The sequence below is a fragment of the Salmo salar genome, chromosome ssa02 (genome assembly GCF_905237065.1).
Source record: "Salmo salar chromosome ssa02, Ssal_v3.1, whole genome shotgun sequence".
Taxonomy (NCBI): Eukaryota; Metazoa; Chordata; class Actinopteri; order Salmoniformes; family Salmonidae; genus Salmo; species Salmo salar.
In genome coordinates, this window is record NC_059443.1 from 13,936,475 (window position 1) to 14,050,090 (window position 113,616).

Genomic DNA, 113,616 nt, shown 5'->3' on the forward strand with positions numbered 1-113,616 from the left:
TGGAGCCCAATTCAAAATGCAAGAAGCACTTCAAGGACATATGTGTGTAAGAAGCTTAATCATATGCACCATAGAACATTCCAGATATTAAACCATGAACATTCACCACTAGTAATGATGAGCATGATGGCAATTTAAACCTCATTGAATTCCCCCCTCACAGTTCTGCTGTCCAGACCTGGTCAATACTGCTGGGCCTTCCAGCAGCAGTGGCACTCAGAACCCCCTGCCAGAACGGGCTCCCAGCTCCAACCCAGACCCTCCGCCTAAGGTGGTTATGCTAGTGGATGATTTCTACTATGGCCACTTCGCGGGCCAACAGTCCCTGGTCGACAGCCAGCCCACCAAGCCGAACTACTCCTTCAAATGCTTCATCTGTCCCAAGTGGTCCAATAGCAACATTGAGTGAGGATGGGGTCACCTGCTCCACACACACACACACACAGTATGTACACATACAGGCTGACCATAAATTGATTTGAAATGACAACATTTAGGTGCAGAAGTGTCAATCAAATGTTTGCATGTGATATATTGCCACAAAAGTATCTGGACAACTTATTCAAATGTTAGAACTATGCGAATGCAAATCTAAATTGATGGAAGGATGTAACTGTGTGTGTGCGTGTGTGCTCGGCAGGCTGATGGACCACATGAAGCAGCGCCCAGAGATGACTAAATGGGTGGACCAGCTGACCTCCTGCCAGCACTGCTTCCGCCAGTTCTCTACCAGCGCCCAGCTCCAGTACCATGTGGAGAATGCCCACGGGCCCACTCAGTCTTCCAGTACGCCCTCACATATTACCAGACTTACATATTCACCTGTTGTTAATATGCATCCTGTGAGATATATATATTTTTTATGGTAAAACTAAGTTGCATTTGATGGACGATTTCTGATTGTTTTCTCTATTGACCGTGCAGCCTGTTGTAAGATCTGTGAGTGGGCGTTTGAGAGTGAGCCTGTGTTCCTGCATCACATGAAGAACACCCACAAACCAGGAGAGATGCCCTATATTTGCCAGGTTGGTAACCTTTCACCTCCAGTTAAACAGGATAGAATAAATGCTGGCCTCTCCATTTACTCTCAGAACCACACCTTCCTGAAATCCCATCCCTTCTTCTTTTCAAGGTGTGTCGGTACCGGTCTTCTTTCTTTTCTGATGTGTACAATCACTTCTGTACCAATCATGCAAAGACATGCAACCACCTGTGTGTCTACTGTCTGAAGGTCTTCAAGAGCCCCAACTCCTACCAGAAGCACTACATACGACACCAGGTAGAGGAACAACCCAGGCCAATTACATTTTACGTCATTTAGCAGACGCTCTTATCCAGAGCAATTTACATATATTTTCTCGTACTGGTCCCCCGTGGGAATCAAACCCACAACCCTGGTCTTGCAAGTGCCATGCTCTACCAACTGAGAGACACAGGACCATAAAAAAGTAAGGATCGTTCCCAAACTTAAATCAGTTCTACCAAATCTCTATCAACATGTTAAATGTGCAACCAGAGGGAAAAAAATTCTAGATCACCTGTACTCCACACACAGAGACGCGTACAAAGCTCTCCCTCGCCCTCCATTTGGTAAATCCGACCAGAACTCTATCCTCCTGTTTCCCGCTTACAAGCAAAAATGAAAGCAGGAAGCACCAGTGACTCGGTCTATAAAAAAAAATTGTCAGATGAAGCAGATGCTAAACTACAGGACTGTTTTGCTATCACAGACTGGAACATGTTCCGGGATTCTTCCGATGACATTGAGGAATACACCACATCCGCCACTGGCTTTATCAATAAGTGCATTGAGGACGTCGTCCCCACAGTGACTGTACGTACATACCCCAACCAGAAGCCATGGATTACAGGCAACATTCGCGCTAAAGGGTGGAGCTGCCGCATTCAAGGTGCGGGACTCTAATCCGGAAGCTTACAAGAAATCCCGCTATGCCCTGCGACGAACCATCAAACAGGCAAAGCGTCAATACAGGGCTAAGATTGAATCATACTACACCGGCTTCGATGCTCGTCGGATGTGGCAGGGCCTGCAAACTATTACAGACTACAAAGGGAAGCACAGCCGCGAGCTGCCCAGTTTCACGAGCCTACCAGACGAGCTAAATCACTTCTATGCTCGCTTTGAGGCGAGCAACACTGAGGCATGCATGAGAGCATCAGCTGTTCCGGACAACTGTGTGATCACGCTCTCCGTAGCCGACGTGAGTAAGACCTTGAAACAGGTCAACATTTTCAAGGCTGCGGGGCCAGATGGATTACCAGGACGTGTGCTCCGGGCATGTGCTGACCAACTGGCAGGTGTCTTCACTGACATTTTCAACATGTCCCTGATTGAGTCTGTATTACCAACATGCTTCAAGCAGACCACCATAGTCCCTGTGCCCAAGAACACAAAGGCAACCTGCCTAAATGCTTACAGACCCATAGCACTCACGTCCGTAGCCATGAAGTGCTTTGAAAGGCTGGTAATGGCTCACATCAACACCATTATCCCAGAAACCCTAGACCCACTCCAATTTGCATACCGCCCAAACAGATCCACAGATGATGCGATCTCTATTGCACTCCACACTGCCCTTTCCCACCTGGACAAAAGGAACACCTATGTGAGAATGCTATTCATTGACTACAGCTCAGCATTCAACACCATAGTACCCTCAAAGCTCATCACTAAGCTAAGGAACCTGGGACTAAATAACTCCCTCTGCAACTGGATCCTGGACTTTCCTGACGGGTCGCCTCCAGGTGGTAAGAGTAGGTAGCAACACATCTGCCATGCTGATCCTCAACACTGGAGCTCCCCAGGGGTGCGTGCTCAGTCCCCTCCTGTACTCCCTGTTCACCCACGACTGCATGGCCAGGCACGACTCCAACATCATCATTAAGTTTGCTGACGACACAACAGTGGTAGGCCTGATCACCGACAATGACGAGACAGCCTATATGGAGGAGGTCAGAGACATGGCCGGGTGGTGCCAGAATAACGACCTATCCCTCAACGTAACCAAGACTAAGGAGATGATTGTGGACTACAGGAAAAGGAGCACCGAGCACGTCCCCATTCTCATCGACGGGGCTGTAGTGGAGCAGGTTGAGAGCTTGAAATTCCTTGGTGTCCACATCAACAACAAATTAGAATGGTCCAAACACACCAAGACAGTCGTGAAGAGGGCACGACAAAGCCTATTCCTCCTCAGGAAACTAAAAAGATTTGGCATGGGTCCTGAGATCCTCAAAAGGTTCTACAGCTGCAACATCGAGAGCATCCTGACCGGTTGCATCACTGCCAGGTACGACAATTGCTCGGCCTCCGATCGCAAGGCACTTCAGAGGGTAGTGAGTACGGCCCAGTACATCACTGAGGCAAAGCTGCCTGCCATCCAGGACCTCTACACCAGGCGGTGTCAGAGGAAGGCCCTGAAAAATGTCAAGACCCCAGTCACCCCAGTCATAGACTGTTCTCTCTACTACCGCATGGCAAGCGGTACCGGAGTGCCAAGTCTAGGACAAAAAGGCTTCTCAACAGTTTTTACCCCCAAGCCATAAGACTCCTGAACATGTAACCAAATGGCTACCCGGACTATTTGCATTGTGCCCCCCCCGCTACTCTCTGTTTATCTTATATGCATAGTCACTTTAACTATACATTCATGTACATACTACCTCAATTGTCCCGACCAACCAGTGCTTCCGAACATTGGCTAACCGGGCTATCTGCATTGTGTCCCACCACCCGCCAACCCCTCTTTTACGCTACTGCTACTCTCTGTTCATCATATATGCATAGTCACTTTAACCATACCTACATGTACCTCAATAAGCCTGACTAACCGGTGTCTGTATATAGTCTTGCCACTGTTATTTTCAAATGTCTTTTTACTGTTGTTTTATTTCTTTACTTACCTACACACGCACACACACACATACCTTTTTTTTTGCACTATTGGTTAAAGCCTGTAAGTAAGCATTTCACTGTAAGGTCTACACCTGTTGTATTTGGCGCACATGACAAATAAACTTTGATTTGATTTAGAACTGTTGTAAAGAATTGACTTAAAGGAAGGTATTTTTTTTAAAGTGCAAAAAAGTATTTTTGGCCTGGTTTCCCACACTCATATTATACCTAGTCTTAGATTAAACACCAATCTCAACAGAGAATCTTCATTGTAAGTGTGTATTTAGTCCAGGACTAGGATTAATCTGGGTCTGGGAAACCGGTCCCATATGTTTTATAAAGGCAGTGATACTGCAAAGTAGGCGTTGCAAGAAAAAGTGTTTTGTAAACTCTTGTACAAAGACAAAAAGAGATCACAGTTTCTTCTGCAGTTTATGTATAGCCCTGAAACACTGAAACCAACTCTTGATTTTTCAGTCCAGTAGAGCGAGTCACTGCAACAAGTGCCGTTTGCAGTTCCTCTCTGCCACGGACAGAATGGAGCACAAAACCCACAGCCACAGGACCTTCCGCAAACCCAAGCAGCTGGAGGGGCTCCAACCTGGGACTAAAGTGAGTTGATGAACAGCTTAATTTCACTGATTAGACCTTCTCTTAATTGTGCCACAAAGTGGCGTCATCCACAGAGAAATGTCTTGCCACTTTATCTACACTCTTAGTAGAAAAGGTGCTTTCAAGAACCGAAAAGGATTCTTCTGCTGTTCCCATAGGAGAACCTTTGAAGAACCTTTTTTGGTTCCAGGTAGAACCCTTTTTGGTTCCATGTAGAATCCTTAGGGTTCAACATGGAAGCCAAAATAAGGGTTCTACATGGAACCCAAAAGGATTCTCCTAGTCGAAAAACCCTTTTGGAACCCTTTTGTGTGTAGAGATTCAGGCAATTGACTTGTTGGACAGAACAACGGTTAACCAAAAAGAAATGCATGTCCTAGATCAAGAAGGAGTTATATTAGTATAGGTATAGTATTCATTAGTAAAATGGGGTTAAACACTGTGTTGTATTCTTGTCTGTGTACTTAGGTGACCATCAGGGCATATTCCCACCACAAGGGACAGTTGCCCAAGAATGTACCGATGGACTATAAGACAACAGGCCCCACTCCTCAGGCAGGCCAGACCTACACCAACATACAACATCATCTACAACATCATACCAAACCACCTCCACAAACAACCAAAACCACCATGAGGAAATCCATCAAGCAGTTGGACCTGCTCACCAAGTTTCAGAAACGGAGGTGAATAATAGTCATATTGTTGTGCATGGAGTCTTCTATCATTCATCTCAGACTTAGTTTTTGATTGAGAAGTGTGACAGTAGCGCCAGCGCTGAGAGCAGGTATAAATATAATCATCATTTGGTGGGTGTTTGTATTTGTTATATTTCACACATGTACAAGTGTGTATTAATACGTGCGTGTGTGTGTGTGTGTGTGTGTGTGTGTGTGTGTGAGAATTGGAAATACGTTGTTTTTTTTGCATATCCCAACTCTCCCTGAGACACCCTTGGAGGGTTGGCTTATGGCCAGGGTGATGTATAAACGCATATATTGTGTCTGACCTCTGTGTGACCTCTACAGTGTGTCTCTAGTCAAGCAGCGGTGCATGGAGTGCAGCTCAGACGTACCCAGCTTCCCCGACCACTACCCCACCTTCGTCCACTGTGCCGTGTGCCCCTACAGCACCTGCTGCTCGCGCTCCTACGCAGACCACATGATTACGTGAGTCAAGCTTCAATATAGATCATGTTTTATTAGTTAAAGAAACAATAGTTCATTCATTGATCATAGATGACTTGGACAGTTTGATAGCGTTCATTTCTCTTGTTGCAGAAATCATGCACCACGTATGAAAACCAACCGGGTCCCCCTGCACAAGCGGCCACCCCCTTGGTAATGGACACTTTTTCCGCTGTGTTGTTTTTTATATTTTTTGCCTTGCCAGTTTCTAGGGATACTTGCCAACCTTCTCTCCCTCTGTTCCACACAGCTATTTGAAGCTGTGGTGTGAGGTCTGTGACTTCAGCTCTCAGACAGGTGACCTTATGGCCAAGCACCTGGCCCAGGACCCAAGTCACGGCTCCAGCACCTGCACACCAAACGGTAGGTGTCTTCAAGCTCCTCACACAACTCCAAACAGATAGCATTTGCATGTCAGTTTTTCCATGGAAGGAGAGATGCTTTATATTTGCAGTTTAGAAAATGTTTTGAAATTGCTAGCACAATTTAAAGTGTATACTACTAAGTACAATGCATAAGCATTTAGATATTAACATTTATACACCATTAATCTTATTCATTAAACGTACTATAACATATAACCAGGATGGCAACACCCTAACAAAATGTATTTATTCATGGTGACATTTTGTGCAAAATGTGCCAGCAAAAGAGCCCCATGATTTGACAAAGATATCTAGTTGTGGTAGATTGCTGTCTTTATATTTTTCCATTTGCTTCGTTGTTTAACTTGGCCTGATGCCAAGTGTTTTGTTGCACAAGGTGTTGAGCTTATCTCCCCTTGTGAACACTGGAAGACATGGTAGGATTCACACCAGATATTGTACAGTGAGAGACATGGTTGACACCAGATATTGTACAGTAGGAGACATGGTAGGATTCACACCAGATATTGTACAGTGAGAGACATGGTTGACACCAGATATTGTACAGTAGGAGACATGGTAGGATTCACACCAGATATTGTACAGTGAGAGACATGGTTGACACCAGATATTGTACAGTGAGAGACATGGTTGACACCAGATATTGTACAGTGAGAGACATGGTTGACACCAGATATTGTACAGTGAGAGACATGGTTGACACCAGATATTGTACAGTAGGAGACATGGTAGGATTCACACCAGATATTGTACAGTGAGAGACATGGTTGACACCAGATATTGTACAGTGAGAGACATGGTTGACACCAGATATTGTACAGTGAGAGACATGGTTGACACCAGATATTGTACAGTGAGAGACATGGTTGACACCAGATATTGTACAGTAGGAGACATGGTTGACACCAGTTATTGTACAGTGAGAGACATGGTTGACACCAGATATTGTACAGTAGGAGACATGGTAGTATTCACACCAGATATTGTACAGTGAGAGACATGGTTCACACCAGATATTGTACAGTGAGAGACATGGTTGACACCAGATATTGTACAGTAGGAGACATGGTAGGATTCACACCAGATATTGTACAGTGAGAGACATGGTTGACACCAGATATTGTACAGTGAGAGACATGGTTGACACCAGATATTGTACAGTGAGAGACATGGTTGACACCAGATATTGTACAGTAGGAGACATGGTAGGATTCACACCAGATATTGTACAGTGAGAGACATGGTTGACACCAGATATTGTACAGTGAGAGACATGGTTGACACCAGATATTGTACAGTGAGAGACATGGTTGACACCAGATATTGTACAGTGAGAGACATGGTTGACACCAGATATTGTACAGTAGGAGACATGGTTGACACCAGATATTGTACAGTGAGAGACATGGTTGACACCAGTTATTGTACAGTGAGAGACATGGTTGACACCAGATATTGTACAGTAGGAGACATGGTAGTATTCACACCAGATATTGTACAGTGAGAGACATGGTTCACACCAGATATTGTACAGTGAGAGACATGGTTGACACCAGATATTGTACAGTAGGAGACATGGTAGGATTCACACCAGATATTGTACAGTGAGAGACATGGTTGACACCAGATATTGTACAGTGAGAGACATGGTTGACACCAGATATTGTACAGTGAGAGACATGGTTGACACCAGATATTGTACAGTAGGAGACATGGTAGGATTCACACCAGATATTGTACAGTGAGAGACATGGTTGACACCAGATATTGTACAGTGAGAGACATGGTTGACACCAGATATTGTACAGTGAGAGACATGGTTGACACCAGATATTGTACAGTGAGAGACATGGTACACACCAGATATTGTACAGTGAGAGACATGGTTCACACCAGATATTGTACAGTGAGAGACATGGTTCACACCAGATATTGTACAGTGAGAGACATGGTTCACACCAGATATTGTACAGTAGGAGACATGGTTCACACCAGATATTGTACAGTAGGAGACATGGTTCACACCAGATATTGTACAGTGAGAGACATGGTAGGATTCACACCAGATATTGTACAGTGAGAGACATGGTAGGATTCACACCTGATATTGTACAGTGAGAGACATGGTTCACACCAGATATTGTACAGTGAGAGACATGGTTGACACCAGATATTGTACAGTGAGAGACATGGTTCACACCAGATATTGTACAGTAGGAGACATGGTTCACACCAGATATTGTACAGTGAGAGACATGGTACACACCAGATATTGTACAGTGAGAGACATGGTACACACCAGATATTGTACAGTGAGAGACATGGTAGGATTCACACCAGATATTGTACAGTGAGAGACATGGTTGACACCAGATATTGTACAGTGAGAGACATGGTACACACCTGATATTGTACAGTGAGAGACATGGTTCACACCAGATATTGTACAGTAGGAGACATGGTTCACACCAGATATTGTACAGTAGGAGACATGGTTCACACCAGATATTGTACAGTGAGAGACATGGTTCACACCAGATATTGTACAGTAGGAGACATGGTTCACACCAGATATTGTACAGTAGGAGACCTGGTTCACACCAGATATTGTACAGTGAGAGACATGTTACACACCAGATATTGTACAGTAGGAGACATGGTTCACACCAGATATTGTACAGTGAGAGACATGGTACACACCAGATATTGTACAGTGAGAGACATGGTACACACCAGATATTGTACAGTAGGAGACATGGTTCACACCAGATATTGTACAGTGAGAGACATGGTACACACCAGATATTGTACAGTAGGAGACATGGTAGGATTCACACCAGATATTGTACAGTGAGAGACATGGTACACACCAGATATTGTACAGTAGGAGACATGGTTCACACCAGATATTGTACAGTAGGAGACATGGTACACACCAGATATTGTACAGTAGGAGACATGGTACACACCAGATATTGTACAGTAGGAGACATGGTACACACCAGATATTGTACAGTGCCCGTAAAATCCCCTCATATAGGACACCAGAGGGGGTCTTCAAACATAAATATTTGTACTCTATATTGGTTAGAACAAGGCCTTATGTTCTGGTCATGTGGTTGCACTAAAGCTATTGGCCCTACCTAATGTAAAACTATTTTTACAAACTTGTAAACACAAAAAAAAATTAAATGGTGAGCGAGTATAGGCCGTGTGTGTGTGTGTGTGTGTCTACAGAAAGTAATGTGGCAGAAGATGAACCACACACTATTATTCACAACCACACACAACAGGTGTTTGTTACCACACATTCCCCTTCTCTTCATTAAGGAGGTAGAATAACTCTACATGGCTGCATCCCATGTTGCTAGATCATCAACTGGATTCAGCCACGTGACGATTAGATTTTTTCTTGAGGGGATGGTCAGGGGGCCAAAACATCATTACAAATTGACCTCAAAGCCCAAACGGATATAATATTTGACTAAAACATCATTTCAATCCTTGCTTCCATTTGTATACGATCACATATCTCTCTATTATGCGTGGGAATACGTTGGAACAGAAAATGTAAATCACTTGGCGCTGATTTGCTGGTGTTTTATACAGTCTCATGTCCAACAAAGAGGCCTGCGGGCTGCCACTTGTGGAACCCTGCATTACAGGAACTGACAGATGTTGTACGTCAAGACACACTCCAAAGCATGTTTTGTGCCAAAGTGAATAGGAAAATGTGTGGAGTCTAAAAATGACCCAAGTGCAGAGGAGGAATGTCTTACCAAGGAGACAGTCTGCATACCAATCTGTTTTCCTCTGCCGTTTATGTTGTCTTCAGACTACTGGTCAGTTGAGAAGGTGTTATATTTTTCCCTGTTCTCTTTCTATCCACATGGTGTTGTAAAAGTGGACTTTCGCTGACATAAGAAATGGCCCAGTGTGTTTATAAAAGAAAAGTTGTCAACTTGGCTCTGTGGAGCGGAAGACTAACTGTTGTTCCTGTGATCCCCTTCCCTCCCCCACAGAGTCTCTGGAGTCTGACATTGAGTTCTGCCAAGAGGAGGAGGAGGACAAATCCGGGGGGGATGTGGAAGTGGGGAGGTCTGAATGGGTGTTAATGGAGAACTGGAGAGAACCTCTGCTGAGAGGCACCGACTCCATAACCATCCTCGACTTCACAGAGAGCTGCGGTCCTCGCCAGTTCTTAAACAAAAACAGTGACGCTGTCGACTACTTCAACCTGCTCTTTCCGTACTCACTCATGGAGCTCATCGCCAACGAGACCAACGCCAAGGCCAAGACCTGCCAGTTTCTTGGGCAGCGTGACCCGGACTGGGTCCCTGTCGCCGCTCATGAGATCAAGGGCTTCATAGGTCTCAGTATCCTCATGGGCCTTCAGAGCCTCCCAGAGCCTGCCAACTACTGGTCCTGGCAGCACTACGACAACTGCCACACCTTCTTCAGGGCCATGTCCATCAAGCGCTTCCAGCAGATCTCGAACAACATCTGGATGGGTAGTCTGCTCACCTCCATGGAGGAGGAGGAGGGGGAGGGCAGTGGCAGTGACAGGCTGCGTCTCTTCAGACCTATGCTGAGCATCCTTGGCGACTCCATGTGGGAAGCCTACCAACCCAACCGGTGCCTGGCCATCGACCGGGCCCTGCTGCCCAGCCTGGAGACGGAGGCTGGCCAAGCCAAAGGGAACCCTAAGGCCCAACCAGGGGTTTGGCTGCTGTGTGACTCCAAGTCGGGCTACTGCCACCGACTGCTCATCCACATGGGGAGGGAGAAGGAGAATGAGCTGGGGTTCAGTGTAGTTCCCCCCTTAGTGGAGGGACTCCAGCAGAAACACCACCAGCTCTTCCTGGGTAGCTCACTGGCCTCTGCCCCTCTCATGCAGATGCTCTTGGACAAGGGCATTTACGCCTCCAGCTCCTTTCCTCCACCAAGCCCCATCCTCCCCAGGGAGCTGTGGGAGCAGGGTCAGCTGGAGAAGCCTGGCGACTTCCTGCAGAGGCAGTTGGGTCCCCTGCTGGCCACCCGCTGGAAAGACACCAAGGAGATGGGCTGCCTGTCCACCAACGCCGAGCCGGGGCAGCCAGACACAGTGTGGAGGAAGTCTCAAACCAAAGTGGGCGAACTCAGCCCCATCGAGCGGCCCTTAGCCTTCCGACTTCTGCAGGAGAATATGCGAGGAGTGGACATCTGCAAACAGCTGCTTGCCTGCAACCCTCTAGGAGGGCTGCCACTAGACAAGCACTGGCGCAGTCTCTTCTGGTTCCTGGTCAACCTGAGCATTGTCAATGCCTTCATAGTGCTGCGGGAGAGCCGCAAAGATAACCCACCGTCATGGGTGCAGGGCGGACTCTTTACCCAGGCAAACTTTCGCAAGCGCTTAGGGCACCAGCTAGCCAAGTGTGCAGAGAGACAAGCACGCATCCACTCTGAGAATAAGGAGGGACTAGCGAGTGTGCGAGAGGTTGCCCTGCAAGGCAATCCAAATAAACTAAGGCACAGATTGGTTAAACTCACCGCCAAGACCAAGAGATGCAAGAACTGCAATCTGAAGAACCTGCGCCATGAGAGCGTGTTTGGATGCATCGTTTGCAAAGCCAACCTGTGCAAGCAGCCCAGCTGCTTCTGGGAGTATCATGGCTTCTCACCCCACCACTCAGGTCAATCATTTATTTGATGCTTTGTAGATGCACACACAATATCATCTCGTGATACCAAAACACATACAGTATATAATCAATGCCAAGACTAGCTTCATCTCCATGAGTATACAAGCGTCTAAACATAGTCTGTGACTGCTTGACAGGCGAACTGTGAAGGTGAAGGATGATATTAATAATACATTATGATAGGGAAAACAAAGTCTACATAGTTCAACCTGAAACAGAAATGTTTGTTGTAACACTTACATTTAGCTGCGTGCTCTTTCTCTTCAAATCTAAATCTCTTATCCTCTCTTTTTGTTGTTGTACAGGCTCCCCTAATGTTGGATTCATCATGGAGGACATGAGGTACTTTACGAGACACACTCCAGCCGTTTCACCCTGGTTTCACACGATTTACTCCCCCCAAAATATTGTGATTAATTGAGATGTTTTATCAGTCATGCCTCAAATACCACTCATCTTTCTTTCCTGCTTTGTCTTTCTGCAGAAACACCACGGGAGCAGACCGCTTTGACGACAGCAGCGAGTGGGGTCCCTTAGGGCCAGAGAGTGACCTGGACGAGGCAATGGCCCCAGTGGAGGACATGGGCTCAGACACAGACAATGAAGAAATGGAGGTTGAAGGTCTTGGCAAGGACGTTGATGAAATTGTTCATGAAGGGGAGTCTAAACAGCAGCCTGCTGCATCTGATCCTCCCGTCACCCCTCCGACAGCACGCCCGGTGGTAAAAGAACGAGAGGACACCCTCTCTGTGCGTCTGCTGAGGATAGTGCTGTTCGCTCTGTGCTGCGGGGAACGTCAAGCCGCCAAGCAGCTATCCACCCAGTCCAATCTCATCCGGGCCTGGCTGAAGGATAAGGAGAAGCAGCTGGAGCGTGATGGCCGGGGACCCGGCAAGGGAGAGGCGGTGGAGCGCATGGTGGAGTGGGTCATGGCCCAGCGAGAGCAGCAGCTGCCGCTCAACGAGAAGAACCTTTTTCAGAGGGCTTCTGAGATCCACAGCCAGGACGGTCACAGCAGCGCCTTCCGTATCTCTTACGACTGGGCTGTGAGCTTCATGCTGCAGCATCGCCTTGGCTGGCAGGCTGTTGGGCGGACCGCCACGGTCAGCTGCCGCTTGCCACGCTCCATGGAGGACAACGCTAACTCCTTCACCAAGTTCACCCGCAAGCACATCCAGGCCCACGATCTGCCCCACACAGGCATAGCTGCCATGGACGAGCTGTCTATCTTTGTAGACATTGAGGTGCTTGCAGATCCAGCCAAAGTGGACAAAGAAGAGGCTCTCCAGCTGGTGGGAACCAGGGAACCTCTGGTCACCATCTATCTGTCAGCGCTGGCTGATGGCACCATGCTACGCACCCTGGTCCTAATCAAGGGGCAGCTCCCCAAGATGCAGGGCACAGGCCTCCCCAACTCTGTCCTGCTGGAGGCCAAGGTGGAGGGATTCACCAGGGACGAGGAGTTGGCACTGTGGGAGTCTCTGGTGTGGCGCCAACACATGCTGGACCAGAACAGGAGTACCAAAGGTATGCTGATCCTGGACGGCCACCGTGGACACGTGTCTAAGGACTTCCTGACCACCCTTGGTGCCACTGGCACCCTGCCGGCCGTGGTCCCCGCTGGCTGCACCTGCCGCCTCCAGCCCCTGGAGATGTGCCTGAGGCCCGTGCTGCAGAGTTTCTTGCTGGCCCGCTGGGCCCGGCTGGCTGCCGAGGGTGGGGCAGCAGGGGTCACACACAAAGACCTAGTGCAGCTGCTAGTGGCCTGGCTAGTGGAGGCCTTGTCCTACCTAGAGGAACAGCCTGATCTGCTGCGACAGTCCTTCCACCTTACTGACTTGGTCCCTGGGCAGCGGGACCAGGAAATGACCAAGACTCTGGCAGAGACCCAGTCAGAGCTGATGAGTACTCTCAGAGAGGCCCTGCTAGGTCCTGAGGTTCTGGAGCCAGAGTCACCAGCAGAGCTCAAGCAGGAAGACAGCAGGGGTAAAGAGGACATGGAGGCTGGAGAAGAGAGGGTAGATGAGGAGCAGGAGGCTGGAGAAGAGAGGGTAGATGAGGAGCAGGAGGCTGGAGAAGAGAGTGTAGATGAGGAGCAAGAGGCTGGAGAAGTGAGGGTAGATGAGGAGCAGGAGGCTGGAGAAGAGAGGGTAGATGAGGAGCAAGAGGTTAAGGAAGGGAAGGTAGATGAAGAGCAGGAAAGTGGAGAAGGAACGTTAGATGAGAATTACAAGGCAGCTATAGAAATGGACACAACAAAGGATAACATCTTGGAAAAGGTAGAAGAAGAGATGGAGCCGCTGCCAGAGAGCCAGGAGACTGGAGGGTCCCATGAGGAGGTCTCCCCATCTTAGTCCTTCCCTTTCACAAACTCTGAGTTGAATACTGCTCTTCGGTCCTACTCAAGAACATCTGCCGTGTTGCCTTAGGCCACACAGCCTGTGGGTCTTCCCTGCAAATGGCCACAGAAGATTACAGTGCATACTGTTAAAGTACAATTGGTCAACCTTGTAACTTTTTTTTATGTCATCAGTGTGGGGAAACTGAGTGGGGATCCCTTGTTGGACTTGACTGGTTCTACGTTTTGCTTTAATGAACACTGATGCACAACAGACTGGATCCAAACTCCATCAACTGTAAGGCATGTTCTTGTGGTGGAAGTTGTTTTAGTGGTAGAAATCAATTCTAAACAGATCATCAACTGAACACAAAATAATTTTAAGGTGCTATACTGTACATTAATGCATTTTTAATTCAGTTTGAGAATATTTACTATGCCATGTTTAGTATTTTCTAAAAGTTCAATGCCTTTTTGACAGATTGGTGTTGGTTTACAAATTTGCCACCAACTTTTGCTTCCTTGTCCCTTATTGCACTCAAATGACTTTACATACATTCTTTCCTTACCTTGAAAGTAGCCTAATCTATGGGCTAGAGAGACTCAGCCATATTGCTAGAAGGCTAGTGATGACTAGGCCTACAGCTATATAGAGTATTGACTTATAAACAAATGTGATTTGGGTGAACTACCATGTTCTCCTGCCTGTGTCTGTCAATAGATTGTAGTACTGAGGAAGGCTTGACAAGCTTGAGAAATGGTGGGAATGTTGAATTCCTTATGGAGTTACATAATATCTAATGCATTTTGCAGATGTCCAATATGTTCTTTAACAATTATCTGAACTGTACCTCATTTGTCACAGTCATGGACACAGAGATTAAATTAAATTAATCCTTTCTTTTCTGATTTGTCTTTGGTCTGCTCAACACTTCCAAAGAGACATGGGGGATATTGAAATCGTGACAAAGTCAGTCCTGAAGATTCTGAAAGGCACAATCTGGGATACTTCCTGCAGCTCAATGGTCATTTTCATTAATGAAATAGCCTAGGCTTACAATTCTTGATAAAATAATACTTAAATGTTTTATGGGTTTGTAGAATTATCTACTATCATATCATACGGCCTAATTCAAAATATACGTTTGTAATACTCTACTGTTTATGTTTTTGATGTCATTTGAGTCTGTAATGTATATCTTCAAAATATGATTAAAAAAGCAAAGTCAATCTTATGGATTAAGTCCTTACATTCATAGTTGCGTCTAATTTGAAATAGGTTGTTTTTGACTACGGACTGAAACACAACATTGTTAAACCTCCAGACTGTGGCTTTAACCTCACATTCCCCCATATCGAGTTACGCAAGAGATGACCCCTTGACACAGTGTAAGTAGGAAGGTAGCACGAGTTTAATAGACCGTATATCTAATCAGTATGAAACATAGGAAATAAACTGTAAAACAACACTTTAAACGGCATATGTATTTTATAGTGCACTGAATGCAGAACATGTTACCTTGCTTTGCGCCAGAAACGTGTCAGATAAATGTTATGTTGCCGTCAAAGCACTTGACGAAACCGGTTGTAGAAAGTTATGTCAAACTAGAACAGAGGACAGGACCATCGCGCTGGGGTATCTCTTCGTTCATATATTAATGGATAGTTCGTTTGGCATCGCCCTGTGCCCCGGTTGGGCTGGGTTTATGTCATTTTGATCAATCCATTGTCTATTGGTCTCAAAACGAAATAACCACCACCGGGCCATGCAAAACGAAATGCACTCAATACTTATTTCTACGTGCAACGTTATGTTGCCAAAAACACTCCCCTTTCCTCCCTCAATCCATTTACCCTATAAAACCCGCACCAAGCATTGCTCCACTCTCATACCAGCTGAAAGAACCCATAGAAAGCCCGGATTCCTGTGGATACCTCGGACGAAGAAAGTCTGCAAGATGGGTTTGTCCAATCTTCTTGCTTTTTCACTCATTTTCGTAACTTTTAGGAAATCTGTCAAAAAACATAGAAATGGGGAGTGACAAAGTTAATGATTGAATAGCAAAGTCAATCTACTAGAACATAATGCTAACTACTCCCATAGCGTCAACTTTTCATTAACGTAATTTAACCTAGAGCTGAATGTATTGCATTATGTATGTGTGTGTGTGTGTGTGTGTGTGTGTGTATATTTGAGTAAGACAACCAATGAAATATGTCCAGGACCGCTACCTCCGCCTTTGTGCAAGGAGGAGCAGGAGGAGCACTGCCAGAGCCCTGCAAAATGACCTCCAGCAGGCCACAAATGTGCATGTGTCTGCTCAAACGGTCAGAAACAGACTCCATGAGGGTGGTATGAGGGCCCGACGTCCACAGGTGGGGGTTGTGCTTACAGCCCAACACCGTGCAGGACGTTTGCCATTTGCCAGAGAACACCAAGATTGGCAAATTCTCCACTGGCGCCCTGTGCTCTTCACAGATGAAAGCAGGTTCACACTGAGCACATGTGACAGAGTCTGGAGATGCCGTGGAGAACGTTCTGCTGCCTGCAACATCCTCCAGCATGACCGGTTTGGCGGTGGGTCAGTCATGGTGTGGGGTGGCATTTCTTTGGGGGGGCCGCACAGCCCTCCATGTGCTCGCCTGAGGTAGCCTGACTGCCATTAGGTACCGAGATGAGATCATCAGACCCCTTGTGAGACCATATGCTGGTGCGGTTGGCCCTGGGTTCCTCCTAATGCAAGACAATGCTAGACCTCATGTGGCTGCAGTGTCAGCAGTTCCTGCAAGAGGAAGGCATTGATGCTATGGACTGGCCCGCCTGTTCCCCAGACCTGAATCCAATTGAGCACATCTGGGACATCATGTCTCGCTCCATCCACCAACGCCACCTTGCACCACAGACTGTCCAGGAGTTGGCGGATGCTTTAGTCCAGGTCTGGGAGGAGATCCCTCAGGAGACCATCCGCCACCTCATCAGGAGCATGCCCAGGCATTGTAGGGAGGTCATACAGGCACGTGGAGGCCACACACACTACTGAGCCTCATTTTGACTTGTTTTAAGGACATTACATCAAAGTTGGATCAGCCTGTAGTGTGGTTTTCCACTTTAATTTTGAGTGTGACTCCAAATCCAGACCTCCATGGGTTGATAAATTGGATTTCCATTGATTCATTTTTGTGTGATTTTGTTGTCAGCACATTCAACTATGTAAAGAAAAAAGTATTTAATAAGATTATTTCATTCATTCAGATCTAGGATGTGTTATTTTAGTGTTCCCTTTATTTTTTTGAGCAGTGTATATATTGGCACTCGTGCATTGCCTTACAAATGCAAAAGGACTGGATGAAATGGAAGTTACAGCGATATTTCAATTAGATTTAATCATGTAATGTTTCCCTAAATAAGCTGCTTGCTATGTTTTTACTATAGGATACTTTGTCTTTCACACACCATTTTGAATTAAAGTAAAAACTGTTTTCAGCATGGACCTTCACACCTGGTCACACAATTGCATAGGTTTGGTGGTTTAAATCAGTGGTTTGCAACCTTTTTAGGTTATTGTACCACCAAGTACATTTTGCTCTCCCAGAGTGCCCTTGAAGTACCCCCACATTTGCATTTTACCAGTAAGCCTATGTTCTCATGAGTCTTCAAGTACCCCCTGTGGATAGGCCAAGTACCCCCAGGTCCTAACCAGGGGTCCTAGTACCCCCTGTGGATAGGCCAAGTATCCCCCAGGTCCTAGTACCCCTGGCTGGGAAACACTGGTCTAAATGATGCAACCACCAGATTGCCTGCTTCACATTGTGTAAGTAGCCTATGCGTTTGAATGGGGTCCTGTTTATTCTCGTGTGCAGTGACACTAAACTGGGGGGTTGGGGTTCAGTGTAAAAGGTATCTTGCTCTAGTGCTTGTTGCCTTGTTCATCTTAAAGTATCCACTTTATCGTGATGATTCAGCAGAACCACTGAAAAATAACTTTCTATGCATTATTCCATTTTAAATGGAAATGTCCTTTTGACAGTTAGACTGTAGCCTATTTTCATAACAGAGAATTTGGTAGATCCAACAATGATGCAAGATACTCATCCACATTTCTTTGGACCTGCAACAGTCAAACCCATTAAATGAACGCAAGCTGAACTTGTGGGCTTGTATATCTTAGAAGGAATTGTGTTGTGAAATGTTGGACTGGAGACTAGTTTCCTGGAAGATTGCTTGATATCTGTTGTGGTTTCCACATGTTTTTTTCTCACTATTGTTTCTTAGCTGCAACAATGGTTTAGGCCGAAACCATTGTTTGCCATGTGGAAGGAAAATGGCACAGCTTCGATCCTGACTAAAGCAATCGTTTATTCCAAATAAAGGTAGCACTAAATTATGGCAGGATTTGGTACAATAATAAAAAATAAATAAAAACATGAGCTGGCGCACACCCAGAAAATAGTTAGTGTGGAGGTGCTGACTAACGGCGAATAAACTATCAAAATAAAGTCGCACACTCCAAGTATAATCTCCCAGCAATTTAATGGTTATTTACCAACGTTTCGGCATCACTGTGCCTTCCTCATCTTTATTTTGATAGTTTATAGGATTTGGTACAATGCCAAAGACAACCAGCACTCTGGATCAGCAGAGTCCTTCTAAGTTCCACAGATATACATAGACATGTCATTATCTCACTTCGCTCTATCAACAGTAGCCTTACCATTCATGCTAATGAAGCTTATCTGAAATCTATACAGTCTCTGAACGATTGTTGTCTAGACCCAGTCACCATAGGAGTTTAGGACCCTGAGATGGGCTTTAACCATTGTTGTTCTGTAAATCAAGGTTACTGACCCAACCCTGTCAGTCTCTTGTGAATCGATGTCTGCACTGTTGAATTGCTATTATTCTGTAACTCAAGACATGCGTCCAAGTTGGCATAGCCTAAACCACTTTTGATTACCATTAATGTAGTGGCTGTGATTAGGGAGCAGGAACTCTCAGTGGGGTGTTGGCGCTAGAGGTCGACCACTAATCGGAATGGCCGATTTAATTAGGGCCGATTTCATGTTTTCTTAACAATCAGTATTTTTGGCCACCGATTTGCCGACTTATTTATATATATATTTTTAAACCTTTATTTAACTAGGCAAGTCAGTTAAGAACACATTCTTATTTTCAATGACGGCCTAGGAACAGTGGGTTAACTGCCTTGTTCAGGGGCAGAACAACAGATTTTTACCTTGTCAGCTTGGGGACTCAACCTAACGTTAACTAGCCCAACGTTCTAACCACCTGCTTTACGTTGCCAAGGTAAGTTGCTAGCTAGCATTAAACTTATCTTATAAAAAAAACAATCAATCATAAACACTAGTTAACTACACATGGTTGATATTACTAGTTTATCTAGCGTGTCCTGCGTTGCATATAATCGATGTGGTGCGCATTCGCGAAAAAGGACTGTCTTTGCTCCGACGTGTACCTAACCATAAACATCAATGTCTTTCTTAAAATCAATACACAAGTATATATTTTTAAACCTGCATATTTAGTTAATATTGCCTGCTAACATGAATTTCTTTTAACTAGGGAAAATGTGTCACTTCTCTTGCAAACAGAGTCAGGGTATATGCAGCAGTTTGGGCCGCCTGGCTTGTTGCGAACTGTGAAGACTATTTCTTCCTAACAAAGACAGCAGACTTCGCCAAACAGGGATTATTTAACAAAAGCGCATTTGCGAAAAAAGCACAATCGTTGCACGACTGTACCTAACCATAAACATCAATGCCTTTCTTAAAATCAACACACAGAAGTATATATTTTTAAACCTGCATATTTAGCTAAAAGAAATGCAGGTTAGCAGGCAATATTAACCAGGTGAAATTGTGTCAGTTCTCTTGCGTTCGTTGCACGCAGAATCAGGGTATATGCAACAGTTTGGGCCGCCTGGCTCGTTGCGAACTAATTTTCCAGAATTTTATGGAACTATGAAATAACATTGTAGGTTGTGCGACATAACAGGAATATTTAGATTTATAGATGCCACCCGTTAGATAAAATACGGAACTGTTCCGTATGTCACTGAAAGAATGTTTTCGAGATGATAGTTTCCGGATTTGACCATATTAATGACCTAAGGTTTATTAGATTATAGTTAGGTCTAGGATTTGATATTTGATGGAGCAGTCTGACTGAGCGGTGGTAGGCAGCAGCAGGCTCGTAATAGTCAGAGGTATATGGTTTAGAGAGTTAGTCGACGCGTCATAATTCCTGTAATAACTTGCGGCTGAACTTGAAAGGGGTTCCTTCGTTATTTTACCGTTCATGTCTTCCATAGAGAATGTCTTGATCTACTTCAAATAAGGTCTGTGTTTTGTGCTTAAACCTCCTCGGCGTTTTGATACCCGTGTAAATCTCACTAGGTAACGTTTGTCAACCTATTTTAATAAATCCACTCTACAAAAAAAATTATTTGCTTATATTGATCAGAGTTATATCCTATCTACACAGTTATAAAATTGGCAAGGTGGTGTAACCCTAAACCAAACACAGACCTTATTTTAAGTTAATCTAAAAATATCCTATGGAATAAATGAAGGAAACGCTTTTCAGATTTTGCTAGAAGGTGTCAAGGGAATTGTGACTCGCACTTTGGTAGTCAATTCTTACCATGCCCATTATTAAAATAGGATTTCCTGCATATAGAAATTACAGTTTTTGTTTTCAGCATTCATCACAGGTAACTTAAACTCTATTTTTATTATTCAAACAGTTGAGAGTATTTGTCTCCTAAGCAGACTCTTCAGTATTGTTGTCACTTCAGAGGTGTGTGTGTGCATATAAAAAAAAATCATCATCATCATCAATAATAATAATAATCAGCCGATTAATCGGTATCGGCGTTGAAAAATCATTATCGGTCGACCTCTAGTTGGCACCATAGTGGGGAATGACAATTTGTCTTTTCTTTTTTTTTGTTGTCAAATCTTACACACATAATTGGCCTAAAAATAGTTAATATGTAAATATCTGTATGACCTTGATATAGAAAGTTCTGATGTATTAATGAACAGAATCTGCACACTGGTATATTCTCAACAGTGCTCCGTTTATTTATTTGGACCCTAGAGCAAACATTGGCTGGGTAAATAATCGTTGCATTTTTGGGACCATGTTGTGCTGATTTGATTTGTTCTCTGACATTCACAATCATAACATTAGAGATATAACATTGCATTACAGATTTGTACAGTAAAAGTGCATTTACCTACTATTCTGATTGCTGCCAGTAACAGCAACCTTGGGAAAGGAAGACAAAGTGGACAAGTGAATGTCTCCTTTCACACACTCATTCTGCAACAGTTTTACAACAAAAATGTCTCTCTACATGACTTACCTGTGATGAAACTACTAGGTCATTTTAAACATATGCCTAACAACTGTATGACGAATGCATATATGACTTGTAGGTGTGACAGTTTCTGTGGTTGTTACCTGCCATAGATGTCCAGCAGTAATAGTAAACACAGAGATTGCTGTGTGTGGCAGTGAAGTTATTTGGAGAACTCTATGAAAAGGACACTTGCTGTTTGCTTGTGTTTTTCCAGCAACTAAATGCACAGGCTGTGGACCTGGCTACAAAAGCCCACTGGATGCCATGAAGGGTGAGTTGTTTTCTGGGAAACACAAGCTTAGCTCACCCCATGTGTTTTAGGAAGGATTGACATTAAGGTCTAAAGGGCACTTGCCCATCAGACAAGTCAGGACTATTTATTTATTTTTTGGGTTGCCTGAGTTTGTCAGTTGCATGAAAATGTTGTTTACACACACAAATGCCATAAATTGTCTATATTTTACTGGAACTTTGAGGAACCAGACATATCAGTTTTAGGCTACTGGAATTGTTTGCGGTTTGATTCTTTGCGCTTTGTGTTTGGTTATATTCAGTAACCACCTCCCCAGATGGGAAAACCACAGCAGGCTCAACTTACCCCACTGGTCAGTTGACTAGGAAATAGTGCAACCCTTAATATCCATCCCTCTTTGGGATTTGCGGTTGTCATGGTCCTTGTTCTTGTGGTCAGGGAGGAGTGAATGACGGTAGTGCCTCCTGAAACGGGGATCTTGTTTTTGAAGGTCCACGTGAGGAGATTGTGTACCTGCCCTGCATTTATCGCAACACTGGCATCCAGAAACCAGACTACCTTGCCACTGTCGACGTGGACCCCAAGTCTCCTACTTATTGTCAGGTACTGCTGATCTATATCAAACAACCACTGCCTTGCTTTTGATTTTCACACCTGTCGTCAGTGGTCGGTAGTTTAAATACTGAAGAGATGACAGTATTATACATGACCTTTGACCTTGTGGATTAAAGAGTGACCTGGTAATGTCTGCGCGTACAGGTCATCCACAGACTGCCCATGCCCAACCTGAATGACGAGCTACACCACTCTGGTTGGAACGCCTGCAGCAGCTGTTTTGGCGACTCATCCAAGAAGCGCAACCGACTTATCCTGCCCTCGCTCATCTCCTCCCGGGTCTACATAGTGGACACTGGGACAGACCCCCGCGCTCCACAGATGCACAAGGTAAAGGGTCACCCTTCTACAGCAGGTGATGGGTTATAGTGATACTACAGAACTCGGTGACCATGTTGCACAGCTAAGGTTTTTTTTTTCTTCTTCAGAACATCAACAAATGAAACGCATCAAATCCAGTCAACGCCACACAATGTCATACAGACACATCAAATCCAGTCAACGCCACACAATGTCATACAGACACATCAAATCCAGTCAACGCCACACAATGTCATACAGACACATCAAATCCAGTCAACGCCACACAATGTCATACAGACACATCAAATCCAGTCAACGCCACACAATGTCATACAAGGAGCTCCAGCACACGACGAATCAAAAACAGACAATTGAATGTACAGATTTGGTCAAGCCTCGTACCCATCTCTCACCAACAGCCTGTAGCCATCTTCTCAAATATGCATCATTTGTTTTTTAAAGGAAAGTGTCCAAACCCATGCAGGTTGTAATCTGATCTAAACCAAAGGATTGCTTCCTCACAGATTGTGGAGCCCACAGATATCTTCTGGAAGACGGGCCTGGCCAACCCCCACACCACACACTGCCTGGGCAGTGGCCAGATTATGATCAGCAGCTTGGGAGATCCATCTGGCAATGGCAAAGGTAGGAGGAGACAACACGCTGCAGTAGGGGGACAGACTGTGTGTTCTGGGCAAAAGAAAGCAGACAACACCTGATGCTTCTCTCCTTGTCCTCAGCCTCATACAATGTATGTGACCTAGAAACACTTTACTCTGTATCATACAGATAAGAATAGGGATTAATAAAAAACATGCCTATATTTAAGCAATAAGGCCCGGGGGGTGTGGTATATGGCCAATATAATACGGCTAAGGGCTATTCGTAGTCATGACACAACGCAGAGTGCCTGGATACAGCCCATAGCTGTATATTGGCCATATACCACAAACACCTGAGGTGCCAAATTGCTGTTATAAACAGGTTACATACATAATTAGAACAATACAAATGTTTTGTCATACCTGTGGTATATGGTCTGATACCACAGCTTTCAGCCAGTCAACATTTAGGGATGGAACCACCCAGTTTATAATAAGGGACTAAAGGCTCTACAATCTACAATGATAAAGAATACTGGGTGGGGCAAGGGAGTGTCATTTAGACAAGTTAATATTCATTTGGATTAGATGACTGATGCAGGATGTGTTTCTCTCAGGTGGCTTTATCTTGCTGGATGGTAAAACGTTTGAGGTGGTTGGTAACTGGGAGCTTCCTGGTGAGGCGGCACCTTTTGGTTATGACTTCTGGTACCAGCCCCGACACAACGTCATGATGAGCACCGAATGGGGAGCGCCCAAAGCCCTCGCCTACGGTTTCAACCTGGAACATGTCAAAGAAGGTGTGTAAATAGAGGTGATACGTGTGTTTGTATTACACTTGTTGAGAACAATGTTTCAATGCTGCTGTTCTGTCTGCAGGTCTCTATGGATCGAAGATCCACGTGTGGGACTGGACCACTCACAAGCGGCTACAGTCCCTGGACCTGGGGGAGGAGGGCGCCATTCCTCTGGAGATCCGCTTCCTCCATGATCCCGCCGCCACGGAGGGCTACGTCGGTTGTGCACTCCAAGGAACCGTCTTCCGTTTCTACAGGACCCCAGTGAGCAACACATTCATACATAGGAAAAAGTAGAATAACATGTATGATCTCTCTTGCTTTTGTTTTTGGCTGAGTGTCTTCTAAAATGGTACTGTCTCAACAGAAAGGAGACTGGGCTGCTGAGAAGGTTATCCACGTCCCCAGTAAGAAAGTGGAGGGATGGGCTTTGCCAGTGATGCCAAGTGAGTGTGTGTGTGTGGGGGGGAAAATGTTGATGGGAAAGTACTGCAGATTAGGGATACATTTAACACTTCCAGTACATATTGAACATTTGGAATTGGGTGTAGCTACCCGTTCCATAATCAAATGGAAATACCAAATTAAATGGGTTTTCCTGAATTTGATGGATGCTGTGTGATCTGTTCATCTCAGGTCTGATCACAGATATTCTGATCTCCCTGGACGACCGCTTCCTATACTTCAGTAACTGGCTGCACGGAGACATACGACAGTATGACATCACAAACAGGAGGAACCCACGTCTGGCTGGCCAGGTGAGATCACAAGTTTACAAAATGGCGGATTTTTATTATTTTACACCCACCAAAAATGTTTCATCTTACAGGCAATGGTCTTGGACAGAGGTATTAAACATGACAAGTCCATATTTTTTATGTGGATACTTAAATTAATCATCTTCATCAGTCTGCCTATGTGATGTGTACCTGTGTTTGGGTCAAGCAAGTGGCCTCCTACATTTACATGTTGGTCATCTAGCAGACGCTCTTATCCAGAGCGACTTATTCAGTTCATTCAACTTAAGGTAGCTAGTTAGGACAGTCTCCTGAAATGGTTAGTTGTCCACTGACTGTGTTCACATCTCCCTGTGTATTCAGCTCTTCTTGGGAGGGAGCATCCTAAACGATGGCCCTGTCAAAGTACTGGAGGACCCAGAGAATCAGAGCCAACCACCCCCACGCACAATCAAGGTGTGTAAGAATAACAATCTATGCCCAAACTCACGCTTCACATACACTGGCAGAATGTTTGCAGTAGGTCAAAAGTAGGTGTTTAGGTTGCGTTTGTAAGGTGCAGACAACGACTTGTGTGTACATGTGCTCCACACCAGGGGAAGAGGATCCCAGGGAGCCCCCAGATGTTGCAGCTCAGTCTGGATGGGAAGAGACTGTACGTCACCACCTCTCTCTACAGCGGCTGGGACAAGCAGTTCTACCCGGAAATGATCAAGTGAGGACCTGTTCATCTGTCTTAGATTTTTCTATTACTCAGTGGTGTAAAGTACTTAAGTAAAAATACTTTAAAGTACTACTTAAGTAGATAAGTCTTTTGATACTTAAGTATATTTAAAACCAAATACTTTTAGACTTACTCAAGTAGTATTTTTCTGGGTGACTTTTACTATGAAGGCATCTTTACTTTTACTCAAGAATTACAATTTCCCACCACTTTACATGTGGTCAATGCACACAAAATGTCAGTAACAGGTTTCAGTTGTAAGCTACTGCTCTTATAAGTGTTTTCAATATCATGGGCTGCTTCAATAAGATCTTTAACACCAATAGTTAAACACTATCAAATGGAATACTTGACTCTATTTCTTATTTTCCCTTGTCTGTTTCTATCTTTGTTCAGGGAGGGTTCTGTTATGATGCAGATTGACGTGAACACAGCCAATGGTGGCCTCAAGGTGAACGAGAACTTCCTGGTCGACTTTGGGAAAGAGCCCAATGGCCCGGCCTTGGCCCACGAGCTACGATACCCTGGGGGAGACTGCACCTCTGACATCTGGCTGTAAAGTTACGCAGGAGGCCCCAGTTTTCCCCCTCTCATTCCCACCATACTTTACATAGACTTCATGTAACTTATATTAGTTGGAAACGGGTGGGGAAGGAGGCTTACTCTCGAGCCTCATGCCCTATAATGCTGCCTAATCATTGTATGCTGCTTTGCTTTAAATGCGTAATTGTGCCTTAAATCATTATCTCATCTATGGACCAAATGTTATCTGTTCTTTGTTACTTCTAATGCCAGTGGTGAAACTCAGGTTTTAAAAAATTCGAACATATGGAATTCATAGACTAACATCTGATGGCGATGTATAACCTACTGTTTTAAGAATATGAAGATGTTCTAATTTTCATAATTCCTTAATGGCCCGAGTGTGTGTGTGTGTGTTCAGCAGGGTTGAATGAATCTGTATGTCTGGACTATTGATTACTCTTAATTTAATAGTAAAATGGGTGTAGTGAAACATGTTGTTTTACAGGGTTATCCATAGTAGTACAGTGCCCCTGTAGTAAATTAGGGTTCAGTGACTTGCTCAAATGCACATCAACAGATTTTTCACCTTGTTGGTGCAGGTATTCAAACCAGCAACCTTTCAGTTACTGGCCCAACGCTCTAACTACTAGGCTAACTACCTCTAACCACCAGGCTACCAATTCTGCTACATTAATAATGGTTTGCATAATTATTATACAGTTTATTTGATTTAAATACTCATTGCACTACATTGACTACATGTTCATTTGCAAGATATCAATGGTTTTAAATAATACATTGAATAAATATACTGCATATTCATACTGGTTTAGTCATTGAATGATAATAATAATTGATCACTGAGTCTCATAGCTATGGTTCATTATACTACACGTCTGGAATGACCTTGAAGCATGACCCTTAAGCAAATCTATCAAGTGATATCAAAAGCTTTCTCAAGCTTGGGTGAGTCATTTACACTTTAGACAATATTTGGGCCAGTGGGTATCACTGCAATGATTTATTTTAAAGGACTTAACATTTTGGCATTACTGGTTTGTATTGGAAAATGGCTCCAATTAACTTTTGATGGTGGCCAAGTTGTGTGAACTGGAGCAAAGATCCTTTGGCTGGCTGGATTTAGTAGCTAATGAGCCTTATAATTTATAATTGCTCAACAGCGCCTGCTACTGCCCACATCAAGTGCAGGTGACCTATAAACTTTCTCAATTTTACTCCAGGCATGATTTGGCCAGCTACTTTCCTACATCCCTAAACTGAATCAATCCATACTACTTTCAGATCCAATGATGTGGTTAATTAACATCAGAAGTGAGAAAATTAATATTGTCAGATAATGCAAATAGATCATTGCTATCAGCACAGCAATCCCATTTTCATGCCAGGCTTGGCCATACGCGTGTGACAGAGTGGAAATTCCAGAGGGGGGCAAACACTCCACTCTGCACAAACACACCCAAGAAGCACCATGGTCTGGGGCAACAGTACTTCTAGGTCTCAGGAGAGCAGTAGTGATGCATCGCTACTACATCCTCCTGCATCCCCAGTAGCCAGGCAGAGCACAACTGTGTGATCCAAGTCCAAGCACTGTGACAAAGTGGGGAAACCCCTCATACAACATACTGAACAAGCATACTATTGACCCATAAAAGGCATTTTTGTATCTGTGGCAACAGTACTTCTATATCTCTGGAAGCTTCAAGCGAGGCACTTAGCCATCCGCTATGACACAAACAAGTTTATAGTAATGAAAGGTATATTATCAATACATTGGTAAAGGATAGGCCTATGTCAGTGGAGGCTGCTGAGGGGAGGACTGGTCATAATAATGCCTGGAATGGAGCGAATGGAAACCATGTGTTTGATGTTGTTGATACCTTTCCACACATTATTTCCCACTCATTACCATATGCCTGTCCTCCCCAATGAAGGTGCCACCAACCTTCTGTGGCCTATGTCTAATACACTGGTAGCATAGTGTACCCTACTCTACCCTATTACGCACTTTTGGATTTAGCTAAGATTTTACACGTTCTTCATTCAGCAATTGTCCATGTTTTACAACAATATTAATAACACTCATTGTGGAGTAGTTTGTCATAATGCACAAATATATTTTACACAGGCACTGAGCAGACAGCCCTAGTCTGTCACCTCTCCAATAAGTAGTTCAGAGAACTCGGCACTGAACGCATTCTAAATGGAGCAGAGAAATTGGAGCTCAAATAAACTTAAATAGCTAACCAGCCAATACAATCTTAAGGTAGGAGTTATGTTTCTACTTGTTTATATAACTCAAAGAGTGGCGTGGCCTTCAAGACAACGAGGAGTTTGGTACGCAAGTTAGCTGGTGTAGCTACTTATGTGCTAGCAATCAAACTTGCTAACGTTAATCCCTCAGGTTTAGGTTAGCAGCTAGTCGGCTATTAACTTGGTATCTAGCTATTAGATACAAAAACACCCGAGTAAAGAATGGCATACTGGTTAATTTAGCTACTATGATAAGACCGGTATTTCTTATCATCGTTTAAGGAAGATATGTAGCTAAATCTGACCAGGGATGAGGAGGCGGCTATAGCTACTAAGTTATAGCTAACTAAAATAAAACGTTTACTAATGTTAGCTACCTAGCAAATAACGTTACGCTCTGAGCTAGTCAGCAAGCTCGACAACTAGCTGGCTAGTGAACGGTTAACTACTATCAGTTAACTAGCTAGTGTTTGTCTACCTAACGTTACTCAGCTGAAGCGAGTTAGCCATCTCTATCTAACGTTAGCGTTCTAGTAAATGTTAGTATGCCAACGTTAGTTGCTAGCAAAGTTAATTGCAACTGCAGAATATTTATAACGTTAACCACACGTGTCAAATGTTTGTATACCTATCTCCATGACACACCCCCACCACTTGCCTAGACGGTGTTGGTTGGCTAGACACTTGTATGATTCTGTTTGGACGATTAGGATAACTATGCTAGCTATGCGTATTTCCCTGCCTTGTCCCTGCTTATTGAAACGGCTAATTCAACAACAACTTGCTGTAGCCAGCTAGCGAAGGGTTAATTCATATTCCATCTGCTGAACACTGTATACAAACCTGACACTTCTGTTCTACACCCACCAGCCCTTTCTGAGTTTACATTTTTCAGCATATTGGACAAAGAAAAAGACTGATGGATACTAGCCCAATGAGGAAGTACTTTGCTCCACCACCCGCACAAGTATTATACAGCAGGACCAGTGTTATACTGCACCCATTCTTCTCAATGATTGAGGCCCTTAGCGACATTGTTGATTCAACAATGTGAAAAATCTATTGGTTTAATCTTAGTAGTTCTGAAGTTTCTGGTAGATCCATGTTAACTGTGTTCCATGATGGATGGCTTGTGATGGGGTGCTATTAACCATGTTGAAGATTGTTATCCATCAGGTGTCAGAGGTTTCAGAGAGACAACCCTCCCTCTCCCTGCTTTGGGCCTGTAGTGCATGGCACTAGGTAGTGCTGCTGTGGTGCTAATCTGCTCAGTAGAATTAGCAGGTGTGTATGGCCATGTGCGTTACATGGCAGGGCCTGCCGGAACACAGTGACCGCAGTCAGACGAACACGTTCATAGACGGACAGACAGATGGACAGCGACTCATAGAAAAGGTCATTGGCCTACATTCACAGACAGTATGTTAGTTGACTGATGGGAAGACGGACACAGGTTGTCAGATCCATTTTACACACTGAGCACCTTGTTCCACTTAGTCCAAACCTGATTCCTGTTAGATGTAAATGCTATATGAAGAATCAAAGGAGCTATGCGCTGTGTTTTGCAGACTTGCGGCCTGTCTAGGGCTGTTGAGGTGACCATATTACCGCCACTCCGGCAGTCATGATTCATGACCGCAGTAGAATTCCATGTGACCGCTTAGTCGACTTTCTCAAATCATCCATAGCCTATAGTCTCATCTTGCAGCCCATATATGTTATGATTTCTAAGACATTCTAAGGTTTGTATCATTCACAGCTAAAGTTGCTAAATAACTCTAAATCTAGTGTATAGGACCTGTTTGAAATGTTCACTTTTATGCTCAACACAGCCACTTCATATGCACACTCGCTCCAGAATGGGAAAAATATAATTTATATTTTATTCAGCTAAGTTCAATTATATTCTTCATACTATAAAATCATATCAAATAATGTCACGGGACATATAAGAATATATTTTCTGCTAAATTAACAAGCCTACAGCCTATGGCACGGCGCATTGCCAGATAACATGTTCTTCTGAAATACATTTTCTTCATGTCATGTTTCTTAAGACCTGCCTAAAATACATAATGGATTCATTGTGATTGTGTATATTAAATAGATTTATTCAACTTTATTTATTTTTTATTGTAGATGTTCCAAAGGCTTTTATGCGGCTTGTATGCGTGGAGGCCTGGATATGCTAAACGTGTTTGTTAATTAACAGTCAATTACCGTGAGACCAGCAGTCTTTTGCATGACAATAACCTGCTGACAAAATGTCATGACCGCCACAAACATAGGCCTGTCACACGTTGACTGCCCCAAAAATGATGATGAAACCTCTTTCTGTTTCCTATTCTCTCTCACACTACCACCCCCACCCTTTCTCCCCCTCGTCATCATCCTCTCCTCCCCACTTCTCTCTCTCTGTGGCCCCAGTGGGAGTGCGGTGAGCGGCCGTGATGGGTGACACGGAGCTGGGTCTGTCTGCTGTACAGCCAGAGGAACTAGAACCGCAGAGCCCCTCCACAGCCTCCTCCTCTCTGTCCATCTCCTCCTCTCCCTCCCTCTCTCTGCCCTCCTCCCCTTCCTCTGGATCCTACCACCACCAGCAGACCACCAGTCCCAGCCCCAGTCACAGCGATGGTCCAGTCGCCTCCAGCCCACCCCTGGATGTCATCTCAGAGGGCGTGGGCGAGCTGACCCTGGTCATCGACCCCGAGGTGGCCAAGATGGCCTGCCAGGAGGTGCTGCAGAAGGTGAAGTTCCTCAAAGGTGAAAGTGAGGGGTCAGGTTCTGGGTCTGATGGTGGCAATAGCACAGACCAAACACTGGTCAACGGGACTGTACATACAGAGCCTATCAAGCCCCCAAAAATCCCCGGGGAGGAGGACTCTGAGGCACTGCCTCCAGGCTCGGTGAAAGCGCGCGGCGGCGCCAGCGCCATAACCCCTCCAAGCAGTCGTGGCTGCTGCGGCTGTTTGAGTCCAAACTCTTCGACGTGTCAATGGCCATCTCCTATCTACACAACTCCAAGGAGCCGGGTGTGCAGGCCTACATCGGCAACCGTCTGTTCAGCTTCCGCCACGAGGAGGTGGACTTCTACCTGCCGCAGCTGCTGAACATGTACATCCACATGGACGAGGACGTGGGAGACGCCATCAAGCCCTACGTGGTGAGTATGTTACCTCCCTGAACTGCCTCCGTGGCTAGCTACTCATCAGAATTACAAATGTATCCTCTCTAAAGCTCCTTTCACATCAAATCATTTTTTCCCACCACAGGTACACCGCTGCCGTCAGAGTATCTCCTTCTCGCTGCAGTGCGCCTGGCTGCTGGGTGCCTACTCCTCCGACATGCACATCTCCACACAGCGACACTCGCGCGGCACCAAGCTACGCAAACTCATCTTCTCCGATGAACTCAAACCAGCCGCGGTCCGTGCCCGCCAGCCACTGATGTTGGCCCCCTTCTGCCCACTTCCGACCACTGCGCCATCCCTGCACGGGCACGGCTTGGGCGGAGAGCACGGTCTGTCGCCGACTAAGCGCACGCATCAGCGCTCCAAGTCAGACGCCACGGTCAGTATCAGCCTGAGCAGCAACCTGAAGAGGACAGCGAGCAATCCCAAGGTGGAGAGCAACCAGGACGAGGTGTGTACTGGGAGTATATACACGTTTTTGTTTTCCACTAAGTCAGTTTGTTTCTCTGTATCTTGGCAGGTATCTCACAAAGTGGGATAGCTAACTTTGGAAGCAACTGCTTGGGGTCCAACGGGGGGGCATTATACAAGAACAGAAAGAGGTTCACAGTCCAGCACTCTTCATCTGTAGCTGTTATCACCAGTTGTCTGAAAAATAGGCCCGAAGATGACATGCTATTGGGGTGAGGGGTCAATGGAATGCACATATTCCAGACAGAGCAGGGAATAATACTTCCTCTTCTGTCTCTGTATAGAAAGTGTCATGGTTACATATCCACAGAGACTCACACGTGGTCCCATGTAGCTCAGTTGGTGGAGCATGTCCAGGGTTATGGGTTCTGTTCCCACGTGGGACCATGTAGCTCAGTTGGTGGAGCATGTCCAGGGTTATGGGTTCTGTTCCCACGTGGTCCCATGTAGCTCAGTTGGTGGAGCAAGGCCAGGGTTATGGGTTCTGTTCCCACGTGGCACCATGTAGCTCAGTTGGTAGAGCATGGCCAGGGTTATGGGTTCTGTTCCCACGTGGCACCATGTAGCTCAGTTGGTAGAGCATGGCCAGGGTTATGGGTTCTGTTCCCACGTGGGACCATGTAGCTCAGTTGGTAGAGCATGGCCAAGGTTATGGGTTCTGTTCCCACGTGGGACCATGTAGCTCAGTTGGTAGAGCATGGCCAGGGTTATGGGTTCTGTTCCCACGTGGGACCATGTAGCTCAGTTGGTAGAGCATGGCCAGGGTTATGGGTTCTGTTCCCACGTGGGACCAATACGAAAAAAGTATAAAAATGTATGCACTCACTACTGTAAGTTGCTCTGGATAAGAGCGTCTGCTCAATGACTCAAATGTAAAAATGTTGAAGAGAGGACCTTTGACCAATTAAGCTCTGTATGTGTGTGTCCGTGCGTGCATGCATGTGTATACGTGACTACCACACCAAACTTAATCAGCAGTTCAGTTTCAAGCTCAGTGATTTCACTCTGGTCACTTCCTCCTTTCTCTCTTAGCTCCCTCTTCGGTTTACAGTGGCATCATGACACCCTGACAATGTTATACAAACATGGAGACAGTGTTACTGTAGGGTCACAGTGCTTCTATAAACACCATGCCCAGAGGTCTCTATTGAGGTTTGGTGATATCTTGGAGAAACTAGTTCGCTATGGCGACTGACCATGTGGCGACATCATCAGTACTCGGTTATTAACCTGGTTGCTATTGGATACTAAAACACCAGAGTAAAGAATTTGTCATAATGGTTCATTTAGTTACGCTGACAAGACCGGTAGTTCTTGTCATCATCGTTGAAGGAAGATGGGTAGCTAATGTTTACATCACACAATAGTACCATTATTGTAAATAATCAGATTAATATAGTAGTTCGATTTAAACATTTACATGCTTTGCAAGAAGAACGATTCCCCTAATAATCCAGTTTACATGGACACATCTGAAATCAGGCTACCTGACGGGACTGGTGCAGAAAATTACCAGTCAAAATAAATGTTTGTGAACCATATTTGAGTCTGAGTTTGGACATATAAAGTTTGAATGTGAAAACTATTTTTAAGATGCATACTTTCAGTTTTTCTGAACTCACTTCGCTGGTGCTAAAGGAGGAAGCTTGCGCTGTTCGTGTTAGCACATGTGCAGATCAGTAACACTGCTACAACTCTAAGGCCTTTACATGTCCTAGTCATTTGAAAGATTGCTCAGAAAACCAGCTATTTTAATTGGTGTATGCTTACTTTGATTATGACTGTACGCCGATTTGAGATAAGCAGAGTAATGTGTTTACATGACTGCTGCCGTGCTTGGCCTACTGCCATAATCAGTTTACTATCTAATTATTAGTGTGCATGTAAAGGTACTCAGTGATTCAGTCATCACCACTACAGGGTGCTCAGGGACTGTCCCTGAAACGGCAGAGCTGTCATTATGTAAAAGGAAGTGCCCTCTCCTGATATGGGCTATAATCTAGGATTAGGCAGTCTTCTCATGCATGAAAGGGTCTGTTATCAAACATTTGAACACTTTTTAGTTGCTTAGTTAGTTGTTGGATACACAATTGAACATTGGGGTGCAAATCTCTTCATGAGTCACTGATACACCAGTTCAGTTCCTTTAGTCATCAATGAGTCATTGACACAACTTCCTTATCACTGTTCTTCTAGAGGTACCCAAAACACAACCTCCCCACTCTTATTGAGACTCCACTATAGAGACATACTGCCCCATTATGGCGTGGATAATACAATGGTGCCAGGTCAGAATCAATTCCAGGCCAATTCAGGAAGGGAATTTAAATATACTGTTATGTGATGGGCCAACTTCATGTCATCATGCAGCAGAAAATGCTGTCTCAGTCTCACGTGATCTTCTGCAATGGCTGGTGAACACAAATGGTTTGAACGAAAACTGCTATTGTGCCATCAGTTGTTAAGCTGGGTGGAAAGTTCAAGGTGTCTAGTGATTGTGTGGAACCTTCAGAAAATATTCACACCCTTTGACTTTTTCCACATTTTGTTGTTACAAGAATTTACCCCAAACCTAATGCTTTGTATTCAGGACATGAAGTTAATTTCTTTGCAACATTTTCTTGTAGTTTTACTTTAGTGCCTTATTGCAAACAGGTTGCATGTTTTGGAATATATTTTTTTATTCTGTACAGGCTTCTTTTCACTCTGTTATTTAGGTTAGTATTGTGGAGTAACTATGTTTTTGATCCATCCTCAGTTCTCTTCTATGACAGCCATTAAACTCTCTAACTGTTTTAAAGTCACCATTGGCCTCATGGGGGAATCCCTGAGCGGTTTCCTTCCTTTCCGGCAACTGAGTTAGGAAGGACGCCTGTATCTTTGTAGTGACTGGGTGTATTGATACACCATCCAAATTGTAATTAATAACTTCACTCGGCTCAAAGGAATATTCAATGTCTGCTTTTCAAAAAAAAATTGTACCCATCTACCAATGGGTGCCTTTGTGAGGCATTGGAAAACCTCCCTGGTCTTTGTGGTTGAATCTGTGTTTGAAATGCACTGCTCGACTGAGTGACCTTACAGATAATTGTATGTGTGGGGTACAGAGATGAGGTAGTCATTCAAAAATCATGTTAAACACTATTATTGCACACAGAGCAATGTATTGTGTGACTTGTTCAACACATTTTTACTCCTGAATTGATTTAGGCTTGCCATAACAAAGGGATTGAATATTTGACCTATTGACTCAAGTAATTTCAGCTCTTAATTTTTCATTAATTTGTACACATTTCTAAAAACATAATTCCACTTTGACATTATGAGCTATTGTGTGTAGGGTAGTGACCCCAAATAATTTAAAATTCAGGCTGTAATACGACAAAATGTGGAAAAAGTCAAGGGGTGTGAATACTTTCTGAAGGCACTGTATTTAGTTTGGACTATTCCCACCATCATTCCTCCTCCCCCTGATGAATGTGTAGTGAGACACTGTCTGTTGGGAGTAACCATTCATAAACACTGGATGTCACTAGACTTTCATAAAGGAAGCTTTTCTCTGCTCATCTCTCTTAATGTTTTCCTTGTCCTTGCTTCCCCATGCTCTATAGACATAGCTCTCATGTCTCTATTTCCTCTATTCTATTCCCCATGCTCTGTGACCTTTAGTATCATGTGAGGGTGTTAGTAGTAGTTCACCCAGATAACTGGGATCATTGTAGAGCTGCAGATATGTTGTCACTCCTCATGACAAGACCCTGGAATACACAGGCACACAATGCAGCCTCTTCCCATTCACTGGGGGCATACAGTCTGATACTACCTAATTATGATTCTCGTTGCTGGTAAACAAAAATAATAATAAAGTAAATATTCTTATCTTTCCCTCCACCCCCCTTTCCTTTCCTTACTTTGTACTTTAACCTCTCACATTTCCCAGGATCTGAGCTCCAGCTCTGAAAGTCTTGATTGTTAGACTAAGACTGGTACAGTAAGTTAACGGCCTCCATCACCACAGACTTCTGTGGTGCATTCTGGGATGATGGCTGCCTGTCTCCATTGGCAGCCGGGTTGTAGACTACTCTCTGTATGTGAAGTGAGGAGTCGTAAGCATGTATCTCAATATGTAACTTTGGGCTCCAGAGCTAAATAGTCCTCAGGGTTCAGGTCAGGGGTCAGGTCAGGTCATTGGTGGCAGTAGTGGGATCCGTTTGTCATTGTTTTTTGGGGTCATATTTCAGTTGTGCATCTATGGTTGTTACGGGTGCAGATTGTGATACATGCTTATAAACCTCCACTCTATTGGTTTAATTATCTATTTTTCATGTTTTAGAATAAAATGTGTGTATGTGGTGTTTTGGGGCTTGTGTAAACTTGGACTTCTTTAAACCACTGCTGCAATAATTTAGCCTCAAATGAATGATTTGCTAATGGTTTCAAGTTGTGGTCTTTCTTGTTTCAACTAGTCTTCTGACATTTGTGTCAAGTTGGCTGCTGAAGTGTTTCGGCTTTTTAAAAGGCTATTTTGAGATTACAGGCGATTATACACATTTGCTCACTTGAATCAGCTGCAATAATGGGCCTTGACTTCTGAATCATTTCAAACGAACTTGACACAAATGGACCAGCGGCTCATGGCTGTACATCTAAGTTGCTGTTGTAATTTGACAAGGGAGTGGTGCTCTGATTTCCCTACTCTCTGGAGGTCAACACGAGAAGGTGTGTTGTTGTAGAGAGTATTTGGTGCCAACACAACACTGAACTATTCTAACAAAACACTATTCCTCCTAAGGTCATTATGTTCATACATCTTATTTACTCTTGCCATGTTTCCTCCTCCTCCTCTGTAGCCTGCGCGTCTGGCACCCCAGAGAGAGTTCATCAAGTCCCTGATGGGCATTGGGAAGCGGCTGGCCACGCTGCCCACTAAGGAGCAGAAGACGTCCCGGCTCATCTCGGAGCTGTCGCTGCTCAACCACAAGCTGCCCGCCCGCGTCTGGCTGCCCACCGCCGCCTTCGACCACCACGTGGTGCGCGTCCCTCACACACAGGCTGTGGTGCTCAACTCCAAAGACAAGGTGGGGGGGAGAGACACACACACACACACACACACACACACACACACAGTGTAGAATGGATGACGCACCAACACAAACATGTAAACAATCACCTCTACCTCGTCAGGCGCCGTACCTCATCTATGTGGAGGTTCTGGAGTGTGAGGACTTTGAGACGTCCAACGTTCCGGTACGGATCTCCGAGACGAGGATCCGCAGCACGCGCTCAGTGGAGAACCTTCCGGACTGTGGCATCATGGTGGATCAGCGAGCCGGGGGCTTCTCAACGGTTCACAACTACGATGAGGATAACGAAGCCTGGTCTGTGGACGACATCGGGGATCTGCAGGTGGAGGTAGGGGTCAGGAGCCCACCTACCCTTATCAGGTAGTGAAGGAGTATGGGCTGTGGACTCACCCTCTCCCCTGTTCTTTCCCTCTCCTCTGTTATCCCAGCTCCCAGAGTTCCACACCAACAGCTGTGACAACATCTCCCAGTTCTCAGTGGACAGCATCACCAGCCTGGACAGCAAGGAACCCATCTTCATCGCTGCTGGAGACATCAGGTACAGAGGAATAGCTGGGAGAGAGCTAGCTTTGGGTGGTATAATGTAGTCTTTCAAACTGCGATGTATATGATGCTTCTTAAGTAGTGATAGTGAATGTGTGCGTTTCCCCCACTACACAGGCGGCGTCTCTCAGAGCAGCTAGCTCACACACCAACCACATTCAAGCGGGACCCAGAGGACCCTTCAGCAGTGGCCCTCAAGGAGCCGTGGCAGGAGAAGGTTCAGTGCGTACTCAATCCCCACAGTGGACCGTGGAGGTGTTGCATGCCTTGATGGTAATCTCAAGGCTAGAGGAAAGGTTTTAGCTTTGCTAATTGTATGTGCCTGTACTTGTTGTGTTGTTCTGAACAGGCGGATAAGGGAGGGCTCCCCATATGGACACATCCCTACCTGGAGGTTGTTGTCAGTCATCGTCAAGTGTGGCGACGACCTTCGGCAAGAGCTCCTGGCCTCTCAAGTGCTGCAGCAGCTCCAGGTCATTCTGAATGGACTCTCTCTAGCTCCACATACACAGCAAAGATGAACCTCTACTTTCTACATATCCACACCCAGCATTTACACTACAGTATAATCTCCTGTATATACTTTATCTGGACTAATTATGTACTGCTCTCTTCCCTCTCCCAGATCATCTGGGAACAGGAGCGCGTGCCTATCTGGATCAAACCCTACAAGATCCTGGTGATCTCCTCTGACAGCGGCATGATTGAACCCATCGTCAACGCTGTGTCCATCCACCAGGTGAGTGGGCTCAGAAAGGCTCCAACAGAATCACACGCAAAAACAAACATTACTATTAGTAGTATTTAACATTAGTACCTTTCCCCCTCAGCCAGCTAGATCAGTACCTTTTCTCCCAGGGGCACACGGCAGGTAGCCTAGTGGCTAGGACCTTAGAGCGTTGGGCCAGTAACCGAAGGGTCACTAGTTCGAATCCCCAAGCCGAAAAATCTTTTGATGTGCCCTTAAGCAAGGCACTTAACCCTAATTGCTCCTGGGTCACCGTTGATAATGCCCTGACCGTGACCCCACTATCCGAGAGTGTCTAGCTTCCCTGTAGCTCAGTTGGTAGAGCATGGTGTTTGCAACGCCAGGGTTGTGGGTTCGATTCCCACGGGGGGCCAAGTACGAAGAAAAAAAAAAAAATGTATGAAATAAAAAAAATGAAATGTATGCATTCACTACTGTAAGTCGCTCTGGATAAGAGCGTCTGCTAAATGACTAAAATGTCTCAGGGGGAGTTGGGATATGTAAAAAAATAATCAATTTCACAGGTAAATAATACACACTTGTACATGTGTGAAATAGGGCAAATATAAGCACCCACCAAATGATTATTATTAAATACGTCCTGCAGACTTCAATGAGTTGGTCTGATGGGATCCGCCCCGTCATGACTGGACCACCTATTAAGATGTGCCTTTTTCTAGTAAAAAATATGAGACTGGAGTGGGACTTTAAATGTTAAAGTTCTCTGATATCCCTCCGCCAGGTGAAGAAACAGAGCCAGATGCCTCTGCTGGACTACTTCCTGCAGGAACACGGTACCCACACCACCGAGGCCTTCCTCACGGCCCAGCGCAACTTTGTCCAGAGCTGTGCAGGCTACTGTCTCATCTGCTACCTGCTGCAGGTCAAAGACAGGTCAGACACACCTACTACTTCCTCTCATTCACTCCTCTATCCTCTCTCTCATCACTTACATTTTGTTCTCATCTCTCCTCCCTGTCATCTCTCTCTCTCATCACTTACATTCTGTTCACTCTGTCATCTCTCTCCAGACACAATGGCAACATCCTGTTGGACGCTGAGGGCCACATCATCCACATAGACTTTGGCTTCATTCTGTCCAGCTCGCCCCGCAACCTTGGCTTCGAGACCTCTGCTTTCAAGCTCACCAACGAGTTTGTAGACGTGAGTTAATTGACAGGAACGCTAATGCGACGTTCTTATTCAGATTTGCACTCTGTTGAACCAGGAGTAAAGCACAGGTTTGAAACACTTTGCCATCTTCAACAAAGCTAATTGACTAAAACAGTGTTTCTTGTGACTGTCTCTCTCTAGGTGATGGGAGGTCTGGATGGAGACATGTTTAATGACTAGAAGATACTGTCTCTCTCTCTAGGTGATGGGAGGTCTGGATGGAGACATGTTTAATGACTAGAAGATACTGTCTCTCTCTCTAGGTGATGGGAGGTCTGGATGGAGACATGTTTAATGACTAGAAGATACTGTCTCTCTCTCTAGGTGATGGGAGGTCTGGATGGAGACATGTTTAATGACTAGAAGATACTGTCTCTCTCTCTAGGTGATGGGAGGTCTGGATGGAGACATGTTTAATGACTAGAAGATACTGTCTCTCTCTCTCTAGGTGATGGGAGGTCTGGATGGAGACATGTTTAATGACTAGAAGATACTGTCTCTCTCTCTCTAGGTGATGGGAGGTCTGGATGGAGACATGTTTAATGACTAGAAGATACTGTCTCTCTCTCTCTAGGTGATGGGAGGTCTGGATGGAGACATGTTTAATGACTAGAAGATACTGTCTCTCTCTCTCTAGGTGATGGGAGGTCTGGATGGAGACATGTTTAATGACTAGAAGATACTGTCTCTCTCTCTAGGTGATGGGAGGTCTGGATGGAGACATGTTTAATGACTAGAAGATACTGTCTCTCTCTCTCTAGGTGATGGGAGGTCTGGATGGAGACATGTTTAATGACTAGAAGATACTCTGTCTCTCTCTCTAGGTGATGGAGACATGTTTAATGACTAGAAGATACTCTGTCTCTCTCTCTAGGTGATGGGAGGTCTGGATGGAGACATGTTTAATTACTATAAGATGCTCATGCTGCAGGGCCTGATAGCAGCACGTAAACACATGGACAAAGTCATCCAGATAGTGGAGATCATGCAGCAAGGTAATTACTCTTCATTCTTACATTGTCCTGACCCACAACTGTGTATCAGTCATGACATGTCTCTCTTGTCCTAGTCTGTATGGTAGTCATGTTAGCTTTAGTTAGTCCTGTAAAGTAGCTTTAACTTTAAGGAAAATGCTTTATCGATAAGTACACTTGGTCATTATAAGTACCAAACTGTACTTCATCTGTGTCCCTCTCTTCTCCCTACCAGGCTCCCAGCTGCCCTGCTTCCACGGCTCCAGCACCATCCGGACCCTGAAGGAGCGTTTCCACATGAGCCTGACGGAGGAACAGCTGCAGGTCCTGGTGGAGCAGATGGTGGACGGATCCATGCGCTCCATCACCACCAAGCTCTATGACGGCTTCCAGTACCTCACCAACGGCATCATGTGAACGTGTGTGTGTGTGTGTGTGTGTGTGCGCGCATGTGTACAGGACGTGTGTATGGAAAGGATACATGAGTGTGTGTGTTTCTAAATGTGCAGTGGACATACATGGACTGGACTGGAGAGGCCGCACCACGGGCAGAGACCACTCCCCCTACTAGTCCCCATACCTCTACAGACAGAATACATTCATAGTTTATAGTTGTTTCTAACACCACCTCAACCTTGGACTGATGTCCTTCCTCACAGGATTTAGACAGGAGATTGGAGAGGTTTCAGCTGTGGTTTTCCTCTTTTCCTGCATCTTTATTCACGTCTCTCTGTTTCTCTATCTGTTTTACCCCCATATCTTTCAATGTGCTTTGTTTTCTCCAAGAGGAATGTGTTCTGTTTCTCCCCCTCTCTGCAGTATGTAATGGTACAGTTTCCCTGTGCCTCAGATATACATAACACTCACCAGCCCTTTAAATCAATCTGTCACCCCAGTGTGATGGTGTTCAGTCTCCATAATTACCATCTCATTCCAAACTCTATTATAGTGGCTTTCTCTACACTTTCTCAGTCATGGAATGAACACTTAGTGAAATGCTTAGGAGCCAGCTCTGTTTCCATTGTCTTTGGACTGCCATACTCATGACTGTTCTTGGTTGTTGAGGAGTGACATTGTTTGCTAGATTCACATAGTTCCCTCAAAATATGATCCGACAATAGTGGGTTGGAATGAGGTAGCTCCACGCTACCGATGTATCTTCTATCAACCTCATTTCTTCTGTAAGCTTTTGTGCATCACTTTGTATGAAGGGACATGAGTCAACTGTGAAGACTTGTATTTTTGCCTGGTATCATTTTGGAGGAAGAAGAGCCTACTGCTGTCTGTATTGAGCCACAAGAAACGGGTACTTGTGGGAATGGTCTGAATAGACAAAAGGAGAGCAAAGCAGTTTTACAAGAACACCAGTGTGACTGAAGTACCTCAGAAGAACCAAGTATTTCACAAAAGCAGCAAAGGCTTTGAACATTGAGGAAAATAGTCAATTCACGAATGGTTGGCTTAAAGTGTTACTTAAATATTTCTAATTCAGAATACTTTTGGATCGAGGTTGATAAAGATTGGGTCTATGAACTGTATGGCTGATTTCCTGTGTTTTAGGGCAGGATAGAGATACAAAACCTGTTCTCTGTTTCATCATGACTGTTTTATGTCCATCCACCACTCTACATTCATCTCAATAGAAGCAGGATTTTCACCCCTGTTCCAGATGTCTGAATGTGTAAGGGCAAACCAATTACAAGCTAGAATCCTAATTAACTTTATTTCTCCCAATAGTTTTTCTACTACCTTAGTGTTTTTGTCAAACCTTTTTATTTCTTTATGAACTGTTATTTAATGGACCAGCTGCTATGATCACGTGACCTCCCTTAACTTGTACATTTTTCTTTGTAATAAATTGAATTTGTCTGTCAGGCTGTTGAAAATGATATTTCAATACGTTACTATCTACTACTACTTTACACCATTGTACTTGGGTGATAGGCTTTAAAAGACACCATAATACCATCTGCAGAGGTATTCCCTTACCTGTCCACACTTGCCGCTATTAAGCAAATGTTTAAATGACTTACAAACTGACCACACCTCCTTAGAAGAAGTCAGGCTAGGCTACTCAATCAACGTTGAAGCACCGGGTGAAAGTTTTTACATTGATAGAAAACAGCATATAATACCGACAATTAAATTAACCCTCTTTAGATTTATAAGTATGATATTACGTTTGAGTTTCACCTGAGCTCGTGACACTCCTTGCTTAGCTCCTCAAGCTTTCCGTGTAAGGTGGATTTCTCAATCAGGAAGTAATATCAAGTTAAAATGGTAAGTAACCTATACTTTTTCTCAATCACCAACTACACACCGAAATGAATTTAAACATAAATCGAATGTTTAGCCTACTCGTGATGTTCTCCCGACTGGAGAATATTTCCTTGAGCCAACAAGTCATATTGCCTAGTGTTTGATACAGAAACCTGGTGGATGACGAGGATTGTAGACAGATATCCTTGGATGCCTGACCCGAGCTTGAAAAGGCGCGGTCCGTTCTTTGATTCATAAATCACTAACTTTAAACAACTGGTGTAACAGTATAGCTCATTGTTGGATCCACACGATGCAAATATTAGTAAGTCTGCGCAGTTTTTTGCACAGACTTCCTTGTCGTGAACAGGTAGACTGTCTACATTTGATTCAATCAGTAGACTATTGCCTCAAATGTCCCAGTACTCCTTGAACTCCTTTCCAATAACTGAAAAGTGTGGACAGGTTTTCACCTTAGTGCTGCTTCCACCTTTCAAGTCATGATCAGTGGTGCTAGGTTATAGGAAAGGTGACAAGGAAAGGGGGCTATAGTATTTAATAACATTGGAATAGGCACAAAGTTTAGGCCTACCCACAGATGGAAACACGACTAGCCTGGGCATACACTTTTCCCAGGGGTTATTGCATGCACACCTAAATCACAGCCTAGGCATACCTGTAGTCTACTACACATAGCCATGGGGTGCTGCAGCACCCACTGAAAAATCAGAATACAAAATGGTTTCTTAATTTTTTTTCTCTCACAAAAGTAGTGCACTGGGCCTTTAATAATCCTGTATTAGTGGACCAATTAGAGCACGCAAAACATTGTTTTCTCTGCTGCCACCCTGCCCACCTCCACAAACAATACCCCCAACTACTTCCCGTGGCTATGCTACTATAGTAAATGTTTTGCCTCTAAACGTTACAGCACTCAGCTAGCAAAATAGTTTCCCTGTCAAACTGCAGGTGAAGCTGATTCAAATGAATCAACCTGGAACAACGTGTCTGGGCAGGGTTATCCCCAATGAACAGGCCCTAGGAGGGAAATGGAATGTAGACAAATCAGGATAGGAAGATTTGAGGTCCACGGGGGACAGACCCCTCTGTGATGTCATGCATACAACATTATACCCGGTCATAACTTTGGGACTCAACATCGGGACTCTGTGTTGGTTGGACACATTCAGGAGGATAACGTGACAGAATATTCTTCCTTTCCTGATCTCATTTTTATCCGTACTGATCAAGTTAGAGAAAAGGAGAACAAACCACTGCTGGTATTCACCCTGTGACCTGTTTGGTTCCTTGTTAAGAATGCCACAGACGTGTGACTGTTCTACGAGAACTGGACTGTCTGTTGCAATACCCAAACCATCTGTCTGTCATGGTGATTCATGACTGATAAATCACAAGGTATTTCCCTCGTGGCATTGCTTCTTCTTGCCCATCTGACCATCACTGAATGAATGAAGGAACAACACAGCCTACACACTATATTGCTGCTTAGCCTTTCTGTTTCTTTTATATGCAGAGTTTCTCATTCAGCACCTTGTATACCGTATTTTCCGGACTATTAAGTGCACCTGAATATAAGCCGCACCCACTGAATTAAAAAAAATATATATATTATTTTAAACATAAATAACCTGCACATGTCTATAAGCTGCAGGTGCCTACCGGTACATTGAAACAAATGAACTTTACACAGGCTTTAACGAAACACGGCTTGTAACAAAAATAAATAGGCTTTAACGAAACACGGCTTGTAACAAAAATAAATAGGCTTTAACGAAACACGGCTTGTAACAAAAATAAATAGGCTTTAACTAAACACGGCTTGTAACAAAAATAAATAGGCTTTAACGAAACACGGCTTGTAACAAAAATAAATAGGCTTTAACGAAACACGACTTGTAACAAAAATAAATAGGCTTTAACGAAACACGGCTTGTAACAAAAATAAATAGGCTTTAACGAAACACGGCTTGTAACAAAAAATAAAAAATTAGGAGTAAGCTTTAGTTGTCTTTTTGCACTGAGTCAATTCCTCACGCTGCTGTTTCCAACGTCTTATCATCGACTCATTAAGACCAAGCTCCCGTGCAGCAGCTCTATTTCCTTTTCCAACAGCCAGATCAATCGCCTTCAACTTGATAGCTGAATCATATGCATTTCTCCGTGTCTTTGCCATGATGAGGGTGACAAAATGACTACCGTAATCAGAATGATGAAGTTTGAGAGCGCTCGATTTAATCTAAACAGTAAACAAAAAAAGTTGTTTGACCTTAACCCGTTCGGCAATTTCATTGGTCTAATGAAAGCTTCATGCCGCCAAAAAACTGAGCACGTCACAGAATGTGTTTTTTTGGAGGAGAAAAAATTGAAAGCGGGAAAAATCCATATTAGCCGCGTCATTGTTTAAGCCGCGCGGTTCAAAGCCTGGGAAAGTTGCGGCTTATAGTCCGGAATTTACGGTAATGTGATGTGTGTTTAACAATTACTTTACACCACTGAGTTGACGAGGGTATTTCAATCATAAACGTTTCTCTTGGTAGGCCGTCATTGTAATTAAGAATTTGTTATTGTTTGTTATTTGTTAAGTGACTTGCCTAGTTAAATAAAGTTTAAATAATCAATAAAATGATACTGTTCTGATTCATCCTGGCAGGCACACAGGCACACAGCTGTATTATGACAGTTATTACCTCACTATCTTGTGGTCAATATGGCAATATTCAAGGTTATTTTGGTAAGAGTGTAGATTAACGCCAACGGTTGAGCCATTTCTATAGCTGTTTGAGTATGACCACAGTTGTCATCCTCTTTTGAAACCGAGGCTGCTGTAATTGTGTAATACGTGTGTTATGGGCTTTTGTGTTGGGAACATCTTTATGGTCGTATGGCGCGGTGAGTATGAAGACTGTGTTTCTTTACTTTACGGACATAACACTTATATTCAGCTTATTTGTGTCAGGCACAGTCTAACAAGCACAGTCTAAAAAGTGTATTGGAAAGCTACTTTTATGTAATTTATTGTGTACAAGGTTGGTGACCACTGGTGTACACTGTGCGGCCATTACTATTTCCACCACACAAACCATTGTACATTTCCAGAATTCCACAATGCGATTTTTGAAGAGCTCACAGCCTCGTGTAAAGTAGTTGGTATGTCAGATTCCGGCATATTCAGTTTTCCCTGCTACCAGCCCATCACTGATCTTTCCCACTCCTCAGTCAGTTAATGAGGACATATGAGTGTTCATTAATGGACGAGGAGAGGAGTTGAAACGGAAAGAGAGAATTTGCAGTGACTGGTTGCAATAAGTCTCTCTCTGTCTGTCTGTCTGTCTGTCTGTCTGTCTGTCTGTGTCTGTCTGTCTCAGGGGAGTAAGGAGCGCTACCACTGGCAGACCCAGAATGTTAAGATCAGCGGGGTGGACGACATGGTCCTGCTGTCCAAGATCAACGAGGATGCCATCACTGACAACCTCAAGAAGAGATACATGGACGACTACATCTTCGTATCCTTCAGCTTCAACTTAGTAGTAGAACAAGGACACACACTGCTATATGTGGCAAATACACTGAGGCTTTGCTGTGCTTTGTAGATGTACATACACCGTAGTCTCTCTGTCTCACACACACACACACACACACACACACACCCTATGGACCTACACACCTGTGTGATCACTTCACCCACATTAGCCTGTTATGAGATTAGCGTTAATAACATGCCTTAAAAAGTGTAGAACAACATGGAAGGATAATATGTTTGTGTCTCAACCACCATATTTCCAGTACACCACATGTAGCGTTAGGGACTAACACTGTGATCACAACTACACACGTCAACGTTGTTGTGGTCCCTGGCGGTGGTGTATTCCAGATGGATATTCTAGTTGTTCTTAACGTGTCTTCCTCAGACCTACATAGGGTCGGTGCTGATCTCTGTCAACCCCTTTAAACAGCTGCCCTACTTCACCGACAGAGAGGTGGAGCTCTACCAGGGAGCTGTGAGTAATATACACACTACTAAAGCCGCTGGGCTTTCTGCTGGCTGGCTGCACCTACCTACCAGTTTCAGGATTTGTTTGCATCCCTCGATCTAGACAGAGAAACTGTAGTGTATAAAATGCTGCTTATCAATAGGTGATGCAAAGTATGCCCTCCCACATTCCCACTATCATGTAAATGATCTGTTCAATGCCATTAAGTTGTCCATTGTTTACCTCACCTCATAATCACAGAGTTAATGAATAACCCCAAGGCTTCCTGTTTCTCAGTTACCTCCTTCATTTCTTTAGTTTCACTCGGGTCTGAGGGACCAGTAGACACTCCATTAACCACTTCTGTTACAAATATGTGAGAATGTATTCTACTGCAGAAGTTTTTGTAAATGCCTTTTTTTCTATCACTATTTGTCTAAAGTCCTGTAAGTAAGAAGCTTCATCTATTGTGAATGCTGTTTACCGAGCTGGACAAAAACACATCTAATAAAAATACATGTTGAAAATAAACTGCTGGATGTTTGATAGCAAGTCACCTAGGGCTTGTAGAAAACACTCATATATAAGAAAGGCCACAACATATGTTATTATTATTAAAACATTTTTTATTTTCTTTGAATTAGTCATTTAGCCGGCACTCTTATCCAGAGTGACTTACAGGAGTAATTAGGGTTAAGTGCCTTGGTCAAGGGCACATCGACAGATTGTTCAGCTAGTCGGCATGGGGATTCGAACCAGCGACCTTTTGATTATTGGCCCAATGCTCTTAACCGCTAGGCTACCTGCCGTGGACACTGGAGCAATGTTTTCTCCTCCATTTCCAGGCCCAGTATGAGAACCCCCCTCACATCTACGCCCTGGCTGACAACATGTACCGTAACATGATGATCGACTGTGAGAACCAGTGTGTCATCATCAGGTCTGACCAATCATCTCACTCCTACAGATCAAACTTCATACTTCCTGTAACCTGAACTGTCACATAAACCATGCATTCTGTCAATGGGATACCATCACAATGAGTTCGGGTGTTGCCCTGTTTCCCAAAGCTTTCCGTTGTCTTTGCAGTGGGGAGAGTGGAGCAGGAAAGACCGTAGCAGCAAAATACATAATGGGTTACATCTCCAAGGTGTCGGGCGGAGGTCCCAAAGTCCAGGTATAGGGGATACATTTGACTAATTCTCCCTTCCATTCTCTCATTTCTTCTTCTCAGACACATATTAGTGGGTTCATCTGTTCTCCTTTATTCTTCTTCTTCACAGCACGTAAAAGACATCATCCTCCAATCCAACCCTCTCCTGGAGGCCTTTGGGAATGCCAAGACTGTGCGCAACAATAACTCTAGTCGCTTTGTGAGTAGAACCGGGAATCTGGGAATACCGATAGAGTGGATAAGGAATTAGGGGTGCATTTCATTCCAAAATGTTGTGGCCTTTCTTCTGCCATTCACTCCCATTGGCAGAGCTGATGGGACCAGATAGGTGAAAGCAATAGGAAGGATTCTAGGTGGAGCTTTGTTGATGCATTCCTGTTATAGGCCTTATCTGGACAAGGAACCTTAATCACTGTGTCTGTTTTTACCACAGGGGAAGTACTTTGAGATCCAGTTCAGCCGTGGAGGAGAGCCAGACGGAGGGAAGATCTCCAACTTCCTGTTGGAGAAGTCCAGGGTGGTGTCACAGAACCAGGGAGAGAGGAACTTCCACATCTACTACCAGGTGGGACAGAATAACAATAACTAATTATGGAGAGAATTACATCACTTAATTAACCTTTGACCTAACGACCTCTGACCCTTAGCTCCTGGGGGGCGCCACTAAAGAGATGAGGGAGAACCTTGGTGTCACCACACCTGACTACTACCTCTACCTGAACCAGTCTGGCACCTACACCGTGGAGGATGTCAACGATAAGAAGGAATTCTCTGACACCATGGTGAGCTCTCTCTCTCTCGCTCACTCTCTCTTTTCACATGTATAGAGAGGCAGTTTGTCTTCATTGTGTGTGTGTGTGTGTGTTTTAGGAGGCCATGTTAGTGGTGGGCCTGTCTGTAGATGATCAGGACATGGTGCTGCAGATTGTAGCAGGCATCCTGCATCTGGGTAACATCGCCTTCAGAGAGGAGGGAAACTATGCTGTGGTGGAGAGTGAGGACTGTGAGTTACACACACACACACACACCATCCCAAACCAACCCCTATCCTGTGCCCTCTTTGTACTTGTGATCTCTCTCGCTGTCCTATATCACTTCCCCTCCTCCATGTTCCGGCAGTCCTGGCGTTCCCGGCCTACCTGTTGGGAATCTCCCAGGAGGGTCTGAAAAACAAGCTGACCAGCCGGATCATGGACAGCAAGTGGGGAGGCAAGACGGAGAGCATCGCTGTCACCCTGAACACAGAGCAGGCCTCCTTCACACGGGACGCCCTCTCCAAAGCCCTCTACTCACGCCTGTTTGACTTTCTTGTGGATGTAAGTGTCCATATAATTTCAATTTCCTTTTATCCTCATCAATTTGCTCACCTATGTTAATTAGTCAAAATTAGTAGAGGGAACATGTAACAGCAAAGCATGGCCAAACATGTTCACAATTACTACAAAGAGTCATCCCTCTTATCGGAACATGTGTTGGACTTGCTGTCTGGGTTCTTGTCCAGTTGTTTGTCTTTTGACTGCTGGTGTGGGAGCCACACAAGACAGAACACGTCTAGAGATGGGAGCAGTAGGGAGGCAGCGTAGCGTACACATGTTCTGTCCTGTTGTCTCACAAGAGGTTTACTGTTGCTACGACCATGACACTTCCTTTTATTGTAGTACTGTATCATGAAAATATAGACTAGCAATTCAACTTCTTCATAGATTTCTTTCTTCTCTCCACTCCCCCAGTCTATCAACAAAGCCATACAGAAAGACCATGAGGAATTCAACATCGGAGTGCTGGACATCTATGGCTTTGAAATCTTCCAGGTGGATATTTCTGTGCTGCCTCATACAGGAGTTGTTCCACTTCTACTGTTGGACTAGCCTTCATTTCGTTTAACACTGCATACATAGTCATTTCCACCTATAGGCTGTTAGACCACATATCATTTTGTTTAAGATTGCACACGTATGTCCTGCACACCTAATTTCCACCTCCAGTTACGTTGAATTGTTACTGCTTTTTATTCATACAAAATCGTTAATACTACATATGCGCTCTGTTGTGGAAATTACCACCAGGGACTCCTGAAGTCAATCTGAAATGAATGATTCTTTATTATCATCAAGCTGGAGAGGTTCCAACAAACAAATGCACCAAGTATTAGCTCTGCCATGGTAGTCCTGTTAGTTATCTTATATACTGCTTCCACAGACAAGTTATATTTGCATGGTTTAGCTTATTCCTTATTTATAATTCATTCATCATTAACTTTTGGTTCATGCTTGTGACCGACCAATACCTCACAAGGCTTCTTCTCTCCAAGCTGACACCTTGAAACTGAGATTTCCTTTCCTTTCTCAAAACAAGGTTCTGGGCGTACTGCCAAATTGCTTATACTGATAGTGAGGATTCCTCCCAGGCATGATCAATCAGTAACTTGCATCAACTCAGTCGAATTGGTTATTAGAAAAGCACAAACATAACATTTTCCTTCACATCTGTATTTAACACGAATAGAAAAACGGCTTTGAGCAGTTCTGCATCAACTTTGTGAATGAGAAACTGCAGCAGATTTTCATTGAGCTCACGTTAAAAGCTGAGCAGGTAAGTGATAACTCTACATTACTTGTTTCACTCTTTCGTCTTATGATACGTCTACATTACTTTGGCCTGTTTTCCCAGATACTGACGTTGTTTCTTGTAGGAGGAGTATGTGCAGGAAGGGATCAAGTGGACACCAATCGAGTACTTTAACAACAAAATCGTGTGTGACCTCATTGAGTCCAAACTGGTGAGTGATCATATTCGGCCAGTGCTGAAGTTGACCGGCCATTTTGTCTAATTCAGGTGAACTAGTTACAGTACCAGTAGATGGTGTGTGTGGTACAGTTCTTGATATGCCCTGTTCTTATTACCCAGAACCCCCCAGGCATCATGAGTATCTTGGACGATGTGTGTGCCACCATGCATGCTAAGGGGGAGGGTGCAGACCAGACCCTGATCCAGAAGCTACAAGCGGGAATCAGCTCCCATGAGCACTTCAACAGCTGGAATAAAGGCTTCATAGTGCACCACTACGCTGGCAAGGCACGAACATCATACAGTACAACACTATGGGCTTTTAGAATGCATCCTCATTACAACCTGATTCAACATTCCAAAGATTACAGCTCTTTGATTTAATTTGGTACATTGCCCCCTGGTGGGGGTTTGGAGTACATGGAGCCCACATGTCCTAAATGTCAGAATGTGTTAGAGGGAAAATGCTGAAATGAAAGACTGATAGCTTGTTCTCTCTCTCAGGTGTCCTATGACGTCAGTGGCTTCTGTGAGAGGAACAGAGATGTGCTCTTCAACGACATCATTGAGCTGATGCAGAGCAGTGAATTGTAAGTGTAGTGAGACGTGTTATAATAGGTATACTATATGATAATTACATAGACCGCCACTGACCAGCCTCTCTCTCTCTGTCTGTCTGTGTTTGGGCAGTGCCTTCATAAAAACCCTTTTCCCAGAAAACCTAGAGGCAGAGAAAAAGGGCCGTCCTACCACCGCCAGTAGCAAGATCAAGGTAAGGATCTGACGCGGTTGTGTGCTACTATAATCTCTGTAGAACCAGAACAAAGTCTCACGTAATTGGTCAGCTGCTTGATTAAGTTCTGGGTCCATACGTGTGAAGAGAAGAGACGCTAGAACGAGGTGTGGAACCGGAACGTGGAGCGGAACCCTCTCTACGGGCCGACTGTCCCCTCCCCTCCCGAAATTCGAAAGATGCTAACACCTACGAAATCGTGATTTGTCCAAATAACCAGTGAGGAAAGACCCACACTGTAACCACTGCTGCTCATTATCCCACCCATCCCATTCCTTCCCCACAGATTCTACGATGCCAGTTATGCTTACGTAGATCTGTCCACTAAATATTATTGTTGCTATGGAAACAGACATGCCAGTCCAATCTCAGATGAGTGACTCCCCCACCCCCGTCTTCCATAACATCCAGGCCACGGGTCACTGAATGTGTTATTGTACAGGGATGTATTTTCTTCCATCAGTCTGTTTACTGCTCTGAGCGCCTGGTCGGTGCTACCAAGCTGTGATTGAACCTCCATGTCCTTCAGAAACAAGCCAACAACCTGGTCCAGACCCTGATGAAGTGCACCCCCCACTACATCCGCTGTATCAAGCCCAACGAGACCAAGAAGCCTCGGGACTGGGAGGACACTCGGGCCAAACACCAGGTGGAGTACCTGGGCCTGCGGGAGAACATTCGTGTGCGCCGCGCCGGGTACGCATTCCGCCGAGCCTTTGCCAAGTTCCTGCAGAGGTGAGCCCTAAGGTCATAGGGGTCAGGGGTGCAAGAGATGGATTTCCATGCTGGCTTTACAGATTTCAAACGTCAGTACAAATGTATTTGTTCATGTTTTTTTCATCAGCGTTTGGCTTGATCGGAATAAATTCCACCCAATATTTTGTTTCTATTTATTTAAAAAATGTATGAGGGACTTGAGGACATTCTACCAGTCCAGTAAAATGGCTGTGTGTGGTCCTACAGGTACGCCATCCTGACCAGGGAGACATGGCCCCGGTGGACAGGGGAGGAGAGGAAGGGGGTTCTCCACCTCCTCCGCTCTGTCAACATGGACCAGGACCAGTACCAGCTGGGAAAGACTAAGATCTTCATCAAGGCCCCAGAATCAGTACATCTTTCTCTCCTTCCCTAGAAAACCTCTTTACTGACACATAACAGTCTGGTTATTCTGAGTGTAAAGGTGATGATTTCTAGAAGTATTGTGAAATGTGTGTCTGTAGTTGTTCTTGCTGGAGGAGATGAGGGAAAGGAAATATAACGGATATGCTCGGGCCATCCAGAAGGCCTGGCGCAAACACATCGCCGTCCGCAAGTACGTCAAGATGAGAGAGGAAGGTAAGTCATTGGTTTCTCTCTGTGGGAATGAGCTTTTTACCATATATGGTCAGTACTGCATCACAGTGGGTTATATCTACTGTATATGTTAAGCCCTGTATCACAGTGGGTCGTGTCCTGGCAGTTCAGTACTGTATCAGTGGGTCGTGTCCTGGCAGTTCAGTACTGTATCACAGTGGATCCTGGCAGTTCATGTCCTGGCAGTTCAGTACTGTATCACAGTGGGTCGTGTCCTGGCAGTTCAGTACTGTATCACAGTGGATCCTGGCAGTTCATGTCCTGGCAGTTCAGTACTGTATCACAGTGGGTCGTGTCCTGGCAGTTCAGTACTGTATCACAGTGGGTCGTGTCCTGGCAGTTCAGTACTGTATCACAGTGGGTCGTGTCCTGGCAGTTCAGTACTGTATCACAGTGGGTCGTGTCCTGGCAGTTCAGTACTGTATCAGTGGGTCGTGTCCTGGCAGTTCAGTACTGTATCACAGTGGATCCTGGCAGTTCATGTCCTGGCAGTTCAGTACTGTATCACAGTGGGTCGTGTCCTGGCAGTTCAGTACTGTATCACAGTGGGTCGTGTCCTGGCAGTTCAGTACTGTATCACAGTGGGTCGTGTCCTGGCAGTTCAGTACTGTATCACAGTGGGTCGTGTCCTGGCAGTTCAGTACTGTATCACACTGGGTCGTGTCAGTTCAGTACTGTATCACACTGTGTCCTGGCAGTTCAGTACTGTATCACAGTGGGTCGTGTCCTGGCAGTTCAGTACTGTATCACAGTGGGTCGTGTCCTGGCAGTTCAGTACTGTATCACAGTGGGTCGTGTCCTGGCAGTTCAGTACTGTATCACACTGTGTCGTGTCAGTTCAGTACTGTATCACACTGTGTCCTGGCAGTTCAGTACTGTATCACACTGTGTCCTGGCAGTTCAGTACTGTATCACACTGTGTCCTGGCAGTTCAGTACTGTATCACACTGTGTCCTGGCAGTTCAGTACTGTATCACACTGTGTCGTGTCCTGTAGCCTCAGCATCCTACTGTATAACAAGGTGTGGAGGTGGACAGTTCAGTACTGTATCACACTGTGTCGTGTCCTGTCTCAGACTACTGTATAACACGGAGAGGTGGGCAGTTCAGTACTGTATCACACTGTGTCGTGTCCTGTAGCCTCAGCATCCTACTGAATAACAAGGGGGGAGGACAGTTCAGTACTGTATCACACTGTGTCGTGTCCTGTAGCCTCAGACATCCTACTGAATAAGAAGGAGAGGAGGAGGAACAGTTCAGTACTGTATCACACTGTGTCGTGTCCTGTAGCCTCAGACATCCTACTGAATAAGAAGGAGAGGAGGAGGAACAGTTCAGTACTGTATCACACTGTGTCGTGTCCTGTAGCCTCAGACATCCTACTGAATAAGAAGGAGAGGAGGAGGAACAGTTCAGTACTGTATCACACTGTGTCGTGTCCTGTAGCCTCAGACATCCTACTGAATAAGAAGGAGAGGAGGAGGAACAGTTCAGTACTGTATCACACTGTGTCGTGTCCTGTAGCCTCAGACATCCTACTGAATAAGAAGGAGAGGAGGAGGAACAGTTCAGTACTGTATCACACTGTGTCGTGTCCTGTAGCCTCAGACATCCTACTGAATAAGAAGGAGAGGAGGAGGAACAGTTCAGTACTGTATCACACTGTGTCGTGTCCTGTAGCCTCAGACATCCTACTGAATAAGAAGGAGAGGAGGAGGAACAGTTCAGTACTGTATCACACTGTGTCGTGTCCTGTAGCCTCAGACATCCTACTGAATAAGAAGGAGAGGAGGAGGAACAGTTCAGTACTGTATCACACTGTGTCGTGTCCTGTAGCCTCAGACATCCTACTGAATAAGAAGGAGAGGAGGAGGAACAGTTCAGTACTGTATCACACTGTGTCGTGTCCTGTAGCCTCAGACATCCTACTGAATAAGAAGGAGAGGAGGAGGAACAGTTCAGTACTGTATCACACTGTGTCGTGTCCTGTAGCCTCAGACATCCTACTGAATAAGAAGGAGAGGAGGAGGAACAGTTCAGTACTGTATCACACTGTGTCGTGTCCTGTAGCCTCAGACATCCTACTGAATAAGAAGGAGAGGAGGAGGAACAGTTCAGTACTGTATCACACTGTGTCGTGTCCTGTAGCCTCAGACATCCTACTGAATAAGAAGGAGAGGAGGAGGAACAGTTCAGTACTGTATCACACTGTGTCGTGTCCTGTAGCCTCAGACATCCTACTGAATAAGAAGGAGAGGAGGAGGAACAGTTCAGTACTGTATCACACTGTGTCGTGTCCTGTAGCCTCAGACATCCTACTGAATAAGAAGGAGAGGAGGAGGAACAGTTCAGTACTGTATCACACTGTGTCGTGTCCTGTAGCCTCAGACATCCTACTGAATAAGAAGGAGAGGAGGAGGAACAGTTCAGTACTGTATCACACTGTGTCGTGTCCTGTAGCCTCAGACATCCTACTGAATAAGAAGGAGAGGAGGAGGAACAGTTCAGTACTGTATCACACTGTGTCGTGTCCTGTAGCCTCAGACATCCTACTGAATAAGAAGGAGAGGAGGAGGAACAGTTCAGTACTGTATCACACTGTGTCGTGTCCTGTAGCCTCAGACATCCTACTGAATAAGAAGGAGAGGAGGAGGAACAGTTCAGTACTGTATCACACTGTGTCGTGTCCTGTAGCCTCAGACATCCTACTGAATAAGAAGGAGAGGAGGAGGAACAGTTCAGTACTGTATCACACTGTGTCGTGTCCTGTAGCCTCAGACATCCTACTGAATAAGAAGGAGAGGAGGAGGAACAGTTCAGTACTGTATCACACTGTGTCGTGTCCTGTAGCCTCAGACATCCTACTGAATAAGAAGGAGAGGAGGAGGAACAGTTCAGTACTGTATCACACTGTGTCGTGTCCTGTAGCCTCAGACATCCTACTGAATAAGAAGGAGAGGAGGAGGAACAGTTCAGTACTGTATCACACTGTGTCGTGTCCTGTAGCCTCAGACATCCTACTGAATAAGAAGGAGAGGAGGAGGAACAGTTCAGTACTGTATCACACTGTGTCGTGTCCTGTAGCCTCAGACATCCTACTGAATAAGAAGGAGAGGAGGAGGAACAGTTCAGTACTGTATCACACTGTGTCGTGTCCTGTAGCCTCAGACATCCTACTGAATAAGAAGGAGAGGAGGAGGAACAGTTCAGTACTGTATCACACTGTGTCGTGTCCTGTAGCCTCAGACATCCTACTGAATAAGAAGGAGAGGAGGAGGAACAGTTCAGTACTGTATCACACTGTGTCGTGTCCTGTAGCCTCAGACATCCTACTGAATAAGAAGGAGAGGAGGAGGAACAGTTCAGTACTGTATCACACTGTGTCGTGTCCTGTAGCCTCAGACATCCTACTGAATAAGAAGGAGAGGAGGAGGAACAGTTCAGTACTGTATCACACTGTGTCGTGTCCTGTAGCCTCAGACATCCTACTGAATAAGAAGGAGAGGAGGAGGAACAGTTCAGTACTGTATCACACTGTGTCGTGTCCTGTAGCCTCAGACATCCTACTGAATAAGAAGGAGAGGAGGAGGAACAGTTCAGTACTGTATCACACTGTGTCGTGTCCTGTAGCCTCAGACATCCTACTGAATAAGAAGGAGAGGAGGAGGAACAGTTCAGTACTGTATCACACTGTGTCGTGTCCTGTAGCCTCAGACATCCTACTGAATAAGAAGGAGAGGAGGAGGAACAGTCTCAACAGGAACTTTGTGGGCGACTACATCGGCACCAACAACCACCCCGAGATCCGGCAGTTCGTGGGCCGCCGGGAGAAGATCGATTTTGCAGATGTGGTTGCCAAATATGACCGCAGGTTTAGGGTAAGAGTCAAGTATGACCACAGTAACAAACCAACATTGATATTGTCACAGAACGCATAATGCTATTGTTATTCATGTTAGATAGACGAGACAGTGTTAATACTCCACCAATGGTTTGGTGGATACTGCCAATGCTTGTCTGCTCATTGAACCCCCTATATATTGTGGTTCCTGGTCAGTAAGCCTATAATAGCAACAAGTTATATAATATGCCTCTCTCCTTCTTACAGACTGTGAAGCGTGACCTCATCCTGACCCCTAAGTTCCTGTATCTGATTGGTCGGGAGAAGGTGAAGCAGGGACCAGATAAGGGGCAGATCCACGAGGTTCTGAAGAGACAGATAGAAGTGGAGAAGATTCAGTCAGTCTCTCTCAGGTGCAGGTTTAGATACTCTGGAAGTGTTATACCAGTTGATGGTCATGATGCACAGTAGTAGAAATGGGGTTTTCATTGAAAAGATGTGTATCTTTTCCTCCCTCAGCACCCTGCAGGATGACTTCTTCATCATCCACGAGGAGCATTACGACAGTGTCCTTCAGTGCATCTTCAAGACGGAGTTCCTCAGTCTGCTCTACAAACGTTATGATGAGAAGACCCAGAGGAAGCTACCGCTCAAGTTCAACAACCTGTCAGTCAGTCTTTACTCTGAGCTTAGCCTTAGACCAATCAGTGGGGTCTTACTGTTAATCTAAAAGCCCACACTACCACTAATCTAAAAGGGGCCTTACTGTTAAACTAAAAGGGGTCTTACTGTTAAACTAAAAGGGGCCTTACTGTTAAACTAAAAGGGGCCTTACTGTTAAACTAAAAGGGGCCTTACTGTTAACCTAAAAGGGGCCTTACTGTTAAACTAAAAGGGGCCTTACTGTTAAACTAAAAGGGGCCTTACTGTTAAACTAAAAGGGGCCTTACTGTTAAACTAAAAGGGGCCTTACTGTTAAACTAAAAGGGGCCTTACTGTTAAACTAAAAGGGGCCTTACTGTTAACCTAAAAGGGGCCTTACTGTTAACCTAAAAGGGGCCTTACTGTTAAACTAAAAGGGGCCTTACTGTTAAACTAAAAGGGGCCTTACTGTTAAACTAAAAGGGGCCTTACTGTTAAACTAAAAGGGCCAATCTGCAGTTGAAACCATATCAGCAACTTAAATGACTAAAACTACATATAAAGTATGTATAAAAGACGATGGAGCTATATATTTATAAGATCATGTACAACCACCAAAATGAAAACTAGACAGTCAGGGAGAATCTAAAATTCAAAAAATGTCATGGCATGGGTCCCGATGTGATTTTGTTATACTGTTTGAGTCACTCAGATAGCATAAGAACATGGCATAAGCCCTGGCTAAATGTGGAGAATTGTAGGAAATTAGCTTTTAAAACAAAACAATTCTCCCCACCCCATATTGAAATGTGTAGAATGGCAGGAAATTTGCTTTAAAACAGCAAAACCTGCAGCCAAGAGGGCCTTTAAACATTTTGGCGGGAGACCCTCCCCACGCTAACTTTGCAACCGCTTCTGAAAAAAATCCTAGGGGAAACACTGGACTGGGTGTGAAAGTTGAACTAAACTCATGAGGCATTTCTAAAGTGTTTTATGCTTTGAGAATCAATGGGTACATATCATTAATTTATATGTCCAAAAATGGATTTTGCAACTGCAGATTTCCCTTAAAACATACTAGTGTCATGCTTTACGACAAAGATCATGAATAATCTCAAAGATGCATAATACAAAAGTTATCCAGTTTGAGTCTTTTAAGCCATATCTTAACCCATTGCTCTTCTCTCTCTCTCTCTCTCTCCCCTCTCCGTTCCTCGTTTAGACTGGAGTTTAAGGTGAAGAAGGGAGGTTGGGGGCCGTTCTCAGCGGCTGGCTCCAGGCAGATCCAGTTCCAGCCGGGCCAAGGAGAAGAGGCGGTTGTGAAGCCCAGCAGCAAGGTCCTCATAGTCACCATCGGACCTGGGCTCCCCAAGAACTCCAGTGAGTCCATGCACTTTGAAAGGAGACTTCTATTAGTAGGCTTAATCTGGGTCTGTGCAACCATCCCATAGCATTTCAGACACATCACACCTTTTTGTCATGTGTTCCCCAGGACCGACCCGCAGGGACAACAGGAAAAGTCGCTACATGGGAAACCAGACTCCAGGCTCAGGACAGCAGTCACAAGGTGAGAGAACTAGATATCTGAGCCTCTCCAATGATGCCACTCATTTCACTTTTGACCTGACTCAACATCTCCCTCATCTGTCTCAGGCGCCCCCAGGGGCAGAGGCCGAGGTGGGGGTGGTGGTCAGCGGGGTGGGCCGCCCTCGTCCAGGGCTTCCAGGGTCTCTCTGCTCCGCCGACAGTCCAGTATGGAGCAGCCCACACTACCACGACAACAGGGGTCCCGGCAGACCAACAACCGCTCCAACAACCAGAGCCAGGCAGACACCGCTTTCATGAACGTGCCTGACCAGGGAGTGGCTGGGTGAGTTCTCAGGCCCTGTTTGGATACTTGTGAGGTTGTTCAAATTGATATTTTTCCTGTTGTTGCTGGTGTTTGTTTTTTTAAAATACTCAAATGGTATTATATACTGTAAACCAAGAAAGGCACTTTTTCTAGATCTCTCTTTCTCTCCTCCCAATTTTGCTCAGTCTTCATCGTAGACGCTCGAAGGAGGTCAAGCCTTCCCCAGGAGCGGGCCGCCCCAAGCCTGCCCCCAAGCCCAAGCCTCGCTCCCCAGAATGCCGAGCGCTGTATGCTTACGATGCCCAGGACACTGATGAGCTGAGCTTCAATGCGGAGGATGTCATTGAAATCCTCACTGAAGGTACTAAACCCTTAAAGCAGATCATCTCTGAAGTTATATTTATATAAACTGAGTATATTAATTACAGTAGTATAAAACTGCTATTAGTCATACACTATAAGTACTGCTACATATTATATACTGCTGGTATTATAGCATTATTAAAGGCATACTATAACCACATTTTCAACTGTGATGCAGTCTTCCTGTTCTTCACCTGTAATTCCCTCTGAGGATAGAAAAGGACTATATAATCTATAATGGCTAGATTGACTGGTTTCCTCACCTGTCCTCCCTCCAGATCCATCAGGCTGGTGGTACGGTCGTCTTCGCGGGAGGGAAGGCATGTTTCCTGGGAATTATGTGAAGAAGATTTAGGCTGGAGCGATGAGGGACTTGTCTAAAGGTAGAATATCTTGACTGGATCAAGGGACATAAGATCTAGAATGAAGGGATGAGGGACATGTCCAATGAGAGAAGATATAGAATGAAGCGATGAGGGACATGTCCAATGAGAGAAGATCTAGAATGAAGCGATGAGGGACATGTCCAATGAGAGAAGATCTAGAATGAAGCGATGAGGGACATGTCCAATGAGAGAAGATCTAGAATGAAGCGATGAGGGACATGTTCAATGAGAGCGAGGAGTCAGGTGGCAACAGTAGAATTACAACCATACCAAGTGCATTACTACAGAGACAAAACAAAAAGCATAATTAAAGCATTTCTCCATGCCATCTCTCTTTGGAGTCAGAGACAAGGGAATGTGATGATTTTTCCCAAGATGGTTTGAAGTGCAAATACTAACTTTTATCAATGGATTTTATCGTTTTAGCTTTTTTTTTTTAAGGCTGAACGAATAGACTTTTTGTTTTATCCAGCATCTTTTTATAGACATTTACCTGAAGTGTTCAAATAAATATTAGTTTTATTTGCTCCTTCACATTTGTTTAATACATAGGACCAAATGGCCATAATAATCTCAGTTCAGGTGGAGTTGGGATAGAATGGGTAATTACAAAATATTTTTGACAAGATATATATTGTAAAATATATTAGTTGTGTATTTTGTGACTCTCAATGTCTTAGGTAGATATTTCACAATTCTATATCAGTGAAGATTTGTAAGGCAGGGTTTACACAGGCAGCCCAATTCTGATGTTTTACCCAATTATCGGCAAAAGAGCTGATTTGATTGGTCAAAAGACCAATTCATGGGAAAATAATCAGAATTGGGCTGCCTGTGTAAACCCAGCCTTACCGATCTTCACTGATATAGAATTGTGAAATATCTACCTAAGATGATGATGAACCATATAAGATTTTAACAGAGCCTACCATTCCCCATGTTTTATAATAGGCTGCATGGTACATGTTATTACCCAGAGATGGGCTACAGTTGTCTGTTAAAATAGAAAGAAAAGACAGTTGATTGTTTGTCAACAGTTGACGTGTAAGGTCATAATGAACAAGGAAAAAAAAAATAAAGAATGTAAACCATCATATACTGAGGGGTTGTTTATTTTGGGGGGAGGGGTCCCATGACACTTTTACAGCCTATGGACACTGGTGTCAGTGACTATTGAGTTGCGTCAGGATCATTTTAGCTCACCCTAACCCTTTTCATAACCTTAACCTATTCTCCTAAACTGCTACGTTAATTATACTAACCTGCTGCGTAAGTTATCCTAACCTGGTACTAAAAGTCACTTCTGACATTAGCGGCATCCCATCACAAACCTCTCGACACTACTTACCACAGATGGAACAACGAGACAGATATTTCACTGGATGTTTAAATGTGAAGCATCCGCTTGGCGTTTCCAATCACTACCGATGAAACATTTGATCTCAATAAAGTTTTCTGTTCCCAAAACTGGAATATGTTATGAACAGAGTGGACTAAGGTTTGTAGACTTTACCCTTTGCAAAAGTTTTCAAAACTCGCGTTGTTTAGAAGGAATGCAAATTAAGTTATTGCACACGCGAACTTCAGAGTAGGCGTTCCCTAACGGAAATATGACGATTACGCTAGAACGCGCCAATAGGATCTCGCTAGCTCGTATTTGGCTCTGCCCCCCTTGCTTGTTCTGCCCAGAATGGCTCATTTGTTCCCATTGGAAGCGAGAGCCTGTGGTCTATCTTGGTTTAGTTATAAAAATCTTAGCTATACAACCGGTCTCTTTCAAACGACCAGTTTGTAAACCATATTTGATACTACACTACCCATAATACCACGTCACGTCTTTGAACGTCACGTCTTTAAAAGTCACTTCAGCCCAAGACGACTCACGCGCCACTCTTGGACATTAACATTTCAAACTTACAGTGCAGTCTTTTTATTCCTGAGACGTGCAGATACAGCTATTGTTAGCTATATGCAACAAAGACAACTAGCAAACTGTAATTTCAGACTGTCTTTACGTAGTGCATCCGTTAACCATGGATATATTTTTAAAAAGCTGTCGCAATGTGCTGAAGGTAGGAACATCGAATGTTTCTGGTGGTCGCGCCGTTTGCTTGCTTTATCCAATTTCAATGTTTGTCTTAACGGCTAACGTCAGCTAGATATGTAGTCTTCTAAATAACTTCGACATGTACATTTGATGGACAAATTCAATTAGTGGGGTTTTCAGAGATATCAGGAGAAAGCCAGCTAGACATTAAATTCCGAGTAGATCAAGTCGAAAGACTTGTCATTTAAAAACAGTAGGGCAGTGTGACAGCAGCCCGCCGCATGGTCACGGTGTTGCTTCAGGGCTCGTGCATGCGCAACATATTTCAGTAATATTGAAACAAATATAATTTTTCAATTGCAATGGACCATGAAAGTACATTTCTTGTAGGGTCAGCTGCCTCTCAGGTGTCAATATGCTCACGTGCATTGTTTTGCGTTGCATGTCTGCCACAATTACATTTATACGATGGCTTTAATTTCAGGGTCTTGATGTCGTGCTCTTGACCCTAAGGAAAAGAGCACTGTTTGGGTTCAAAACAAGCCCTATCAAGATGAGTGAGATCAGATGGTGTTTATAGCGCCTCAGAGCGTCACACCTTATTTACTCAGTGTTCAGTGAGGGGGAAGAGAAGTCAGCACCAGCACACACAGAGGGCTCTTATTGCAGATGTACTATCCAGTGTGTACATGGGGAGGCTGGGTTGAGAGAGAAGTCTAATGGCAAATGAAAGACGGGTGCGGTGCATTTCAATAGTTAACAGTGGCTTCCTCTCCTTCTGCATCAATCTGAAAACATCGTGGATAGATGAGACTGGGTCGTATGGTGGATAGATGAGACTGGGTCGTATGGTGCATAGATGAGACTGGGTCGTATGGTGCATAGATGAGACTGGGTCGTATGGTGCATAGATGAGACTGGGTCGTATGGTGCATAGATGAGACTGGGTCGTATGGTGCATAGATGAGACTGGGTCGTATGGTGGATAGATGAGACTGGGTCGTATGGTGGATAGATGAGACTGGGTCGTATGGTGGATAGATGAGACTGGGTCGTATGGTGCATAGATGAGACTGGGTCGTATGGTGCATAGATGAGACTGGGTCGTATGGTGCATAGATGAGACTGGGTCGTATGGTGGATAGATGAGACTGGGTCGTATGGTGGATAGATGAGACTGGGTCGTATGGTGGATAGATGAGACTGGGTCGTATGGTGGATGCTTCCTGAGAATTTTCTTTCACCTGTCTAGTTGAGTTACTTCAGTACTCTGTTTACTCTTAATCTGCAACAGATGGCTGATGTCCCTTCCCTATACCTCCATGCTGACCTACTGAGTGTTCAGGGGAGAGGAGCATGTTAATAATCCCCTCACTGACTGGGAACATTTTAGCAGACACTCTTATCCAGGGTGATTTACAGGACCAATTGGGATTAAGTGCCTTGCTCTAAGGGCACATCGATTTTATTTTTTCACCTAGTCGGCTCGGGGATTTGAACCAGCAACATTTCGATTACTGGCCCAACGCTCTTAACTGCTAGGCTACCTGCTGCTAGGCTTCAGGCTGTAGACTGGCTAATTGTCACATGACCGGCTTTTGTTATCGCAACAAGCTGTCTCTGTTAGGCCCTAGCTCTGGCACCCATGACTCGTACCGCTGTCACAGACGGCCATGCTCTGGGAAAATGAAACACCCTACTTGTTTCTCAACTCCACATTAAAACATTCAACAAGAACATGTAGTGGAGTTAGCAGGCCGTCATGTAGCTTAGCCATTACATCACAGTCTGCTCTACTGAGGTCATTGATGGAATTAGCCTAAGGCTAATTGACAAAGAGCTAGCCAGAGCCTTCAGGCAGGGGAATGAAGTCAGCCCTTAGCTCATCCACTTTAGGCTGCACTGGGATCTGCCATTGACCCTTCAGAAGGCTATTCAAACAGTGTCCAGGGTTTTACTCTAGGATGGGGGACATTGTGCAGAACCGAGAGTACCTAATCTCCAGTGAACAGCATCATCGTGACGTGCATTGACATTACAACACACACACACACAGCCTGTCCACATAGCACTGTCCACTCACTAAGACACATCTGATTGCCTTTGAAGGCCCATTACAAGAGTAATGGATAGACTGCCCTGTATTTTCTCATGGTAAATCCCCTCATAGGAGTTGGATATTCTTGTGACTGTATTCATCTCACTCTACCCTCCTCAGGGGAACGCAGATGGCAGCCCAGGGTTCCATGTGGTCCTGGGGAACGAGGCCTGTGACCTGGACTCCATGGTGTCAGCTCTGGCCTACGCATACTTCCTGTCCAAGGTGAGAGTAACCCACCCCATCATTTGGACCCGACCCATGTGTTGAGAATGGTTCAACAGAGCAAGTGTCAGGTGTTATAACACCTCTCTCTCCCCCCTCCCAGACACTTGATTCTGGGAAAATTCCTCTTCCCGTTCTGAACATTCCCCGGCAAGAGTTCCCGCTGCGCACGGACAATACCTTCCTGCTGAGAGAGAGTGGCCTCTCCCAGGATGACCTGGTGTTCCGGGACGAGGTGGACCTGTGGAGTCTACACCGGGCCGGCCGGCTGGACCTCACACTGGTGGACCACAACGTGCTGCCCAGGTCAGGGTCAACCATGACACCTTAACCCCTGTCCACTGACTGTCATCCAGGACGTAAACACTTCCCCATGTGATCATCACCTGTATCTCTACAAAAGCTACACTGACCTAGAGACTCCTTCAAATAGACTGGCTGTCTGACTGACTGACTGACTGTTGCAGCTCTGACCGTGATCTAGAGGAAGCGGTGTTGGAGGTGATTGACCATCACCTCCTGGAGAGGAAGCCCTCTCCCTCCTGTGCCGTTACCGTGGAGACGGTGGGCTCCTGCACCACCCTGGTGACAGAACGGATCATCCAGAAAGCCCCTGAAGTCCTCGACCAACAGGTGGCCCAGCTCTTATATGGTAACCAGAAATATAACTGATGTATGTGGAAATCATGTCAGTATTTAGTGAACTATACCTTTAACTGTGTCACTGTGTGAAGAAACTGACATCCTGTTCTTTGTGATCACAGGCACCATAGTGTTAGACTGTGTGAACATGGCCCCAGAGGCAGGGAAAGTCACCCCTAAAGACAGCCAGTACGCTGTCCTCCTGGAGACGCACTTCCCCAACCTGCCACCAAGGGGCGTCCTCTTCCAGTCCTTGCAGAATGCTAAATTTGACGTGTCAGGTAAACACCCCAGGATGAATACCTGAAGCTCAGCCTTGTGGATGTGATTTTTGCCTCTCAGATTAGAACGATAATCATCCCATGATATCAATGCCATGTTTACGTATGAAGGAGAGGGAGACCTACAATGTTTTTTTGCTCGTATTCCCTTGTTCCCAGGTCTCACCACAGAACAGATGCTACTGAAAGACATGAAGGTGGCATCGGAAGGAGATTTAAAACTGTCTGTCAGTGTGATATATATGACACTGGAGGTGGGTGTGCTTCTTAACTATTCACTATGTGATACATCACAAGGTTATACCTACTACTGGTGGATAATAACATGGTTCAAATACTATCATGTACCCAGTTCTACTGCAGTATGCCATCTCACAATGCACATGTTTCACCTATGAATTATTTACAGTCTCACTTCAGATCTAAACTGAACACAGTCCTCAAGTTATCAGTCTTTCCCTGTCTTACTGCCAGACACACCCTTCAGACACTTCCCCGTGTTACTGCCTGACACACCCTTCAGACACTTCCCCGTGTTACTGCCTGACACACCCTTCAGACACTTCCCCGTGTTACTGCCTGACACACCCTTCAGACACTTCCCCGTGTTACTGCCTGACACACCCTTCAGACACTTCCCCGTGTTACTGCCTGACGCACCCTTCAGACACTTCCCCGTGTTACTGCCTGACGCACCCTTCAGACACTTCCCCGTGTTACTGCCTGACGCACCCTTCAGACACTTCCCCGTGTTACTGCCTGACGCACCCTTCAGACACTTCCCCGTGTTACTGCCTGACGCACCCTTCAGACACTTCCCGTGTTACTGCCTGACGCACCCTTCAGACACTTCCCCGTGTTACTGCCTGACGCACCCTTCAGACACTTCCCGTGTTACTGCCTGACGCACCCTTCAGACACTTCCCCGTGTTACTGCCTGACGCACCCTTCAGACACTTCCCCGTGTTACTGCCTGACGCACCCTTCAGACACTTCCCCGTGTTACTGCCTGACGCACCCTTCAGACACTTCCCCGTGTTACTGCCTGACGCACCCTTCAGACACTTCCCCGTGTTACTGCCTGACGCACCCTTCAGACACTTCCCCGTGTTACTGCCTGACGCACCCTTCAGACACTTCCCCGTGTTACTGCCTGACGCACCCTTCAGACACTTCCCCGTGTTACTGCCTGACGCACCCTTCAGACACTTCCCCGTGTTACTGCCTGACGCACCCTTCAGACACTTCCCCGTGTTACTGCCTGACGCACCCTTCAGACACTTCCCCGTGTTACTGCCTGACGCACCCTTCAGACACTTCCCCGTGTTACTGCCTGACGCACCCTTCAGACACTTCCCCGTGTTACTGCCTGACGCACCCTTCAGACACTTCCCCGTGTTACTGCCTGACGCACCCTTCAGACACTTCCCCGTGTTACTGCCTGACGCACCCTTCAGACACTTCCCCGTGTTACTGCCTGACGCACCCTTCAGACACTTCCCCGTGTTACTGCCTGACGCACCCTTCAGACACTTCCCCGTGTTACTGCCTGACGCACCCTTCAGACACTTCCCCGTGTTACTGCCTGACGCACCCTTCAGACACTTCCCCGTGTTACTGCCTGACGCACCCTTCAGACACTTCCCCGTGTTACTGCCTGACGCACCCTTCAGACACTTCCCCGTGTTACTGCCTGACGCACCCTTCAGACACTTCCCCGTGTTACTGCCTGACGCACCCTTCAGACACTTCCCCGTGTTACTGCCTGACTCACCCTTCAGACACTTCCCCGTGTTACTGCCTGACACACCCTTCAGACACTTCCCCGTGTTACTGCCTGACTCACCCTTCAGACACTTCCCCGTGTTACTGCCTGACACACCCTTCAGACACTTCCCCGTGTTACTGCCTGACACACCCTTCAGACACTTCCCCGTGTTACTGCCTGACTCACCCTTCAGACACTTCCCCGTGTTACTGCCTGACTCACCCTTCAGACACTTCCCCGTGTTACTGCCTGACACACCCTTCAGACACTTCCCCGTGTTACTGCCTGACACACCCTTCAGACACTTCCCCGTGTTACTGCCTGACACACCCTTCAGACACTTCCCCGTGTTACTGCCTGACTCACCCTTCAGACACTTCCCCGTGTTACTGCCTGACTCACCCTTCAGACACTTCCCCGTGTTACTGCCAGACGCACCCTTCAGACACTTCCCCGTGTTACTGCCTGACACACCCTTCAGACACTTCCCCTTGTTACTGCCTGACACACCCTTCAGACACTTCCCCTTGTTACTGCCTGACACACCCTTCAGACACTTCCCCGTGTTACTGCCTGACACACCCTTCAGACACTTCCCCGTGTTACTGCCTGACACACCCTTCAGACACTTCCCCGTGTTACTGCCTGACACACCCTTCAGACACTTCCCCGTGTTACTGCCTGACACACCCTTCAGACACTTCCCCGTGTTACTGCCTGACACACCCTTCAGACACTTCCCCGTGTTACTGCCTGACACACCCTTCAGACACTTCCCCGTGTTACTGCCTGACACACCCTTCAGACACTTCCCCGTGTTACTGCCTGACACACCCTTCAGACACTTCCCCGTGTTACTGCCTGACACACCCTTCAGACACTTCCCCGTGTTACTGCCTGACACACCCTTCAGACACTCAAAACGTAAAGGTGGGATGTTGCACCTAGTTCATGAAGATCACCCCCCCACATGTCCAATCAGGTGGAACCACAAGTAAAAAGGCACAAACCCTGTGCCGTCTCTTCATGTGAACTTATAAAGGGACTCAACAGGTGCACTTGAGTTTATACTGAGATTCACAAACAAACTGTAATATCTATAAATGTTGTCCTTCAGGCTTTTCTACAGAGACAAAGCTTACAGCAAGAGCTCTGTGAGTTCTGCCACAAGCACAGCTACAACCTGGTGGTGGCCATGACGATCTCCTTCAACAATAACAAGGAGCCCTTCAGGCAGCTGGCCGTCTACAGCTCCAGCACCCTCTACAGGGGGGAGGTAAGAACTACACCATCCCAATCAGACATGATCCCATAGAGTTGACTATCTAGAGTTAAAGTAAGTCATTATGAAGAGTTGATAGTAAGCTTTGGGTTGCCAGTGTTGTTTTTTACAATGTCTATTTTATATGATCAACTGAATGGTCTTTGTTGTCCTGCAGATGAGCCAAGCCTTGGAGCAAGCCCGGAGCCCCAGTCTGAGCCTGAGTCCAATGAGCAGCCCTTACTCGGACATCAGGGCTTATCTCCAGGGAAACACGTTGGCCTCCAGGAAGAAGGTGCTGCCCATCATCAAGGACTTCCTGAGGGACAGGGAGCGAAGAGAGGTGCATTGTGGGAACCTAGAAGAGAGCTACGAGGCACCATGGCAACGAGCATGCACTGAGGACGCTGGGATAGAGGAGGACTCCTACTTCCCCCCCACCCCTATGAACAGTCTGTTGGAAGGCTGTCCCCTTGACAACGGGCTGCCCAAGATCAGCGCTGAAGCTCTGACGGAGAAGTTCAGCAAGATGGCCAGCGAAGAGGAGAACGCAGGGGGACTCTGATGTCACTCACACTCCTGTGGTCAGCGGAGCATCCAAGCTCACTAACCTGTATAACAGCTGGATGGTCAGAGAGCTCTCGCAACAGGATTCAGACCAGTCAGTACAGATTGTTTGTGACTGTGCAGGGTGTTAAGGTAGGCACAACATTGATCCGCTGGGACAAGGACTGGGAGGCACACTGTTCCCAATCCAGAGGAGTAAACAATCCACTGGCAATCATATTGGAGATGATGGAAATGTATTGAAAATATTAGTGACACCCGTGCTTTACGTTAGTGACACCCGTGCTTTACGTTAGTGACACCCGTGCTTTACGTTAGTGACACCCCGTGCTTTACGTTAGTGACACCCGTGCTTTACGTTAGTGACACCCGTGCTTTACGTTAGTGACACCCGTGCTTTACGTTAGTGACACCCCGTGCTTTACGTTAGTGACACCCGTGCTTTACGTTAGTGACACCCGTGCTTTATATGGGGGGGGGCTCCCGAGTGGCGCAGTGGTCCAAGGCACTGCATCTCAGTACTAGAGGCATCACTACAGACCCTGGTTCGATTCCAGGCTGTATCACAACCGGCCATGATTGGGAGTCCCATAGGGCGACGCACAATTGGCCCAGCGTCGTCCGGGTTAAGGTTTGGCCGGGGTAGGCCGTCATTTTAAATAAGTATTTGTTCTTAACTGACTTGTCTCGTTAAATAAAGGTTAAATAATCAAATATTAGTGACACCGATGCTTTCATCCTTAAATGGGAATAAGACATTTACGTGGGAACTCTGTTAATGGAAAAATGTTTCCGGGAAATACATTTTGCTGTAGATTTGAGAAAATATATCCACTCTCTCTTCTCCCCAAGAGTGTGTGTGTGCAGCCTAGACTAATGTGTATATGAACATTTTTGTGATAGATGCCTAAACCAATATGTGGTCTGTGTACAAAGGCAACAGGGATCTTAATCCAGGAGGGCATTGAATGTCTCTACTGTAACCAAGAAGCCTGATCTTGACATCTAGGCACTGTGCCCTATACTAATGTGTATAGAAAGATTTTTTTGATAGATGCCTAAACCAATATGCGGCCCCACTTTATTTGGATAGTCCAGCTGTAGATGCTCTACAGATGGTCAAACTATCTGTTGATAAGCAGCTGCTTACTAAGCTTAGGGTAAGGGTTAAGTCTAGGGTTAGGTTAAGGTTGGCGTTTAGTACATAGTTAGTCTGTAGAGCATCTACATATGGACTGTCCAAATAGTGTCACTCTGCATGATTATGCAGTGTTGATTTTACATAATTGATAAGCAGTTTGACGTTGAAGTAAAGTGTTTGTGTTGAATAGTTATTGCTAGAGATAGCTAGACATTATTCCTTGACTGACTGTTTTATTGATAATAAATCAGTTTTGAATGTTCTTCTGACTCAACACAATTATAATACTGTATCTTCTCCAAATGAAAGATTTTGTATACTGCAAATGTATGTAAACATAATGAAAAAAAATATTTAAGAATTCTGATTATATGCAATTGTATCGCAAGAAGATACTGTAACTTCCGCTTTGTGTTAAAGCACTTGGTACCAATGATATTACTTTGATCTCTTTTATCTGAGACTAGGACTCCCCAGAACCACTCAAGGTACTTCCAGGCCTGATGTAGTCTAATTAAATGACTGTTTATTTCATAAAATGCTCCAAACTGATGAGAACAGTGTTGAGATCTAGCTATAATCTGCACCAAAAGGTAGAGTAGATTTCAGTCAAGGTTAGACCATTAGCAGATGTTATGAAGGACAATCAGTTTTTAATCATTTGGAAACCAGCGGACTAAAGTTTTACAGTTAGAAATGTAATGGTTTCACCTGAAATGTTGAAAAGGGTTAAATAGTATTAAAGTTTCTTATCCTGTTTTGTCTGTTATTTCAACTCAGTATGTGTGATGTGGAGGATGTTGGGACCATGGAGGTCTTCCCAGTGTGGTATCTACTGTCTACCTTCCTCTAGTCATACCGTTTCTGTACCATACCGGGGTATACGTATTACCGGAAGTGCACACTTCTTTTTTACGCACAAAACAAATTAGGGATCTTGATCCAAGAGGGCATTGAATGTCTCTACTGTAACCCAACCCAAATAATGGTATTGAAAATCATACCGTTGGTATTTTTCTAAATACCCTGGTATAAACGGTATATCGCCCAAGCCTACCTCCCTCCTATCCTTAACTCCTCCCTGACTGTCGGAGAACTGAGGCACATTCAATGGGATGCAATGTTTAGAACACTGCAGATAGAAATGTAATGTATAGAATGGACAAGCCTCCATTATGCAGAGTACAAATGTTTGTTTATTCTATGCAGTGCATTTCTATCTGCGAGGCTCTAGCTAAACATGTTTCAATCTGACGACTAAGCACCATAGCTGCCCAGGTGAGCTTAGCCTTAGGCAATAGGGAAGCAACCACAACAGGTCCTGCTGAAATGCAGAAAAACCTGTAGGGACAGGAAGAGGGTGAATTCACTGACACATCCACACAAACACACCCACCCACATCAACAGACTTCCTCATGAGAAAGGCAGATGAGCCAGCAGGCTGTCTTGTTTTGCCAGAAACACTAGTTCCTGGAGGTACCCATTCAGTGCTGTAATAATCATCTGATCTCACTCACAGGGTGGACGATATGGGGACCTATACAGACCAGGGGGACCAGTACATGCTAAATGGGTAAGTGATTAAACTGAATGTATCTACCACTGTGCTAGTTTATTCTGTGGAAACCCATAGTTTCACAACCAGTGTGTGTAACAAATGTGAAGTGACGCTCATAGCGGTGTGGGTTTCCTGAAACAAAAACTAAGTGGTATCAGTGTTTCAGCTCATTTCAATTGTTAGAGGGAAATGTGGAGTAGTGAATTTCAATTGCTAGATGGAGTATTGAAATATGGAGTACAGAAGTGTGAGTGTTGTATCTATCTCCTTTACACCCTCTAGACTCCATGTCATATGACCTGCTCTCTGGACAATGGACAGGGGTTAATAACAAAAGGAGAAATGGGAAATCACAAGCCACTGACACTAACCAGGCCAGTAGTGACGATAAAGATGGCATCCGTCCTGGGAGTCTCTGCTCTAATGACTTCCTCAGTGCTGAATCGCTGGCGTTGCAAAGCTGACAAAGCTTTGATTCATGCATGGGCTTAGTAATTGCCAATGTTTGTTTTATAACTAAGATGTACATGGACTAAAGGGGAAACTTCCACCACTGTATTTTGTGAGCTGTTGACAGGATTCACGAACAGTGTCTGGGGTGAAGTAATAATGCCACTAGATAGACATTTGATTTAGGCCTATAATTAATATACCGGTAATTGGAATGAAACATACTGATCTTAGTCTCTGTCTGATACTTGTACTGCGAGGTACAGAAATACTGCTACTGTATCTCTGATGTCATCATTAGTTGCCTCCGAATTCCTTCCATATATTGTCATCAGTCTATCTGCCGGAGGTGGATAGATTGGAGTTGGAGGTATAGCTAGATTAGAGGTATTGGAGTTGAAGAGGCATTTTTTCCGTTGCTTTTTGGAAGTAGGCTACATACCGGCTGTAACGGGAGTAAATGAGTTGCTCAGCGAAACTCCATATTTGGTGAAGGAACATATTTTGACATTATAATGCTGTCGGAAATGTTACGAACCGGCTCAGAGTTCGCAACAAAAGGGAGACAACGTGGAGACAAGGAATAACAAAATATATATTTATTAACTAAAGTAACCTATATACAAATAAACCATAGTGTGTCTGCATGGAGAGAGTCTCCCCAATGAATGTGGAAGAGGTGCCTTTATCCTGGGACACACCCGGGCCCAGGTGTTTCCCATGTAGCTGACGACCCTTCCAACTCCGCCCACCGGCATCCTAATAAGGAACAAGAGCAAAGAGAGAATACGGCAGACAGAGTGGGAGGGTCGTCACCCCCCATAAAACAACGTACCAGCCTCTGCGTCCCAAATTGATGAGAATTTACATGTTCACCTTCCACCCCAGTCAACCTCCTTCTCCCCAGACCTCAGCAACCTTTGCGCACAGGAAGCAATGTTTAAGAGGAAAGAAGAACACAAGACCAGGAGGGAACAGACAAAGTTTGAACATGACAAAACAATGGTCAGTCACATAACACTCAGGAACAGGGCACACGAGAGACCGTATCAGCTACAAACAACATCTCCCAACGGTTCATAGTCACTCCTCAACATTCATAGTCACTCCAACGATTCATAGTCACGAAACTCATAACCGAATACGAGTACAGACCAGAGGGTGTAATAAAGGCAAAGATTTCATGTGCCCTACTCGTCAGTGGCACCTGCCAATAGCACTTTAACAGGTCAAATTTGCTCACAAACTTAGCTGCGCCGACCTGATCAACGCAGTCCTCCATCCGAGGAAGAGGAAATGAATCTGGCTTAGTGACTCCGTTTACCTTACGGTAGTCCGTACAAAATCTGTTTGTTCCATCCGGTTTACTGACCAAGATACAGGGAGAAGCCCAACTGGAGAAAGAAGGCTCTGCTATCTTACTCTCCAGCATGTACCTGACCTCAGCATCCAGACAACGCAGTTTCTCTACAGAAACTCTATAGAACCGCTGACGAATGGGGTCAGCATCTCCAATGTCAATATCATGTTCTATTAAGTTTGTACGTGTAGGTGTATCAGAAAACAAACCTGGAATTTTCCGAATCAGACCAACCATCTCTTTCCGCCCATCAACAGGTAGCTGAGTAAGAGGGCTATCCAAAATATCCAGTGTCTCTGAATTTTTCAATCTACCCTGCAGTATGCAATCATCGGGACCAGGAACATTTTCGTCCTCATGCACAGACCTAGCATTACAAGAACCAAGGGAAGTAACGGTATCAGCCAAACGAACAGGTTTAACGTCCTCTGTAGACTCCCACTTTCTCATCAGGACATCCTCTTGGAGAAAATAACCATGGGCGACATCTCCCAACTGTTCCACAGGCACAATTTGGTCACGCAACTCTTCTAATGTGCGGTCAGTCCGTGGCGCATCGATTAGATCGGAGCGGGATACAGATAACGGGATAACAGGGAAAACAGTGACAGACGTCTTTGTGGTATTCTCATTTACCGGAGCAGGGACCAGGTCACCATGACTCATAGACCGCGTCACTGCACCCGCAGAGAACACCTCTGGGAAACTCTGCGCACTCCTCAGGAATCCCTACAATTGATGGTTTAGTGGAAACCACTAGAGATGGAAACACGACAGGCCACACACGCTCACCAGCCAAGTTATTCCCAAGGATAACGTCGATACCCTCAATAGGCAATAAAGGACGCACCCTCACAACAACCTCACCTTTCACCAGTCCACAATCCAATATCAGTTTATGCAATGGAACTGACAGATTGTTCAAACCTATTCCCCTAATTAGAACACTATTCCCCGAATCAGTCTCAGCAGAGAAGGGTAACACAGATTCCAGCACAAACGAGTCAGAGGCACCTGTGTCTCTTAGGATCTTCACTGGCACTAGGTTCTTACTTCCTAACATAGAAACAAAACCCTCCGTAATGAAAGGTAAATAGTCTGGATCAATATGGACTTTCACATGTGGTGACACATCAGTGACCTGATGTGGAACAGGCGCAGCTAACGCCGTAGGCCTAAATTTAACGTTAGCACACGTACTGAATTTAACCCTAGCCCTGAGAACCGGACATTCGTTTTTCCAATGACCTGAGCCTTGACAGTAGTGACACTCTTGATCAAAGTCAGTTTTACCACGGGAGTCAGGCTCAACCCTAGTTGAATGAAACTCTGCCCGTGAACCAGAGTATCTCGGTGAGCGAGGTCCAAATCTCTCCGAACGCCCCCACTCACTCCGAATACGGGGTTCTGCAAAAACACTTGAGTCAAAACATATTCGTCCGCCAAAACCGCAGCTTCAGCGACAGTCTTTACTTTTCGTTAATGTACGTCGCTATACGATCAGGGATTGTGTCCTTAAATTGCTCTAACATAATCAGCTCACACAGCCCTTGGAAAGTCATAACTGCAGAGGCGGAACACCAGCGATTAAACTCAACATGAGTCTGCTTATCATCCCTTTTTAAAGTTCTAAATCGTTGGCGGTAAGCCTCAGGAACCAATTCGTAAATCTGTAACAGCCGTTTTAACCTTATTATAACTGACACTGTCGGCCACACTAAGAGCTGAATATGCTTCCTGCGCTTTACCAGTCAGCACACACTGCAACATTAAAGTGCGGTCAGAATCAGGCCAACTCCTAGCGTTAGCAACACGCTCAAACAACGAAAATAATGTCTCAGGGTCCTTTTCATTAAACTGAGGCAACAACTGTAAATTCCCAACAATGTCAAATGTGTCCGGGGCACGACAAAAAGAGGAACGACTCCTAAGTAAATCTGCGTCACCTTCCCAGAGCAAACTCTCCACTGAGAGCTTTCCTTCTCTAACCAACTCTAGTCGCTCTTGTTGCAGCTTGATTTTAGCACGCTCCATATCCTGTTTAAATTCCAAATCCTTTTCATATTTTAACCGATCAGCATGCTCCATATCCTGTTTAAATTCCAATTCCTTCTCATATTTTACACGATCGTGCTCTAGCTTCTCACGATCGTGCTCTAGCTGTAACAGAAGCAGCTCTTTCTGCTGTTCAAAAAGAAGACCACTAGGACTAACCGATGGAGCGGTAATTGTGACATATCGGGGAGACGGCGAGTCCTCAGCAGAGGCTGCCCCAGTGGTAACGTCAAGAATACCACTCTCCATCAGATTGGCCTTCAATATTAACCTAATAGAATTTTAGACGTTCATCACTAATTTCAACCTTGTAGTGTTCAGCAACCGTCAACAGCTGTTCTTTAGTACATAAGTCTAACAGTTCCTCTGATGGAAAGCGAATGAACTCGTCTACATTAGACGCCATAGTCAGAGAAAAAAAAATTCTCACTCAACCCCTCTACTGAGCACACCAGACCACAACAAGAGAAAATACAATCACACCGGGCACCACAGAAAAGAGATGAGATATGGAGCTTCCCCAAAACCTACAATAACTCAACCCTAGTCTTCATGCAGATTTGCGGTGGGTAATTATGCACTGTAGCAAGGAAGTAACCCCCCCAGCACGCTGGTAGATTCCACCAAGCCACGGATATTCCCCCGAGACAACTGCTCAGTCCACAGACACCACACAAAAATAACCAACATTAACAATGCCCAACATATTACAAAATGAAACACGTCGCTAAGCCTATCAGGGGAAAAAGGCTATAGCTCCGGGTAGTAAGTTTCACTACCCTATCCAAATCTCCCACCGAGGTACACAAATGATTGTACTCACCTCAGACCAATGTCCCAACAGCGAGTAGAGCAAGAGTTTCCAGGCTAGGCAGGGCCTGGAAACTAACCAATGTACTCTCTCCAACACAGCACACTAACCAAACAAACAAAAGCAACCAGTACTGAGCACCAAACTCAAACTAATAAAATATACAAACAAAGCACCTACAGAATTTAACATACCTCCACGTTTTCTCCCAAACACAATCCGTTCAAAATCCCGGACGTGCTCCCACTTGTTACGAACCGGCTCAGAGTTCGCGACAACGTGGAGACAAGGAGTATCAAAAGAGTTTGAATCGGAGCTTTCTTTGCGTTTGGTTAATCCCCGCTATCTACTCCTGTCCTCTTATAGGCAGAGGCTTCAATAACCGCCTCGACAGGCCGTGGCCATCACAAGATCAGGTTTCCTTAACATAGAGTACAATGGAAGATAGAGTATACACCATAGGCATGCTTCATCGGGAACAATGCAAGAACACAGAGGTTGTCTTCCCTTCCCACCACGCGCAGCTATTAACAGCTTTTTTACACGCGTCTACAGGTAACTGCCAAAATACACCAAACGTGTCTTAATGTTGCGTTGGGCACCACGAGCCAGAACAGCTTCAATGCGCCTTGGCATAGATTCTACAAGTATCTGGAACTCAATTGGAGGGATGCGACACAATTATTCAACGAGACATTGCATCATTTGGTGTTTTGTAGATGGTGGTGGGAAACGCTGTCTCATGAGCGCTCAGAATCTCCCGTAAGTGTTCAATTGAGTTGAGATCTGTTCACTGGTTGGTTGCAACACAGAGACACACACAAACGCATACACACACACCCTGTAAACCCCCTATGTTCCAATCTCACAAGATGTTCAGGTATTCAGTGCCACAACGATCACGTCATAACGGAACGGCCACATTTTATATAATTAAATATATAATGAGTTTATACTCCGACCACATCTCACAAACCAACGAAGCTAAACCTTACTGTCACGAGTTCAGCTGGGTTGACTCATCAAACCATACACATACAGGCTCTCGAGATGGATATATTGATGTGTCATTCTCGTAAAAAAAACAAATCAGGAGAAGGCAATACCATTTTTTAATGATAGTTGAGTAAACAGGAACTGTTATTGTTGCCGAAATGTGTTTCCTTTCAGTGTGGTAAGAGATTGAGACTCTGCTGCATTGAGATACTCAACTATTTCTCTACGGATCTGCTCATTTTGATGTGTTTACCAGTTGCGATGAGTGATAGATCACAAAGTTCTCAGTCACTCAGGTGTGGTGAAAGTGTCACCAGCTGAGCACGTACAAAGCCCTCTGATTGGCTAAGCTAATGTATTGTTTGCTGTGTGGTTGGGTCGTCAGAACACTGTACTTGTGCGAACGTCGGAGTGTTTACAATTGACGACTTTGAAATGAATTATCTTCTTGATCAACATTTTTTAAACGTTTTTTTTAGTCATCTTTTAATCATGATGTCTGCATGAGTGCGCGTTTATACAGAGGAAAGGGTGAAAGGTAGGCTATGCTCAGTTGCTTTGTGTATCGGTGAGTATCTTTCTTTACAAAGGTATTGTGTAACTACTGTAGAACTAGGTTGGAGACGGGAAGCTGATGTGGAAGCAATGTATAATCCAGTTGACGGCTTGAATACAGTTGTGTAAAGTTAGTTTACTACATGTTAATACTGTGTAATGACACTAAAAGTGCTTAAACTATATGGATAAACTTACTGTAGTTTCACGATTCTTCATTTCTTTCTATATAGGGCCTACAGTTGGACATATTATAATTATTTTATCATTGCCAATTTATTGGTGCATCTAGCATTTGCTTATCACTCAGTTTTAATTTTTAAGTGACAGCTGGTGGTCTTCTAAACCAAGACTATCCCCTTTATGACAGTTTAGAAATGAGTCTTTATCTGTATGTCTTTACAGTGTGATGCTATATGAACGTCATTACTTTAAAAGCCCAATTTCCTTTTACGGTCCGTAAAGTCTAATTCATATGACTAATGAAACGTAAATGCAATATAGGGAAGTGATCAGCAGACATACTGTACATATGTGCCAAGGGTGCATGCATTATGCATGCAGCTGGTGGGTCTAAGGGTGTGTTGGCCACTTTGTGAACCACTCTTCCATGGAGTACTGGAGGCACAGTCACAGAGGGTGCTGTTTGACTCTTGCAGTGGTCCTGAAACCTTGTCAAGTGTGTCCACTGGCAGAGGCAGTCTAGACCAATGACAGCCAGAGGACACACATGGAGTAAGACAAGTTGCAAGCTTCTACATTGTTAGTTTTTCTCTCTCACTCTTCTGCACTTGGACGTGATTGTGTCTGTGTACTCACTGAGCACTGGAGTGAGCTGAGGGAGAACTTGAGGACTCTTCTCTCTGTTTGTTTGTGTGTGTGTGTGTGTGTGTGTGTGTGTGTGTGTGTGTGTGTGTGTGTGTGTGTGTGTGTGTGTGTGTGTGTGTGTGTGTGTGTGTGTGTGTGTGTGTGTGTGTGTGTGTGTGTGTGTGTGGGGCGGGTGCTTGCTTGCAAGGTGTGTCTTGACTGTGATAAGGGCTCGGGAAGTAAGAGTGGCTTGTCTGTTTAATGAACAAAACAATGCTATGCCATTGCACAGCCATAGGCTTCTATGCAAGTGCCACTGCTGATGTTACTGCCTTTTTGAAGATTGTGTTCCACCATATAATATAACCAGTTGATTTTACAGTTTCAATAAATTCATCTTATATAGCACTAATGGTTATGATAAATTAGGTATTGTTTCACACTGGTGGCATATAGATAAATGCACATTATGCGAGTACTAGAACAATAAAAAAATGTCAAATGCCCATCCCTATAATCCTGTTTTCTGCTAACAATGCCTGCAGTACCACAGTCGGCCTTGAACTTCCTTGGTTTCAATGAGAGGGGGCAGTCGTTCTCCCCTGGTGACCAATGAACATATGGCAATGGTTCGACCTTGTGATTCGTGCGTAATGTTGGACAGGCACTTTACAAATAAGACTTTATTAATTTGGCATCATCACATTAAAAACATGGTACATGCGTTTGGGCAGTGGCCTTCATCAGTGTCTGTCAGACTTTGTCTTATTTGAGCTCTTAAGGACTATAGACTGTTGTTGAATCTTTTGATTATTACAGCATGTACAGCAAAGCATTTGAAGACTATTGAATGTACTGTGATATGCTGTCTGTTCTGTAGGAGTCCAGAGGGGGCGAAGGCTGCTTCCTACATCCAGGACATGGAGCTGAGGGAGGAATGGCAGGATGAGGAGTTCCCCAGGTCAGAGACAAACCTAACCCTGACCTTTAACCTGACCACATGAACTGGAAACCCCAGCCTGTTCACCATGACAATCTTAAACAATATTTGAGGTCCCTGCAAAGAATGCTTTTTGGTTATGACCGGGTAAGAAAGCAGTACTAAGCTTTTCAAGTATTTTGTAATCCCCCCTAGACCTCTTCCTGAAGATGCCCATAGTCCTGAGACCCCAGGAGAAAATGCAGAGAGACCAGGTAAATCCCTAATACCCATATGTCTGCAAAGGCCTAATTCCAAAAGCACTGCACCATATCCCACAATACCTGTGTGTATGCTACTCCCCCAGCTCCACCCACCAGCCTGGCCCTGTCAGAAAACCCCATAAGGAAGAAGCGTCTGGTGGCGCCCACCCTCAGCCTGACCCTGTCCCGCACCGACTCAGCGGACCGCAGCGTGAAGTCGGGGGACACCGGGTACTCTGCCGCCGCCCTCTCACCCGACGAAGATGACACAGAGCTGGACATCAACCTGGAGGCCCTGGAGACGCCCTCAGACAGCGAGTCCTGCAACTTCCCTGACAGCATGCACGAACTGGAGTGGGAGGGTGAGAGAAGAAACAAGAACTGGAGTGGGAGGGTGAGAGAGGAGACAAGAACTGGAGTGGGAGGGTGAGAGAGGGGAGACAAGAACTGGAGTGGGAGGGGTGAGAGAAGAAACAAGAACTGGAGTGGGAGGGTGAGAGAGGAGACAAGAACTGGAGTGGGAGGGTGAGAGAGGAGACAAGAACTGGAGTGGGAGGGTGAGAGAGGAGACAAGAACTGGAGTGGGAGGGTGAGAGAGGAGACAAGAACTGGAGTGGGAGGGTGAGAGAGGAGACAAGAACTGGAGTGGGAGGGTGAGAGAGGAGACAAGAACTGGAGTGGGAGGGTGAGAGAGGGGAGACAAGAACTGGAGTGGGAGGGTGAGAGAGGGGAGACAAGAACTGGAGTGGGAGGGTGAGAGAGGAGACAAGAACTGGAGTGGGAGGGTGAGAGAGGAGACAAGAACTGGAGTGGGAGGGTGAGAGAAGAAACAAGAACTGGAGTGGGAGGGTGAGAGAGAACTGGAGTGGAAGAATGACAGAGAAAGACAGTTTGCACGAACTGGAGTGGGAAGGTGAAAGCGAGAGTGGCAGGTATGAGGGTGGGGAGAGAGACTGAGGGGGTGTGGGGGTAGAATGAACTGTAGTGGGAGGTCAGAAAACAGAGAGAGTAGGAAAGAAAGTGTGAGAGAGAGAGAGAGAGAGAAATTCCAATTTGGAACATAGTATTCTTCTATTCCATACCATTTTATAATTCTGAATTCCATTCTGAAATGGAATGGTATGATGTTTGCACAATCTAATCCCACTATTCTTGACCTTCATCTGACCTCTGATGACCCTCCAGATGACCTGCCGCGGCTGGGCCGGGGGAGGATGGTGTCTCAGGCACCACGGTGATGGAGCAGGCAGAGATGGGCTCCATGGAGCTCGACCAGGTGGACAACAGGGGGCGCCGCTGGAGAAGGTTCTGCGTCGCAGGACAGGAGTACCACGTCAACATGAGTGTCCTGGAGCCATACCTCCAGGTGCTCTCCCACGGAGGTGAGACACAGCTGAAGCTGACTGTCAAGTAGCTACTTCACCAGCCTGTAAAGTCAAAGCTTCCATAACTGAGTCCAGCTGACTCGGCATCTGTTGTGTAGCTCCCACTATATGCATTTGCTGAAAATGACAGGCCTCAGTGAAAGGGAATGATTTTCAGTTGCACTATGTAATTCTATCTGATATACAAAACACGATATGGGGACCTATACAGACCAGGGGGACCAGTACATGCTAAATGGGTAAGTGATTAAACTGAATGTATCTACCACTGTGCTAGTTTATTCTGTGGAAACCCATAGTTTCACAACCAGTGTGTGTAACAAATGTGAAGTGACGCTCATAGCGGTGTGGGTTTCCTGAAACAAAAACTAAGTGGTATCAGTGTTTCAGCTCATTTCAATTGTTAGAGGGAAATGTGGAGTAGTGAATTTCAATTGCTAGATGGAGTATTGAAATATGGAGTACAGAAGTGTGAGTGTTGTATCTATCTCCTTTACACCCTCTAGACTCCATGTCATATGACCTGCTCTCTGGACAATGGACAGGGGTTAATAACAAAAGGAGAAATGGGAAATCACAAGCCACTGACACTAACCAGGCCAGTAGTGACGATAAAGATGGCATCCGTCCTGGGAGTCTCTGCTCTAATGACTTCCTCAGTGCTGAATCGCTGGCGTTGCAAAGCTGACAAAGCTTTGATTCATGCATGGGCTTAGTAATTGCCAATGTTTGTTTTATAACTAAGATGTACATGGACTAAAGGGAAACTTCCACCACTGTATTTTGTGAGCTGTTGACAGGATTCACGAACAGTGTCTGGGGTGAAGTAATAATGCCACTAGATAGACATTTGATTTAGGCCTATAATTAATATACCGGTAATTGGAATGAAACATACTGATCTTAGTCTCTGTCTGATACTTGTACTGCGAGGTACAGAAATACTGCTACTGTATCTCTGATGTCATCATTAGTTGCCTCCGAATTCCTTCCATATATTGTCATCAGTCTATCTGCCGGAGGTGGATAGATTGGAGTTGGAGGTATAGCTAGATTAGAGGTATTGGAGTTGAAGAGGCATTTTTTCCGTTGCTTTTTGGAAGTAGGCTACATACCGGCTGTAACGGGAGTAAATGAGTTGCTCAGCGAAACTCCATATTTGGTGAAGGAACATATTTTGACATTATAATGCTGTCGGAAATGTTACGAACCGGCTCAGAGTTCGCAACAAAAGGGAGACAACGTGGAGACAAGGAATAACAAAATATATATTTATTAACTAAAGTAACCTATATACAAATAAACCATAGTGTGTCTGCATGGAGAGAGTCTCCCCAATGAATGTGGAAGAGGTGCCTTTATCCTGGGACACACCCGGCCCAGGTGTTTCCCATGTAGCTGACGACCCTTCCAACTCCGCCCACCGGCATCCTAATAAGGAACAAGAGCAAAGAGAGAATACGGCAGACAGAGTGGGAGGGTCGTCACCCCCCATAAAACAACGTACCAGCCTCTGCGTCCCAAATTGATGAGAATTTACATGTTCACCTTCCACCCCAGTCAACCTCCTTCTCCCCAGACCTCAGCAACCTTTGCGCACAGGAAGCAATGTTTAAGAGGAAAGAAGAACACAAGACCAGGAGGGAACAGACAAAGTTTGAACATGACAAAACAATGGTCAGTCACATAACACTCAGGAACAGGGCACACGAGAGACCGTATCAGCTACAAACAACATCTCCCAACGGTTCATAGTCACTCCTCAACATTCATAGTCACTCCAACGATTCATAGTCACGAAACTCATAACCGAATACGAGTACAGACCAGAGGGTGTAATAAAGGCAAAGATTTCATGTGCCCTACTCGTCAGTGGCACCTGCCAATAGCACTTTAACAGGTCAAATTTGCTCACAAACTTAGCTGCGCCGACCTGATCAACGCAGTCCTCCATCCGAGGAAGAGGAAATGAATCTGGCTTAGTGACTCCGTTTACCTTACGGTAGTCCGTACAAAATCTGTTTGTTCCATCCGGTTTACTGACCAAGATACAGGGAGAAGCCCAACTGGAGAAAGAAGGCTCTGCTATCTTACTCTCCAGCATGTACCTGACCTCAGCATCCAGACAACGCAGTTTCTCTACAGAAACTCTATAGAACCGCTGACGAATGGGGTCAGCATCTCCAATGTCAATATCATGTTCTATTAAGTTTGTACGTGTAGGTGTATCAGAAAACAAACCTGGAATTTTCCGAATCAGACCAACCATCTCTTTCCGCCCATCAACAGGTAGCTGAGTAAGAGGGCTATCCAAAATATCCAGTGTCTCTGAATTTTTCAATCTACCCTGCAGTATGCAATCATCGGGACCAGGAACATTTTCGTCCTCATGCACAGACCTAGCATTACAAGAACCAAGGGAAGTAACGGTATCAGCCAAACGAACAGGTTTAACGTCCTCTGTAGACTCCCACTTTCTCATCAGGACATCCTCTTGGAGAAAATAACCATGGGCGACATCTCCCAACTGTTCCACAGGCACAATTTGGTCACGCAACTCTTCTAATGTGCGGTCAGTCCGTGGCGCATCGATTAGATCGGAGCGGGATACAGATAACGGGATAACAGGGAAAACAGTGACAGACGTCTTTGTGGTATTCTCATTTACCGGAGCAGGGACCAGGTCACCATGACTCATAGACCGCGTCACTGCACCCGCAGAGAACACCTCTGGGAAACTCTGCGCACTCCTCAGGAATCCCTACAATTGATGGTTTAGTGGAAACCACTAGAGATGGAAACACGACAGGCCACACACGCTCACCAGCCAAGTTATTCCCAAGGATAACGTCGATACCCTCAATAGGCAATAAAGGACGCACCCTCACAACAACCTCACCTTTCACCAGTCCACAATCCAATATCAGTTTATGCAATGGAACTGACAGATTGTTCAAACCTATTCCCCTAATTAGAACACTATTCCCCGAATCAGTCTCAGCAGAGAAGGGTAACACAGATTCCAGCACAAACGAGTCAGAGGCACCTGTGTCTCTTAGGATCTTCACTGGCACTAGGTTCTTACTTCCTAACATAGAAACAAAACCCTCCGTAATGAAAGGTAAATAGTCTGGATCAATATGGACTTTCACATGTGGTGACACATCAGTGACCTGATGTGGAACAGGCGCAGCTAACGCCGTAGGCCTAAATTTAACGTTAGCACACGTACTGAATTTAACCCTAGCCCTGAGAACCGGACATTCGTTTTTCCAATGACCTGAGCCTTGACAGTAGTGACACTCTTGATCAAAGTCAGTTTTACCACGGGAGTCAGGCTCAACCCTAGTTGAATGAAACTCTGCCCGTGAACCAGAGTATCTCGGTGAGCGAGGTCCAAATCTCTCCGAACGCCCCCACTCACTCCGAATACGGGGTTCTGCAAAAACACTTGAGTCAAAACATATTCGTCCGCCAAAACCGCAGCTTCAGCGACAGTCTTTACTTTTCGTTAATGTACGTCGCTATACGATCAGGGATTGTGTCCTTAAATTGCTCTAACATAATCAGCTCACACAGCCCTTGGAAAGTCATAACTGCAGAGGCGGAACACCAGCGATTAAACTCAACATGAGTCTGCTTATCATCCCTTTTTAAAGTTCTAAATCGTTGGCGGTAAGCCTCAGGAACCAATTCGTAAATCTGTAACAGCCGTTTTAACCTTATTATAACTGACACTGTCGGCCACACTAAGAGCTGAATATGCTTCCTGCGCTTTACCAGTCAGCACACACTGCAACATTAAAGTGCGGTCAGAATCAGGCCAACTCCTAGCGTTAGCAACACGCTCAAACAACGAAAATAATGTCTCAGGGTCCTTTTCATTAAACTGTGGGGCGGGTGCTTGCTTGCAAGGTGTGTCTTGACTGTGATAAGGGCTCGGGAAGTAAGAGTGGCTTGTCTGTTTAATGAACAAAACAATGCTATGCCATTGCACAGCCATAGGCTTCTATGCAAGTGCCACTGCTGATGTTACTGCCTTTTTGAAGATTGTGTTCCACCATATAATATAACCAGTTGATTTTACAGTTTCAATAAATTCATCTTATATAGCACTAATGGTTATGATAAATTAGGTATTGTTTCACACTGGTGGCATATAGATAAATGCACATTATGCGAGTACTAGAACAATAAAAAAATGTCAAATGCCCATCCCTATAATCCTGTTTTCTGCTAACAATGCCTGCAGTACCACAGTCGGCCTTGAACTTCCTTGGTTTCAATGAGAGGGGGCAGTCGTTCTCCCCTGGTGACCAATGAACATATGGCAATGGTTCGACCTTGTGATTCGTGCGTAATGTTGGACAGGCACTTTACAAATAAGACTTTATTAATTTGGCATCATCACATTAAAAACATGGTACATGCGTTTGGGCAGTGGCCTTCATCAGTGTCTGTCAGACTTTGTCTTATTTGAGCTCTTAAGGACTATAGACTGTTGTTGAATCTTTTGATTATTACAGCATGTACAGCAAAGCATTTGAAGACTATTGAATGTACTGTGATATGCTGTCTGTTCTGTAGGAGTCCAGAGGGGGCGAAGGCTGCTTCCTACATCCAGGACATGGAGCTGAGGGAGGAATGGCAGGATGAGGAGTTCCCCAGGTCAGAGACAAACCTAACCCTGACCTTTAACCTGACCACATGAACTGGAAACCCCAGCCTGTTCACCATGACAATCTTAAACAATATTTGAGGTCCCTGCAAAGAATGCTTTTTGGTTATGACCGGGTAAGAAAGCAGTACTAAGCTTTTTCAAGTATTTTGTAATCCCCCCTAGACCTCTTCCTGAAGATGCCCATAGTCCTGAGACCCCAGGAGAAAATGCAGAGAGACCAGGTAAATCCCTAATACCCATATGTCTGCAAAGGCCTAATTCCAAAAGCACTGCACCATATCCCACAATACCTGTGTGTATGCTACTCCCCCAGCTCCACCCACCAGCCTGGCCCTGTCAGAAAACCCCATAAGGAAGAAGCGTCTGGTGGCGCCCACCCTCAGCCTGACCCTGTCCCGCACCGACTCAGCGGACCGCAGCGTGAAGTCGGGGGACACCGGGTACTCTGCCGCCGCCCTCTCACCCGACGAAGATGACACAGAGCTGGACATCAACCTGGAGGCCCTGGAGACGCCCTCAGACAGCGAGTCCTGCAACTTCCCTGACAGCATGCACGAACTGGAGTGGGAGGGTGAGAGAAGAAACAAGAACTGGAGTGGGAGGGTGAGAGAGGAGACAAGAACTGGAGTGGGAGGGTGAGAGAGGGGAGACAAGAACTGGAGTGGGAGGGTGAGAGAAGAAACAAGAACTGGAGTGGGAGGGTGAGAGAGGAGACAAGAACTGGAGTGGGAGGGTGAGAGAGGAGACAAGAACTGGAGTGGGAGGGTGAGAGAGGAGACAAGAACTGGAGTGGGAGGGTGAGAGAGGAGACAAGAACTGGAGTGGGAGGGTGAGAGAGGAGACAAGAACTGGAGTGGGAGGGTGAGAGAGGAGACAAGAACTGGAGTGGGAGGGTGAGAGAGGGGAGACAAGAACTGGAGTGGGAGGGTGAGAGAGGGGAGACAAGAACTGGAGTGGGAGGGTGAGAGAGGAGACAAGAACTGGAGTGGGAGGGTGAGAGAGGAGACAAGAACTGGAGTGGGAGGGTGAGAGAAGAAACAAGAACTGGAGTGGGAGGGTGAGAGAGAACTGGAGTGGAAGAATGACAGAGAAAGACAGTTTGCACGAACTGGAGTGGGAAGGTGAAAGCGAGAGTGGCAGGTATGAGGGTGGGGAGAGAGACTGAGGGGGTGTGGGGGTAGAATGAACTGTAGTGGGAGGTCAGAAAACAGAGAGAGTAGGAAAGAAAGTGTGAGAGAGAGAGAGAGAGAGAGAAATTCCAATTTGGAACATAGTATTCTTCTATTCCATACCATTTTATAATTCTGAATTCCATTCTGAAATGGAATGGTATGATGTTTGCACAATCTAATCCCACTATTCTTGACCTTCATCTGACCTCTGATGACCCTCCAGATGACCTGCCGCGGCTGGGCCGGGGGGAGGATGGTGTCTCAGGCACCACGGTGATGGAGCAGGCAGAGATGGGCTCCATGGAGCTCGACCAGGTGGACAACAGGGGGCGCCGCTGGAGAAGGTTCTGCGTCGCAGGACAGGAGTACCACGTCAACATGAGTGTCCTGGAGCCATACCTCCAGGTGCTCTCCCACGGAGGTGAGACACAGCTGAAGCTGACTGTCAAGTAGCTACTTCACCAGCCTGTAAAGTCAAAGCTTCCATAACTGAGTCCAGCTGACTCGGCATCTGTTGTGTAGCTCCCACTATATGCATTTGCTGAAAATGACAGGCCTCAGTGAAAGGGAATGATTTTCAGTTGCACTATGTAATTCTATCTGATATACAAAACATTAAGAACTGCTCTTCCCATGACATAGACTGACCAGGTGAATCCAGGTGAAAGCTATGATCCCTTATTGATGTCACTTGTTAAATCCACTTCAATCAGTGTAGATGAAGGGGAGGAGCCAGGTTAAAGTAGGATTTTTCAGCCTTGAGACAATTGAGACATGGATTGTGTATGTGTGCCATTCAGAAGGTGAATGGGAAAGACAAAAGCTTTAAGTGCCTTTGAACGGGGTATGGTTGCTCCTGAGTGGCGCAGCGATCTAACGCACGGCATCTCAGTGCAAGTGGTGTCACTGCAGTCCCTGGTTCGAATCCAGGCTGCATCACATCTGGCCGTGATTGGGATTCCCATAGGGCGGCGCGCAATTGACCCAGCGTCGTCTGGGTTTGGCCGGGGTAGGCTGTCGTTGTAAATAAGAATTTATTCTTAACTGACTTGCCTAGTTAAATAAAGGTAAATAAAAACTTAACACAGTAGCCGTTCAACATGTACTCCCACAGTTGGAACTTGTCATTCTTCGCTATGTAATTCTATGTGATATACATGTGCTGTATCTCATGAGGTATGCCTCTGTGTTTCCTAGGTTATTACGGGGAGGCTATGAACGCCATCATCACGTTCTCCTCCTGTTACCTACCAGAGAACACGGTGGAGAACTATGAGTACGTCATGGACAATCTCTTCAGGTCAGTGTAGACGGACAAACACCCTCTGGTGTTGAGGTCTCAATTAAAGATGACAATCAAAGTACTTTTTGTTTCTTATTTGGGTGTGTGTGTACGGTGCAGGTACATAGTGGGGACGCTGGACCTGATGGTGTCAGAAGGCTATGTCATGGTGTACCTGTGCAGCATGGCTCCCAGGAATAAGATGCCTGCCATCAAATGGCTGCGACAGTGTTACACCTCCATTGACAGAAGGTACAGTACGTTCTTCTTGCGCTTTCTCTCACAAGGTTCCCTCTGCTGTTGTACTGAAAGAGTCCAGAGGAGGGGGCAAGTGGCCCTATGGTTCTCTGTATAGCACTGCTGTGGTCCAGGTATTGGACAGAATGGGAGGACGTAATGGGAGGGCTCTTATTCCTGTCCTATCTCTGCTTCTCCTCCCCTCGTGTGGAATATCACAGGAATGCTATACTGATTCAGGGCTGTGAGGAGCTCTACCACAGGGTAGTGTAATGATTCAGGGCTGTGAGGATCTCTACCACAGGGTAGTGTAATGATTCAGGGCTGTGAGGATCTCTACCACAGGGTAGTGTAATGATTCAGGGCTGTGAGGATCTCTACCACAGGGAAGTGTAATGACTCAGGGCTGTGAGGTTCTCTACCACAGGGTAGTGTAATGATTCAGGGCTGTGAGGATCTCTACCACAGGGTAGTGTAATGATTCAGGGCTGTGAGGATCTCTACCACAGGGTAGTGTAATGATTCAGGGCTGTGAGGATCTCTACCACAGGGAAGTGTAATGACTCAGGGCTGTGAGGATCTCTACCACAGGGAAGTGTAATGATTCAGGGCTGTGAGGATCTCTACCACAGGGAAGTGTAATGATTCAGGGCTGTGAGGATCTCTACCACAGGGAAGTGTAATGATTCAGGGCTGTGAGGATCTCTACCACAGGGTAGTATAATGATTCAGGGCTGTGAGGATCTCTACCACAGGGAAGTGTAATGATTCAGGGCTGTGAGGATCTCTACCACAGGGTAGTGTAATGATTCAGGGCTGTGAGGATCCCTACCACAGGGTAGTGTAATGATTCAGGGCTGTGAGGATCTCTACCACAGGGAAGTGTAATGATTCAGGGCTGTGAGGATCTCTACCACAGGGAAGTGTAATGATTCAGGGCTGTGAGGATCTCTACCACAGGGTAGTGTAATGACTCAGGGCTGTGAGGATCTCTACCACAGGGAAGTGTAATGACTCAGGGCTGTGAGGATCTTTACCACAGGGAAGTGTAATGACTCAGGGCTGTGAGGATCTCTACCACAGGGGAGTGCCCCCTCCGGACATTCCTCAGATAACCCTCTGACCCCTGACTGTGTGCGTGTGCAAAATCAAATTGTATTCATCACGTACACCGTTTCCAGCAGGTATAAAAGGTGCAGTGAAATGCTTGTGTGCTGGCTCTCTCAACATCGCAGTACAATAATCAATATCAATAATACAAATCCAATCAAAAATAAATGTATTAAAGTATATCCACGTGTCGGTATATTTGCCAGTTGTCTCATACTGTATCTGTGCTGTTGGTTCTACTGTAATGTAGTCCTCCTTATCACTGAGATGTTTCCATAGTCCATATAAAGGCAGCTCAGTGCTCAGTCTCTGCATGCCTGGCCACTGGCCACACTCCACAACATAACATTCCCATACATAAACCACCACATTCACTGTGCATACCACAGTGGCCTCCCAATTGAAGCCAATATTCATGAAAAACGTCAGGTTGACCATCTTGCTCCTAATATACCTTAGGGTGGGGTTTCCCAAACTCGGTGCACGTTTTGGTTTTTGCCCAGGCACTACACAGCTGATTCAAAGAACCAACTCATCAAGCTTGGATTATTTAAATCAGCTGTGTAGTGTTAGGGCAAAAAACAAAACTTGCTCCCAGGGGGCCCCCAGGATCGAGTTTGGGAAACCCTGCCTTAGGGAATTATAGTGCCAAAGGTACAGATGTAGGATCTTAATTTGAGCCAGTTTGCTACAACAGGAAAATAATCTTGAAGCAACCGGAAATGTGAATTATTATGTGGATTATAATTAATAGACATTTGTGTAAGGGTTGATATATTTTTCATGAGGGAAAATCAAGTCAAAATGTCAGAAGCCTTTTTAAACCTCAAATACACTACATAAAAAATGTCCTGCATTGCAGGGACGTTATCCTGCAAATGGGTGATCCAATTTAGATCCTCCATCTGTAGCATGTCTTCTGGTGAACTTGGACGAGACCAGACCTACTTCCAGACACTGGTGTCTTTGAGAAAACCAGCCCTCAGACGTTACCTCACGCGCTCAATTTGGAGGGAGGCAAATGCAGTTGCTATGCAACCGTGAGCTTTTGAGTCATATCATCAGAGTCAGGTCTCAAAGCCGAGTCAGGTCTCAGAGTCAGGTCTCACGGCACTCTTCCCAGGGCATTAAGAGGAGAACTACACATAGGATGAACATTCTTATTGTATTCACATAAGGCTGGTGTTTACTGAGGCGTCTAAGTAAATGATTTTCTTCATGTGACTCAGAGAAACAGACATTGACGTCAGGTTTCTGCCCATGCCTAGGGGATCGTTTACGAAATCACAGACATTCGCTGTGTTCCATCCAGAGATTCTGCCTCAGCCACTATGTTACTCAAATCATGTGGTTGTTTCCACCTACGTATTTGACACGTATTGTAACTCGCCCTGAATAATGTGGATGAGTCATGTAAATGTAATGTCTGTGGAGTCATGGTGATGGTTCTCCTGGCAGGTTGAGGAAGGACCTGAAGGGGCTCTTTGTGGTCCACCCTGCCTGGTACATCAAAGCACTCATCACTGTCGTCAAGCCTTTCATCAGGTGAGCAGAACCATTAAAGTCATATTTCAGTTGAACCACATCAGTCCTCAGAAGATGATTCAACGAGTCACACTGCTTCAGTGAGTCCCACTCCATCTGTTGTGAAGATCCAGCTACAGCATATGCCTATGCCTTGACCATGCTGATGTTCACTCTAACCTCTGACCTCTCTGTGCCCTCCACAGTGAGAAGTTCAGCCGGAAGATCCGCTTCATTCACAGCCTGCAGGAGCTGTCCGAGTACATCCCAATGGAACACCTACAGATCCCCGACAGCATCCGAGAGTGAGTGACTGGCTTCTCTTCAGAGCTATATTAGCCTCAAAGTTATTACAATTTTACTTTGTAGGATTATTATTCCCCTATTAAAAGTGCGTTGTTTTCTCTAGGTATGATGTGAGGATGAACGGGTGAGGTGAGGGACATATCGTGGGAAGCCAAAGAGCGGACATTTTGAGTGGCTAGGAGAAGGAGGGGAAGACAGCAGACGACCAGGAACTATGGGCTGAATTACCATGCAAGTTCAAAAGTTAACTAGTCCAAATGTCACCCTGCAGGTATGCTTGGACGTGCAGCACTTTTGTTGTACAGAAAATGAAAGACTTTTAGTGTGTACAGACACACCTTTTATTTATTCATCGTTGAACGTAACGTCACTAAAGAAGTTCACTTCCCCAAGCCACTGGCTTTGCAACAGTTTCATAACTGCCCCTATTTTGTGGTTCTTGAATGCAACCCTATCATATGTATTGATGCCAGAGTGATTTGTGAGACCTGTCATCAAGGAGCAACCTACAGTCAGTTTGAACACAACATTTAACACTAGAGTTAAATGAAAGGTCCAGATGGGTTTCTGTTACAGTTACCTTCACTGGAACTCACATTGACATTTACTGCTACTTTATCTGTAAGGGCTTACTGCACTCTAGTGCCAAGTACAACACTTTTGACTGTCAGGTTGTTAGGATGTCACCTTTTAATGTTTACTAAAATGTGATTGATGCGCAACAAATACTTTAGGTTAAGATGGAGACAAAGTGTATTTAATAAAATAAATCAGAATTTACATCATGACATAAATTGATGTATTTTACTGTATTATTCTGACCTTGTAAACCTAAGCCTTTTTATAGCCTACCCTCAGAGCAAATATTTATGTAAGAGAACTCTTGAACAACCTGTACTTTTGTAATTGTAATTTTCTAACCATACTTTCTATAGCTGAATGAGCTTCTCACTTTAAGATATTTGTTTTAGAGCACTGCTTACCACATGTGTAAGGGCTTTTACACTATTTTAAAGGAAGGGGTGTCACCATGGAAATGCTGCAGGCATTCAGGAAATGGGCTTTGACAGCCACAGGAAGTGAGGTAGCCATGGAAGAATACTACTGCCTGCATTTACTGTAACTCGTACACAGGAACAGTGACTTGTCCATTAATTAGGGATGAAGAATATTCATCTGAAAATGAAAAACATTTTTCTGAAAAAGGGAGCTATTGAATGTATTGTATTATGTTAGTCCTTTGTGCTGATTAAAAAACATGAGCTGGCGCACACCCAGAAAAAAATTGTTTGTGTGGAGGTGCTGACTAACAATGAATAAACTATAAGCTATGAAAATAAAGTCTCACACTCCATATATAAACTCCCAGGAATTTATTGGGAATTGACCAACGTTTCGGCATCACTACCTTCTTCAGGGTGATGTCATGAGTACTTGAAACAGGTTATGTAGACAAACAGTGCAATTAGTGTAACCAATGACAATGCTACCACTGGAAATGTGTTTTTTTTCAATGTTACTGCTACTGAATTATAACACCACATTGGGGATGTTTTTAAATCTACACAAGTCCTCAAAAGACTCCTTTAAAAAAAACTGGTGGTAGTTAACATTTATGGACAACAGATCTTAAATACATGAGACGATGATGCATTCAGTATTAAATCAGATTAGTATTCAGTAAGATTATATGGTGGTTGGTATCGCTCATGTCAGCTGGGTGTTCTGAAATACTCAGAATTGTGTTGCATTGTGGAGGAGGAAACTGAATGGCCTCTGAGATAGATATGGTGTCCTTCGTTAACGACTGGAATCTGGCTGCTTGTTTTTCAGGGATTATTTTGTACTCCTCTGCATTCACATCTTTGTCCCGGTGGTCTGTCTGCTCGTCAGTTGTTCATGTAAATAAAGCTGTTATCACGGGACTCGTCTTTGGGCTGTTTGTTTTTTTTTGTTGTTGAAGAAGCTTACGTAAATAAGTGAAGATGAAATAATGGAATAATAATCTTCAGGTGTGAAATAAAGACTGCTGGTTATTCTGAGCAGAGTAGGACTGGAGTTAAAGGTGGTAATATAAAGTACATCCAGTGAATATTACTGTTCAAAAACACTAGACACCCCGTAGCCTTCACCCGTCCTCGACTAGACACCCCGTAGCCTTCACAACGTCCTCGACTAGACACAGTCTACGGGGTGTAGCCTTCACCCGTCCTCTACTAGACACCCCGTAGCCTTCACCCGTCCTCTACTAGACACCCCGTAGACTTCACAACGTCCTCGACTAGACACCCCGTAGCCTTCACCCGTCCTCTACTGGACACCCCGTAGACTTCACAACGTCCTCGACTAGACACCCCGTAGCCTTCACCCGTCCTCGACTGGACACCCCGTAGCCTTCACCCGTCCTCTACTGGACACCCCGTAGACTTCACAACGTCCTCGACTGGACACCCCGTAGCCTTCACCACGTCCTCTACTAGACACCCCGTAGACTTCACAACGTCCTCGACTAGACACCCCGTAGCCTTCACCACGTCCTCTACTAGACACCCCGTAGCCTTCACCACGTCCTCTACTAGACACCCCGTAGACTTCACCCGTCCTCTACTGGACACCCCGTAGACTTCACAACGTCCTCGACTAGACACCCCGTAGCCTTCACCCGTCCTCGACTGGACACCCCGTAGCCTTCACCACGTCCTCTACTAGACACCCCGTAGACTTCACCCGTCCTCTACTGGACACCCCGTAGACTTCACAACGTCCTCGACTAGACACCCCGTAGCCTTCACCCGTCCTCGACTAGACACCCCGTAGCCTTCACCCGTCCTCTACTAGACACCCCGTAGCCTTCACAACGTCCTCTACTAGACACCCCGTAGCCTTCACCACGTCCTCTACTAGACACCCCGTAGCCTTCACCCGTCCTCGACTAGACACCCCGTAGCCTTCACCCGTCCTCTACTAGACACCCCGTAGCCTTCACCCGTCCTCGACTGGACACCCCGTAGCCTTCACAACGTCCTCGACTAGACACCCCGTAGCCTTCACCCGTCCTCGACTAGACACCCCGTAGACTTCACAACGTCCTCTACTAGACACCCCGTAGCCTTCACCCGTCCTCGACTGGACACCCCGTAGCCTTCACCCGTCCTCTACTGGACACCCCGTAGACTTCACCCGTCCTCTACTAGACACCCCGTAGATTTCACCCGTCCTCGACTAGACACCCCGTAGCCTTCACCCGTCCTCTACTAGACACCCCGTAGCCTTCACCCGTCCTCTACTAGACACCCTGTAGCCTTCACACGTCCTCGACTAGACACCCCGTAGCCTTCACCACGTCCTCTACTAGACACCCCGTAGCCTTCACCCGTCCTCGACTAGACACCCCGTAGCCTTCACCCGTCCTCGACTAGACACCCCGTAGCCTTCACCCGTCCTCGACTAGACACCCTTTAGACTTCACCCGTCCTCGACTAGACACCCTGTAGCCTTCACCCGTCCTCGACTAGACACCCCGTAGCCTTCACCACGTCCTCTACTAGACACCCCGTAGCCTTCACCCGTCCTCGACTAGACACCCCGTAGCCTTCACCCGTCCTCGACTAGACACCCCGTAGCCTTCACCCGTCCTCGACTAGACACCCCGTAGCCTTCACCACGTCCTCTACTGGACACCCCGTAGACTTCACCCGTCCTCGACTAGACACCCCGTAGCCTTCACCCGTCCTCGACTAGACACCCCGTAGCCTTCACCACGTCCTCTACTAGACACCCCGTAGCCTTCACCCGTCCTCGACTAGACACCCCGTAGCCTTCACCCGTCCTCGACTGGACACCCCGTAGCCTTCACCCGTCCTCTACTGGACACCCCGTAGACTTCACCCGTCCTCGACTAGACACCCTTTAGACTTCACCCGTCCTCGACTAGACACCCTTTAGACTTCACCCGTCCTCGACTAGACACCCCGTAGCCTTCACCACGTCCTCTACTAGACACCCCGTAGCCTTCACCCGTCCTCGACTAGACACCCCGTAGCCTTCACCCGTCCTCGACTAGACACCCCGTAGCCTTCACCACGTCCTCTACTAGACACCCCGTAGCCTTCACCACGTCCTCTACTAGACACCCCGTAGCCTTCACCCGTCCTCGACTAGACACCCCGTAGCCTTCACCCGTCCTCTACTGGACACCCCGTAGCCTTCACCCGTCCTCGACTGGACACCCCGTAGCCTTCACCCGTCCTCTACTGGACACCCCGTAGACTTCACCCGTCCTCGACTAGACACCCTTTATACTTCACCCGTCCTCGACTAGACACCCTTTAGACTTCACCCGTCCTCGACTAGACACCCCGTAGCCTTCACCCGTCCTCTACTAGACACCCCGTAGCCTTCACACGTCCTCGACTAGACACCCCGTAGCCTTCACCACGTCCTCTACTAGACACCCCGTAGCCTTCACCCGTCCTCGACTAGACACCCCGTAGCCTTCACCCGTCCTCGACTAGACACCCCGTAGCCTTCACCACGTCCTCTACTAGACACCCCGTAGCCTTCACCCGTCCTCGACTAGACACCCCGTAGCCTTCACCCGTCCTCGACTAGACACCCCGTAGCCTTCACCCGTCCTCTACTAGACACCCCGTAGCCTTCACCCGTCCTCGACTAGACACCCCGTAGCCTTCACCCGTCCTCGACTAGACACCCCGTAGACTTCACCCGTCCTCGACTAGACACCCTTTAGACTTCACCCGTCCTCGACTAGACACCCCGTAGCCTTCACCCGTCCTCGACTAGACACCCTTTAGACTTCACCCGTCCTCGACTAGACACCCTTTAGACTTCACCCGTCCTCGACTAGACACCCTTTAGACTTCACCCGTCCTCTACTAGACACCCTTTAGACTTCACCCGTCCTCGACTAGACACCCCGTAGCCTTCACCCGTCCTCGACTAGACACCCTTTAGACTTCACCCGTCCTCGACTAGACACCCCGTAGCCTTCACCCGTCCTCGACTAGACACCCCGTAGCCTTCACCCGTCCTCTACTAGACACCCTTTAGACTTCACCCGTCCTCGACTAGACACCCTTTAGACTTCACCCGTCCTCTACTAGACACCCCGTAGCCTTCACCCGTCCTCGACTAGACACCCCGTAGCCTTCACCCGTCCTCGACTAGACACCCTTTAGACTTCACCCGTCCTCGACTAGACACCCTTTAGACTTCACCCGTCCTCGACTAGACACCCCGTAGACTTCACCCGTCCTCTACTAGACACCCTTTAGACTTCACCCGTCCTCTACTAGACACCCTTTAGACTTCACCCGTCCTCGACTAGACACCCTTTAGACTTCACCCGTCCTCGACTAGACACCCTTTAGACTTCACCCGTCCTCTACTAGACACCCCGTAGCCTTCACCCGTCCTCGACTAGACACCCTTTAGACTTCACCCGTCCTCGACTAGACACCCTTTAGACTTCACCCGTCCTCGACTAGACACCCCGTAGCCTTCACCCGTCCTCGACTAGACACCCTTTAGACTTCACCCGTCCTCTACTAGACACCCTTTAGACTTCACCCGTCCTCGACTAGACACCCTTTAGACTTCACCCGTCCTCGACTAGACACCCTTTAGACTTCACCCGTCCTCTACTTAGGACTGTATTTCACATGGTTAGACAGTTCATGGAGTCTACTCCCATTAAATTGTAATCTTCTGTTCCAGTGGGTTTTGCTGCTGGAACATGATCCTTGCACCCATCTATTCACTCAACCCTGGGCTGCTCTTAGAACAAGATTTCCATACCAACTATTTGCATTGTTAGTTGCATCTTTGTTATGCATGTTTTTAAAAGAGAGACGTACACAGACTATAGCATACATTCCATTTATTTTAGGGCATTTGTTTAGATTGCAATATTTGTGCTATACCAGATGGATTCAGTGAGATGTGTTTGTTGAAGTAGTTTGAGATTAAAGCTAGAATCCTTAATTGAAACAATGACAAAGCAGTCACCCTGCCTGTGTTTTGGTAAAATGCTGAAGAATGGGCCTGGAGAAATGTAACCGCTCTCAAACTCATAGAGCTACTAATGCAAGGACTGAACATCCATGATATCAACAATATAGTTGAACTAAGGCATTTATGAGATATTCAAGAATCAATGGGTATATATAATTTATAAATCCCAAAATGGATGTAGCAACTATAGATTCCCACTTTAACTTCAATGAAAATGATACAATCTCCCAGAAATGTTCACAGCAGAGCCCATAGGGGCCACTGAAACCAGTTGGTTGAAATTCTATTATTTCTGTACCAGGCAGTGAAAATTGAGTAACACATTTGGTGATAACATTCAACATCAGAAGAGATTACTCCCCCAGAATTCTATTCAGAATGTGAACTGTATTTCCAGGAAGAATCAAGAGGTTGCACAAATCATTTCTAATGAACTCAAGCTTTGGTCTAACAACAATCATGATAAAGATGGGATAGAAACTTAAAATGCCAACAGACTCAAATGACTGACGTTCCCAATGTACACTGTTCAAGAAACTTCAAGGCAGCAGTCATTCTGTTAGGCTGAGAATTTACCCAGGATTACATGCTCTAACAAAGATAGGAAAGCCACCAAGCAATATGCAAAGTCACCCTTCAGCATTAAGTAAACATTAGGCCCAGTGTATAAAACACATACGGTATTAGTGAAAGGGACAACATACTGTACATGTTCTACACCATCCATACGCCATATGTTCTGGTATAGGATACTGGCCTAGCTAAATCACATAGGATAATGGCCTAGCTAAATCACATAGGATACTGGCCTAGCTAAATCAAATAAGATACAATATTAAAAAAACATTCCAATTCAAACGGTGAATTTTCCCCCGTATGGACACACTTAGCAAAAAAACTACAGAGAGTGACGAGTTATTCACAGATTGTGTATACTAAGCACGTCAGAAATACAGTTGTGTACAGGAAACAAACTTTCATTTCTACTGTATGATTTAAATCAGATGTTTAAAACTGCCACCTGGTTTCAGAATGTATGTCACTATCGTGTGGATGTCATGTGGGTCACAAGCCAGCTTGGAGGGCACGTCACCTACAACAAGCTCAAGTGGGAGGCCATATAGAAATTACAAGGGGAATGCACAGTGAAATGGTTGGAATTTTCCATTCTGATCAATGGGGTGGACATCCCCCTCCCCCCCGACAAGAGAACAAACTACCTTCTGGAATGTTCCTTCGATGCAGTTGATTTAATGAGTGGCATAATTCCAGGATAGATCACTGGAAAGCCCCGTAATGGTCAGGGTGTTTCGAATTTCAACAACAACCCGTGTTACTAACAGACTCTTCCCGCTGACTAATAGTTTGGGTTTTTCAGAGTAGGTGCTAGTAAATTGTGTATCACAGTGACCAGCTACAGGGAACTGCTAAAATAAAAGGAAACACTTGAGTAAATGAGGGTACTTATTGGCAGCTCTGTTATGGTGTGGAGGTGCATTTTCCTGGCATGGTTTAGGTCCACTCAACCCCATGGAGGACAAGGTAAACTCCAATAAATACACAGCCATTCTGAGTGATCACCTTCTACCTACTGTAGGGTGAAACAGATCTACCCCGATGGGAGTGGTCTCTTCCAGGATTACAATGACCCATCCACTGGGCACAAGTGGCCACAATGGTTTGATGAGCATGAAAAGGATGTAAACCATATGCCATGGCCGTCTCAGTCACCAGATCTCAACCCAATTGAACACTTATAGGAGATTCTGGAGCGGAGCCTGAGACAGCGTTTTCCACCACCATCAACAAAACACCAGATTATTTAATTTCTCATGGAGGGATGGTGTCGCATCCCTCCAATTGAGTTCCAGACACTTGTAGAATCTATGCCAAGGTGCATTAAAGCTGTTCTGGCTCGTGGTGCCCAATACCTTATTAAGACACTATATTGGGGTTTCCTTTATTTTGGCAGTTATCTGTATGCTTGCAACTGGGTAGCAGTCCAAATGGGGTTCTATGGCAACTGGGTAGCAGTCCAAATGGGGTTCTATGGCAACTGGGTAGCAGTCCAAATGGGGTTCTATGGCAACTGGGTAGCAGTCCAAATGGGGTTCTATGGCAACTGGGTAGCAGTCCAAATGGGGCTCTATGGCAACTGGTACAATCAAAATAACACTACTCAGTACTGGCATCTAAACAGCAACAAAATCACATAGCATTTTGCACTTATAAACACACACAAAGACACCTTTAACTATGCACTGTGGGAAAATAAAAGTGCATCCTCATTCATTAGACAGATACGCAAGATATTTTGGATACTATTTGTTTGGCAGTAGGTCAATGGTTTACAACATTCAGGTGATCCTTGAGAACAATCTTCACTTCCTGAAATGGAATCAGCCATGTTAGTCAACAAATTTTGCTAAACACTCTCACACACGCTTGCTGGCCATGACACAGAAACGTTGTTGGCTGAAATACAGTGGAAGTCCAAAGTCCATCAGAAAGACAAATACTTTTCTTTAAAAAGCATCAAAAACATCAGTCCATCCTCCTCTGAGCAGGGCGATTCTTGTGGTGACCACAGAAAGGGCATCGTCCTGTTTGGCTAAATCGATCCTGCAGACGTCAGGAAGAGCCTCTCTGCTCTCTATTAGGGTCCGCTCTCAGGTTTGCCAAGTGCTCCATTAGAAACAGGTTACGCTGCAGTGACTGCTTTTGATTTGGGATGAGAGGGGCGCATAGAGGATGGAAATGGTTCTCCATGCCTACAGAGAGAAGTGAAGGTGGTTAGTTCCAGAGAAGTGAAGGTCAGTTCCAGAAGTGAAGGTCAGTTCCAGAGAAGCTATTGCATTGCAGATATGGCGATAGCTTCATTAACTGGGTACTTACTTGGTAGGCAGCAGCTATAACATGCTCCTGCGGCCGTTGGCACTGGGTCCTTTCGACCTCATCTTATCCTGGACCGGCCCTGACTGCAGGACAGGAAGATAACGACTGTTAGAGTTTCTACAGATACTTAGTCATTTTCATATCAAAAGGCAGGTCATAACCTCTTCATGATAACATATGGATGGAGAGGCAGGATCCGAAGCCAGAATTAGAACTATGATTTCATGTGTTGTTTCTATACTGTATCATTTTATGTAACATATTTAACAGTCCGTTTCTGTGGTGTTCATATGAAACATGATCCCATTTGGACTGACAACATTTGATCCATTTGGCCAGCAGCATTACTCATAACCTACGTCTTTACATAATGATGAGTGACCATATGATGGGGATGGAGTGAGGAGGAATGGGACTTGCTTTAGGCTGTGGGTTTTTTTCTCCTTTACTTTTTAACGGCGCAGTTCAGAGTTGGATGAATGCACAGGTGTGGATCAATCATTCTGACGTCAGGCGTTGCAGAAACGGCATGTGCTTGACGAACACTACAATAACTACAGTCTGACAGCTATGGGTCATAACAGAACAATGGACATTAGAGGGTTACGCAATAGCAGCTGAGGAAATGGAATTATGTAACACGTTTCAGTAACATACTCCTCACCTGACTGTTCTCAGCCCACCTCCTGATACAATGTGGAAATGTGTCATTTCATTCAAAAGATCTGGTGACTTTCACAACTGGAGGTCATGATCACGATGGAACAGTCATTTAGCAGAGCGACACAGTAGTCCATACATTTCAGTCATTTAGCAGAGCGACACAGTAGTCCACACATTTCAGTCATTTAGCAGAGCGACAGTAGTCCATACATTTCAGTCATTTAGCAGAGTGACAGTAGTCCATACATTTCAGTCATTTAGCAGAGCGACAGTAGTCCATACATTTCAGTCATTTAGCAGAGTGACAGTAGTCCATACATTTCAGTCATTTAGCAGAGTGACAGTAGTCCATACATTTCAGTCATTTAGCAGAGCGACACAGTAGTCCATACATTTCAGTCATTTAGCAGAGCGACACAGTAGTCCACACATTTCAGTCATTTAGCAGAGCGACACAGTAGTCCACACATTTCAGTCATTTAGCAGAGCGACAGTAGTCCATACATTTCAGTCATTTAGCAGAGTGACAGTAGTCCATACATTTCAGTCATTTAGCAGAGCAACAGTAGTCCATACATTTCAGTCATTTAGCAGAGCGACAGTAGTCCATACATTTCAGTCATTTAGCAGAGCGACAGTAGTCCATACATTTCAGTCATTTAGCAGAGCGACAGTAGTCCATACATTTCAGTCATTTAGCAGAGCGACACAGTAGTCCATACATTTCAGTCATTTAGCAGAGTGACAGTAGTCCATACATTTCAGTCATTTAGCAGAGTGACAGTAGTCCATACATTTCAGTCATTTAGCAGAGTGACAGTAGTCCATACATTTCAGTCATTTAGCAGAGTGACACAGTAGTCCATACATTTTAGTACTGATATCAACATCATGTAATGCATTGAGAAATGGACTATCACTCAATTTAACCTACTTTCCATACAGTGGAACCTACTTTCCATACAGCTGTATACAGTGATTTAAACAGTGACCAGACTAGTGATTGGCCAGTGTTCTGATAGTACTGTATACACTTTATCCATCATAGCGTAACAGGTTTCAAACTAAAGTTAATATCCATATCCTACTAATAGGTGAACGAATTGAGAAACATTTCCTCCTCTCATTCCCTGTCCAATGTGACTGTATTCCATGGGAATACCAGGCCAACATTTCCCAGCGTTTCTACATTTCCTCCTCTCATTCCCTGTCCAATGTGACTGTATTCCATGGGAAACCAGGCCAACATTCCTAGCGGCAGGTTGGAAGCTGCAAAGCCCAGCCCATGTACTGAGGAGTAACACACACACACACACACACACACACACACACACACACACACACACACACACCACCTTCACACACCACCTTCACACACCACCTTCACACACCACCTTCACACACCACCTTCACACACCACCTTCACAATATCTCGACACATTTTAAGACACACCAGCCCCAGTCAGTCTAGGTATTATCTCTCTTACCGGGGCCCGGCCCTCTGCCATCTCCCCAGAGCCAATGTGTGTCAAGTGGACAAAGTTTGTGGGCTCGCCGATCATGCTGCGGTCGATTTTCCTGCGCCTCTTTCTCTGGAAATAATAGAAAATATATAGAAATAGAAAATGGGGACAGACAGATATTATGCAATCAAGCCCAATGGAAGAAAATAACTTACAGACTTTACAGTACACACACACAATGCATTTTGTAACCTGAATGGGATGATCTTCGATAAGAGTTTTGATCTTCTACTTGTTATTTCGTACTCAATGGCTGCAGGTCAGGTCGCCTAGCTGCAGGTCAGGTCGCCTAGCGGCAGGTCAGGTCAGGCCGCCTAGCGGCAGGTCAGGTCAGGTCGCCTAGCTGCAGGTCAGGTCGCCTAGCTGCAGGTCAGGTCGCCTAGCGGCAGGTCAGGTCAGGCCGCCTAGCGGCAGGTCAGGTCAGGTCGCCTAGCGGCAGGTCAGGTCAGGTCGCCTAGCTGCAGGTCAGGTCGCCTAGCGGCAGGTCAGGTCGCCTAGCGGCAGGTCAGGTCAGGTCGCCTAGCTGCAGGTCAGGTCAGGCCGCCTAGCTGCAGGTCAGGTCGCCTAGAGGCAGGTCAGGTCGCCTAGCGGCAGGTCAGGTCAAGTCGCCTAGCTGCAGGTCAGGTCAAGTCGCCTAGCTGCAGGTCAGGTCAAGTCGCCTAGCTGCAGGTCAGGTCAGGTCGCCTAGCTGCAGGTCAGGTCAGGTCGACTAGCGGCAGGTCAGGTCGCCTAGCGGCAGGTCAGGTCAGGTCGCCTAGCGGCAGGTCAGGTCAGGTCGCCTAGCGGCAGGTCAGGTCAGGTCGCCTAGCTGCAGGTCAGGTCGCCTAGCGGCAGGTCAGGTCGCCTAGCGGCAGGTCAGGTCGCCTAGCGGCAGGTCAGGTCAGGTCGCCTAGCGGCAGGTCAGGTCAGGTCGCCTAGCTGCAGGTCAGGTCGCCTAGCGGCAGGTCAGGTCGCCTAGCGGCAGGTCAGGTCGCCTAGCGGCAGGTCAGGTCGCCTAGCGGCAGGTCAGGTCAGGTCGCCTAGCTGCAGGTCAGGTCAGGTCGCCTAGCTGCAGGTCAGGTCAGGTCGCCTAGCTGCAGGTCAGGTCGCCTAGCTGCAGGTCAGGTCAGGTCGCCTAGCGGCAGGTCAGGTCAGGTCGCCTAGCTGCAGGTCAGGTCAGGCCGCCTAGCGGCAGGTCAGGTCAGGCCGCCTAGCGGCAGGTCAGGTCAGGTCCGCTAGCGGCAGGTCAGGTCAGGTCGCCTAGCTGCAGGTCAGGTCAGGTCGCCTAGCGGCAGGTCAGGTCAGGCCGCCTAGCTGCAGGTCAGGTCAGGTCGCCTAGCGGCAGGTCAGGTCAGGTCGCCTAGCGGCAGGTCAGGTCAGGCCGCCTAGCTGCAGGTCAGGTCGCCTAGCGGCAGGTCAGGTCAGGCCGCCTAGCTGCAGGTCAGGTCAGGCCGCCTAGCTGCAGGTCAGGTCAGGTCGCCTAGCTGCAGGTCAGGTCGCCTAGCTGCAGGTCAGGTCAGGTCGCCTAGCGGCAGGTCAGGTCAGGTCGCCTAGCGGCAGGTCAGGTCAGGTCGCCTAGCTGCAGGTCAGGTCAGGTCCGCTAGCGGCAGGTCAGGTCAGGCCGCCTAGCGGCAGGTCAGGTCAGGTCCGCTAGCGGCAGGTCAGGTCAGGCCGCCTAGCGGCAGGTCAGGTCAGGTCGCCTAGCTGCAGGTCAGGTCAGGTCGCCTAGCTGCAGGTCAGGCCGCCTAGCGGCAGGTCAGGTCAGGCCGCCTAGCGGCAGGTCAGGTCAGGTCCGCTAGCGGCAGGTCAGGTCAGGTCGCCTAGCTGCAGGTCAGGTCAGGTCCGCTAGCGGCAGGTCAGGTCAGGTCGCCTAGCTGCAGGTCAGGTCGCCTAGCTGCAGGTCAGGTCAGGTCCGCTAGCGGCAGGTCAGGTCAGGTCGCCTAGCTGCAGGTCAGGTCAGGTCGCCTAGCGGCAGGTCAGGTCAGGCCGCCTAGCGGCAGGTCAGGTCAGGTCGCCTAGCGGCAGGTCAGGTCAGGCCGCCTAGCGGCAGGTCAGGTCAGGCCGCCTAGCTGCAGGTCAGGTCAGGCCGCCTAGCTGCAGGTCAGGTCAGGTCGCCTAGCGGCAGGTCAGGTCAGGTCGCCTAGCGGCAGGTCAGGTCAGGTCGCCTAGCGGCAGGTCAGGTCAGGTCGCCTAGCGGCAGGTCAGGTCAGGCCGCCTAGCTGCAGGTCAGGCCGCCTAGCGGCAGGTCAGGTCAGGTCGCCTAGCGGCAGGTCAGGTCAGGCCGCCTAGCTGCAGGTCAGGTCGCCTAGCGGCAGGTCAGGTCAGGTCGCCTAGCGGCAGGTCAGGTCGCCTAGCTGCAGGTCAGGTCGCCTAGCTGCAGGTCAGGTCAGGTCAGGTCGCCTAGCTGCAGGTCAGGTCAGGTCGCCTAGCTGCAGGTCAGGTCGCCTAGCTGCAGGTCAGGTCAGGCCGCCTAGCTGCAGGTCAGGTCGCCTAGCGGCAGGTCAGGTCAGGTCGCCTAGCGGCAGGTCAGGTCAGGCCGCCTAGCTGCAGGTCAGGTCGCCTAGCGGCAGGTCAGGTCAGGTCGCCTAGCTGCAGGTCAGGTCAGGTCCGCTAGCGGCAGGTCAGGTCAGGTCGCCTAGCGGCAGGTCAGGTCAGGCCGCCTAGCGGCAGGTCAGGTCAGGTCGCCTAGCTGCAGGTCAGGTCGCCTAGCTGCAGGTCAGGTCGCCTAGCTGCAGGTCAGGTCAGGTCGCCTAGCGGCAGGTCAGGTCAGGCCGCCTAGCTGCAGGTCAGGTCGCCTAGCGGCAGGTCAGGTCAGGTCGCCTAGCTGCAGGTCAGGTCAGGTCCGCTAGCGGCAGGTCAGGTCAGGTCGCCTAGCGGCAGGTCAGGTCAGGTCGCCTAGCGGCAGGTCAGGTCAGGTCGCCTAGCTGCAGGTCAGGTCGCCTAGCTGCAGGTCAGGTCGCCTAGCTGCAGGTCAGGTCGCCTAGCGGCAGGTCAGGTCGCCTAGCTGCAGGTCAGGTCGCCTAGCTGCAGGTCAGGTCGCCTAGCGGCAGGTCAGGTCAGGCCGCCTAGCTGCAGGTCAGGTCGCCTAGCTGCAGGTCAGGTCAGGCCGCCTAGCTGCAGGTCAGGTCAGGCCGCCTAGCGGCAGGTCAGGTCAGGCCGCCTAGCTGCAGGTCAGGTCGCCTAGCTGCAGGTCAGGTCGCCTAGCTGCAGGTCAGGTCAGGTCCGCTAGCGGCAGGTCAGGTCAGGTCCGCTAGCGGCAGGTCAGGTCAGGCCGCCTAGCTGCAGGTCAGGTCAGGTCCGCTAGCGGCAGGTCAGGTCAGGTCGCCTAGCGGCAGGTCAGGTCAGGTCCGCTAGCGGCAGGTCAGGTCAGGTCCGCTAGCGGCAGGTCAGGTCAGGCCGCCTAGCTGCAGGTCAGGTCAGGTCCGCTAGCTGCAGGTCAGGTCAGGCCGCCTAGCGGCAGGTCAGGTCAGGCCGCCTAGCGGCAGGTCAGGTCAGGCCGCCTAGCTGCAGGTCAGGTCAGGTCGCCTAGCGGCAGGTCAGGTCAGGCCGCCTAGCTGCAGGTCAGGTCAGGTTGCCTAGCGGCAGGTCAGGTCAGGCCGCCTAGCTGCAGGTCAGGTCAGGTCGCCTAGCTGCAGGTCAGGTCGCCTAGCGGCAGGTCAGGTCAGGTCGCCTAGCTGCAGGTCAGGTCAGGCCGCCTAGCGGCAGGTCAGGTCAGGCCGCCTAGCTGCAGGTCAGGTCGCCTAGCTGCAGGTCAGGTCAGGTCGCCTAGCTGCAGGTCAGGTCGCCTAGCTGCAGGTCAGGTCAGGCCGCCTAGCTGCAGGTCAGGTCGCCTAGCTGCAGGTCAGGTCAGGCCGCCTAGCTGCAGGTCAGGCCGCCTAGCTGCAGGTCAGGTCAGGCCGCCTAGCTGCAGGTCAGGTCGCCTAGCTGCAGGTCAGGTCAGGTCGCCTAGCTGCAGGTCAGGTCGCCTAGCTGCAGGTCAGGTCAGGCCGCCTAGCTGCAGGTCAGGTCGCCTAGCTGCAGGTCAGGTCAGGCCGCCTAGCTGCAGGTCAGGCCGCCTAGCTGCAGGTCAGGTCGCCTAGCTGCAGGTCAGGTCAGGCCGCCTAGCTGCAGGTCAGGTCGCCTAGCTGCAGGTCAGGTCGCCTAGCGGCAGGTCAGGTCAGGTCGCCTAGCTGCAGGTCAGGTCAGGCCGCCTAGCTGCAGGTCAGGTCAGGTCGCCTAGCGGCAGGTCAGGTCGCCTAGCTGCAGGTCAGGTCAGGTCGCCTAGCGGCAGGTCAGGTCAGGTCGCCTAGCTGCAGGTCAGGTCGCCTAGCGGCAGGTCAGGTCAGGTCGCCTAGCTGCAGGTCAGGTCGCCTAGCGGCAGGTCAGGTCAGGTCGCCTAGCTGCAGGTCAGGTCGCCTAGCTGCAGGTCAGGTCAGGTCGCCTAGCTGCAGGTCAGGTCAGGTCGCCTAGCGGCAGGTCAGGTCAGGCCGCCTAGCTGCAGGTCAGGTCGCCTAGCGGCAGGTCAGGTCAGGTCGCCTAGCTGCAGGTCAGGTCGCCTAGCGGCAGGTCAGGTCAGGTCGCCTAGCTGCAGGTCAGGTCAGGCCGCCTAGCTGCAGGTCAGGTCGCCTAGCGGCAGGTCAGGTCAGGTCGCCTAGCTGCAGGTCAGGTCGCCTAGCGGCAGGTCAGGTCAGGTCCGCTAGCGGCAGGTCAGGTCAGGTCGCCTAGCGGCAGGTCAGGTCGCCTAGCGGCAGGTCAGGTCAGGCCGCCTAGCTGCAGGTCAGGTCGCCTAGCTGCAGGTCAGGTCAGGTCCGCTAGCGGCAGGTCAGGTCAGGTCCGCTAGCGGCAGGTCAGGTCAGGTCGCCTAGCTGCAGGTCAGGTCAGGTCGCCTAGCGGCAGGTCAGGTCAGGCCGCCTAGCTGCAGGTCAGGTCAGGTCGCCTAGCGGCAGGTCAGGTCAGGTCGCCTAGCTGCAGGTCAGGTCAGGCCGCCTAGCGGCAGGTCAGGTCGCCTAGCGGCGGTTAAGAGATTTGGGCTAGTAACTGAAAGGTCGCTGGTTCGAATCCCCCAAACCAGGTGAAAAATCTGCCCGATGTGCCCTTGAGCAAGGCACTTAACATGAATTGCTCCTGTAAGTCGTTTTGGATAAGAGCGTCTGCTAAATGACATGAATGTAAGTGGAATGTTGAACATCCCCTTCTCTAATACCTGTTTTATTAGAGCATGTTCAGTTCTGTCAGTGTAAAGGCATGTCATCACCTGTCAGCAGTGCTGTGAATAAGCCCCACTTGTTACAACAGGCTACGCTGGGTGCAGACAGAGATGACCCAGAACTGACAGGAATTAATTAGCCATTTCACATTATGGATCATGACCACACTGACTGTATCAATATTCTGACTGTATAGTGCAAATGCCACATAGCAATTATTAATTTGAATAATTAGGGATTTATAAAACTAAAAAGAATGTTAATTACATTATACACAGGTCCAACGACATGTAGTCATTGCACTGTTATCAGAAATACACAATTTACAAAGCAAGCCTTTCTGGGAAGTAACACTTGTTAGTATGCCACCACACGCTATACACACATTCTAGTCCGGCCTTCTCTCGTCCCAACAATAGAATAAACAAGGACCTAAAAATAAAGGAGAGGGAGGAGGAAGGAGGGAAAAGAATGAGCTCAATAGCAGCACATGCCAGAAGCCCACTTCCCCTCAGAGACCCCATTAATTGTTAGGGAGGGTTCTGGAGTTACCATAGAGACATGCTGTGGAGGGATACAATCTCCTTATTTGACTTAATGCCAAGTCTACGACGACAACGTGACGACTACTACTACAACAATAGTTTCACAGTACCCTTAAGGTGAAAGTGCTTGGGACAGCCTTGATATTTTCTGATCTGGTAATAACGGAGGGTTTCTTGTTTTGCTTTTCTTTTTATGAAGTTACACATGTCTATGAGCTAGACTAAGGTTGAACCCGGCCTAACCTACGTCTTCTTAATCCTGATTCAAGAGGTAACGTCTAATGACAGAGCAGTCTTTGTCTGGACTGAAGTCTAGCCCTCCAAATAGGCAGACCTTCGGGACTATGTGGGTCACCCACTTCAAAACAACAGAAAAGGCCAGAGTCCTTCCTTCTTCCACTCCCTCACCATCTACCTGACCTATTTCTCAGGCGACTGACAGTAGCAGAGGGTTCTCTTCTCACTAGTGTTGTTGACTGGCTGAAGCATCAGCTAATGATACCCATGTCATCCCATGCCATGCATCTTGAGGATCCACAGCTGGCATGGCTGAACTAACTTCAACAAGTGAAGTTGTAGATATGGTGGTGTGGTCAATCTAATATCCAAACTCCTGGGAGGCAGGTAAACATCTTAAAATCAGACAAAATCTTCATCTCGACCCATTGACCTTGAAGCTGTAAAAGCAGGGCTAGCATGGCAGCTAAAAAGTTACTGTGTGTTCCAGTAATTTCTCAGAAGGGACAAACTCACCGGTGGAGGTTTGGCCACCACGCAGCAGCCAATCTTGTGCCAGAACTCGCTCATCCCTGCTGTGCTGCTGCTTTGCTCTGAGTGGGTCCGGAGGCCCTGGTTCTCTCTGGACGCCCTGCAGGCAGCGGAGGACGTGGTGGAGAACAAGAACGCCGCTTAGGGTGGAATGGTGAGAGCGTTGCAACCAGTCCAATCCCAAAAAAAGATGGGTGTCCCCCAAGGCTCAGTGCCAAGTCCGGTTCTATTCCTTTCTCTTAACGTTTAGAATGTCACCTCTTCCCTCTCACTGAATCTCCTGTGGATGCTCGTCTCCCCAGATTTCCACTGCCTCAGGTACTGTAGGGCCTGTCGAGTCAAAACCAGATTCCATTAGTTGAAGGCTGACAAGGTATAGGAAGTGAAACAATCTTCACCTGCTAGAATAGCACAATCAATTCAGATACAGTACTATAGGCATGTTAATTTCTACATGTCAGCATCCCCATGCTAAATAGGCCTACATCTCCACAGGCCTATTTGCTGTCAGTCAACATGCGTCCCCCACACACTTGCTTATCACTCTTCCTGTCTGTGACACTCATGCAAGACAAGGGATTCACGCTGCAGTGGCAAGGGACTTCCTGTCTGTGACACTCATGCAAGAGAAGGGATTCACACTGCAGTGGCAAGGGACTTCCTGTCTGTGACACACATGCAAGACAAGGGATTCACGCTGCAGTGGCAAGGGGTTTCCTGTCTGTGACACTCATGCAAGAGAAGGGATTCACGCTGCAGTGGCAAGGGACTTCCTGTCATAACAGCAACACCCACTGAAGGTTTCAGGACCCGGGTCAACTGTCCCTCAGAAAAGAGCTGCAGGCATACTACGGGGATTCTCTCCTCCATCTAGTCACAGTAAACACTATTTAACTGTCACCAAATCATTATCTAATGTAAGCTACATTGACCAGTAAGTCTTACAAATGGATTTGATTCAGGATTGAAAGACAGACATTTAGGACTGTGACATACAAGACCTAAGAGCCCTGTGCAACATGGTGGTTTCAATAGGAGATTGATTAATAATTAAACCTTTATTTTGATTAAAGTCACCAGTATTAGCACTGAATTCAACTAAGTTGAGTAAGATCTCAACTATGCTTTGATCTTTGATGTACTGGTAATCATATTAGTTCACAGTCTTATAAAATACTGGTAAATAACCAGACAAGGACATTCTTTCCCCAAACAAGTACCTACCCCCTTGCATCTTTGTAAAAGCCCCAAAAATTAGAGGTCAAAGAAAGAGGTTTGGGTATACTGTATCTCTTTACAAACTGAACTCGACTTTGAACCAGGAGATCAAGGTAAAGGTAGTGTGAGTGAGTGAGTGAGTGAGTGAGTGAGTGTGTGTGTGTGTGAGTGAGTGTGTGTGTGAAGGGTGAGTGAGTGAGTGAGTGAGTGAGTGAGTGAGTGAGTGTGTGAGTGTGTGTGAAGGGTGAGTGAGTGAGTGAGTGTGAAGGGTGAAAATGTGTAGCATATGTAGATCTCCAGCTGGCCTGAGAACAACACCGGCCATTGATTTACAGTGTTCTGTTGTAGCCTCAATTCAACAGGGCAACAGGCATGTTAAATAAAACTGAGTGACTATCCAATTGAATATCCTGAAAAGAGATGGTCATTGAATGTGTATTAATGTGTCCAATATCCAATCTTGATCAATGTGATTTTTAAAGCGTAGGGACATTGAATGTAGCCTAATTCTCAAATGAACATTAGAAAATATTTTCTATTGAGGCATTATTTTTGTCTTCCAGTACGCCACCGTCTAGACGGAAACATCTGTAAGGCAACAATGTAAGTAACATCTGCATTTAACATTTTACTAACGACAAACACTGACGTGAGTTGTCAACCCAAAAACCGTTCGTTCAATCCAGTCACTCTGAAATTAGCATAGCAATACATTTACATCTAGATCCCTGCCACAATTAAACAACCAATTTCAACCAATTTGCCATTACCGTAACATCAGTGTGGAATCCGCTTTCTCCCTCAAACGAACATGATATCTTTAAAACGGTCAGCTCACGAGTCGAGGTGTGGTAAAGTAAAACGTCTCCTGTGCTGCGGTAGGCTACACTCCTCCTTCTCAGGCTTTTACGGTGGCAGAACTACAGCGCCACAACAGGAAAATCAACAGGCTAATGAAAGAATGGCACAATCTGGGATATTTTCTGCTGTGCTGCATGCAACCTGGTCTCAGAGCATTCAGATCATTTCGTATTACTCTGTACATAAATCTGAGTCTAGATTAGAGATTAGTATGATATGTTATGTTTCGTATGGTATGTATTAATTTGTGGATGTCCATCACCCATTTCGTATGATATGTTACGAATTACAATTAGCATTATATGTTACGAATTTACAAAACAAACTATATGTTCCGAATTAGTAAAACGTATGCTATGTTACAAATTCTAGCCAGGTGGCGAGCTGGCTAGCTGGCTAACGTTAGCTAGGCTAGGAGTTAGGGGTTGGGGTTAAGTTTAGGAGTTAGGGTTAGGTTAGGGTTAGGTTAGCTACGGTTAAGGTTAGGGTAAGGGTTAGCTAACATGCTAAGTACATTACATTACCAAAATTATGTGGACACCTGCTTGTAGAACATCTCATTCCAAAATCATGGACATTAATATGGAGTCGGTACCCACTTTGCTGCTATAACAGCCTCCACTCTTGTTGGAACATTGCTGCGTGGACTTGCTTCCATTCATCCACAAGAGCATTAGTGAGGTCAGGCACTGATGTTGGGCAATTAGGCCTGGCTCGCAATTGGCATCCAATTCATCCCAAAGGTGTTCGATGGGGTTGAGGTCAGGGCTCTGTGCAGGCCAGTCAAGTTCTTCCACACCGATCTCGACAAACCATTTCTGTATGGACCTCACTTTGTACATGGGGGCATTGTCATGTTGAACAGCAAAGGGCCTTCCCCAAACTGTTGCCACAAAATTGGAAGCACAGAATCGTCTAGAATGTCATTGTATAATGTAGCATTAAGATTTCCCTTCACTGGAACTAAGAGGTCTAGCCTGAACCATGAAAAACAGCCCCAGGCCATTATTCCTCCTCCACCAAACTTTACAGTTGTCACTATGCATTGGGGAAGGTAGCGTTCTCCAGGCATACGCCAAACCCAGATTTGTCTGTCGGACTGCCAGGTGATGAAGCGTGATTTATCACTCCAGAGAAGGCATTTCTACTGCTCCAGAGTCCAATGGCGCTGAGCGTTACATTACTCCAGCTGACGCTTGGCATTGCGGATGGAAATCTCAGGCTTGTGTGCGGCTGTTCAGCCATGGAAACCCATTTAGTGAAGCTCCCGACGAACAATTCTTGTGCTGACGTTTCTTCCAGAGGCAGTTTGGAACTCGGTAGTGAGTGTTGCAACTGAGGACAGACAATTTTTAAGCTTACGCGCTTCAGCTCTCAGCGGTCCCATTCTGTGAGCTTGTGTGGCCTACCACTTCGTGGCTGAGCCGTTGTTGCTCCTAGACGTTTTCGCTTCACAATAACAACACTTACAGATGACCGGGGCAGCTCTGGTGTGGCAGAAATTTAACAAACTGACTTGTTGGAAAGGTGGCATCCTATGACGGTGCCACATTGAAAGTCACTGAGCTCTTCAGCACTTTTATTGTACTGCAAATGTTTGTCTATGGAGATTGCATGGCGGTGTGCTCGATTTGATACACCTGTCAGCAACGGATGTGGCATAAATAGCCAAATCCATTCATTTGAAGGGGTGTCCACATACGTTCATATATATATATATATATATATATATATATATATATATATATATATATATATATATATATATACAGTGTAGTTGCTAGTAGTTTAAAATTAGCTAATTAGCTAAAATGCTAAAGTTCTCCGTGATGAGATTCAAACTCGCAACCTTTGGGTTGCTAGACGTTCACGTTATACACCCACCCATCCATCCAGCCCTACCAACCATCCTACTTTAAATAACCATATGTCTTATGTAACCATACCAAACATAATATATCATACTAATCTGAGCGTCCCAGATTTACTTTTACAATGTTATGTCTAGTCTATGAGACCAGACTGCAATGCAAGGCTCATTTCAATAATAGTAGTTCTATCTACAGTGCATTCGGAAAGTAGTCAGACCCCTTGACCTTTTCCACATTCTAAAATGGGTTAAATGAAAGGTTCACCTTCCAACAGGACAACGACCCTAAGCACACAGCCAAGACAACACAGGAGAGCTTCAGGACAAGTCTCTGAATGTCCTTGAGTGGCCCAGCCAGAACCCGGACTTGAACCCGATCGCACATCTCTGGAGAGACCTGAAAATAGTTGTGCAGCGACGCTCCCCATCCAACCTGGCAGAGCTTGAGAGGATTTGCAGAGAAGAATGGGAGAAACTCCCCAAATACAGGTGTGCCAAGCTTGTAGCGTCATACTCAAGAAGACTCGAGGCTGTAATTGCTGCCAAAGGTGCTTCAACAAAGTGCTGAGAAAAGGGTCTGAATACTTATGTAAATGTGATATTTACGTTTTTTATTT

At 46.2% G+C, this 113,616-nt stretch overlaps 5 protein-coding genes and 1 pseudogene across 11 annotated transcripts; 5 read left to right on the top strand and 1 right to left on the bottom strand.

The window, feature by feature from the left end:
• Positions 1 to 16,001: 16,001 nt before the first annotated feature.
• Positions 16,002 to 26,194, top strand: LOC106574568 (methanethiol oxidase). 4 transcript variants are annotated; one of them, XM_014150556.2, is made up of 13 exons: positions 16,019 to 16,082; positions 21,720 to 21,776; positions 22,060 to 22,110; positions 22,249 to 22,361; positions 22,518 to 22,703; positions 23,201 to 23,321; positions 23,896 to 24,078; positions 24,158 to 24,339; positions 24,443 to 24,482; positions 24,712 to 24,833; positions 25,176 to 25,268; positions 25,409 to 25,527; positions 25,933 to 26,194. In XM_014150556.2, exons 1-13 carry the CDS (start codon positions 16,079 to 16,081, stop codon positions 26,093 to 26,095), a joined length of 1,434 nt encoding a protein of 477 aa, XP_014006031.2. In that variant the 5' UTR covers positions 16,019 to 16,078; the 3' UTR covers positions 26,096 to 26,194. The 4 variants fall into 4 exon arrangements, with proteins under 4 accessions (XP_045554193.1, XP_014006033.2, XP_014006031.2 ...); XM_014150552.2 differs by having other exon boundaries at positions 16,024 to 16,082; positions 24,443 to 24,521; positions 25,933 to 26,192; XM_045698237.1 differs by lacking the exon at positions 22,060 to 22,110 and having other exon boundaries at positions 16,002 to 16,082; positions 25,933 to 26,192.
• A 2,199-nt stretch (positions 26,195 to 28,393) lies between these two features.
• LOC106574548 (phosphatidylinositol 4-kinase beta-like) lies at positions 28,394 to 42,389 on the top strand (annotated as a pseudogene). Its single transcript, XR_006759862.1, has 13 exons — positions 28,394 to 28,416; positions 30,760 to 31,495; positions 31,605 to 31,973; positions 36,844 to 37,071; positions 37,178 to 37,405; positions 37,506 to 37,615; positions 37,738 to 37,842; positions 37,970 to 38,093; positions 38,246 to 38,359; positions 39,111 to 39,262; positions 39,400 to 39,532; positions 40,416 to 40,536; positions 40,751 to 42,389. The product of XR_006759862.1 is annotated as a phosphatidylinositol 4-kinase beta-like (transcript).
• A 138-nt stretch (positions 42,390 to 42,527) lies between these two features.
• Positions 42,528 to 61,052, top strand: LOC106593286 (unconventional myosin-Ie). 2 transcript variants are annotated; one of them, XM_045698250.1, is made up of 27 exons: positions 42,528 to 42,795; positions 46,161 to 46,298; positions 46,704 to 46,793; positions 47,612 to 47,706; positions 47,856 to 47,943; positions 48,050 to 48,139; positions 48,374 to 48,505; positions 48,588 to 48,722; positions 48,811 to 48,943; positions 49,060 to 49,256; positions 49,671 to 49,751; positions 50,446 to 50,532; positions 50,633 to 50,719; positions 50,848 to 51,015; positions 51,232 to 51,317; positions 51,418 to 51,499; positions 52,050 to 52,255; positions 52,484 to 52,628; positions 52,741 to 52,855; positions 54,085 to 56,750; positions 56,981 to 57,126; positions 57,233 to 57,379; positions 58,578 to 58,735; positions 58,848 to 58,922; positions 59,009 to 59,225; positions 59,393 to 59,568; positions 59,849 to 61,052. In XM_045698250.1, the coding sequence occupies exons 1-27, from the start codon at positions 42,793 to 42,795 to the stop codon at positions 59,923 to 59,925; spliced, it is 5,820 nt and encodes a 1,939-aa protein (XP_045554206.1). In that variant the 5' UTR covers positions 42,528 to 42,792; the 3' UTR covers positions 59,926 to 61,052. The 2 variants fall into 2 exon arrangements, with proteins under 2 accessions (XP_045554206.1, XP_045554213.1); XM_045698257.1 differs by having other exon boundaries at positions 56,581 to 56,750.
• Positions 61,053 to 61,805: 753 nt separating this feature from the next.
• LOC106574077 (exopolyphosphatase PRUNE1-like) lies at positions 61,806 to 70,743 on the top strand. The gene is made up of 8 exons (XM_045698280.1): positions 61,806 to 62,028; positions 64,222 to 64,326; positions 64,430 to 64,632; positions 64,794 to 64,978; positions 65,091 to 65,249; positions 65,409 to 65,503; positions 68,135 to 68,293; positions 68,457 to 70,743. The coding sequence occupies exons 1-8, from the start codon at positions 61,990 to 61,992 to the stop codon at positions 68,841 to 68,843; spliced, it is 1,332 nt and encodes a 443-aa protein (XP_045554236.1). The 5' UTR covers positions 61,806 to 61,989; the 3' UTR covers positions 68,844 to 70,743.
• Positions 70,744 to 79,459: 8,716 nt separating this feature from the next.
• Positions 79,460 to 93,383, top strand: LOC106606055 (BCL2/adenovirus E1B 19 kDa protein-interacting protein 2). Of its 2 annotated transcripts, XM_045698290.1 has the most exons (13): positions 79,460 to 79,540; positions 79,715 to 79,773; positions 79,866 to 80,123; positions 80,947 to 81,143; positions 85,734 to 85,814; positions 85,990 to 86,048; positions 86,141 to 86,398; positions 87,223 to 87,420; positions 88,197 to 88,299; positions 88,402 to 88,533; positions 91,087 to 91,173; positions 91,359 to 91,457; positions 91,562 to 93,383. In XM_045698290.1, exons 3-13 carry the CDS (start codon positions 80,025 to 80,027, stop codon positions 91,584 to 91,586), a joined length of 1,338 nt encoding a protein of 445 aa, XP_045554246.1. In that variant the 5' UTR covers positions 79,460 to 79,540; positions 79,715 to 79,773; positions 79,866 to 80,024; the 3' UTR covers positions 91,587 to 93,383. The 2 variants fall into 2 exon arrangements, with proteins under 2 accessions (XP_045554246.1, XP_045554255.1); XM_045698299.1 differs by lacking the exons at positions 79,460 to 79,540; positions 79,715 to 79,773; positions 79,866 to 80,123; positions 80,947 to 81,143 and adding an exon at positions 81,320 to 81,385.
• A 3,957-nt stretch (positions 93,384 to 97,340) lies between these two features.
• On the bottom strand, positions 97,341 to 111,232 carry LOC106606047 (CDC42 small effector protein 1). Its single transcript, XM_045698324.1, has 5 exons — positions 111,039 to 111,232; positions 109,036 to 109,380; positions 102,537 to 102,641; positions 100,387 to 100,469; positions 97,341 to 100,262 (listed from the first exon to the last, which is right to left on the bottom strand). The coding sequence occupies exons 2-4, from the start codon at positions 109,087 to 109,089 to the stop codon at positions 100,401 to 100,403; spliced, it is 228 nt and encodes a 75-aa protein (XP_045554280.1). The 5' UTR covers positions 109,090 to 109,380; positions 111,039 to 111,232; the 3' UTR covers positions 97,341 to 100,262; positions 100,387 to 100,400.
• Between the last annotated feature and the right edge of the window lie 2,384 nt (positions 111,233 to 113,616).

What these genes read in the sequence shown, in the direction of transcription:
- LOC106574568 (XM_014150552.2), top strand. An exon ending in AGGCTCAACTTACCCCACTG is followed by an intron (nt 22,111 to 22,248) that starts GTCAGTTGACTA and finishes TTGTTTTTGAAG; the next exon opens with GTCCACGTGAGGAGATTGTG. An exon ending in TTCTACCCGGAAATGATCAA is followed by an intron (nt 25,528 to 25,932) that starts GTGAGGACCTGT and finishes ATCTTTGTTCAG; the next exon opens with GGAGGGTTCTGTTATGATGC.
- LOC106606055 (XM_045698290.1), top strand. Translation starts at nt 80,025, where the DNA reads ATGACACAGAGCTGGACATCAACCTGGAGGCCCTGGAGACGCCCTCAG. An exon ending in AGAAAATGCAGAGAGACCAG is followed by an intron (nt 86,049 to 86,140) that starts GTAAATCCCTAA and finishes CTACTCCCCCAG; the next exon opens with CTCCACCCACCAGCCTGGCC. An exon ending in GTCATGGACAATCTCTTCAG is followed by an intron (nt 88,300 to 88,401) that starts GTCAGTGTAGAC and finishes TGTACGGTGCAG; the next exon opens with GTACATAGTGGGGACGCTGG.
- LOC106574077 (XM_045698280.1), top strand. Translation starts at nt 61,990, where the DNA reads ATGGATATATTTTTAAAAAGCTGTCGCAATGTGCTGAAG. An exon ending in GACCACAACGTGCTGCCCAG is followed by an intron (nt 64,633 to 64,793) that starts GTCAGGGTCAAC and finishes TGACTGTTGCAG; the next exon opens with CTCTGACCGTGATCTAGAGG. An exon ending in TGATATATATGACACTGGAG is followed by an intron (nt 65,504 to 68,134) that starts GTGGGTGTGCTT and finishes GTTGTCCTTCAG; the next exon opens with GCTTTTCTACAGAGACAAAG.
- LOC106606047 (XM_045698324.1), bottom strand. Translation starts at nt 109,089, where the DNA reads ATGAGCGAGTTCTGGCACAAGATTGGCTGCTGCGTGGTGGCCAAACCT. An exon ending in TGGTGGCCAAACCTCCACCG is followed by an intron (nt 102,642 to 109,035) that starts GTGAGTTTGTCC and finishes TATTATTTCCAG; the next exon opens with AGAAAGAGGCGCAGGAAAAT. An exon ending in TGGCAGAGGGCCGGGCCCCG is followed by an intron (nt 100,470 to 102,536) that starts GTAAGAGAGATA and finishes CCTGTCCTGCAG; the next exon opens with TCAGGGCCGGTCCAGGATAA.
- LOC106593286 (XM_045698250.1), top strand. An exon ending in ACCTCATTGAGTCCAAACTG is followed by an intron (nt 50,720 to 50,847) that starts GTGAGTGATCAT and finishes CTTATTACCCAG; the next exon opens with AACCCCCCAGGCATCATGAG. An exon ending in TTTGCCAAGTTCCTGCAGAG is followed by an intron (nt 52,256 to 52,483) that starts GTGAGCCCTAAG and finishes GTGGTCCTACAG; the next exon opens with GTACGCCATCCTGACCAGGG.